Here is a 129,872-nt window from a genome sequence, read left to right as displayed (position 1 = left end):
TGGCATGTCCATTCAGAGCTTGTCTCCTCTTGGTCCATCTAGAAGAAGTTTGGCCATTCTATAGGCAAGAGCCCAGAAAGGAGCATAAACGCTGGGCAAGGTGTTTCTTTTACCAGAGAGAGCATGGCTGCTATGACCTCTTGATATTGTAAGTCAAAGTCATTATTTCTGCTTGAGTTCACTTGTTTCAAATATTAACTTTTAATTACATGCAATGAAGACAACAAACTCAGGGCTTATGGGTTCAAGGACAGACTCAGACTCTAAAGCAACCCTGGGTCAGTGATGACAGTCAGCTGGTCTCTGGAAAAGCAAAGGCTTTTCTGGTGAGGTGGGTAGTATAACCTGTTCGTTCATCTGCTGAAGCTAGTTTCCCAAGTTACCTAGATATCTTACAACAGATGTCACACATCTTATCTTCTCTACTTTCCCAACCCCCCAATACATAACCATTTGAAAAGTCTTCCTGAATATGTTACATCCTTTTGATGGAGGGTCATGCTTCTGTTAACAATCACTGCTCAAGAGCTTATCACTTCCTCTTTACTAGGTGAAATCTGGATTAAGCTCCTTTCTGTCTTCAAAGTAATATCCAACTGACTTTCTCTCATACCTCTTCATTCAAAAACAAAGATTTAGTGAGCAACTATTGTTTGCTAAGCACAGATAAGCTCTGGGGATAAATGACTCAGACAGGGTCCCCTATTTGAAGAGGTCATAATCTCATGGGGGCAAGATGGACACAGAAACCACTAACTATAGTATACAGAAGAATGGTCTATACAGAGTGCTATGGGTCCAGCCATAAATGAATGACTAGACAAACTGGTATATCTATATAATGGAATTCTATTCAGCAACAGAAAGTTGCAAATTACTGATATGTACAAAAACACCAGTGAATCATAGGAAATTATGTTAGGTGAAAGCAGCTAGACACAAAATAGTACACTCGGTATTGTTCTATTTATATGACATTGAAGAACTCACAAATTTAATCTATGATGTTAGAAGTCAGAACCAAGTGTTGCCACTTTTAGGGTGGGGGTGGATTACCTGGAAAGGAGCATGAAGGAATCATTTGGGGGAACGGAAATGTTCTATATCTCGATTGGAGAGGTAATTACACAAGTATGCACATTTGTCAAAACTCATCAATCCATATATTTAAAATCTATGAATTTTATCATATGTAAATTATTCCTTGGATTTTAAAAAGTGCTAAGGGATCATACTAAAAGAAGTCATTCACTTTCTTGAATCTAATCCAAAAGACTTCACAAAGGAAATGACATTTGAGAAGACCCTGAAGGAGGAACAGGATATTTCCTGGTTGAAGCAAAAAGCAACAGAACAAATGTGAAGGTGTGTGAGTCCAGGGTAGAGAAAACTTTACGCATTGTAAATAAGATCACTTCGAGATGTTACTTCAGTTATGGTGTGGTGCAGCTGAATCAGCTTGGGCTTTAATCTGTATTACTGGAGTCCTTTATAGGCAGAATGAAAGTCAGGTGGAAGGAGAAGCCAGAGAGGCCGCTATATATGCATTGCCATGTGACAGAAAAGCCAAGGACCAAAGATTGCTGGCAACTTTGGAAAGAAAGCATTGCTTTGCTGACACCTCAATTTTGAACTTCCAGCCTCAAAACCATGAGCCAATAAATTCCTGTTGTTTAAGCCAATCTCCTGCACAATATTTATTTTAGCACTTGGGAAACTAAAGCAATGGTCCATACCTTGGTTTTGTTTTCTAATATATTCTGGGTGTCCTCACTCTTTTTAATGGCTGTGCAGTATTCTGCTTTTTTATGGCACCTCAATTTCAATCTCCCACGGACAGAAGTTTGTTATAAATTCTTCACTATTACAAGACAACATAGACCTTTAAGCAGTTGAATGTATCTCTATAGAATAAATTACTAGAAAAAGAGCTGTGGTTCAAAAAAAAAAGCACATCTAAAAAATTTATAGAAAGAATGGGACCTGGCCGCATTCAAGATGGCGGAGTTAGAAGCTTCAGGGTTCTGGCCCTCCACAGAAGCTTTGAACATCCAGCAAGACCTGGCAGAAATATATTTCAAGCTCCAAAAATCAGTTAAAAGGACGGCAGGAACAGGGCAAGTAACGAGTGCCAAATCAAGAAAACAGCTATTTAAAAGGGGGAAGGGGATGTGGCTCAAGTGATAAGGCTTCTGCCTACCATATTGGAGGTCTCAGGTTCAATCCCTGGGGACTTCTGGTAAAAAAAGAAGAAGAGAAAGCATGATGGTGAGCCGAGTGCCCACACAATGAGCCGAGTGCCCATGTGAGTGCCTACATGGCAAGTCAAGCACCCATGTGGTGAGCCGAGTGCCCACATGAGTGCCCACATGGTGAGCCAAGTGCCCACATGGTGAGCTGAGTGCTCGTGTGGTGAGCCAAGTGCCTGCGCAAGTGCCCTCATGGCGAGCCAAGTGCCTATGTGGTGAGCTGAGTGCCTGTGCGAGTGCCTGTGCAGTGAGCCAGTGCCTGCACAAGTGAATCACACAGCAAGATGATGATGCAACAAAAAAAGAGAGACAAAGGAGAGAGTCAAGGTGAAGCACAGCAGAGACCAGGAACTGAGGTGGCGCAATTGACAGGGAACTTCTCTCCACATCAGAGGTCCCCAGGTGACTCTTAGAGGAGAAAGATGAGAAGACAAAAATAGAAATAGATACAGAAGATCACACAGCGAATGGACACAGACAGCAAAAACATCAGGGCAGGGGAGGGGGATGGGAGAGGGAGGGGGGAAAATAAATAAATTTTGAAGAAAAAAAAAGGGGGAAGGATCTCATAGTGCCCTGACTGGCTACTTCCCCACCCTTTACCAGCTTGGCATGGAGCTGGCCTTCACTCCCGGTGTGGATCTCTGATCCCAGTTATGGAGGGAGCAAAGCAAACCTTGTGCACATACGGGAAGCACATATATCTTGTGGTGGCCTGAGGGACTCACCATCCCTGAACTTGCCCATTGTGTAGAAGGCAGCTTCTACAGAACAGTGTGCTGTCTGGGGCAGGGATTGCTGGTAGAGGACATAAAGTGCAGTACTTGGGATCTTGACTAAACTGTATCCTAGGGACACAGGTGCATGCCCAAGACAAGTTGTATGTAGAGAAAGGATGAGGCAAGGCTCCTATGCTTTGACCTGGACCTATCTCTTAAACTGAATGCATAGATAAGCCCTGAAATAATACTTCTACAGATTAATCTGCAAAGATTGGGAGAGATGTTTTATCCCCTATCCCCCCCCACCCCCCGTTTTGTTAGCTCTTGGCAATCAAGGAAAGCCCTGTCATAATACTAAATCTGGATACAAGTTTAAGGAACAGACCTCTTCAGAGTCTAAATTCCAGGAAATAACACGTAAAAATATCAAAATGTACAAGTTTCAACAAAAGGTCACAAAACATACAAAGAAACAAGAAGTGATGGTTCAGGCAAAGGAGAAGATTAAAGCATTAGAAATCATCTAGTACCAGATGTGGAACATACTAGACAAAGACCTTTTTCCCCCAATGGTCTTAATTATGCTTAAAGAGCCAAAGGAAAACATGGACAAAGAACTAAAGGAAATCAGGAAAACAAGAGAAGAACACAAAAAGAGTATCAATAGAGATGGAAATTATGAAAAGCTAAAGACCATAGTAACAAGTTAAAAATCCTCTAGAGGGGTTCAACAGCAGAAGGGAGCCGGTAGAAGAAAGAATCAGTGAACGTGAAGATAACTGAAATCGTTTAGTCTGAGGAGCGGAAAGAATAATGAAGAATAAAGAATAAAAAATAAAGAAAAATGAACAGAGCCTAAGAAACCTGTGAGACACCATTAAGCTTTCCTGTATATACATTGTGGGAGTCCCAGAAGAAGAAGTGAGAGAGAAAGGGGCAATGAGAATATCAAAGAAATAATAGCTGAAAACTCCCCAAATCTAAAGAAAGACATGAATACATATACCCAAAACACACAACAAATTCCAAATGGAATAAAGACAGATAGACCCAAACCATGGCATATTATAGTCACACTGTCAAATGCCAAAGACAGAATTCTGAAAGCCACAGGACAAATGCAACATGTCATGTACAAGAGAGCCTCAATAAGATTAAGTGCCGATTTCTCATTAGAAACCACAGAGGCAAGATGGCAGTGGGAATTTAAAGAGTTGAAGACAAAAAATTGTCAATCAAGGCAAAAAAGTCTTTTAAAATATGAGGGAGTAAAAAAGAAGAATGAAGTTGGAGGACTCTCACTTCCTGACTTTAAAGCATATTACTTGGAGTGCTAAAAAAGAATGGAACTGGCATAAAGACAGACAGATTAGCCAATGGAACCAAATCAAGAACTCAGAAATAGACCCTCATATCGGCAGTCAAGTGATTTTTGACAAGGTCATAAGCCTACCCCGCTGGGCCAGAAAGCCTTTTCAACAAATGGTGCTGGGAGAACTGGATACCCATATCCAAAAGAAAGAAAGAGGACCCTATCTCACACCTTATACAAAAATTAACTCAAAATGGATCAATGACCTAAATATGAAAGTTACAAACATAAAACTCCTAGAAGAAAATGTAGGAAAACTTCTTCAAGATCTTGTGGGGGAAGCGGACTTGGCCCAGTAGATGAAAAAGCAAATCAAAACTATAATGAGTGAAGCAGACATGGTTCAACTGACAAAGCATCCATCTACCATATGGAGGGTCCAGGGTTCGATCCCCAGGGCCTCCTGACCCAAGTGGTAAGCTGGCCCACACGCAGTGCTGCCACACATAAGGAGTGCCATGCCATGCAGGTGCCACATGATAATGCAAGTGGTTGCAGAAGAACACACAGCAAATGGACACAGAGAGCAGACAATGGGGGCAAGAGTGGTGATGGGAAGGGGAGAGAAAATAAATCTTTAAAAAAAAACTACAGTGAGATATCATTTGACATCTATTGGACTGGCCACTATTAAAAAGTCAGAACACTTTAAAAGTTGGAGAGAAAGCTTACTCAGTGTTGGTGGGAATGTAGAATGGTACAGCCACTGTGGAGGACTGTTTGGCAGTTCCTAAGGAAGTTGAATATAGATTTGCCACGTGACCTGGGAATACCATTGCTAGGTATATATCCAGAAGAACTGTGAGCATTGACACAAAGACACCTGCACACTCATGTTCATAGTGGTGTTATTCACGATAACCAAAAGTTGGAAACAACCCAGGTGTCCATCAACTGATGAATGGATAAACAAATTGTAGTACATGCACATGATGGACTATCATACAGCAGTATGAAAAAGTCATGAAGCATATGACCTCATGGATGAAGTTGGAGGGAATTATTTTGAGTGAAGCAAGCTAGACATAAAAGGAAAAATACTGTATGATTGCACTATTATGAATTAAGAATATATTATGTAAACTCATGGAATTAGTAATTAGAATATAGGTTACCAGAAAAATAGAATGAGGGTAGAGAATGGAAAGCTGATGGTTAATCTGTGCAGAAGTGATTAAAAGGTCATTTGTAAATCTTTGGAAATGAATGGAAATGGTAAAAGCACATCATGGTGTTTGCTCTAGCAGAGCTATTATATGGGTAAGACAGTGGTTGAAAGGGAAAATCTAAGGACATGAATATTACTAGAAGAAAAGCTTAAAAATGTAACATGGGACTGTGTAGCATAGTGAAACCTCATGTAGAATATGAATATTAGTGATATTGCATAGACAAGACTTTTTCAAAACATAAGTACAAGTAAACTAGAGAGAAGGAAACAGAATAGTAGCTAGGTACAATAGGGGAAGCATAGAAAGATTGAGAGGTGATGAGTGTTGTTGGTTTTTTTATTATTATCATTGCTGGAATAATGAAAATGCTGTAAATATGACTGATGTAATGAATGTACAACTATGTGATTATACTGAATACTGTTGATGATATACTTTGGGAAAAAAAAGGGAAAGAGTAAGACGTTTCCAGACAAACTAAAGTTGAGGGACTTCATCACCACTAGATTGGCCCTACAAGAGATGCTAAAGAAGTTCTGCACTTTGAAAGGAAAGGACAATAAATAATAGATCAAAGCCACATGAAGAAATAAAGAGTTCCAGGGAGGTTAATGACATGGGTATAAATATAAATGCCAGTACTATTGTATTTTTGGTTTGTAACTCCACTTTTTACTTCCTACAGGATCTAGAAGGCAAACACATAAAATGTAATGATAAATCAGTGGTCTTGGACTTACAATGCATAAACATGCAATGTGTGACAACACCTACACAAAGATGAGGGCATGAAGGAGTATAGGAATATAGTTTGTATATGCCATTGAAGTTAAGTTGGTATCAAGGTACACAAGACTGTTAGAGATTTAGGTATATAGATTTAGGATGTTAAATATAAGTCCTTTGGTAACTACAAAGAAAATATCAGAGAATATGCCTGCTCATAGAGATAGAAGTTAGAATACAGGTTGCCAGGGGCAGGGGACAGGGAAATGGGGAGTTAATGCATAATGGGTGTAGGGTTTCTGTTTGGGGAATGAGAATGTTTTAGTAATGGAAGGTCATGAGAGTATTATAAATATTGTAAACGTGATTAATCCCATTGGATGGTATGTTTATGTTGTATATGGGTGTGTGTGTGTATTACCACAATTTTAAAAAAAAGGAAAAGCAATTAAAGAGATAACAACTAAATGCAAAGTGTAATTCATGATCATGGATGGGATCTAGCAAGGGAGGGAGGAGAGAAAATGTTCAAAGGGACATTATTGGGGCATATGAAAAAATTGGAATATAGACTGTTTTATATCAGTGTTAAATTTCTCAAGAAATTTGATAACCACACTTAAGGTGGCTATATAAATGAATATTCTTGTTCTTATGAGTGTACATGGCAGTATTAAGTGTTCAAAGAGCATGATATATGCAACCTACACTCAAGTGTTCAGAAAATGGATTAATAGAGACAGAGAAAGAATGATACAGCAAATTTGGCAAAATGTTAAAATTGGAAGATGAGGGTTTCTGAGGGTGGAAGGGTATGCTGGAGTTCTCTGTATGGGGTTTGTATTATTTCTGAAATTGTCCTGAAAGTTTGATAGTGTTTCAAAATAAAAAGTTTTTAAAGAGAAAAAAATAGATTTTGCTAAATTATCCCCCAAAAGGGTTGTACTAACATGCAGTCCCACAACATGCGTTTTCCACCATATGCTCAACAATCCTTGATATTATCAATCTTTTCATCTTTGACAATTCAATAGTACAAAAATTGTCTGCTTGTTTTGCATTTCTTTTATTAGTAGTCTGTTAGCATTTTGCCTTATTTTTCTGGGCCATTTGAAATTTTTCTGTAAATCATGTTTATATACTTTGATCATTTATTTTACTGCATTTTTTTTTAACTATAGAAGCTTCTTATATATTTTAGGTGATAACCTTTCTTATGTATGTTAGAAATACTTAAAGTATCTTTTGCTGTACAGTTTTAAATTTTAGGTAGCCAAATCTGTCCATTATATTCTTTGTGGTTTGTATCCTCAGTGTAATGCTTTGAAAGACTCTCCATCTTATATTATAAAACTATTCTAAGGTTTTTCTAGTTCTTTGAATCTTAAAGATTCAGTAAGTCTCTAATAGATATAGATTTTGTTTAATAGTGGAAGTGAGCCATGTTAAATAAACCTTGAATTGTTGGGATAAATTGACTTGGTCATGTGTATTATGTTCTTTATATATTGCTGGGGTGAATTTGCTAAAATACTGTTAAGGATTTTGCACCTATGTTCATGATAGGTCGGGTCTGAAGGGTTTATTTTTGTAATGTTTTCATCTGGTTTTATCGAGATAATGCTGGCCTCATTGAATGAATTGGAAAGTACACATTCTATTTTCTGGAATAGTTTGTGTAGAATTAGTAAATTTCTTTTTTTAAATATTTGGTAGAATTGTCCAGTGAAGCATTCTAAGCTTGCCTGGAGTCTTCTTTTTGAAAAGACTTGCAAACTGCCACCCTTAAATCTGGAGAGACAGGCAAATCCAGAGTCACAACCAAGATTTACTAACCTGGGGCATAAGTTGCTGGAGCTATACACTGGTAGGGACACTTAAAGGGTAATTCTGACAAACTCTGGAAGGCTGAGTGTGGACTAGTGTGAGGGCCAAAGTCTCAGGGGGCTCCATATTTTCATGGTTTTTACCTCCAGGAATTCCACCAGATTCTCATGGTGAAGAGCCCCTTGCAGCTCTAGCAGAGGGAAGGGAAAAATATGCCCAGAGCATCCATAACAAAGGCCTACTCTCCAGCCCCCTCTAACCTCCCAGTCTCACCTAAGGGGAGTGAGGAAGCAAAGAAGCTTAACAAATGATAGAGGCCCACTAAAAAATTGAGATTTAATCTCAAGATTATAGGATATGTTCCCTTCCCTACACCTTACCACACAACTCTAGTATAAAAAGTGGATTACAACTTAAGGAGCTGCAAGACACAGCCTCTTCCTGAAGAGGAGAACTTAGGGATACCCAAAGTCAAGATGGGTGTTGGAAAGGACATTAGAGGAAAGTGAAGTCTCTGACCCTGACAGCTATAGCAAACATTAAACTGTCCAACATCTAGCCAGATGAACATAAAATTTCTACACTGAAGGCCTATATACTTCATTCCTATTACCCGATACACAGCGTCCAACTTTCAACAAGCATGCTAAAATGCAAGAAAAAACAGCCTGAAGAGACAGAGGGCTATTTAGATTTTCTATTTCTTTGTGAGTGTTGGTAGTTGTGTGTGTTTTAAAGGAATTTGTCCATTTCATCTAAGTTGTCGAATTTATTGGGATCATAGTTCTTTATTATTCCTTTAGTGATGTAGGTTCTCTAGTGATGTCTCCTCATTCCTCATTTTTACAGTTAATACCTTCATTTTTCTTTCCTTGTCAATCTGACCAGTGATTTATCAATTTTGATTTTCCCAAAGAACCAGGTTTTTGCTTCATTGATTTTCTCCTTTGTTTCTCTACTTCACATTTCTTTCATTTCTGCTCTTCACTGATTCTTCTGCTTACTCCAGGTTTAGTTTGCTCTTCTTTTTCTAGTTTCTTAAGTGAGAGTTTAAGTCACCTTCATACTGATCTAATCTAAATATTTAATGCTAAAATTTTACCTCTTCTTCCTCCTCAGGGAGTTTGCTTCTGCAATTATCCCCTCTCTCCTGCATCATTAGTTTTGCCCTTTCTAATGAATTATTCCCTTTGTCACATAAATATGCCATTATAGTGCCTTTCATAAGGAAAAAATGAAAAACACCCTCCCTTGTCCCCACATCCTCCTCAGCCTACCACCCCATTCCTCTACAATAATATGGCTCCTGGTACTCTATAAAGGGCCTCTACTTCCTTATCACTCATTCTCTGATGTTTGCCTCATCTCTACACTGAAATTGCTTTTATCAAGGTCACAAAGAAGTTCTACTTTGCCATATGTGATAATCAATTCTCAGCCCTTATCTTACTCTTCAGCATTTGACATCCTTTTTCCTTGGCACCTCAGGACACCATGCTCCCTTGGTTTTCTTTCTTTCCTCACGGACTACTCTTTCTCAGCCTCCTTTCTTAATACCTCCTCCCCTTTCCAACCTCTAAATTGGAATGTCCCAGGATGCAATGCTCAGTCTTTTCCTTTTAGCTACACCTACTACCCAGGTGATCTTCATTCACGCCTAAGATTTTAAGCTTCATCTTATGTACTCAAGGTATTCTGTAGTTTCCTAACTTGTAATATATTTATAGTTGCCTTTAAAAATACTTAAGTGTTTCAGTCTGTGCAGTTAGATTACATGCATCCTGAGGACACAGATCCCCACTATTCTTTTCCATCCGTTTTGAGTATCTAAGCACAGTACTCAGGGCATGGTAAGCTCAGAATACTGTAAACCCCATTCTGATTTTTCTCAAGCCCTGAAATATGTATGGTTCTTCTAGTAGGTAGAAGGACCATTTACAGTGATCCACGCTTAAGTGACAAGTGACTACAAATTATTGAATCTTAAAGGCAGAATCTGCTCAGGGCTCATAATCTATTATGGTCACCTTAAATGAGTTACATCCCTAGTCTTTCTTTTGAGAGTAGGACCATAGACCAGCTGAGTAGCTCTTTCTATTCAGTATTTTCAATGAGGTGAAGGTAAAATACATATTTTTCCCCATAGGTTTCTCATGTGTTATAGGACAATCCCTTTATTCCAACTACATACAAATAAGAGCTAAATTAGAACCACAGTTTCAATGTGGAAAGCCCAACAAAATTGTACATGAATCTGGGCTACTGCCTGAGGAGCATGCACCTCTTCCACTGGCTTACAGTGCATGAGCAAAGAGCCCTCCATCTTTGTGGATATTTCATCCGATAATACAATTAATATAAACCTGGAATAGAGTCATTTCAAACCAGAGGAAACAGGCAGGATATGGATTTGAGTTCTAGGTCATAACAATTCCCCAAGTATTTTGCCTGGTGGCAAAGGCTGAACTCAATCCCTCCCCACAGCACCGTCTCCCCACCAAGGAGGAAACTTGAAAGGACTCTCTAGGCTGTCAGGTCACTAGGCAGAAACTAAATCATACTCTCCTCCTCAACGGACTCTCATCTTCAAACACAATTATATGATGTTTCATCAATTCACTACTTCATAACTACTTAGTAGGTTTTTCAAAGTGATCAGGGTCTTTGAAGATTCTCTTCTGCTTAGTTGAAGATGCCTCAAAGAACTTCTCTGCACCAAACTGTCTTCGAACACATATAAATAAAATAGGCCTTATGAATTTTCAGTCAGATATGAAAGGCTTTCTCTTTGAAAGATGTCTCAGAACTGATCAGTCATTACAAAGAAAAGAATGTACAAACAAGTTCTATGAGACAAAAATTGTAGTAACAGATACACTATTTCAAAGAAGAGTATGGGAAACAGTAGTGCCAAACAATGTTTTTATTATTCACTGAAAAATACATGTCTGGAAAGATTCTACGGCATGTATTGAATGCAAGGTCTGATATTGCAAGTATATATGACATAATAGTATAACATATGAAATGTTCCATATTATTCATAGAGATAGTATCCACTTCTAAAATCTAACAGAATGTCGGCACTTTAAAAAATAAATAAAATAAAATCTAATAGAATGAAATGAAGCCTTTTATTAAATGAGAATATAAACAGTGCAATCATTAACAAAATACTCTAAGCAAAGCACTTTAAAATTGTTTTGCTGTGACATCTCCCTTGTCTGCCTGGAGTCAGGAATGTGAGGCCCAGAAAAAAATGTAGCTAACAAAAAGCCAGCACTCTCAAGGAGCTATTCCACGGCACCCTTGCTGGCTGGCCAGCAAGACCTTGGTGGACCTCTCGGGCTCATGCTGGCAGCTGCTAATCCTTGACTTGGGGCTAGGTCAAGGCGAGTGTATTCAAGAGTAGCTTCTGTAACCACTACTTATGCTGCATTAATCTATGGATAAGAAAACCTTGAGAATAAAAATATTCAAGTTGGGAGCAAAAGCCATTTTTTATGCAGTCTGCAGATATCATCACTTATTCCCTTCAACTATGTTTTCATTAAGAAGATCTAAAAGAGATGCTACTTCCAATCAGGAGGCCAGGATAGAGGTAATAAAACTTTTCCAGTTACTCCTACTAATTCTAATGAGTTAAAGATAAATACAGCTTTTATTAGACAGCAACAAAATAAATCTCTATCATTTATAGATATGGCAAAAAAGTCAAGCACTGCAACAATATTCACAATTCCAAGGTCAACTTTAATTATAACCACATTTCTCTCCAAACTGAGAAAATCCTACCTGAAGGAAAGCACCCAAGATCAACACCTCCTCTTCTTCTCTAAACACTGCTATCAGGATTCAGAAAGCTCATTATGGATAATAAATGCAAATAACAACAAACATTATCATTAACAGCAGCAACATGTCAATACATACCAGCAATAGTCTTATACCTCCTTCTGGGCTTCCTTGGCAGAGGCTACTTGAAACAATAGTGCCTGAACTGACTATGGCAATTACTCACATTCTAAGAGAAATTAGCATTACAAAGTTCCTTTATTCATATGTAATCAAGGTTTATCAAATAATTTCCAGAACTAAAACAACAGTCTCGCCATCAAAGAAAATTTTCTTCTTACCTGAGAAGTTTTTATAAATGAGATTTGGCAATATCCTTGCTTCTTAAACTATGAATATAAAAAGGGCAGCTGTGGAGCTCAGTTACATGAATAATACTTAGATTTTCTACACTTTGCAAATCAAATACTTTATTAGACTATCCATTTAAGAGATCTGTAAGTCAACAGCAATAACCAACTATACCTTTTCTTTTTCTATTTATCAAGATCACTACCTTCCATTAAGAATAAATACCACTTCAATGGGTATCTTACGTCCCTTGACTCTGAACAGTAAACTTCACTCTTCAGTCTCCGGGTCCGTGACTATTTAAGGAAAATTTCGCATAAAGCTGGAAAATTACAAACTTCAGCAGACACACTGGCATTAATGCTGAGGTAAACTTTAGAGGAACAACTAAATGTTTATAGGACTTTTCACAACCTTCCTTAGAAGCCCTACTCCTCTTGAATCTCTAGACTGAGATAGTCTAATAATTTAAACATGGAGGAGGAGACAGTTCATTGATAAAGGTCTTTTTCACACGTAAGGTTCTGGTCCCTGGCAAGACATGTGGTCAGCACAAAAACTGGACACATTTCTGTTTTTAAAAATTTTCATAATCTCCCCACCAAAATATTACCAAATTCGTCCACCTGCCATGTCACTTTGGAGCCCTCTCATTGCTGCACCTATTTTGGATGTTCTACTGCACATACAAGATTCACTGATGTATCACTTTAGTGTGTAGGTAGTTTTAATTTCAGACTATCAGCTCCCTGAAAGCCAAACACTGAGAACTACTTCTACTAGCACAGGCACAATTCACTGGCATTTCTTCTTTATAAAGGAGATCAAGAGGGTTGTTTGGAAGCTGAATAAACAATCTGGGGACTCCCATAAAGAGAATGCTGTATGTGCTAACAAGAAAAGTTAAATAGATCTAAAGATTATATGTATTATATAAAACATGTATTAGGAAAGTAAGAAATATTACATTACTACATTTTTGGGGAAAATGCTGTTTAGTATCACAGGAGGAAAAGAAAAGTGCCACAATCAATCTATTGGCTTGTTTTGGGCATGCTTTTTGTTAAACTCTCACCAGCTCCAATGAAACCTGTCCCAGGACACAAGATTCAGCTCCCTGGCACAGCTGCCCAGAGATAAAAGGATGTGCTCTCCTTCCTCTAGGCCCAGTAACTAGCACTCAGGGGTCAAACTCTGTAGCAGATGGCCTACAGCAAAGCCCGTGAAAAACATCTAATGGAGGAAAGACTTCTAGAAGTTGGACAAAAATTCTTGATTTTGTATTAGCTTCCCAGGAAGTCAAGAAGAAATTGTTTTTAAAGAAACTGAATCTATGCTCCAAAACAATGCAATGTCACAAAAGCAATACCAAAATGGGAAAAGCCTCACAAGAGAATAGTTTATTAATCTATATCTTCTTCTGGCTAAATTATCATAGGGAATCAGTGCAATTTATTATCCAGTGCAGATGCTCAGCTGACCACGTTCTCACAAACATGGTGCTAGTGACACACATGAAAAAAGAACACAGAGATGATAGCCCTTTAGTCTTCTGTGACTTCAGAACTTAAAAAGACAAAGGCTAACCATGATTTGACCTAAAGGTAGTTACTTGCTTAGCCTGAGTTAGGAGAGAGCTAAGCATCTGATTCAAATTTATTTATGATGTTCTCAGGAGGTTACCATTCATAGATACCAGTGATTCGCAGCCTGGCTGCATACGGGAATCACTTGGGAAGCTTTTTAAAAATTCAAATGCCCAGACCAATTAAAGCTAGAGCCCAGAAATCAGAACTATCCCAGCCCAGAAATCAGAACTATCTTAACCAGCCCAGAAATCAGAACTATCTCTGCCCATCCCCCCTCCAGGTGATTCTAATGTACAGCCAGGATTGTCCCCCTTCCCCCATTGCCCCAGCTGACTTATGCCTTCGAGTAGCTGTTGCATGAAAGCCACACGAGTGGGACTCATATTTAGATATTTCCACCAGGAAAAGGAATTCTAAGAAAAAGGCACAGTTGTGCTTTCTCTAAAGACACAGGCTGCTGCTTGGGAGGTGCTGATCCCAGAGGTTATCTGGAGCGCTGGTTGAAGAGGAGGAAGTCCTTGTCTTGGCAGAGCAGGCAGAGTTTCAGTCTTCGGCAGGTGCCTCCAGCAACGAAGAATGCCCAGATGCCCATAAGCACCAAGATTACATATGCGGACAACAGACTTATTATATAATAAGGACTTAGGAAGGTCTGCAAAGGAAAAATAAATCAATTTGTGTAATGATAGCAAACGTATTAAAAATGTAGCAAAACATGGTATATTTTTGATAGCTGGGGTCTGTTTCACCAAACATGATGTATGTCATGTGCTGAGGAGCAAGAGGATCCCAAAGGACCCACAGAACTAATGTAGTTAATACACACTGCCCCCTAGGGCCCGTGCTTGGCTGTACTCAAATGGCAACTCTCAAACGTAATAAGAAGCCAGAACCTAAAGGAATACCCAGTAGAGGACACAGGCTCCTTAACCTGGGCCCTGGTTTAAATTCATTTCTGTGCTAATTAAATTGGCTCCTAGAATTTGCAAGAAAGTTACTTTGATAATGGGATATAGGCTTAGTATTCAAGGAGACATGAAGAAATAACATCTCTTTTTCCATCTGCACAGGTGCTGTGATCTCTAAAAGTTTATTCATTAAAAAAAATATTGATGGAATGCCAGCTGTGTACCAGGTACTGGGATGTTGGGAATGCAGTAGTGAAAACCAAAGCTTCTACCCTAATGGAGCATGTGTGTTAATAAGGCAGGCAGCTAATTAACAGGGAAACAAATCAATAATTACAAAATGTGGCAAATGCTAGGATTTCTAGGTAAGTATAAAGTGATCTACTTAGGATGGTTAAGGAAGGTCCTAAGGAAGTAGCATTTAAGCTGACAGAGGAGGAGAAAGATGAACAAAGGCAGTAAAAGAGCTCAGGGTAACTGGCAACCTGGGAAGTCAATATTAGGAGATTCTGAGGGAAGGGGGAGGGAATAATAGGTGGAACATAGGGCATTTTTAGGGTACTGGAACTGAGTGTAAACCATAATGTAAGCTGTAGACCATGGTTAGTAGCAATGCTTCAGTGTTTATTCATCAGTTGTAACAAATATACCACACTAGTGTTAAGTTGTTATTAATAGGGGAAGATGTGGGAGGGGGAGGGGGTATATGGGAATCCCTTATACTTTCGATGTAACTTTTCTGTAATCTAAAACGTCTTTAAAAATAAAGAAAAAAAAAAAGGATGCATTAGTAACAGAGGAAGCAGTAAACGAGGTCAGAAGGGGAGACAGGTGCCAACTAAAAAAATGTGTTGTAGGTCAAGGTAAGGAGTGTAGATTTCATCCTGAGAGCAATGGGGGGTCATAGAAGGGTTTTAGGTAAGGGAGCTAAATGACCTGATTTCAATTTTTAAAATTCTAGAGAATGGATTAAAGGAGGCTATGGTGAAAACAGGGAGTCTAGTTAGATATTGTACTAGATAAGGAGAGTACAAAATGATGACTTGCAAGAATAGTTGGAAATGGAAAGAGTGGAAGATATGAACTGACAGACTTGCTGATGGACTGAATAAGAAGGGAGAAGTCAAGAATGGCTCCCATGTTTCTGACTTCAGGTAAATGGTGGTGCCATTTAATAAACTGAAAAAGACTTCAGGAAGAATAAACTTAAAAGATTTGGGGAAAGACCAATCTTGGAGTGATGGGTAGAAGTAAGTCCAAAGGGAACATGTTAAGAATAATATGGGGAAGCAGACTTGGCCCAGTGGATAGGGCATCCATCTACCACATGGGAGGTCCGCAGTTCAAACCCCGGGCCTCCCTGACCCGTGTGGAGCTGGCCCACGCCCAGTGCTGATGCACACAAGGAGTGCCCTGCCACGCAGGGGTGTCCACCACGGAGGGGAGCCCCACGCGCAAGGAGTGTGCCCCACAAGGAGAGCCACCCAGCGTGAAAGAAAGTGCAGCATGCCCAGGAATGGTGCCGCACACACGGAGAGCTGACACAGCAAGATGATGCAAGAAAGAGAGGCACAGATTCCCATGCCGCTGACAACAACAGAAGCAGACAAAGAACACGCAGCAAATGGACACAGAGAATAGACAACTGGGGGTGGAGGGGAAGGAGAGAAAAATAAATAAAATAAATCTTTTTTAAAAAAAGAAAGAATAATATGGAGAGCAGATATGGCTCAAGCAGTTAAGTGCCTGCCTCCTACATGAGAGATCCCAGGTTCTGTTCCTGGTCCATCCTGAAAAAACAAAAACAAGCACCCCTATGCACCAACTTATAACATTTTGCCATATTTGCCATACCATTCTATCTATCCATCTATTTTCTTTGAGAGTAGGTTCTATATTTTGTGCTCCTTGAACACTTACTACTTTCATAAATAGTACACTCTTAAACAACCGATAGGTCAAAGAAGTAGTCACAAGGTAAATTAAGAAATATCTTGAGGTGAATGAAAACAAAAACACAGCGTACCAAAACTTAAGGGATGCAGTAAAGGCAGTGCTCAGAGGGAAATATATAGCTCTAAATGCTTACATTAAAATAGAAGATTTCAGATCAGTGACTTAACCTCACACCTGGAAAAACTAGAAAAAAGAAGAGCAAACAAAACCAAAGTGAGCCGAAGGAATGAAATAAAGATTAGTGTGGAGAAAAATGAATGAGAAAAAAAAAAAAAAACCCCGATAGAGTGAATCAATGAAACCAAAAGTGTTTTTTTCTGAAAAGCTCAATAAACTGATAAACCTGTAGCTAGACTGACAAAAAGAGAAAGAATGCAAATAACTACAATCAGAAATGATAGGGGGATATTTCTACTGACCCCATAGAAATAAAAAGGATTATTAGAGGATACTATAAATTTTATGCCAACAAATTAGGTAACCTACATGAAATAGACAAATTCCTAGATGCACACACTGTTAGGGACTGGATCATGTCCCACAAAAAAGCACGCTCAGATCCCAACCTCCAGTCCTGTGGGTGTGAACCATGTTTTTAGAGGACCTTTAAAAATGTTAATTGTTAAGAAAGTGCCCAAACTGAAAAAAAGTGGCCCTTAATCCAACAGGGCTCAAGTCCTTCTAAGCAAAGGAAATTGGCAAGGGAAGAGAAGACACAGAGAAGAATCAGAAGCTAGAGGTTAATGGAAGCCAAAAAAGAAAAGAGAAGCCACCGTTATATGCACTGCTCTGTGACAAAAGCCAAGGAACCCCAAAGATTGCTGGGCCAGCCAGAGAAAACCAACCCTGGTAGGAAGCAAGCCTACTAGACTCTGAAATTGAGCCAATAAATTTCTGGTGTTAAACCAACCCATTATATGGTATTTGTTTTAGATGCTACAGCTATTGAATCAGTAATCAAGAACCTCAAAACAAATAAAAGCCCAGAACCAGATGGCTTCACTGGTGAATTTTACCAAACACTCCAAGAAGAATTAACACTAATCCTGCTCAAACACTTCCAAAAATTTGAAGAGGAGTGAATACTTCTAACTCATTCTATGAGACCAGCATCACCTAAAGCCAGATAAAGATATTACCAAAAAAATACAAGAATATTGGCAGAATACAAGACCAATATTCCTTATAAACATAGACACAAAAATCTTCAGCAAACTACTAGCAAACCAACTCCAATAGCACATTAAAGAACTTTACACCATCATCAAGTGGGACTTATCCTAGGAATGGAAGCGTGGTTCAACATAAGAAACTCTATCACTATAATACATCACATTAATAAATCAAAGGAAAAAAACACACACTCATCACAATTATCACAGAAAAGACATTTGACAAAATTCAGCACCCCTTTTTGGTAAAAACTCTCAGAAAAGTAGGAACAGAAAGAAACTTCATCAATATGATAAAGGGCATCTATGAAAAACCCACAGCTAACATTATACTAAATGATGAAAGACTGAAAGCCTTCCTGCTGAGGTCAAGAACAAGACAAGGATGCCCACTCTCACTACTATTATCAGCATTGTCCTGGAAATTCTAGCCAAAGAAATTAGGCAAGAAACAGAAATAAAAGGCATGCAAATTGGGAAAGAAGAATAAAACTTTCCCTATCTGCAGAGGACATGATCCTACAAGAAGAAAATACTAAAAAAGCCACAACAAAGCTACTTGAGCTCAGAAACAAATTCAGCAATGTTGCAGAATACAAGATCAACATGCAAAAATCAGTGGTGTTTCTATATACTACTATGAAAAATCTGAAAAGGAAACCAAGAAAAATATTTGTTAGTAACTAAAAGAATGAAGTATCTAGGAATAAATCTAACAAAGGATGTAAGGGACTTTTACACAGAAAACTACAAGACATTGCTAAAAGAAAAAGACCTGAATAAATAGGAAGACATTCTGTGTCCATGGGTTGGAAGACTAATTGTTAAGATGTCAGCTCTACTCAAAGTAATTTACTGATTCAACACAATCTCAATTAAACTTCCAACAGGCTTATGTGCCGAAATAGAAAAGTTAAGCCAACCTATCAAATTTATATCAAAGGGCAAGGGGCCCCCAAATAGCCAAATCCATCTTGAAAAAGAAGAACAAAGTTGGAGGACTCACACGTCGCAATCTTAAAACTTATTACAAAGCCATGGTAATCAAAATAGCATGGCATTGGCACAAGGACAGATACATAGACCAATGGAATTGAATTGAGAGTTCAGAATACAACCTTCACATTTATGGCCAACTGATCTTTGATATGGGTGCCAAGTCTACTCAGTGGGAAAAGTGAGTCTCTTCAACAAATGGTGTTGGGAAAAATGGATGTCAATGTGCAAAGGAATGAAGGTGGAACCTTATCTCATACCATATACAAAAATCAACTCAAAATGGATCAAAGACCTAAATACAAGAACCAGAACTATAAAACTCCTAGAAGAAAACATAGGGAAGCATCTCTGGACCTTGTGTTAGACAATGCTTTCATAGACTTTATAACAAAGCACAAGCAACAAAATGAATAAATAAGTAAATGGGATCACATCAAAATTTTTTAAAAAACTTTTGTGCATCAAAGGACTGTCAAAAAAATGAAAAGGCAACCTACTTACTAGGAGAAAATATTTGTAAACTACATATCCAATAAGGGTTTAATGTCTAGACTAAAGTAATTCTACAACTTAACAATAAAAAGTACAACTCGATTTAAAAATGGGAGGGAAGTGGACTTGGCCCAATGGATAGGGTGTCTGCCTACCACATGGGAGGTCCGTGGTTCAAACCCCGGGCCTCCTTGACCCGTGTGGAGCTGGTCCATGCACAGTGCTGATGCGCTCAAGGAGTGCCCTGCCACACAGGGGTGTCCCCCGTGTAGGGGAACCCCACGCACAAGGAGTGCACCCCGTAAGGAGAGCCGCCCAGCGTGAAAGAAAGTGCAGCCTGCCCAAGAAAGGCACCGCACACACGGAGAGCTGACAAAACAAGATGACGCAACCAAAAGAAAAACAGATTCCTGGTGCTGCTCAGAAGAACACAGAGAAGAACACACAGCGAATGGACACAGAGAGCAGACAACTGGGGGGAAGGGGAGAGAAATAAATAAATTTTTTCTAAAAATGGGGAAAAAAAACTTGAATAGACATTTCTCCAAAGAAGATATACAAATGGCCAAAAAGCACATGAAAAGATGTTCAACATCACTGTTAGGGAAATGCAAGCAAAAACCAAAATGAGATACCATTTCATACCCACTAGAAGGGCTACTATTTAAAAAAGCAAACCAAAAAAACAAATAAGTGTTGGAAAGGATGAAGAGAAATAGGGGGGAAGCAGATGTGGCTCAAGCGATAAGGCCTCCACTACCACATGGAGGACCCAGGTCCGATCCCTGGGGCCTCTTGGTAAAAAAGAAGAGAAAGTGTGCCTGCAGGCGAGCCAGTGCCTGTGCAAATGAGTCATGCAGCAAGATGACGACCCAAAAAAAGAGAGACGAAGGGGAGAGTCAAGGTGAAGCATAGCAGAGATCAGGAACTGAGATGGGCAATTGACAGGGAATCTCTCTCCTCATCAGAGGTCCCCAGGATCGAATCCCAGTGAATCCTAGAGGAGAAAGACGAGAAGACAAAAAAGAGAAATAGATACAGAAGATCACCCAGCAAATGGACACAGACAGCAAAAACAGCAGGGCTGGGGAGGGGAATAAGTAAATAAATAAATAAAAGGTAACATCTTTAAAAAAAGAGAGAGAGAGAAATAGGAAATCGCTCACTGTTGGTAGGAATTCAAAATTCAAAATGGTGCAGCTGCTGCAGAAAACAGCAGAAAGTTAAGTACAGAATTCCCATATGACCCAACAATCCCACTTCTACCCACAAGAACTAAAAACAGGAACTTGAACAGATATTTGCACTCTGATATTCATAGAGACATTATTCACAATTGCCAAAAGATGGAGGCAACCCAAGCATCCATCAACAGAAGAACGGATAAACAAAATACGGCGTATATATACAATGGAATATTACTCAGCCATAAAAAGAAACAAAGTCCTGAAATATGCAACAATATAAATAAAACTTGAAGACACCATGTTGAGTGAAAGAAGACAGAAAAGGACAAATATTGTGTGCTCTCACTGACTTGAAACAATTAGAATAAGCAAACTCACAGAGCCAAAATCTAGAATATAGGTTACCAGAGGACAGGATAAGGGTAGGGAATGAGGAGTTAATGCTTAAATTAGACAGAATTTCTATTTGGGTTGATCATAAAGTTTCAGTAAAGAGTGGTAATGATGGTAATACAAAATTGTGAACATAATTAACAGCACTGAATTATATTCAATTATATGTGAATGTGGTTAAAAGGGAGACATGTTAGGTTAGATATATGTTACTAGAATAAAAACTTAAAACAACAAACATAGGACCATATGACACAAACTGTGAATCCTATTGTAAACAATGGACTCTAGTTAATAATACAATTATAAAAATGTTCTTTCATGAATTGCAACAAATGCACCACAGTAGTTCAAGGTGTTAATAATAATATGGTATATGGCAAATCTATATTTTATGCATGATTTTTCTGTAAGCCTATAACTTCTCTAATAAAAAAAATCATATGGAAGGGTAAGGAGCCTTGAAGAGCAAAAACCATCTTGAAAAATAAATATGAAGTTGGAGGACTCACACTTGCTTCTTTTAAAACTTACTACAGGGAAGTGGACTTGGCCCAATGGATAGGGCGTCTACCTACCACATGGGAGGTCCGCGGTTCAAACCCCGCGGTTCAAAGCTACAGTAATCAAAATATCATGGTACTAGCACATGGACAGATATATAGACCTATGGAATAGAATTTAGAGTTCAGAAATAAACCGTTAAATCTATAGCCAATAGATTTTTGACAAGGGTACCAAGTCCAGTCAATGGAAAAAGAATAGTCTCTTCAATGGTGCTAGGAAAACTGGATAACCATGTGCAAAATAATGAAATTGGATCCCCACCTTATACCATATACAAAAATTAACTCAAAATATAGTAAAGACCTAAATATAAGAACTAAAACTTCATCTTCAGGATCTTGTATTAGGCATGCTATCTACAGAAAGAGCAACAAAAGAAAAAATTAATAGATAAATTGGACTTCACCAAATTTAAAACTTTGATGCATCCAAGGATGTTATCAAGAAAGCAAAAAGACAACCTACAGAAATGAGAGAAGATATTTGGAAACCACATATCTGATAAGGGTTTAATATCCAGAATATATAAAGAACTTCTACAACTCAACAACTAAAAGACAATTTAAAAAACAGGCAAAGGAATTGAACAGACATTTCTCCAAAGAAGATAAACAAACACATGAAAAGACACTCAACATAATTAACCATCAGGGAAATTTAAATCAAAACAGTAATGAGATACCATTTAACATCCATTAGAATGACTTCTATGTATTTTTTTTTTTAAAGGAAAATAAGTGTTGGAGGGGGTGTAGAGAAATAAGAACCCTTGCACAGTGTTGGTGGGAATGTAGATTGGTGCTACTGTGGAAAACTGTCAGTTCCTCAGAAAGTTACGTATAGAATTATCATATGACCTGGAAATCTCACTTCTAGGTATACACTCAAAATAATTGAAAGCAGGGACTCAAACAGATTATTTTCACACCGATATTCATAGCAACATTATTCACAAATGCCAAAAGGTGGAAACAACCAACCCAAATGTCCATTAACAGATATATGGAGAAACAAAATGTAGTGTAAATATATACACAATGGAATATTACACAGCTCTAAAAAGGAATGGAGATCTGATACACGTTACAACATGGATGAACTTTGAAGACATCACGTTGAGTGAAATAAGACAAATGAAGACAAATAATATCTCACTTATGAAATAATTCAAATATGCAAATTCATAATAAAAAATTATAATACAATTTACCAGGGGTAGGGGTAAGGGTGGGGAATAGGAGGTTATTGCTCATCTGGTACAAAGCTTCTGTTTGGGGTGATGGAAAAGTTTTAGTAATGGATGAAGACTGATGGTGGCACAGCATTGTGGAAGTACTTACCACCACAGAATTGTACACTGTAATGCCTAAAATTATTACTTTTGGGTTGTGAAGATGTAACCAGAATGGAACAATACAATACAAAGAGTGAGCCCTAATGTAAACTATGGATTGAAGTTAATAGCATAATTATAATAATACTGTTTCATCAATTATTAAGAAAAAAAGGTACCACACTAATGCAGTATATTAATAATAGGGAAAACTGCGCATATGTGAAGGCATATGGGAACTCAGGACTTTCTGCAGGATTTTTCTGTAAACCTACAATTTCTCTAAAATAATTTTTTTTTTCTTTTAAACTGTAATATTTCTTGAAATTTCAAAAGAGAGATGTTGAGAAAACAGATATTTGGATCTGGGACTTAGAGGAGAGGCTACAACAGAAAGTGGAATGCAGAAGCACAGCCTAAAGATGGTATCTAGAGCGACAGCCATGAATATGATTCAATAGTGCTTAAAAAATACACCTGGGAAAGTTTTTAAAAATTGGCACTATTATAAAGCCAGTGAGGAGAAAGTGAAACAGGTACTTTCATCATTGGTCAGAATGAGTAACAATAGCACAACCCTGGTGGTGAGTATTTTAGCAATATGTATCAAGACTTTAAAAGTATTCATACCATTTGACTTAATTCCACTCCTTAAAATCTATACAACATGTGGAAAAAGTTTCAAGCACAAAGATCTTCACAATAACATTGTTTATAATAACTGAAAGTAGAAACAGAGGTGATCAACTAATTATCATATAATTTTATAGAATGATATAGAGAGCAATTAAAAATTTATATTTTTAGAAAATAGAGGGTGAGATAGGCAGAGAGATCACTTCTCTCCCAGAAAAAAGTAGCTAGAGGACAGGCAGAGACGGTCTGGAAGGTTGCTCTGGGGCTCAGGCCACCAGGGGAAGGCGATTCACCACCCGGAAAAGAGGGGGTGAAGGAAAGGAATCTCAGCTGGCTGAAAAATTCCGTGAGTAGAGCTGCAAAAGCAGAAGTGCGTGCCATTCAACCAACCTACAGAGCAAATAGTAGTCTGTGGACTGCAGTAGCTGCAGGCTGAGGCGGCTGCAGGGGCCCTCTTCCCCAACAAAGGGGAGAGGCAGGACACAGCCAACAGCAAATTCAGATTTGGGGCAGGGAACTTGGTCTGCTTCATTGGAAAGGTCCCATACTTCAACATCTTCTCTACTGCCCCGGGCTGGTTGCTGAAGAGATTGAGGAGGAAGAGCGGAGAACAGCCTCTAGGAAAGTTTGTGAGGCTTGGCCCGCCCTGGGGACACTGTTTCAGTACCTCCCACCCACCTGGGGAGTTACTCTGAAGGCATTCCCCCCAGCACCTGGGGTCTGAGCTAAGAGGTCTGCAAAAGAGTGCCATCTGCTGGCCAGATCAGAAAAGTGCATGAAAAAGGAAAATAAATGAAAGAGGCAAGCAGGTGCCTTTACTGTCACCCTATCCAAGGCCCTTGAGAACTGGCCTGCACCCTATTACTGAATCCCTAGCCTTGGTTTGAGCAGTTAAAGAGAGGCAATCCTAAACATCGAGACCAAGCTGAACCAAGAGTCAAAGAACAATGGTAACACACATCTACTTAATAGTAAATCCCTAGACAAGAGAGAGAAAATGAACATCAGAGTAAAGTCAGCATCAGAATCAGCATCAGACATCAGGAAAAAATTACAAGCCTTACAAAGAAAAAGGAAGCTATGGTTCAGGTAAAGGAACAAATCAAAGCTCCAGATAAGACACAGGATTTGAAACAACTAATCAATGATGTTCATATAAATCTCCTAAATCAAATAATGGAGTTAAAGGACAAAATGACTAAAGTAATAAAAGACATTAAAAAGAAACTGGGGAACCAGAAAGATAGCAGCAGAGTAAGGAGCTCCTAGAGTCTGCTCCTACTAATGGGCAGTTAATAAACACCCAGAGCTCTGTGGAGCTAGCTGAAGCACCTGTATGGGTGCTCCAGGAGACCAGAAGTGCATCCTGCCATATTCTTGAAGGAATGGAAGGAGAAGACTACCCATCTGCAGAGAAGATTCTTAAATAGAGCACTCCATGCGACGGAGGTCACTGCCCATCCTCCACTGGAGGCACATGCCACCCCAGGAGCTGTTATGTGGTTGGAATTGAAAGATCCACTTCCCAAAAATGGGGGAGAAAGAGATGGTTCAGCACCAACTTCAGCTACTGACGAGTAAATTCAGCGGGCTAAAGTATAATCCTGAGAAGAGCTAAAGTTTGAGCCTGTCCAAGTCTGAAAGAGGCTGGGAGCCACCATCTTAACTGCATCTGGCACAAGGGGAAGTGAGGTGGACTTAAAATGACAGTGCTGGTAGGGACTGGTTTCTTTCCATTCAGATCAGATTGCAGATCTATCCTAAGCCCCAGACCCACCTCTGGGAAGGAGGAAGCTGGGGGAACCTGCGCCAGACTCTCCAGAAATTACCAGCCAAGCTGTGGAGGCCAGTGATTGTCCTACTTTGCTAGTGCAAGCTGCCCCAGGAGCTATTCTGTCACTGGAATTGGAAGCTCCATTTCCCAAATACAGGGGAGGAGGAGACAGCTAGCCACTGATTTTGGCTACTGATTAGTAGACTCGGGTGGCTAAGATACAACCCTAGGAATAGCTAGAGTGTGAATCTGCCAAGTCCGAAAGAGGCTGGTAGCCACCGTTTTGACTTCACCCCCAGCCTGAGGAAAAGCCAGAACCAAAAATCACGGTAACAGTAGTAATCGATTTCCTTCACCCAGATCGGCCTGCAGCCCCTGCACCTGCCTATCCAGGTAACTGCAGGTACCTTTGGCTGGCACAGAATGAATAATTGGAAGTCTACCAGGGCCAACTGTGGTCATCTTAGACTCGCACTGCATAGATTGCTACCCATCCCTGCCCCAGGCAGGGGAGAAAGGGGTATGAAGCCTCATCAGTCTCTCTGGGCAACTACACTCTAGGCCTGCATGACTTGGATTATTCCACACAGCTGTGAATCTGTCCTACCCCTGGCAAAGGAAAAAGTTGGGAGAAGCTTTCTCAGTCCCTGGGGCAATGAGGGCAGCTTGAGCCGCCAGAGCTTATAGCACCAACTACATCCTTGGCTCCTACTGCACAACCAGCAAGGGAGAAAGGGCAAGAAGCCCTAAACTAAAGAGAAAAAACTGCACCCAGAATAAATACTCTAGTAAGCCAGATGCCAAGACATCAACAAAAAATTACAATCCACACCAAGAAACAGGAAAGTATGGCCCAGTTAAGGGAACAAGGTAAGCCTCCAGATGACATGAAGGAGTTAAGACAACTAATCATAGATGTTTAAACAAATTTCCTTAATAAATTCAATGAGAAGGCGAAAGAGATTACGTATATTAAGAAGACACTGGGTGGCAAAAAGAAGAATGTGAATGCATATATAGAAAAATAGATCTTATGGGAATAAAAGGCACAAAATGAAACTAAAAAAACATTGAAATCATATAATAGCACATTTGAGGAGGCAGAAGAAAGGATTGGTGAGCTTGAAGAATTGGCCTCTGAAAGTGAACATACAAAAGAACAGATGATGAAAAGAATAGAAAAAATTGAACAAGGGAACTTAAAGACAACAAAAGACATGTAAACATACATGTCAAGGGTGTCCCAGAAGGAGAAGAGGAGGGAAAAGGGGCAGAAGGAATATTTGAAGAAATAATGGTAGAAAATTTCCCAACCCTATCAAAGGACATAGATATCCATGTACAAGAAGCACGATGTGCACCTATCTAAAAATATCCAAATAGACCAACTCTGAGACACATAGTCATCAGAACGTCAAATGCCAAAGACAAAGAGAATTCTGAGAACAGCAGGAGAAAAGCAATGCATAACATGTACAGGATACCCAATAAGTTTAAGTGCTGATTTCTCACCAGAAACCACGAAAGCAAGAAGACAGTGGTATAATATATTTAAGATACTACAAGAGAAAAACTTCTAGCCAAGAACCTTATATCTGGCAAGACTGTCTTTCAAAAATGAGGGCAAGATTAGAATATTCACAGGTAAACAGAAACAGAGAATTTCTAACCGAGACCAGATTTTCAGGAAACGCTAAAGCGTGTGCTAGAGCCTGAAAAGAAAAGACAGGAGAGAAAGGCCTGGAAGAGAATCTAGAAATGAAGATTTTATCAATAAAAGTAACCAAAAGTGTCAAGAGTGGTGAAAATAAAATATGACAGGTAAAACTCAAATAGGAATAAACTTAACCATGATGTAAAGCACTTGTATTCAGAAAACTGCAATTCAATGTTAAAAGAAATTTTAAAAGGCCTAAATAACTGGAAGAATATTCCATGCTCATGGATTGGAAGACTAAATATCATAAAGATGTCAATTGTACTCAAATTGATACAGATTCAATGCAATCCCAATAAAAATTCCACCAACATTTTTTTTTTTAACTGAAAACACATTATCAAATTTATTTGAAAGGGTAAGGGGTCCTGAATAGCCAGAAACATCTTAAAAAGGAAAAGTGAACTCTCATCTCCAGACTTTAAATTATATTACCTAGCTATAGTGGTAAAAATAGCACGGAAATGGCATACAGACAGACACAGAGACAGAGACCAATGGAACCAAATTTATGGTTCAGAAACAGACCCTCACATGTATGGTTGAGTTTTGACTAGCCTGTCAAACACACACAGCTCGGGAAGAAGTCCGTTCAATAAATGGTGCTGAAAGAACTGAATATCCATAACCAAAAGAAAGAGGACCCCTATCTAACACCTTATCCAAAAATTAACTCAAAATGGATCAAAAACCTAAACATAAAAACAAGAACCATAAAGCTTCTAGAAGAAATTGTAAGAAAATATCTTCAAGACCTGGTGGTAGGTGGTGGATTCTTAAAGGAGATAAGAGGAGGACTGAGATGCACTGATGTTTAATGCATGTAGAAGTTTTAATTAGCTTTAATGTAAAAGTGTGGAAATGTATAGATTGGATGGTAATAAATAGTGAGTAACAGCTAGTTTATAAATGGGGATGTGGTGGAAAATGGTAGCCTAGGGACATAAATGCCAACTGACACAATGCTAGACAATAATCTAGGAACTAAATAGCACAGTAAATCAAGAGGTTATGAGAATTGTGGTTGATGGTACAGATGCAAGAGTGTCCTTTGTGAGCTAGAGCAAATGTACATCACTACTGCAGGGTGGTGGGAATGTAGAGAAGCATGGGAAAAATACAACTGAAGTGACCTATGGACTGTGGTTAGCAGTAATAATGTAATATTCTTGCATCTATGCCAAAGATGTACTGCATTGATAATGGGGCAGTATGGAGAATGTGTGCCAAATGTACACTATGGACATGATAGCAATCAGATGATATTATTTTATCTGTAACAAATGTTCCACCACAGTATGGTATGTTGATAGAGGGATGTTGTTTGGGAATTCTGCCTATGTGCATGATTGTTTTATAAGTTTACAACTTCTGTCATGAAAAAATATATTTAAAAAATAATACTAGGGTGGGTTCGGGGAAAAATGTAAGATAAGGACTATAAAGATTTTGACAATATTCTTTCATAATCTGTAACAAATATCTCATGACAATGCAAGGTGTTGGTGGAGGGTTGATGTATGGGACCCCTGTATAATGTTATGCATGTTTGCTTCATAAGTCCACAACTTTTACAATACACTTATTATGAATGTTCATATATAAATGATATAAATACTAATAATAGGGTGGGTTGGGGGAAAATACTTTGGTTGGTAGTAATATTTTGACAACATTCTTCAATCATTAGTTGAAAATGTTAACAACAATGCAAGGTATTGGTGGTAGGGTGAGTTATGAAAGTCCTGTATGATGCTATGTATGTTTGTTTTTTAAGTTCACAACTATTATGACACACTTATTATTTATGTATGTTTACGTGTGACTGATAGACTTCAATAAATTTTATTTTAATGAAAAAAAAAATAATGGGGGAAAACGGATGTGGCTCAACCAACTGGGCTCCAGTCTACCATACAGGAGATCCAGGGTTCAATGCCCAGGGCCTCCTGCTGAGGGCAAGCTGGCCCATGCAGCAAGCTGCCTCACGTGGAGTGCTGGCCCACACTGGAATGCTGCCCCACACAGGAGTGTCCCCCTGCATGGGAATGCCGCTCAGGATGGAAAAAAGCCACCCCACACACGTGCCAGCCAAAACTGAGAGCTGGCACAGCAAGATGACGCAACAAGAGACACAGAGGAGAGAAAATAAGAAGACGTAGCAGAACAAGGAGTTGAGGTGGCGCAAGAGAATAATCGCCTCTCTCCCACTCTAGAAGGTCCCAGGATCAGTTCCCAGAGCTGCCTAATGAGAAGACAAGCAGACACAGAAGACATAGCGAATGGACACAGAGAGCAGACAATGGAGGGAAGAGGGGGGATGGGGGGGTAAATAAACCTTAAAAATAGGGTGGGTTGGGTGAAAATTACACCAAATGTAAGATATGGACTATAGTTAGTAGTAATACTTTGACCATGCTCTTTCATAATTTGTTACGAATGTTTCACAACAATGTAAGGTATTTGTGGTAGGGTGATGTATGGGAGCCCTGTATTATGTTATGCATGTTTGCTTTTCATTAATAAGTTCACAACTTTTACTATAAACATATTGTTTATGTATATTCATATATGAATGATATACTTCAATAAATTGTTTTTTAAAATGAATTAAAAATTATATTTTTAAAAGAAATATCTTAAGAGGTATTAAAGAACATAAGCATAAGGTAAGTCTGTTTTATTAAAAGGAAAACACATAGAAAAAAAATCTTTAATAAGATGCACACGAAAAAATAAGTGGTTGCTTTTCAGTGGTAAGACTTAGATGACTGACTGATTTTTTAAAACTACTTTGAATTTTCAAATTTTCCCATGAGCTTATTAGAGTGGAACCTACCATTTTAGATAGATGGACTTGAGTTCCAAGAAATGACTTTCAACATGGTGACAATACTCACCAGGGCTGACACTAGCAGATGGGCCAAGAGAACAAAAAAAAGGGTGCACCACTGTTTCTTCTCACAGCCATCAAAAAATATAATACCCCAGAAGACGTGCAGCAAAATGATAACCAGAGTCATGAACGCTGAAAGACAATCAAGATTTAGTGCCAGTCATATCTGCTCCAGACAACAAAGCCCACTGTCCCCGTCTCACTAGCGCTAGGCTCTTAGGGAGCACCTTACTACCCAAGGGTTTAAATGTCATCTCATACAAAGAGGACCTTGGCCCACCTTTGCTCTAATGGTAACCTGGAAAGCAACATTTCCAAAGGACAGGTCAACTCTGCAGTAGCTTCTTGTCTAGAATGGCAAACTATTAAACAGAAAGGCAACTTGGAGCTGGCTTTGGAGCAGTTTCCCTGAGGAATGCAATAAAACTATTTTGATATCTAATCCATTTTCCTCCCAGATTAGGTTTCCACACTAATTAAGAGACTTCTTTATCGAAAGGAATATCTTCAGTTTAAAACAAGTCTCCTGGCTAAAGTGGAATTCTCCTTGGATTTTTTTTAAAAGACCAATTGAAGAATAAAATCAGATGATATTTAAAATTACAATAATTACCTAAGATTCTCCTTAAGCAATCTGATCGACTTTATCCTTACTGTAATGATAAATACAATGGTTTTTCTGTGGAATACTGCCTGTGTGTGTGTATGTCTCCTGTGTCCTGACATTCTTTATTTAAAATGGGCAAGTCCCACATATTCTATAAGTTTTAACATGCAGGGGAAAAAAAGGTGTACAGATATCTCTTTTTGGCCCCATAAGATACCACTACACTCACCAGTCTGGCAAATATTTAAGTCTGACAATTCTCTTTCACACTGCTGGTAGGAAAACAATCTAGCATTACCTAGTAAAGTTGAAATTTTATTTTCTCTTTCATTCTAGCAACTCCACTTCTAGATTTATACTCTGATGCTGCTCTCAAATCAACAGAATATCCTCTTCTGGGAACTTGCTAGAAATGCAAATTCTTCAGACCCATCACAGACCTCCAGAATCAGAATCAATGGGGGTTGGGGCGCAGCAAATCTGGGTTTAAAACAAGCCCTCCAGGTGATTTTGATGCATGCTTAAGCTTGAGAAGCCCTGCTCTAAAGAATCTCTTATACCTGTGCACAAGGAGCTCCATATATCAGCATTGTTTGGAAGAAAAAACTGGAAACAACCCAAATGTCCATCATCACCAGAATGGATAAATAAATTGTGGTGTATTCATTCAATGGAATATTATATGATCTATAATATAAATGACTTCAAGAACATAATATTGAATGGGGGGAAAACATGTGCTGAGAAAGTGCATGCCATTTCATTTATACAAAGCCCAAACGATGCAAAACATTATTATTTGAGGAAACAACTGTAAATGGAAAATTTTCCAAGAAAATCAGGGGAATAGTTATTTACTAGTACAAAGTCTAGTACATTCTTGCCTCCCTCCTGGCAATAGCTTCCCCTCAGTTACTTCTTGGGGGAGGGAAGAGGACAGGCTGGGCGAGGAACACAGGGCTCTAAAGGTAATGTTCTTTAGCAACAGACAGCTGGTTACACAGATGTCTGCTGTAGCATCCTTCTTTTTATCTTACCTGTTATTTTAGAGGTATTATTTTGTTTTTACTCTATAGTTTATAAAAACTATTTTTTTAAAAAGACATAACTGTTACAGAGAAGGGAAAGCACACCCTTATATCTCGCAACAGCCAGCACCATCATTTCAGTAAATGATGGGAAATACTTTAAAGTAGAAGAGGAATATCATTGTAAACTTTGGGGCTAAGGCAGATGAAATAAAATGATGTATTTTAATCCCAGGGATGATCCTAGGAAGGGAAGTTCCCCTGTAGATAGATGCCTGCTGAAGGGTGGAGCTGAGACCACTGCCGAAGATGCTACGGTAGTTGGGTGCTCTCTGTCAAAAGGGATCAAGCAGAGACTGACATCTACACAGGCATAAGTACACTCGCTGGTTATTTTACTTTTTCAATCATAAATTGTTTACACGCTAAGGTTTGTATAAAAACAAGAGTCAATCATATGTCAAGAGAAAGCAAGGACACCTGTAAAGTCAGTTTATATTTGCCCTTATCTCTCTGCATGACCATGAATTTTGAGACTGGCCAATAGCTCCTAGGTCAAGTCCTGGAGTTTAGTCTGCCATCCTAGCTTGGCTCAAGACATTAAAATATTTCATTTTCTTTGGCTTTCTCCTTTAGTTTAAAGAAAATAAAAATACAACCCTCAAACTGCTAGCATATTTTTCTTGCACTTTCTTCCAAAAGTATTTTTGAAGTTATGAAACAGACGTTCTCACTAGGGGAATTAGCACCACCTAGTGATAGGAGCTGAAAAAATACCATTTGGAGAATGCTATTTGAGGACCAAAAGGAAACTGCTTATGTAGTGGTGTAACTGAGGGATTTAAGAAAATATAGAAAACTCTGACAGTCATACCCACTCAAGATTATGTTTTATTATGTTGGACTCTAAAAGACTATTTGGGTTTTTTTGGTGTTTAAACAAATCAATTTTTCTGATACATATTAGTAAAGCATATAATTACATTTGTTTTTAAGACTTAACACTTCAAGTTATAAAAAAGTGCCAAAATATTCTAATTAGGGAATATTTAAAAGGAAGATAAATTGCGCTGTTGGAGGCACTACTAATTAAGTATGACCCAAATACACACTTTTCCACTCTCTTAGTTGTAGCGAGATAATAGAGGGGCCTTGGCATAGACCTTGGAAGGCTGCTAACTACTTTTTAACAGGGAAGATTAGCATGGTGGCTGTATACAGGATGGATTCATGTGTGAAGAGTGTGGAGGAAAGACAACTAAGCAGGTGGGCTCCAGACAGGAGATGACAAGGCCTAAACTGAAATGGAAATAAAGGGTCTACTGAGAATGGCAAACAGGTGTCCATCAGGTTTGGGGCCACCATGTGCAGGATACCTCTAAACTACTGAAGCAATTACTATCTACAGAATTTATTTAAGAATTGGTCATATTTCTTTATGCTTTTCCTATTATTATCTAAATCTGTTAATTAAATGCTTACTTTATTTTTCTATACATTTGTCTTATTCTATTTCACCTACTAGTAGGTAAGTTCCTTGAGAACAGGAATTACTTAAGCATAAATGTTAAATAATTTAATTAAAATAATGTGTGCATGGGGTCAATTATTTCAGTGATATAACTATTGCAAAAATAACAAATACAATGAATTTTTTTCTATTTATTAAGACTATTGTAGAATTGAGGATAAATCTTACATTAATTATATACATTACCAACTCTCAAATTTGTGATCATTTTATTCTGACCAGTTTTTAGCTGGTGGATGAAAAGGCTGTTTGAATTAAGTTCATCCTTTTATACTGTGTTTTTGGATAAAAAGATCAACTCATCTATTACCAGTTTTTTCCTTGTTCTCAATTTCAAGATTAAATAATGCTACCTATCCTAAAAAGGAGCCAAGGTGACTAATTAATTAAAGAATAGGGATTATAGTAAAGATAAATAGAATAATGAAAACCAAAAAGGATCTAGCCTATAAAAATTCACTTCTAATATTTCAACTACTCAGCAACAGGGCTAACACGGTAAAAAAAAAAAATTATGCAAGCTAAATTCCACTCTAAAATTCTAAAGTACTTTAATAAAAATTTTATTTCCTAGGTCTTTCATTTTGTAGTGACTAACAGTATTTTGCCTTTAGAAAACAGACCATAAATTTCTAGCCGCTTGAATTCCTAAGCCAGTGAACACCAATAAGAATGGCCTTCGTCCTGGCTCCAGCCTGACTCACTGCACTGCTGTGGGGAAGTCACCACCTTCACTGCATTTTTAAATGAAATGAGAATGAACTCTGACCTGCCTGAAAGAAAAGATGGGCAGATTAAATAGCTAAAACTCATAAAATGCTGTAAAGACAGACAGAAAACCCAACATTCCCAGCTACTCAGCACATACCCGCATTCAGGAAAAACTGGGGAGAATCTCCATGAATGCCCACCGTGCCTGGCCCTAAGGAGTCGGACAGGGTGTTCACAAAGGAAAATACTCCACTCATGATTCCAAAGCCCAAGCCAGAAACTAAAAGAGAAAGAAAAGCACTGTTAAACCCTTTCATGTTATGATTTCTGTTCCAATCAGATTTCCAAGGACTAGAGAATACCATTTTATTAAAGGGGAAAGGATATCCATGTTGTTGGAGAAGCTGTGGAAAGTTGGCTTCAAAAGAAGGGGGAAAAGGAAAGGAGATGCATATGGAATATAGCAGAGAAACAGAAAAGGAGAGAAAAAGATCTAGGAGGGCACAGAACAGGTGAGAGAAAGGAGAATACAATGACAAAACTCTGATTTTAGTTTATGATAAGTCTGTAGAGTTAAGCTGATGGCATAAAAGAACTGAACTTAAGGTATGACTGTGTATTTTAAGGAGTGCTCTCTGGGCCAAACTGGGCTGACTCAATTTAGGGACCTAGATCCGATCTTGAAACATAATTCTGAAGGAAAAATAAGCAGAGGTATTAACTACATTAATATTAATAGTCCTCCCACTACAGCTAAAGTCATGGTAAACATCCAGAGTAGTCAAGAGATACATCACTGAGAAACTATTCACTAACTAGAGTGTATATATATTAAAAATCTAATTTTCAAACCTGGTTCATAGTCAATGGACATAACAGATAAGGGTTCACCTGCAATCATTTTCCTTTAAATAAGAGCCCTGGAAAGTTTGAAAAATAAACAAATAATGCGCTCTAATAGGCCAAGGCAGCAATAAAATGCTATCTGAAATCGATAAAGACACAAAAGATAAAAATGGCTTCTATGCCAGGCCTGATTTTTTAATAACACCTTCCAGTTCTAACTTACCATAGGCCAGCAATCGCATAGACGGTGCTGACTCCAATGGGCTTATAGCCTTCAAACCCTCATTTGCGAGTCTAAAATAAAATCACACGTGTAATTTAAAAACAAAACATTATGTTAACTATATAAAGTCAAAAGTTGAATAAACCTCCGTATTCTATGTCTTAAGTTTGTGGGAAGAAAGTTCTATGACATTAACACATCTCAATGTTAACATTATGAAGTGAAAAACATACAAAATGTGATCATGTTCCATGTTCCTGATGACTAGAACACACCAGATGATGTAAGAGCAGTGTTTTCAGTCTGACCATTTTGCTGAAATGGAAAAATCTTTGCTTACACTTATTACTGTGTTTCCAAAATCAACAACAAAAAAATTCCAACTTTAAAAAAAATATAAACTATGAAAAACTACTGTCTTTATTTGTTCTGATTCTTTTTTGCATGCATTTGTAAGAAATGGAGAGCACCAAGGAATATGCATGTAAATTAAATACACTATTTTAGAAATTTCTAAAAATAGGCATGCCGTTTAGGAAATAGTAGCATGTTTACCTTAATAGTTTTTTTATAAATGGGAAATTTTTGAAAAACCTTAATGTCTGTTTCAGATCATGTACAGGAACATAACTTGGATATTTAAAAAATTATTAACATCAAAAGGACTACCACTTATGGCCACATGCCAAATTCTCACTGCAGAATTCTCCTCCAAGCTGAAAGTTATAATTCACTCATTCATTCAAGATGAAGTGTTTCCAAGGCCTGACCCTTAAAATAAATTTATAATAGACTGCAATGATAAAGATTTTTATTCAGTTCCATATATGTATAAAAACTGATGCAAACTTCCCACATTTTAATCTTGGCACCAAATTCAGGTAGTAAAAATTTGAGATATTCCTTTAAACTTTAAAGTTCAAAACATAATTCGGCACTGAAGATAGTTAAAATATTGATTAAATCCAAGTCGATATGTTTGAATGTAGTATAGGCAAGAGTGCAATTTAAATGGATCTTTATAAATGCTAGTCAATGAATGAAGTATTATAATAATTATCAAACTTATTTGAACCTATAACTACATATCTAAAATTTGCTAGGAAAATTCTGTACAGTATCTGAAAGGCTTTTTTAAAGATGCATTTTGCAGAAGCAAACAAAGGCACCTGTTAATACAAGTTTGTCTTACCATCTGTTGGCAAATTTCCAAAGGTCCTTTCTGAGGAGCAAACATGAGAAGGCCAAAGAGGCTTTTCTGAACTTCTTGGCACAAGAGCCTTAGACTGACATCCGTAATTTCTTCTTCATGCAACCCTACCCCTTCACTGTCCTCGTTACCACCCAGGGAGTGGGTATAGCTCAATGGTTGAGCATCCGCCTCCCATGTACAAGGTCCCAGGTTCAATTCCCAGGGTCTTCTTAAAAAAAAAAAAAAGGTAACCTATGTTCAGTCCCTTTGGAACTATGGCAAGCAGTAATTGTGAAGAAACCAGTGTGAAGAACAGCAGATGCCCACTCAGGCACTCCGGGGAAGTCAAGTTTTAGAATACAAAAGTCCCAAGGGCTTACTAGCCCCATGTCTTAAACTGTAAAGTTCTGTATTAGAAATTAGGTAGGGAAGTGGACTTGGCCCAGTGGTGAGGGCGTCCGTCTACCACATGGGAGGTCTGCGATTCAAACCCTGGGCCTCCTTGACCCATGTGGAGCTGGCTCATGCGCAGTGCTGATGTGCAAGGAGTGCCGTGCCACACGGAGGTGTCCCCAATGTAGGGGAGCCCCACGCGCAAGGAGTGTGCCCCGTAAGGAGAGCCGCCCAGTGTGAAAGAAGGTGCAGCCTGCCCAGGAATGACGCCGCACACACGGAGAGCTGACACAGCAAGATGATGCAACAAAAAGAAACACAGATTCCCAGTGCCGCTGATAAGTATAGAAGTGGTCACAGAAGAACACACAGTGAATGAACACAGAGAGCAGACAACGGGGGCTGGGGGTGGGGGGGAGGGAAGAGAAAAAAAAATCTTAAAAAAAAAAAAGAAATTAGGTGTTTTTCAAAATTAGCATCATTATATGTGAAAATGCAAGACCAACATGAGCCAGTGCTGTAGCCAATAGGAAAACCCAATGCAATCTGAACTACTAAGAGTCCAGTGCCCAGGGGGCTGGGAGGACTGCTCTCCATGAGTTAGACCACGCTGCAGATTACTGTGCTGTGCCCTGACAGAAAGGGCATGCTCTGGGCCAACAGAGACTGTGAAAGGTGTGGAAGCCACATCTATGTCTTCTGGGTTCTGGGTGAATGAGGGGTGTTTAGCCTTAAAAGGGACATAATAACAATAACATGGCAGAGATTTCACTTACTGTGGCAGCTCATCACGGTGAGAGAAGTTAGAAAGAAGCAGATTTTGATCACCTTTATAACGTTCTACAGTTAAAATTAAAATTGTAAAATGGTACTGCTGAGTACCAATAACATTCAACCAGAGCTGGATGTCCACCTGTTAGGGATGTCTGTATTCCTATAAAATTGAAATTTTATCTTTGATATTTGTTTGCTGCTTTTTATTATTTCTTGGGATTAATGATAATTTCATTTTTAAACCTTTTCTAAGATACAACTTTTGTTCCTAAGCAATGCGTCCTCATATTCAATATGAAATTTAAATTGCTTTGTTATTAAAAAGGAATCCAATACCTGTCAGTAAAAGCAAAAAGTAAAAAAATACAAAAGGCCTAGCATATTGCCAAGAACAAATTCTCATAGCTGCTGTTGAGATTGGATGAAATTTATGGAGCACCTTAATTACCTCATTAGCAGAAAAGAAAAAGGATGGCACATTATAACCACTCTACTAAGTCTTATGACATAATCAAAGCCAACTTCAAGGCTGCCTGAGAGAAAACAACAGTTCCAAGTTCTAGCTGTGTTTCAAATCAGTGGTTTCATGTGAGGTCCTCATGTGTATAACAGATGACCTATTTTCTGGCCCAGAAAGGAAACTTATATCCAAAGTTGTTTTGTTTTTTGTTTTTTTCTCCTTTTATAGGTTTGAAACAACATGAACTATCACAATATGAATCCTTGTTTTCCTCTAATGCAGTGAAAATAATGGTAGGCATAATCTCCATAAGAGTTTTTGTCTTAGGTGGTAGCAAAGAGAAACAGATACAAATTCTAAGTATCTTGAGTGCTGGAACTCTTTTTGTTGTTGCTGTTAATTAATGGCTATTTCCCTAGCTGAGCTGATATTTCTCCTTGATATCTTACCACCTGCTAACATACTGTCTTTTTCTTGTTCATTCATTTGTCCACTTCCCACTACAGCTCCATGAGGGCAGGAATATCTTTTAATCCCTGATGTATCCTCAATGACTAGGACAGTGTGTGGCATGGAGCAAGCACTCGAGAAATATTTTTTGAATGAATGAAGGAAGCAAAATATCCACAGGTTAAAAAAAGAATACTCAATATTTTCATGCTGGAAATGCACCACTCCCTTGGCTTAGAACTATGTAGAAAGGCACAGGCCCTCCTAATTCAAAGTTACCTGGGGAAAAAAGGCAAAGCAAACTTTTAACTTACTTTAAAAGGTGATAATATGCAAACCGGAAGGTTTCTTGAATAAAGACTGAGACCAGCACTCCAAAGATCAGCAGGTATTTCTGTAATGGTTCATCTTTGTTGCCAGTAACGGTTCCTACCATGAACCAAACAAGGGAGGAAAGCAGTAGAGACACCAACCAGAAGAAAGCTCTGATAAGTTAGGAGGGAAAAAGTTAAAAGGAAACATAAGTATAGCAATAGCAATGATTTTTAAAGGGAAAAAACCCTGCTTGAGGAAGTTACAGATTTCCTGACTCTCAAACAGTGGTGGTGATGGTGTGGGGGGCAGGAGGTAGAAACAAATCCTTATAAAATGATGCTCTGGATCAGTGGGTCTCAATCAGTGATTCTTTCTCCCTGGTAAGCAAACATGTGGTCCAAGAGAATGAGATTTTCATGACAATAACTTCTTCAGCAACCATGCAATTTGCAAGTACATCTGCAGATCCTATCTATCTGCCAAGGACTGTCCAGCTGGAAACTTGGTTATCTGCTACTTTTCCTAACCAATGTTCTGCTCATTGATGTGCCAAAACAATAAAATATACAACCAGCAACCAATGCAATTTTTAGACCTCAAAGCCTATCAGAACTTATTTAGTCGTCAGATATCTGCAAATATAGTAGTGTCTTTTCCAGAAAAATGTCTATATCTCTATTAATGGAATGCTTGGTATAAAATCCAAGGCTGATGTACATCAGTTTTCCAGGTCTAGTTTTTATAACGTCCTGTGTTGATTCTAATGATTACAACCTTTACAAACCTTTAGCCCAAATCTCTATTGTTTTATAAAATGATACATGCGATGCAGCACTTTCAGTACATCTAAGGGAAGTGGTGGGAATGACTGGCCTAGCCTGGTTGTTTCTCCTGGTGCCAAGGAAGACCCAAGGTGGGAGTGGGATGGGGGTAGGGTTTGTGTCTCAGCAGGAGCTACCAGCCAGGTGAAAACTGGGATTATGCCCACATTCGCCACCAGAGTTCCGTATTTACTAAACTCCCGGCAAGAGATGCAGATCAGGTGCTTCCCTTAGGCTTCGCCCCTGAGGCCCTGGAAAGCTTAAAAATAACAAGAGTAATAATAATAAACGAATCGTACTCCCTAGACACTCTGATTCAGCTGATGACCTAAGGTGGGAGTCGGGCCTCCGTGTGCTTTAAAGCACCCGGACCTCAGGTGATTCAAATGGGCAAAGGCTGCGAACCACCGCTGTGGACTCAAGCGGCTCTCAACTCTTCGAGAATCTGAGAGAAATTAGGGACTCCCTCTCCAGAAAAATGAAAAATATATACATGAACTTATTCACATTTTTCCATACAATTTCAAGAGCTCCATGACCAACCAAAGCCCACCCATGGATCTGGGCAAAAAGACCCGCACCACGAGCTCCTGCCCCAGTGCTCGGCCGCTGGCGTCGCGGGCTCTTGCTCTTTCCCACCGCCCCTCCCGGGAAGGCGAGCACCCGCCGGCGAGCAGGGCCTCACTCGCCCCCTCTCAACCCCTCTCCCCTCCGACGCCCAGCAAGGTCGAGCCGTTTGGTGGGGGCGCCGGGAGCCCTCGGCGGGTGGAGCGGAGCCCCGGCGTCCGGGTTTCCCCGCGCAACCGCCTCTCACCCGGCGATGAGGAATATGATGCGCAGCGAGTGGGGGGCAACGGTGAAGATGTAGAGGGCGAGCGCAGGCCCGAAGGCTATGAAGGCGCAGCCGAAGAACACAGCCGCCGTCATGGCGACCGCCGAAACCAGCCCGGGAACGGGCGGAGACGCCAGGGGCGCGCGGCGGAGCAGAACCCCGCGCGGGGCGAGGGGCGGGGCGAGGGCGGGGTAAGGGGCGGGGCGGGGCGGGGCGCGCGGGCGGGGCGGGGCCCTCCGTCAGACCTGGTTTCTGCCGCTGCTTAAGGACGCGCCCCATCTTCCTAACTGGGCCACCCACTTGTTGGCAATTTTGGGATGCGAGCCGTAACCTCCGTACGCTGACCGTGACTCCGCATCACATTGCCTTTCCTCTCTCTGCTTCCGTCGTCACAAATCTTTCTTTTTACTCTGACTCCTGTGTCCCTCTCATAAGCACCCTTTGGATTATATTGGGTCCACTAGGACAATCCAGGATAATCTCCCATTTCAAGATCCTTAACTTGATCACAAGTACCAAGTCCCTTTTGCCATATACGGAAACATTCACAGGTAACAGGGATTAGCATGTGGACATCTTTGGGGGGAGATATTTTTCAGCCTATCACAGAAGTTATAAGCATTTAAAGAGCCAAACCAAAGGATGAAATTATTCTGGGAAAGTGAGAGATCAGGAGAATAATGTCACAGAAAAAGGGAACGAGAATATTTATGAGAAGGAGAGACATATTGGTCAAATGCTGCCAAGAGGCCAACCAAAATTGTCTACTGCTTTAGCAACTAGGCTTTTGTAAACACAATGTTGGTGAAGTAGGAGTAGATTAAGGAATAAATGAAAAACGAGAAAGAAAAGACTACAGGACACTCTTGGAGAAACTTAGCTATAGCAGGAAGAGGAGGAAAAAGCAGGTGAGAGAGGGACGTAAGGCAAAAAGGATGGGGTTAAGAATGCTTAGCTACTGAAGGGAAAGGGATAAGAGAGGGCAGTTTAAAGGTGTAAGAGAAAGCTGTGAATACCCTGAGATACAGGATAGGGGTGGAGGGAAGAATCCAGGGGAGAGACAGAGAGAAGAGCCCAGAATAGGAGGGATGACTCTGCTACCAAGAGGAAGGATGTGGGCATGAGGGTATATGTAGAGCAGCAGGCACATGACGGGCTGAAGTTGGGGAGGGAGACTAGCATGGTTTTAAACTAATGTTTTTCTTTAGGAGGAGGTGAAAGATGTGTGTAACAAGAATGGGAGGAAGAAGGCAGGAAGCCTGAGAAGAACCGTGAAGGTTTGAAATGGCTGTGGGTTTGAACGGGAAAGGCTGCAAATGGGAACCTGAACAGGCACAGTGGCACAACGCCACAGGGCTGGTGCAGTTAAATTATGTTATTTAGAAGTGAAAACAAAACAACAGAAACTGAACTTGTAAGGACTAAGAAGGAAGAGATGATTAATTTAAGACTACATGTTTTACAGTAGATAACCACAATGTATTCTAAATTAAGTTTGAGCTGGGGATCTATTTGGTCACTCTTCTAAGTCTTTAAACAACTTTGGATCAGATATAAAGTTTGCTAAAATATCTGGTATACTATGGTTAGAGTCACATATCCAGCAAATGTGAAGTAAAGTTTTTGAAATGTGGAATCCATTCTAGAGAGTCATGAGTATTTTCATTATGTAGTCTTTATTTTAGACGAACATTATTGTAAAAAAAAGTTCACCTGGAATAAAATCCATTGTTATTTAAAAAACACAGCATCGGAATCAGTACACAGTTAATGAATTGGCCTAAACAAGTGTAACTACATGACAGTTCCACTTTATCTGCAGGAGCTTTTTACAATAAGCCATTGAGCAAAAAAAAAATATGCTTAAACACACACAGTAAGATAATTCAATGAAAAAACTAAATATTTTTCCTTAGGGGCATGATTTTACTCATGGTATTTTGCATTTAAGGAACTGTAGTTTCAGCTGCAAACAAAATAAAACCCAACTGTAAAAGGTCACAGGAATGAACTACAATAATTAAATTCACTTTAAAAACAAAAAGGTAAGACAGGAAATATAATAAAATCAGTTCTTGGCAATAAGAAATGCGATGTGGCACACGCATTTCAAGAAATGAAGTAATATCTGAAAATATCTCTAAAATAATTACTAATTTTCATTTCTGTACATTTCAGTCAATTTTTTTCAGTGAACATGACACCCAATGATTTTATTAGTCTAAAAAAAAGACTGCTTCTACTGCAAAACTGTGCTAGAATTTAAAATATTATTAGCCTATCCTGTCCATCTATGTCCCTCTAGATCAAAGGATTTCATTTTTAGACACTTTTTTTTTCTTCTTTGGATATAACAAGAAGGAAAAAGAAATGTCCTTTCTGTTAAAAAAATTTCTAAAAAAACTTGTTTACAGAATTGAGTGCTTAAAATCTAAGATAAGAAAACCAACATAATGAAATGCACTTTAAAATTTTTAAGCTTAGAAGCTCATCTTTAAAGATTAAGAACTAAATTTATAAAGGAATCTAAATCATGAACTAGGAAAAAATGTCTGCTTAAATGTATCACTTGCTGATCACAGGAAAAATTTTATAAGCCTTAATACAGATTCTCAGCATTCAGAACCTGTAAAATGGAGTTATAATCTCCTACTTTAAAACTTCTGCAAAATTTTATCTATATTGCACAGCTAAATTTATTAATAGAGACAGGGAAAGAATATTTTTTCCACTATTGGATATGACATGTATATTCTATTCTAAACTAAAATACCTCCTATCTTTCCCAATGATGACTTTAGTTCAAAACAAAACATATATAGATTTTGCAGGATGCTTAAAGTTTGGCTCACTGTTTCTCTACCAGATATTAGAATACTAGTTAGCTAAATGAGGTATAATTAAAAAATAGTCCTTCAAAGTAAAGAGTATAGTCTTCTGAAAATTTACAACAAAGACTGCACAAAATGTTTATGTAAATAGTAAGAAACCCTGCAGCACCTACTAACTGATACGCAGGTTAGATTACTTTTATCATAATCTGTCTGAAGTAAAATATAGCTAAAATAAGTTCCCAGTGAAACATTTTACAGTCAACTGATTTACATACTACTTAGTTACAGCACATTTTCATTGAATGATAACTCTCAGACTCTATTTGAGAAGGTCTAGTCCAATCATTGTCAAAAATTAGCACACTAATAATAAAGTGCAGCCACTGAACCACTAATACTGCTGCAAAAATCTTCATGTACCTTATCCATAAGACCACAAAAATGTTCACATAAAACTAGAATTCTTCAGTTTCAGCAGGGAACAGACAATTATCTGTCACTAAATTCATCTACAAATAGAAAAAATAATGTACTATATGTACATTATTAAGCAAAGTGGAATATTTATTGGGTCATTTTACCATGCAGAAAGTGAATTTCCTATGGTCTTAGCTCAAATTATATACAATTTAGCAAAGCTAAATGTAAGAAAATAGCAATGACATTTTATTTCTATATAACAGAGCATTTACCCCTAATCTGCTGCTACTTCAAAGAGCACTATTAGACTCATTTAACTTTTACAGGCTCTTTCAAAGGGAAGTTCATGGAGACTAGTTATTAACCTATCTCACACAAAAGAAGAGAGAAGAAATGTAACAAAAGCAAAGAATTTTGTTTTAAAAAAAAAAAAGCTAACCACAGGATATGTCAGTTTTGGTTTGCAAACAACCCCTGAGATATAAACCAAGTATTAAGACACCAAAAAGTCAGAGGTAAATTACTAAGAGAATTACATTCATACATGGTGTCATAACACTTGCCTTTTAGAAAGTACCTTGTTACCATCCAGAAAGCTGAACTGCTTGGATCTTTTTCATAAAATTAGTGAATACAGGATGTTTCTAACAAATCATTTTTTATTCTTCAAAAATGTATCTAATTCGAAATGGTAGACTTACGATCAACTTTCAATCAGGGAATTATCAATTATATTGGGACAGCAACAGGTGCCTTTAAGACAACAAGCAACTACAAAAAAAAAATCAGGAAGCTGAAATTTATCAACAGTAAATTTAGTGCATTCATCAAAAATAGCTCTGGTACACTTGTTGCCACTAAATTGTTCATAAATTTTCAAAGTAAGAAAGTTTGGTCAAAGCATTCTACAACATATCTTAATTTGAAGCAGAATTTTCTATGGTAACAAGTAATCCATTCCTCCATTTCCTATTCTTAATTATCAGGCATGATGGTAATCTTGTAAAGCAAAATAGGCATACTAGGAAAAATAATTATTATCAGAATCACTTCTCTATCACCTCTTTCTTATTCCCTTCCTTATTATGATGCTGAAGGCTTGTATAACAGCAATGACATAATGATATGAATTTGGCACATAAATTAGCACTAAATACCTTTTATTTTCTTCTGTGATGGTTTCAACTACTATAAAAGGTATACTAGTACCAGTGTTCAATGAGAAAGGCAGATAAACTTTTGGTTGGCTTTGGCCCAAATGACTGGACCAAGTTCTCTTACAACAAACCTGAACAAATGGAACTGTTTCACATATTCAACAACAATGGCTTTAAAAACTGAAACCTTGCTAAAATTTTTCTCTAGTTTAAAGGCAAGAGTTTTCCAAGAGGCTACACTAGGTTTAATTATTCTTATAAAATAACCCCACCCCAATAAAAACAGAACCAAAAATTGTTTACACCATAACCAAGAGCTATCTCTATTAAATCTATTTCAACAAGTTAAACTCTCTCCCTCTAGGTAAACTTTCTGCAAACTAAAATCTAACTCTAACTCTTGTTAACCGTTACAAATAGGAATTATGTTAAGAATTGAGTCTTACAACCAAACCAACAGGCTTAGGGGTGAACCTAAGGAAAAAAAAGATTAAGTATCCTGATGTGACAAAACTACAATAAGATGCTGAAATAAAATCCAAATGGTACATCTCTCTGCTTATATAAAATTCTAGCTCAAGAAAAATCACAATTTAGAAATAGAGAAAAATTAGAAATGTCCGAATATGTTATGTTTTAGATAACTGAATAATTACAATAGGTTTCAGATGGGAAATCACAGTAAATATAAACCCCAGGAAAAGTGAGATTAAGGTGCTTTCCAAATGCAGTTTCTATAGATTAGGCAAAGGTAAGCAATTTAACAAGTGATTCTTTGAGCTACCCAGACACTCTGTGGCAAAAGAAGTAGGAAATGAAGCAAAGCTCTAAGCAATCAGAAGAAATAGGGAATTGTGGCCTCTGATTAACAGATGAGCATTTTTATGAATTTTAAAAACAAATTTTATCAGAATTTTAATGATTCTTATTTATGAAAATCACAGATCAGAGAGAGCCCTTAAATACATGCTACCAATGCAATAACATTTGGCCATGATTACCAGACCAAATGTCCTTTAATTTCAGTATATCAACTTCTGCTCTAAAGGTTCTACTCTTATTTAAACATCCTCAAATGTTTAAATCTAGTCTTTCATAAGACAAAAACTATGCAAATACAAGTCTAAGATTGTGTTGAAACATGAAATACAAAAATTGATGTGCAAAGTGAAAAGAAAGATAGCAGCTTCTGCAACAGATAGTAAAACAAAGAAAAAACAAGTTAAGTCCGGTATGTGTCTCCACTTCATTGCTTCCATGTTTGAAAAAAGGAGCCTGTTATTTTGCTAGGCTGAGAGACAGGAATCCACTTGGTATTTTGTGTCTAGAGGTCTAGGTTCAGCAGTGCTCTCAGCAGCAGCTGGGTGGTATGATTCTGAGGCTGGGTGACCTGTGCTTTCAGAGAAGCAGGAAAGGGTCCTCGCAGTGTGCTGTAGTCTCTTAGAAAGAGTTCATCAGAGTAGTGAACAACGGAAGAAACTGGTCTTCTTTGATCGATTTTCTGTTATTTTCACTGGTCCACCTGCTCCTGATGAATTGCTGTCATTCTAAAAGATAGAGGCTAAAGTTACCAAGGAAATAAAAGTTTCATGGTTTAACTCCAATTGCCTATAAAATAAAAATATCAAAACATACTATTATATAAATTTGTGTTCACTAGTCTTTTATTTGAAAGGAAACTAATAAACTCCAGTGTTGTATCTTTTTCTTTGGAAATGATGGATTAAAGAGAAAAATGTTCTTAGGCTAGCATATTTTATATTAATAATATATTACATAGGCAGCTCCCATTTCCAGTCCAAAGAAATTTTAGCCAAAGGAGTGTAGAGTTTCAAGGTTAATGATAGAAACAATGTTATGATACTGATATAAACAATCCTGTTGTTAGAGGTAGGAAGAATTGGTAACATGAGGTATATAATTATATTCAGGACTCAGGGTTGCCCTAATGGTTCATCAGTGAGATATTCTCAAATTTAAGAACAAATTAGTAATTTCAAGATCATAATTATTATAAATATAAATGCCTACCATATTTAAACTGAACTAGGTAATTTTACGGCAAAAATTTAATTTGTGCCATTACTAATTTTAATTATTCTGATCAAAATTCAATTAAAGACACTTAAAGAACCAGATGAAAGAAATGAAACAGCTGCCAGAAAAAAAGAATCAGAGTTCAAACATGTGAATATATAGGTCAGGGAAAAAATGAGTTTAATGTGAATATGCTATAATCAAGCCTAGTCTTTTTATCAAATGCCAAATTTAAAAAATCATAATGAAAATAAAAATTATAAGTGATACAGACCATTTTTCGGTTGAGTTTTGTCATTATATCTCGTGCAAGTGTAAAAAATGCCTAAAAGTTAAAAAAAAGTTTTTCATTATTATAGTTATATTTTAAAATAGGAATACAGATTTTTTCCATGATTTCACTATAAAATATATTACTTTAAAATTTTTAATTGAGAAAAGAACAAAATTGTAATAATATTATGTACATGAATGTTGTATCCTATTTTTCAATTATATTAAATATTTTCTAATATTATCAAACTATCATTTATTTGTTCATCAATTATTTTCTCCATTTGACACCTGGTACAAGTTCCTAATATGATACTTGTTGAGTTATGAGTAGCTCTTCAATGGACCAAGAGCACCTGGAAGGGGCAGGGGGTGGGGCAGGGGGTCACAGTGGCAGAGGCTCTGTCTAAGCTTTCTCTGTATGCCCAGGGCAGGACAGAGTACCTGGTTTAGAGATGAAGAATATCTGTTTGAGTGAATAAATGATTATGTATTACTTTATAGCTCTAAAATCTATCTTCACAAAAATCTACCTTTTATTCTTGACCTCCTTTCTCTTTCAAGGTGCTTTCACTCTTATACTTGATCCCCGTTATTATGTTTCAAATTTTCATGTTTTAACCCTGCAAAATCCCAACAGTTCCTGGAGCTCAGCTAAATTCCTCACCATGGAAATCAGTGCAAATGGAAGCAGGGCTAATCTGATTAATCTCAGTGATACTTTATACATAGTATCTCTTGACCCAAACTAAACTTCAAAACCTATCATCACTCTATTTCTATAAAGTTTCTTAGGTTGTCTCCATGCTAACCCACTGTTATGTCAGACTCTTCACTCCCAACCACAGCTGCTGCCCAAATAAAATGTTCAGGCAAAGGATTATTTCCTAATCAAATAAATTAGAAACAATACAATTACTGTTATTACTTGCTATCAGTGGTTCAGTGTCACAATGGTCACCTGTGAATCTAAGTTTCTAAACAAGCTTCATGCCAGTTTTTATGAGGCTAGCCACACTAATTTAAAGCTCTGGGAAACCACTAACTTCTATAGACTACCTGGCTAGAATAAGCAGCTCAGGCAACTCCCAGCTTTATACTTCCAAAACTCAGTGCTCTCTCAAAGCCTCCCCTGGGAATATGGCGCAGATATTAACAGAGACTTAAGCCTGCTCCATTAAGCCAGGGTACAGAGTCCATTCTGTAGAAGCAAGTCTTTGAGGGCCAATTCAGTGACTGAGCTTTTCTCCTGCTCCCTCAGTTAATGTTGGCTTAAAGGGCCCCCCTCCCCCCTTTGATGGAGGGAAATCCGTTTGTGGCAACTAGAAGGAAGCATTTTTCTTCTTATCTATGCATGTGAAAATAAATCAGTAGAGGCTTCCTGTTTCCTAACACCCATTAGCCAACCTGGGGGAAAAAAAAAGAATGTTGCCATTTAAAACAAAAAGTTGTGATCAGTGTCTACTGGTCAATAGTCTCTAAAGTCCTGATATCTAGCCAAGATGTTATGATGAATAGTGAATGGCCTAAAAAATTAAATATTTCTGAAACTATCATTATTAAGTGAATTATGTATTACCACATTTTAAAAATGTATTTTTATGATCATTTAAAAAGTGTTTTTAAGAAAGAAAATGTTATCAACAATTCTGTCCTTGGTGAAGAAAATGTATTCTTAGAAGACTTTAGATGATTTAATTTTCCTTAACAGCCAATTTACTGAAAAATTTTTAAAGCTGCTCTCTGATAAACACATTTTCTTATTTCTGTTAAATGCCATTATGTTATGAAGTATCAGGCTTAATCTACTCCATATGTATACATTAAGGGAATCTGTTCAATAAGCTTAACGGTTTAATCCTCTCTTGAGACAGTATAAACATGAAAGTAATTAAGATTCTTGTGCTTCACCCTACTATAGGATGATATGAACAATGATAAATAAGCAGAGGAGACTGTGCTTGGTCTGCTAGTCCAGGATTTCCAGCTTTCCAAACAAAGAGCAAACCTGAACTTAAACTGAACTTCCATCTTTTGTTTAGTGAATCTTAACTGAGTAGTCAAATATAACTCATGAGAAGGCTGGGTGCTAGAAATTCAACAATAAAAGTCAGAACCACAAAAATTCACACAATAGAGGCAGCATTCAGGCATTCAGATGATCAGAAATTAACAAGGTTTTATGAGAGTTGTTCAAACACAGGTATCTTAGCACTAGCACCACTATGTAACAAGTCACCAAACATTTACTTTCTTACCTCTTCTACATTTGTACTGGATTTTGCACTTGTCTCCAAGAATTTAATCCCGTAGTCAATTGCTAACTGAAAAACAAAACAGAAACATTTAAATTGACTGAAAGTTGCTTGAAAATACAAAGCATTTTTATTTTTTAGGTGTTTCAAAGGTGGGATATCTATTTTGGAACTTCTCTGGTTCTCAAGTTTCTCTGTTGTGTTTGAATTTAATAATTTAACTTAAGTAAAATTTAACTTAAGTAAAATAAAAGTAAAACAAGGCTCAACTTTCATTTAGAACACAATTTAAGTACTTTTTTTTTTCTGTTGTACCTCTAGTTCTCTAATATATTTAAAAGATAAACCATGAGACAGATACCCACCTCCACCATTAACATGGGATTCATTGGCCCTCTTTATCTGCTCCTAAAGTACAAGTCTCCATCAGTTACTATACTGATTTTTAATTATTTTTTAACAAATGGGTATATATTAGTAGTACATGATTAGAATACTGAAATATTCATTGCAATGATTGAGAAAACTGTGATGACATCCATGCTTTCATTTACTCTCAAAGAGTTCCAGTTCATTTACAACATTTAGTGCATGTTTTTAGGGGGAAAAAGTTCACAGCAGATTGACAAATAAAATGCCTTTTGCATGTATCACTGAACAAAGCCTAAAGCAAAATTCCAAAACTTTAAAAGTGAGCAATATGAAACCTCAAGGTCAATTTAGGAAATGTCATGGGAGTTAATATGTACATTAAATTATCGTTTGCTTTACAGGACACAAAATAGAGAAACACCAATAAATGAAATAAATGACCTCCACAGCTTGATAAATTATGGGGAATTAATCCATAATGACCATAACTAATGTATAGTAAAAAAAATTTTAGAAGAAACAATGAGGGAAACGGACTTTGGCCCAGTGGTTAGGGCATCCGTCTACCATATGGGAGGTCCGCGGTTCAAACCCCGGGCCTCCTTGACCCGTGTGGAGCTGGCCCATGTGCAGTGCTGATGCGCGCAAGGAGTGCCGTGCCACGCAAGGGTGTCCCCCACGTGAGGGAGCCCCACGCGCAAGGAGTGCACCCGTGAGGAGAGCCGCCCAGCGTGAAAAGAAAGAGCAGCCTGCCGAGGAATGGCGCCGCCCACACTTCCCGTGCCGCTGACGACAACAGAAGCGGACAAAGAAACAAGACGCAGCAAATAGACACCAAGAACAGACAACCAGGGGAGGGGGGGGAAATTAAATAAATAAATAAATCTTTAAAAAAAAAAAAAAACCAATGAATTGGAAAATGTTTACTGTTGAAACTTCACCTATACTATTAATATTACTTTTTTCCAAAGAGAATGAATTACTTCAATGTCAAAACTGGCCAACTTCACACAGATATAGAAAAAAGAGCCTGAACTCAAGGCTGCATGAATCCTAAAAAGACCAACTTCTATCTCCTAAAAAACATTAGCAAATTCTTTAGGAATGAGTCATGAGCACATAGAATATGGAGTTGGATCTTGAATACTAATTCATACCATTCATTTAAGGATATTTCTCTTTGCTGTTGGTATCCAATTTGAAAGGATTAAAATATAAATATTTTAAAAATTAAAATCATTAACAACAACAACAAAAAGTTCCAACAGGGAAGAAGACTTGGTCCAGTGGTTAGGGCGTCTGTCTACCACATGGGAGGTCCGCAGTTCAAACCCTGGGCCTCCTTGACCCGTGTGGAGCTGGCTCATGCGCAGTACTGATGTGTGCAAGGAGTGTCCCCGCGCAGGGGAGCCCCACACGCAAGGAGTGCGCCTTGTAAGGAGAGCCGCCCAGAGCAAAAGAAAGTTCAGCCTGCCCAGGAATGGCGCCGCACACACGGAGAGCTGACGCAGCAAGATGACGCAACAAAAAGGAACACAGATTCCCATGCCGCTGACAACAACAGAAGCGGACAAAGAAGAACATACAGCAAAAAATGGACACAGAGAACAGACAACTGGGGGGGAAGGGAGAAAGGGAGAGGAATAAATAAAAATCAATCTTTAAAAAATAAAAAAAAAGTTCCAACATGTCTTCATTCGATTCAAATTTACCTTCTCCCCTCTTTCTTTTGATACTTGTCTTTTGTCATTCATATCACATTTGTTACCCAGGATCATTCTTTCAACATCTGAAGAGGCATGCTGGAGAGAAGAAAATAGCATGTAATAAAAACAGCCTGAGAAAAATCAGTTATCCAAAAGACAAATCCTAACCTGTCAAAAATACATTCATACATTTAATAATAGAACAAATATCTTGCACTCAACACCAGGCCTGATTCTGAGAAGAGTTTAAAGAAGGAGAAGCTACAGCATAAGAACTTTTACAGAGCCTGAGCAAACTTTTTTCCCAAAGGCTTATGGAACTTTGTTCTCATGAGTTTTTGTTTGTTTTGTTTTGTTTTTTTCTCTTCACATGAACAAATAAAACTCATGGTTATCCAACCATTTTGTTAAGGTCAAAAACGCCTCTAGGGATACAGACAGACAAGCACCCATTAGGTCTTTTTCCTTTATCATCATTCACTTAGGTACATACCTCTTCAATGTTTCTTATCCAATTTTTAATATTGTCAAAGGATTTTTCATTTGTGATGTCATAGACCAGCATAATTCCCTATAAGAGAAAAAGACCTTTATTTAGTACTTTATATATTTAAAGTTGTGGAATATTAATGTCAATGTATTCCTTCCTTCCAGAAACCTATTAGTTCATCCTTTTTATCTCTTTATAAAAGTACTTTATAAAAATTTGAAAAATACAGAGAATAAATTAATTTTCATTACCTCACCATATAAATAAATAAAAACTCCGTTAACATTTTTACTGTAAACCTTTAATGAATTAGTGATTATAAGAAAGGTGATACACCCTTTTTACCTGGCCTCTCATAATAAGAATTGGCACCAACTGACTTGAAAGTTTTTAAGTTAAAACAGATAACATTGAGAGTTAAGAGGTAATTCCAAGTAGAAATTGACTTACTTCTTAATTCTCTAGTAAGAGTGAAAAAATATATATATTTTAATATGGGCCAATCAAAATTCACTATTTAGAGGCCTGCCCACTCAAGATGACAAAGTAAGATACTTCAGGCTCTCTCCCCCAACAGAAGCTTTGAACAACCAGCAAAAGCTAGCAGAAACATCTTTTCTTAAGTCCTAGGAAATAGTTAAAGGATTACAATAACTGAAAGAGTACCAAATCAGGTTATTTAAAAGTGGTAGTATCTCATGGTATCCTGGCTGGACCCTTCCCCACCCCTAGCAGCTCAGCGTGGAGATGTGCAGATCCCTGAGCCCACTTCCGATGGGAGCAGAATAACCTTTGTGCATATACTGGGAGCATATACATTTGGCCCAACCTGTCTGGTGGTGGCCTGAGGGACTTGCTGTCTCAGAACTTGCTCTGCTTGTAGAAGGCTGCCTGAAGAGCTCTCCTACAGAATGCTTTCAGAGAGCAGTCAAGTGGCTGCCTGGGGCAAGTGACTGCTGGCTGTAGGACACAGTGTGGAATACAGGGCAGTGCCAGGACCATGAGGAAACGTTCCTAGGGAAGAGGGGCCATTCAGAACCCTAGACCAGTAATTCTTAGGGCCAAACACACATGCCCAAGATCAGACACATGTGCAGAAAAGATCAAGGAAGTCCCTATGCTTTGGCCTGGAGCTATTCTCCAAAGTCACTGTGCAGATAAGTCCTGTCTGTAAAGACTAGAAAAGGTGTTTCTTTTTTGCCTTTATTTTTTATTTATTTATTTTATTTCTGTTAGCTCCTTGCAACCAAGAAAAGCTCCAGTCATAATACTAGCTGGATAGAAGCTTAAGAAACAGAGTCTAAATTCCAGCCTTAACACATTAAAACATCAAAATGTACCAGTTTCAGCAAAAGGTCACAAAACATACAAAGAAACAGGAAGTAATGGTTCAGACAAAGGAGAAGATGAAAACATTAGACACCATCAATGAGGAAGACCAGACCTGGGACATACTAAAAATAAATACTTTTTTAAAAATGGTCTTCAATATGCTCAAAGAACTAAAGGAAAACATGGATAAAGAACTGAAGGAAATCAGGAAAACAGGAGATGAACACAAAGAGAATAACAATAGAGAGATGGAAATTATGAAAAGGGAGCAAACAGAGCTAAAGACCATAGTAACAGAAATTAGAAATTCCCTAGAGGAGTCCAACAGCAGGTTAGAGCTGGCAGAAGAAAGTAACAGTGAACTTGAAGATAAGACAATTGAAATCATTCTGTCTGAAGAGCTGAAAGAAGGAAGAATAAGAAAAGTGAACAGAGCCTGAGGAACCTGGGGGATACCATTAAGCATAACAATATACATACTGTCAGAGTCTCAGAAAGAGAAGACAGAAAGGGGCAGTAAGAATATTCGAAGAAATAATGGCTAAAAACATCCCAAATTTAATGAAATATATGAATATACACATCCAAGATGCTAAATGAACTTCCAAACAAGACAAACCCAGATAGACCTATGCCACAGCTTATTACAATAAAACATTTGCCAAATATCAAAGATAAAGAGAGAATTAAGACATTTCCAGATAAACAAAAGCTGACAGAGTTCATCACCACCAGACTGACTCTAGAAGAGATGCTAAAAAGCATTCTGCAAGTTGAAAGGAAAGCTCAATAGACAACAGATTGAAGCTTTATGGAGAAATAAAGATTTTTGGCTAAATATAAATGCTAGTACTACTTTATTTTGGATTTGTAACACGACCTTTTACTTCCTCCAGGATCAAAAAGCAAATATACAAAATGTAATGATAAATCAGGAAACTTCCAGAAGCAGAGGACTCATTTCTCCCCAGGAAAAATGGAGGACAGGCAGATATTCACTGAAAAATTGTTCTAGGGCTTGGGACACCAGGAGATGACTGGACACCACCCAGAGGAGAGAGGGCCAAAGGAAAGGAGTCTCAGCTGACTAGAAATATCTCCCAAGTAAAGCTGCAGCAGCAGCTGCTGGCACCCATCCCCACATCCTTAGAGCAAACAGCACTTGGTCCTGTGGTCCCTGGCTGGTGGCTATGGACTAAGGGGGCTGCAGGAGTCTTTTATCCCAAGAAAGAGGAGAGGAAGGGATACAGCCTATGGCAAATTCAGATTTTGGCTAGTGAACTTGGTCTGCTGAGATCTAAGGGTCACGCATACTTTCAGGTTGGGTAGGATTATGATATTGTTTGCCTGGAGAGCCTGCAGGGAGCTAAAGATAATTTGCCTTCTCTAACACCCTGCCCTGGACAGGTTACTGACTAAGCAGAGGGAGAGAGAGTTCTGCCAGCCAAGGGAGGACAGCAGCTTCTGAGAACATTTGTTTGTTACACTTGGCCTACCCTGAGGGACACTTGGGTGGGTAGTACAGAAGCATGAACTCAGAGGTCTGCCAAAGAATGCCATCTTCTGGCAGACCAGGAACGTGCATGAAAAGGGAAAAATAATAATAAATAAATAAAAGAGGCAATCTGGCACCTTTATAGACCCCTATCCAAGGCCCTTGAAAACTGGCCTGTACCCCATTACTGGATACATACCCCTGGCTTGTGAGGTTAAACAAGAATGATCCTAAAGATCTAGAACAAGTTGAACCAAGAATCAAAGAACAGTGGTAGCACACAACAACTTAATAGTAAATCTCTAGGCAAGAGATGGAAATTGAATAGCAGAGCAAACTAAGCATCAGAATCAGCAAAAAATTACAAGCCATACAAAGAAAAAGGAAGATATGGATCAGGCAAAGGAACAAATCAAAGCTCCAGATCAAATCAAAGAATTTGAAACTACTAATCAATGATCATACGAATCTCCTAAATCAAATCATGGAGTTGAAAGCCAACATGGCTGAAGAAATAAGAGACATTAAAAAGAAACTAGGAAGGCGGTGGACTTGGCCCAGTGGTTAGGGCATCTATCTACCACATGGGAGGTCCGTGGTTCAAACCCCGAGCCTCCTTGACCCGTGTGGAGCTGGCCCATGTGCAATGCTGATGTGCGCAAGGAGTGCCATGCCATGCAGGGGTGTCCCCCGCATAGGGGAGCCCTACGCACAAGGAGTGCGCCCTGTAAGGAGAGCCGCCCAGCGCGAAAGAAAGTGCAGCCTGCCCAGGAATGGTGCCGCACACATGGAGAGCTGACACAACAAGATGACGCAACTAAAAGAAACACAGATTCCCGTACCGCTGACATCAACAGAAGCAGACAAAGAAGACACAGCAAATAGACACAGAAAACAGACAACCAGGATGGGGGGAAAGGGGAGAGAAATAAATAAATAAATGAATCTTAAAAATATATATATATATATAAAAGGAACTGAGTGAGCACAAAAGAAAAATTTGAAATCTTGGACAGAAGAATAACAGAGTTTATGGGAATGAAAGACACAGTAAGTGAGATTAAAATACAATAGAGGGAAACGGACTTTGGCCCAGTGGTCAGGGCGTCCGTCTACCACATGGGAGGTCCGCGGTTCAAACCCCGGGCCTCCTTGACCCGTGTGGAGCTGGCCCATGCGCAGTGCTGATGTGCGCAAGGAGTGCCGTGCCACACAGGGGTGTCCCCCGCGTAGGGGAGCCCCACGCGCAAGGAGTGCACCCGTAAGGAGAGCCGCCCAGCGCGAAGGAAAGTGCAGCCTGCCCAGGAATGGCGCCGCCCACACTTCCCATGCCGCTGACGACAACAGAAGCAGACAAAGAAACAAGACGCAGCAAAAAGACACAGAAAACAGACAACCGGGAGAGGGGAGGGGAATTAAATTAAAAAAAAAAATACAATAGAGACACACAACAGCATATCTGAAATCACAGAAGAAAAAATTAGCAATGTAGAGGACAGAACGGCTGAAATTGAAAAAAAAGAGAAGAACAAAGAGAGGAAAGAATGGAAAAAAATGAGCAGGGGCTCAGGGAGTTGAATGATAGCATGAAGTATACCAACATATGTGCTATGGGAGTTCCAGAAGGAGAAGAGAAGGGAAAAGGGACAGAAAGATTATTTGAGGAAATTAAGGGCTGAAAATTTCCAAACTCTCAGGAAAGAGATGTAGACTTTTGTCTAGAAGCACTGTGTACTCCAAACAGAATAAATCCAAATAGACCTACTGCAAGACACATATAATAGTCAGACCTCCAAATGCCAATGATAAAGAGAAGATTCTGAAAGCAGCAAGGAAGAAACAAAACATCACACACAAGGCACACCCAGTAAACCTTAGTGTGGATTTATCCTCAGAAACCATGGAGGCAAGAAGGCAGAGGTATGATATAATTAAGGTAATGAAAGAGAAAAACTACCAGCCAATAATTCTTTATAATGGTAAAACTGTCCCTCAAAAGGGATGGTAAGTTTAAAATATTCACAAATAAATAGAAACTAAGAGAGTTCATAAACAAGAATCTGGCACTGCAGGAAACACTAAAAGGGGTTCTTCAGCCAGGAAAGAAAAGACAGGAGAAAGAGGCTTGGAGGAGTGTGGAGAAGTGAAGACTATCAAAAAGGGTAACCAGGGAAGTGGACGTAGCTCAACTGATAGAGCATCCACCTACCACATGGGAGGGTCTAGGGTTCGATACCCAGGGCGTCTTGACCTGTGTGGTGAGGTGGCCTACGTGCAGAGCTGTCACATGCAAGGAGGGCCGTGCCACGCAGGGGCAACCCAACGTGGGGGTGCACCACGCACAAGGAGTGTGCCCTGCAAGGAGAGCTGCCCGTGTGAAAAAAGCGCAGCCTGCCCAGGAATGGCGCTACACACATGGAGAGCTGACGCAGCAAGATGACACAACAAAAGAGAGACACAGTTTCCTGGTGCTGCTGAGAGTGCACGTGGACACAGAAGAACATACAGCGAGTGGACAGAGAGAGCAGACAACTGGGAAGGGGGGAAGGGGAGAGAAATAAATCTTTAAAAAAAAAAAAGGTGGTAACCAAAAGGGTAAAAAGACAGACAAAAATAAGATAGACATGAGAAAGTCAAAGGATAAAATGGTTTAAGTAATGCCTTTACAGTAATATCATTGAATGTCAGTGGATTAAACTTCCCAATCAAAAGACATAGGCTGAGAGAATAAATTTAAAAACCATGAGACATCCATATGCTGTATGCACGAGATAAACCTTAGATCCAAGGATGGAAAAAGACTGAAAATGAAAGGTTGGAAAAAGAAAATTCACACACACCATCCATATGCTGCCTACAAGAGTCTCACCATAGACCCAGGCATACAAACCGGCTGAAAGTGAAAGGTTGGAAAAAGATAATCCATGAAAACAGTAACCAAAAAAGAGCAGGGTAGCTATACTAATATTGGACAAAACAGACTCTGGCAAAACTGAAAGGAGAAATAGACATCTCTACAATAAAAATTGGAGACCTCAACATACCACTTACATCCATAGATAAAACAATTAGAAAAAAGATTAACAAGGAAACAGAGAACTTGTACAATTTGATAAACATGCTGGTCTTGACAGACATATACAGAACTCTGCATCCCAAATTAGCAAGTTATACATTCTTAAGTGCTCTTAGATCTTTCTCCAGGTTAGACCATAGGTTGGATCGTGAAACAGTTCTCAATAAAATTTAAAAATTGAAATTATACAAAGCACCTTCACTGATGAAAATGAAATGAAGATGGAGGGAAGCAGATGTGGCTCAGACAACTGAGCTCCCACCTACCATACAGGAGGTCTGTGGTTTGGTTCCCAGTGCCTCCCAAAGAGAACAGTAAGCTGGCGTGACAGGCAGGCACTGCAAGCTGACACAACAAGATGATGCAACAAGAGACACAAGAAGAAAAACATAATGAGAGACACAAACAAAGCAGGGAACAAAGGTGGCTCAAGCAATTAGGTGCCTCCCTTCTACATTGGATGTCCCGGGTTTGGTTCCCCGTGCCTCCTAAAGTCACAGGACACAGCAAGTGCAAACAACAAGGGGGTGAGGAGAAATAAAAAAGAAAAATAAAAATCTTAAAATCAATAATAGGAGGGAAAGGGAAAAATCTGCAAATATATGGAGGCTAAACAAATCACTCCTGAACAATCAGTGGGTCAAAGAAGAAATTGCAAGAGAAATTAGTGGTTATCTTGAGAAGAATGTAAATAAGAACACAACTTATTACAACTTATGGGGGGGAAGCAGATGTGGCTCAAGCAATTGGGCTCCCATGTACCATATGGGAGGCCCTGGGTTCGATTCCCAGGGCCTCCTGGTGAAAGCAAGCTGGCCTGCACTGTGGAGAGCTGGCCTGCGGCACAAGCTGATGCAATAAGATGACATAACAACAAAAAAAGAAGGACAGAGGAAAGACATGAGAGACACAACAAACCAGGGAGCTTAGGTGGCTCAAGCAACTGAATGCCTCTCTTCCCACACTGTAGGTTCCGAGATCAGTTCCTGATGTCTCCTAAGGAAAAGATGAGAAGAGAAGACAAGGAGACACAGAAGAACATGCAACAAAATTTGGACACAAAGAGCAGACGGTGAGTACAAGTGGTGGTAGTGGGGAATAAATAAAATAAATCTTCAAGAAAAATTTTTATGGGATACAGAAAGGTAGTGCTGAAAGGGAAATTTATAGTCCTAATGCCTATATTTAAAAAAGAAGAGCTAATATCAAAGACCTAATCTTCACACCTGGAGGAACTAGAAAAAGAGCAATCAACCAATCCCAAGGCAAACAGAAAGAAAGAAAGTGCAAAGATTAGAGCAGGGGAGCAGATATGGTTCAAGCAGTTCAGTGCCCACCTCCCACATGGGAGGTCCCAGGTTCAGTAGTGGACGTGGCTCAAGCAGTTGAGTGCCTGCCTCCCACGAGAGGTCCTGGTTCAGTTCCCACTGCCTCCTAAAGGAAAAAAAGATTAGAACAGGAGGGGGGGGAGGGAGGAATAAATAAAATTCCTAATAAATAAAATTAGGAATGAAAGGGGGGACATTGTCCCTGACCCCACAGAAATAAAAAAAATCATAAGAGGATATTATGAGAAACTGCATGCCAACAAATTAGACAACTGAGATGAAATGGACAAATTCTTAGAAATGCACGAACAACTGACATTGACTCTAAAAGAAATACAGGAACTCAAAAAACCAATCACAAGTAAAGAGATTGAATCAGTCATTGAAACTCTTCTAACAAAGAAAGTCCAGGACCAGATGGCTTCACAGGTAAATAAATACCACCAAACATTTTGAGAAGAAATAATACCAATCCTGTTAAACTCCTCCAAAAAATTTAAGAGGGAAAATTACCCAACACATTTTATGAAGCCAACATCACCCTAATACCAAAGCCAGATAAATACACCAGAAGAAAGGATTACAAACCAATCTCTCTGATGAACACAGATGCAAAACTTCTCAAGAAAATACCTGTAAATCAAATCCAAAAACATATTAAAAGAATTGTAGAGGGCAGGGCATGCAGGGGCGCACACGTGCACAGGCGAAGGGCAGAGGGACCAGGCAGTACTGCGGGGCTGCCGCCAGGTCCACTGTTGCTCCACGCCACCCGCCTAGTGACCGCTGTGCCATGGGAGTGCAGGTGGACACCACCTCCCCGGAGACGGGCGCACCCTCCCAAAGTGCGGCCAGACCTGCGTGGTGCACTACACAGGGATGCTTGAGATGGAAAGAAATCTGACTCCTCTCGGGACAGAAACAAGCCCTTTAAGTTTAAGCTAGCAGGTGGTGATCCGAGGCTGGGAAGAAGGCGTTGCCCAAATAAGTGTGGATCAGAGAGCCAAACAGACTATCTCCCCAGACTTCGCGTACAGTGCCACTGGGCACCCAAGCCTCACTCCACCAAACGCCACTCTCGTCTTTGATGTAGAGCTTCTAAAATTGGAATGACAGGAATGGCCTCCTTCCTCCATTCCCTGTACTTGGATATGCCATGGAGGGACCTGGCGCCTCCAGACACAAGCATGTGAACCCATATAGAGTTTTTCCTGATGTCCCACTATACTTTTTGTATAAACATCTGCCCAGACTGAATGTGTTCTGTCACTCAGCTTTGCTTCCAACATCTCCCATTTCCTCTTCCCCTTTCTCCTGGTATATGTTGACTTTAAAGATATGCCGTAAACCTCAAATTACTTTTTTTGTTTTGGTTTTGGGGTGGAAATTCAGTTTCAGTCTTCTGGATCTCAGTTTCTAGTTAAGTGTATGTTCAGGTATTAACAGTACGAGGAATGGGTTAACTTTAGAATAGGAACTGGTGCTGGGGGCAGGGGGTGCAAGAACATTTATTTTTTGGGGTTGTGAAATTTTTATATATTATATATTAAACATTCTTGTTGCTGTGCTGCAAAGCCATAGCAGATTTGAGATCCTGTTGAGGGCTGAATCCCCAAGTTGAGAGATGCCCTGGGGTTGCATTAAAAGCCCTACCCAAAACTGAAGTAGGAAAGGGGAGAGCCTCGGCCTCCACCAGTCCCACCCTATCCTCCCCTCAAACCCTCTGCCTTTTGAAAGCAAATAGTTTCCACTGCGGCGTTGGACACTACAGGGATCTGTCCCCAGGCCAGCAGGGACCTCTGAAGCCTTTTCCATGGCCTGGCTTTTTTTTTCCATACTGTAGTTTTTCTAATGGATTTTCAGGACTTTTGTACTCTTCTCATAGCTGTCAAAACTCCACCACTTCCTAAATTTTAAGAACTTTAATGGAAAGTTTCAATTGAAGATGCTGTTTGTAGACAGTTAACTACCCAATGAAACCCCAGCTGTGTGACAAATCCTTGACTGTTCTCTTAAGAAAATGAGGCTGGTCATCACAGCTTCAGCATCTCCTGTTTTTTGATGCTCAGCCCCTGCTGCTGATCTCAAAGTTTCCTGGCTTTTCCTTCCCCCTCTCACCCCTTTGCTGACCTGTGTAGTGATTTGGTGAGAGAAACTGTTGCTGCCCCACCCTCCCATTTCCTGCATCACATACAAGTTTTGAGTTATTGCAATAAAAATGCTTCGTGCTGGCTTTTCTCAAAAAAAAAAAAAAAAAAAGAATTATACACCACATTCAAGTGGGTTTTATTCCTGATATGCAAGGGTGGTTCAGCACAAGAAAATAAATTAACATAGAATACCACATTAACAAATTGAAGGAAAAAATGCATATGATCATCTCGATTGATGCAGAAAAGACATTTGACCTAAACAAATGGAAGGACATTCCGTGTTCATGGATTCGAAGGCTAAACATCATGAAGATGTCAATTCTACCCAGACTGGTTTACAGATTCAATGCAATACTAATCAAAATTCCAACAGCCTACTTTATAGAGATAGAAAAGTCAATCATCAAATTTATTTGGAAGGGAAAGGGGTCTCAAATAGCCTAAAACATCCTCAAAAGGAAGAGTAAAGTCAGAGTATTCATGTTTCCTGACCTTGAAGTGTATAGTAAACCTTTAGTGATCAAAACAGCATGGCACTGGCATAGACAGAAACACTGTTCAATGGAATTGAGAGTTCAGAAATAGTCCCTAACCTCTAAGGCCAACTTGGCCTACCAAGTTCACTTTATTGGGACAGAACAGTCTCTTCAACAAATGGTATTGAGAGAACTGGAAATCCATAACCAAAAGAATGAAAGAGTACCCCTAACTCAAACTATAAATAAGAATCAACTAAAAATTGATCCAAGAACTAAACATAAAATCCAGGAACATAAAACTCCTAGTGTGGAAAGCAGATGTGGCTCAAGTGATAGAGCTTCTGTCTACCACATGGGAGGACCTGGGTTCGATCCCTGGGGCCTCCTGGTAAAAAAGAAGAAGAGAAAGTGTGCCTGCACAGCGATCCAGTGCCCAAGCAAGTGCCTGTGTGGTGAGCTGGTGCCCATGTGAGTGCCTGCGTGGTGAGCCAATGCCCGTGCAAGTGAGTCACGCAGCAAGATGATGATGCATCAAAAAGAGAGACAAGGGGAGAGTCAAGGTGAAGCGCAGCAGACACCAGGAGTTGAGGTGGCACAATTGACAGGGAACCTCTCTCCACATCAGGGGTCTCCAGGATTGAATCCCGGTGAATCCTAGATGAGAGAAAACGAGAAGAGAAGACAACACAGACAGCAAAAACAGCAGGGAGGGAGGAGGGGAAAGAGGAAAAATAGATAAATAAATAAATCTTTTAAAAAAAAAACAAAACAACACAAAGCTCCTAGTGAGATGATAATATAGGGAAACATCTTCAAGATCTTGTAGTAAGTCAAGGTCTCTTTAAATCTCACACCCAAAGGATGAGCAATGAAAAAAAAACAGATGAATGGCGGAGTGGCTGTAACTTAGTGGTTGAGTGCCTGCTTTCCACGTACGAGGTCACAGGTTCCATCCCCAGTGTCTCAAAAAAAAAAAGATAAATGTGACCTCCTCATAAATACTTCCGCACCTCAAAGGACTTTGTGAAAAGGGTAAAAAAGCAGCCCACTCAATGGGAGAAAATATTTGGAAATTACACATCTGACAAGGATCAAATATCCATAATATATAAAGAGATCCTACAACTCAACAATAAAAAGACAAATGACCAGATTGAAAAATGAGCAAAAGACCTGAATAGACATTTTTCTATAGAAGAAATACAAATAGCGAAAAACACATGAAAAAATGTTCAATATCACTGCTATTAGGGAAATGCAAATTAAAGCTACAATGAGATATCATTTTGCATCTAGTATAATGGCAACTATTTTAAAAAAACAGAAAACTTCAAGTGTTGGAGAAGATGTGGAGAGAATTATGATAGAATGGTACAGCCACTGTGGAATTCTGTTTGGCGGTTCCTAAGGACATTAGACATAGATCTGCCATGTGACCTAGCAATACCTCTACTACATATATACCCAAAAGATCTGAAAGCAGGTACATGAACAGACATCTGCACGCTGACGTTCATAGTGGCATTATTCACGACTGCCGAAAGATTGGAAACAACCCAGGTAGGTGTCCATCAACTGGTGACTAGATACACATGTGACGGAGTATTATTCAGCTGTAAGGAGAAATGAAGTTGTAAAGCATATGACAACGTGGATGAACCTGGAGGACATTATGTTGAATGAAGCAAGCCAGACACAAAAGGACAAATACTGTATGATTCTGCTATTATAAACTAAATATAACGAGCAAATGCATGGAGTTAACAGTTAGAATGTAAGTCACCAGAGAACTGAATGTGGTTAGAGAATGGAAAGCTGGGGTTTAATATGTGCAGAACTAGTAAAATGTTTGTTTCCAAATGTTTGGAAATGAATAGGAATGGTGAAAGTACATCATAGGGTTTGTAATTAGTGGCACTGGGTATGATTGTGATGGAAAGGGAAAGTGTAAGGATATGTATATCACTAGAAGGAAAGCTAAAAAATGAAACAAGGGACTGTATACCATTGTGAACCTACATGTGAAAAATGAATATGGTTAATGGTGCATATTTAAGAATGTTTTTCTTTGAAACAGAACAAATGTAATGTTACAAGAGGTTAATACCAGAGTGATATCTGGGCAAAAATACAACCAAAACAAACTATGAACAGTAGTGTATAGTAATATTTGAATAATCTTCCAACAGTGGTTTAAAAAAAAAAAAGGAAGCATTCTAACTGAAATAAGCTAGGCAAAAAGTACTACATATTGTTTAACCCATCTATGCAAAATATAAACACAAATACACTGCAGAGACAGACAGAAATTAGCAGTTATGTATGGCAGGGGAAGAACAGAGAGATTGAAAGGTGACTACTAAGAGGTAGGGTTTTTTTGTGCTCATTTGTTGGTTTGTGTGTTGTTTTTTTTCTTTTCTTTTTTGGAATAATGAAAATGCTCTGCTATTGATTGGAGTGAGGAGTGCATTTGTGATTGTGCCAGATGCCACTGATTGTGCACTTTGGATAAACTGTATGGTTTACAAATATGTTTCAAAAACTTGATTTTTAAGAGTGTAATGGTAAATCAGTGGTTTTGGACTCAAGGTACAAACGTAATTTGTGACAAGGGCTACATAAAGGTAGGAGGTGGGGGATATAGGAACATAGTTTGTGCATATCACTGAAGTTAATTTGGTATCAACATAAAAGAGATTGTTTTAGATTTAGGATGTGAAATTTAAGCCCCGTGGTAACTACAAAGAAAATACTGGAGAATATGCAATCCCATAAAGACAGAAATTATAGTACAGGTTGCCAGGAGCGGGGGAAGGTATCAGGAGGAATGCATAATGGGTATAGGGTTCCTGTTTGGGGAGATGGGAATATTTTAGTAATGGAAGGTACAGGGTAGTACAATATTGTTAATGTGATTAATCTCATTGAATAGTATGCTTGCGAGTGGTTGAGATGGGAAAGTTTATTTTGTATATATGTCCCCACAATTAACAACAAAAAATAAAGAGACAATAAAAATGAAAATGTAATACATGATCCTGGATGGGATCTAGAAAGGGAGGAAAAAAGACTCAAAGGGACGTTATTGGGACATATGAAAAAATTGAAATATATATTGTAAGCTTTATGTCAATATTAAATTTCTGGAACTTGATAAATGCACATCCAGCAGTTACATAAATGAATATCCTTTTCTTAGGAAATATACATGGCAGTATTACAGTGTTCAAAGAGCATGATATAACACACTATGACAAGATGAGCACTCACACACTCCCTAGAAGCCTGCCCCATGTGCACCCTGTGCCAGATGCCCCCCATCAAACACTCGTAGGCATACAACCCACACGCAAGTTTTCAGAAAATGGACTGATAGACAGATAATATATAGATGGACCGATAGAAAAATAAAGCAAATGTGGCAAAATGTTAAAATTGGTGGATCTGGGTATCTGGGTTATGTTGGAATTCTCTATGTGGGGTTTGTACTATTTTTGCAAATGTAACTGGAAAATACTTCAAAATAAAAAGTTCTTAAAAAGTCACTGTTTATCTAAGATACTTAAAATATAATGCATTTGTTAAGTAGGTTTAATGAAAAGCATTGTCTTATTTTTAAAGATCCTATGTCTGGTATTTATAAAAGGTTCACTTTTCAATTGCTTCAATTAAAATCTGTATTCTATTCCAAAATCTGTATCCCCAGACCACACATCCATAATAAATGCCACATCCACATAACTGTCCACCCATTCAACAAATATTTAATGAGCACCTACTATGTGCCAGATACTATGCTGGATGTTATCACCAGTGAGCAAGAGAGACAAGGTCCCTTCCTGTCATGGATGGCTAGCAAAAGTGAACAGGCAATGAACACATAATTATAAAATTAATTAAAATTTTGACAATTATTATGAAAAAGCACAGGGTGTTCTGAGCATATATACTAGGAACATAACCTAATCTGGGATGAAAGTTGAGGGACTGTGATGGTCAGAAATTAACATTAAAGCCAAACCTGAGGACTAAATAGACTTGAACTGGGAAAAAGGGTTAGGGGTAAGTGAACAGGGGAAGCCCACAGTGCCTAGTACACAGTAGAAGTGTTATAGATATTTTGTAGATTATGAGCACACCAGATTGAGTAAAAGAATGTCAACTTAGTAGAAGTGCACATATCCAATGGGAGAAAAGGGTATAAATTGAGGCCAAAAGTTAGGTAGGGATCCTAGATGTACCCCGAAACCACTACAAACTCAACTAAGTTAAAAAATTAAAAAATAATTTTTAAAAACTTTGAGGCATTCTCCTCCCCACCAAATCTTCTATTCCTCTTTCTATTCTCATCATCTTAGTAAAGGACAACACAAGTAGACAGCTAACAGTTACCTTTCCCTTAGAGTCAGTCAACTAAGTACTGTAGTACTAAATGTCTCAATATTTCCAGAATCTGATCTCCACCTGCACACACACATACATACACATAGCCTTACTGATTTTCATCAATTAGCTTAACTTAAATTACTTAACCTGGATTACTGGCTCCCTGCTTTCATCTTTAACCTCCTCTAACGTACTCTCTCAAGGGCACCAGAGTAAATGCTTAATCACTTAAAATATTCAGTACCTCTCCTCTACACTCATAATTAAATAAAAATTCCTTAGCATGGTAGACAAGGTCCTTTGAGATCTGGTTTCCAACTTTGTAAATAAATATAACTACAAACATAAATACATATAAAGTATATAAATTATACATACATAAACAAAAGACAATATAGTAAAACATGAATAGAAGCTCTCTCTCAGTAGGATTTTCAATGATTTTTGTCTTCATAATTCTAGAGACTATCAAAGTTTTCAATACTACATGAATCCTTTTTACAATGAAAAAAAATATATTACTGTTTAAATGACAGTATACTTCACTATCCTCCCTTCCTTGTCTCAATGTAAATAATTTTATTTTTTAAAAATCAAAGTAGAATATTAATCATTCCTGATTTAAAGAAGATTATTCTGTCTAGCTATCTACAATATTAAAATTAAACAAATAACTGCCATAGCTTTATTATCCTTTGGACTATATGGACAATTCAACCAGTTACATGTCTTATTGTCTATGTCATGAAGCTGCACTTTCCTTAGTTAGCACAAAAAGTGTGAGCATAGTGTGGTGGTTAGGAGTGCAGGCTGTGGAGTCAGAGATTCAAACTCAGGCTCTACCATGTATTGGAGACATTAGTTCCTCTCTCTCAGTCTCCATTTCCTCATTTATAAAATGAGGGCAATACTATTTTTCACACTGGATTGCTGTGAGAATTTACTGGTATTTTAGTTAAGTACTTAACCTAGAATCCAGTACATAACTTGGACTCAGTAAAGGGTAGCTATTATTAATTTAAACTTTTTGATCCCAATAGTGGAAACCATCCAACTATCTCCTATTTTTGTAAATTAAATGATTATATGAATCACTTGGAAATATACATTCAAGTGTATCAGATAAAACATTATATATCTTATATATGCCCACAATTAGAGTTTGCAAGATTGTATTGGTCTATGAGAAATTTTGAGAATGTACTTGTCTATGATATGATCTGTTTATTCCTAAAAGTCCCACTGTCCATCTGGATTCACTGCTATGCCTGCAAATAGTGCTGAAGAGTACGAAAGAGACCAAAGAATTCTGCAATGGTGGCAGATCCAAGTTCAGCGATTATCAGCACACCTGATTCCTGAACCAACCAAAGCAAACCTGCCATAACTACCACTGTTGAAAATGATGCACATCAATGAGAACTTGATGGACTCACATTCCACAGGAACAGCTGACCTGAGAGATCTGAAAGACTCTAGCAGAGCAGGATTTCCTGAAGATTTATTTAAGAATTTTCTAGGACTGAAATTTTCCACTCTTTCAGCAAGTATTTATTGAGCACCTACTATCTATGCATCAGGCACTATTGTGGGCACTGGTATTAAAGCAGAACAAAAGAGACAAAGCCCTGCCTTCAAAATGGAAAAGACAATACTACCGAGAATAGCAACAATTTCTAATTATTTGAAGTACTTTGAGGAATGACTAGGCAGTAGATAAATGAAAAAGACAGATAATCCCCACATCTAAATTAAATAACATATTTCAATGACCTCTTTCATCATAACACGAATTTAGAGCTAGACAAACAAGTAAAACATCTGCTACCACATTCTAAGAATTCCTGCCCACTCTAGTGAAAACAAGCACTCAAATGATGTCAATGCATCACTCCCAGAAAATAAAAACCTGGTCAACAGAAAGGCTTGTGTGTATAAGAAGCCTCTAACCAGAATTACCTGTAAACTATTCCAAATCATACCTGCTAAGATGTTCTTATTTATCTCTAAAATCCTTCAGGGGAAACAAACAAACAAACCTCTTCCTGCCACAAAAAATTGATTCCAATCTAATCAAAACAGAGAGCAGCTGACAACTCTCTTTCTTAAAATTACCCTTCACAGCCTTATTATTAAGGTTGGGTGTGGAGAACACACATATATAAAGTGCTTAGGGGTGGTTAGAGCAAAGGTGACACAGCTTAAAAAAGGAATCTCCAATCCTTTTGTGGAGATGAGTTACTGATGCTTAGATAATTGAGAGTAATAGGCAGTGGGGAAGGAAGAGAGGGCAGCACAATAATGAAGGGATCTGTGGATTCAGATCACATCTTCCTGGAGGCAAAGGCACGGCCATCACCCCCTTCAGTTCCGTCACCCTTGGCACCATTCCCAGAAGCATAACAGTCTTTTAAATAAGGAGCTGGGTATGGTGGCAGCTGGTACCCCACAATCTACTAGCTTGGGCTTTATGATGTCAACTGCTCAATCTTCAAAGAATCTCTGAGCATACTGGATTTCATCACAGTTCAAGCTTAGGCCTAAAAGACAGAGATAAAGCCCTGGTCTAGCCTGACATTTTCTAGACCTGTCTGGCCTAGAAAAGACATTCAGTTCTAAGCTGTCTTATTCATCATTGTACTCCCAACACCACAAAGCACCTGCCCAGAGCCAAGCAATATAAATGGGTTGCACAGATTAAGCATTTTAGAATGGAAAGTCATCAAGTGATAAAGTTATGGTAACAAAAATAAGGCCAGGATGTAGCAAAGAAAGACTTGGTAAGATACACCAGATTCTAAGCCTCAAAGAGTCATAAATCACTCATCGACTTCCTTGCCAGCTGGCAGAATGCTGGTCAAGGAGACTTCACAGAGATTACCTAGAAGCAGTGGATGCTATGGAGGTGGTAAGAGTTAAGGAATGATCGTGCCAGGGCTGAATGACAAGAGGGTGCAAGAAATTGGCTTGTGGCTGAGTAATATTTGGCATAAAGTGTTAATAAGAGGAGAAATTTTTAAAAAATATACAATCACCTCTGAATGTACAGAGGAGTTCTAGAACATCTACAATCTAATTATTATCAAGATCAATGGCAAAATACAGTCCTTAAACACAAAACATAACAAAAATCCTTTTATCAAGAAATCTATTTTTCCCTATTGTACTAGATTCCAGCTTGTATCCTATAATCTTGATAAATGAAGATTCATGTTTTACTTTCACCGGAAGAATTACAAAATCCTAAAACACACTCACCATGGCTCCTCTATAGTATGCTGTTGTAATTGTTCGGAATCTTTCCTGACCCGCGGTGTCCCTAAAATTTGAAACAAAGGAAAAAGTGGTTTTAATAGTCATCACCATCATCAGTGAGGAGATATTATAAGCTGTAGGGGAGATAATTCTGGTCAGCTCAGTAGTGATTTCACGGGAAAAGGGAATGGGACACAAACGGAGCTTATTGTGCCTCTGTAATCTGGAGGTGGAAGAAGACACAGAGAAGCCAGTTGGGAGTTAACAATGACCTGTGAAAAACTTGTACTCTGATAATAAAAGAAGTAACAGGAAAATGTATGGGCTCTGCTAAGAAGTGGCATATAATTTTAGTCAAATACATGTGTGTGTGGGGGGGGATAGAGAATAGTTCTAAAATCTTGGACTCTTTTCAGAGGTGGTTATAATCACTTTTATGAGAGCTTAATGATTAAGACATTTTGCTCTCTTCCTCTCTTGACTGATTTCTGCACAAAGCAATAGAATTGAACTTATGGCAGTAATTCTGCTCAGCAGAGCACACTAAAATGGATCTCCTTAAGAACTTTTTCAGCTACGGAACCCATGGCAATATTTCCAGAGACTTAAACATAAACACCACCTCAAAAGTGCATAAGCTTTCATATGTTCTTGCATTTTAGCTGACGGCATGCCATCAAAATACATTCTGAAAAATGCAAAGGTTCCTAATCATATTTATAGAGGCAATCCCATTAAAGGAAGTCAAATTTCCTCAATATGTGGGAAAATTAATATTTCCAAATTTGCCACTAACATCCAGGACTAATTCACTACCTATGCAACTAAGACAAACTAAAGTGTATAATTTCAGAGGTTCTGAGGAGAGGGAAAGGGCAAAATAGGTGTAATATGGTAGAATTTTCAGGACATTGGAAATGTCCTGAATGATGTTGCAATTGCAGATACAGGCCATTATATATCTTGTCATAACTTACGAAAGTGTGCAGGACAGAGCGTAAGCTATAATGTAAACTATAATCCCCATTTAGTGGCAATGCTCCAATATGTGTTCGTCAATAGTGTACCACACTAATGAAGGATGTTGTTAATGTAGGAAAGTGTAGCATATGGGAATCCCCTACATTTTTAATGTAACATTTATGTAATCTAAGCATCTTTTTAAAAAATTTTAAAAGTATATTAAACAAAAAAAAAATTATAAGTGTATAATTTAATTGCATCAGAGGAAGAGGCATTTGTGGAAACATACTAGAAACTTAATGAATGCCAAACCCAAACAGAGAAAGACCAAAGGGAAATAAAATAAATTAACAGCATTAATAAATACCTTAACATTTATATTCACTTTACAGAATACTTTCACACTGCATCCACATGATGCCCACCATAGCCCAATGTGGTGGGTATTGCCATCATCCTCATTCTACATTAGAGGAAATTAGCTCAGGAGGGCTGTCACCCCTGCTCTGCCACTAAACAGCTTAACCCCCCTGAATGTGACTCAAGCATCCTAGGTCTCAGCTGTTCAGTGTAGAGCTAATAGTCACACCAAAGTCATCTTATCCTCACCAATCAGGGTTAAATACATGGACACTTGTTTAGACACAGAAAACAAATCGTGGGGAAAACAGGGTCAAATTGAGCAGACTAACCATATTTTCTTAATTCTAACACATTACTGACTTAGAGCCAGCTTTGTCATGAGGATGGAGAAAAATCCCTACCACACTAAATGGAGGTTATGAGGACTGAATGGAGATGATTTTGCTGGTGAGGTATGACAGTTTGAAGTTCTGTGGATCCCAGAAAAAATCATGTTCTTTGAACTCATCCATCCCAGTGGGTGTGGGGCCCTTTGCCTGCATTAGATTCAGTTAAGGGATCTTGATTAAATCACTTTTGATGAGATTGTTTTAGGGCCTTTAGACCTATAGACTACCCAGGTTGTTTCTGCCCTTTTGTTGGAGTCTTAAATAAACTGAGTACTGGAAGCAGAAACACACAGAGAAAGCTGCATTTTTACCCTGCCATGTGAGAAAGGACTCCAGGATTATCTACGGCTGCAGAAAGACCAAGAAGCCCCAAGGGGCTGAGAGAGAGGCTGAGAGATAGACTGAGAGAAATCCAGAGAAGCTGAGAGTGAGGTTGGAGGCTGGAGGCTGAAATCAGTGGAGCACAGAGGCCCCTGAGAGGCTAGACCCATGGAGCAGCCTCAAAGGTGAAGAGATGAGCCCTCCTGTATGCCTAATTGCCCACAGCTAAAAAAAGTTCAGGGAGAAAGGAGCCTGGAGGAAAAGTAGACCCAGATGGAGAACAGCCATTTTGCCTCACCATGTGACAGAAGTTCAGGATCCAGCAGCAGACCTTTGGTGAGAAAGTATCTCTGATGATGCCTTGATTTGGACATTTTCCCAGTTTCAGAACTGTAAACATTTACCCTAATAAATTTCCCATTATAAAAGCCAACCCATTTCTGGTATTTTGCATCAGCAGCCTTAGCAAACTAAAATATGATGATAATCATGAATAGGCAGTGCCATGATGTTTTGCCCATTCTATCTTAAGTTCTAATTAGCTGGTCACCCACAGGCTCCTAGAAACTCTCAGAACTCCCTGTTCTATATTGCTATGATCAGGACTATGTAACACAGAATCAGAAATTCTCTTTCCTTTCCTCTTAAAATATATTTTTATATCTTTAAAATATCTGACTTCTTATTAATTATCAATAGATGGGGAAGCAGACTTGGCCCAGTGGTTAGGGCGTCCGTCTACCACATGGGAGGTCCGCAGTTCAAACCCCGGGCCTCCTTGACCCGTGTGAAGCTGGCCCATGCACAGTGCTGATGCGCACAAGGAGTGCCGTGCCACGCAGGGGTGTCCCCTGCATAGGGGAGCCCCACGCGCAAGGAGTGCGCCCCGTAAGGAGAGCCGCCCAGCACAAAAGAAAGTGCAGCCTGCCCAGGAATGGCGCCGCACACACGGAGAGCTGACACAACAAGATGACACAACAAAAAGAAACACAGATTCCCGTGCCGCTGACAACAACAGAAGTGGACGAAAAGAAGACACAGCAAATAGACACAGAGAACAGACAACCGGGGCGGGGGAAGGGGAGAGAAATAAATAAATAAATAAATCTTTAAAAATATATATATATATATATCAATGGATGAAAAAGGCAGTGTGTGGTAATCTTCACCATGTTTTCTGATGAAATTTACAGGGAACCACTACACAAAGCTTAAATATGAAGTTGATGCTGTGTTCCAGGAGGGGCTAGTGGATTTCAAGACAATGTTCCAGTTCTAACCTGGTTCTGAGATTCAAGGAAGAAAAAGAGCCTAAGGAAAAAAGCTGATGTATATTATTTTACTATTTATCCTGCCTTCTTAGTCCACTGCCCTCCATTTCTAAGTTTTGTTATTGCTGTCATCAACACGCAGTAGATGAGCAAACATCACCAAAAACATTCCTTGAGGCACTGAATCCAAATGGCCTGCTGCTGTACGGCACTGTACCAAAAGAAATTAAACCAGCTTCAGTTTTCCCTTTTAGGAGTTTTTAAAAAAATCTAAGAGCTTCTGAGTTCAAGACAGAAACATTCTATCTGAAATCTGGAAGAACCATATTTATTAAGAGGAGTTTGACAAATTTTTCGGGAATTTACCAGCCAGAGGTAGGTTATGCTATCTGTGCCTTACATGCAGCAACATGAGAAATGGAAGATGTGATTTTTTTTTTCTCCTTTATTTCCCAGTCCAATGGGCTTCCTCTTTTTTCTTTTAATTAACAAAAAGAAATATGCAAAAAATTTATAAAATAACAGAGCTGGAAGAGAACTCAAATGTCATCAATCCAACCAATCAACTTACAAATGAGGAAAAGTAGGTCCAGAGAAGGGAAGCAAATGGCCCAAAGTCACCTCAATTTAGGAGCATCATGGCTAACATCTAAGTCTGCACTCTCTGTTGACCACTTTGCTTTATTTGATTTCACAACTGCAACAACTATAATGAAGTAATTTATACTCCTTAGAATTTAGTTTCTTCACATATAAAATTACTTTTAGATGAATGAGCTCTCAGATCTCTTCAGCTCCAAGATCTGGTGATGCCATTCCTCACTATCCCACTCTTTGTGGAGATACCGTTGAAGGATGTGCAATACTCACTCATTTTCCCTTGGTTCAGATAAAGAAAAGACACTTTGGCTATCGCAGAATGCCTCTAAGTTCTCACAATTCACATTTCTATTTCTACTTCAAATTCCCAATTAAGGTAGAAACTCTGTACATACATATACATATTTTTTGACTTACCATATCTGAAGCTTAATTTTCTTTCCATCTAATTCTATCGTTCTGATTTTAAAATCAATTCCTGCCAAAAAAACAAAGAAAGATATGTTAAGTTTCTTCAACTATAATCCAAGTCCTATTGGGAAAAGGACAAAGATTCCTATTGAAAAAAAGCTCTCCAACGCACTGGAAAATGTGAACACAGAGAGGGTGTGAATGGTATGTTTCCTCTGAATACAGGCTGAAGAAAGGAATGCTAATTACTCTGCAAAGAATTCCCACACATGTTAAATGCAACGTATTATATGCCTCATTATTTTGAACACAAACGGATCACATCCCCTACAGTTACATAATTTGGATAGACTGAGAACACGACATTTTCTACTTCCTGAAATACATCTAAACAATGCTTCCCACCCCACCCCACCCGCCATACTTCCCTAAAGAAGTCTGTGGGACCTCTTTAAAATGTCTTTCTCCTTCTCTTTGCACTAGATTTTTTGGAATCTGCAACTGGCTAGGGAAAAAAATGTCATCTATTTGAGCCCAGGGGAGGGAAATCCTGCTTATTTATTTTATAGAGCTAGCAAGTATTTTATGTATGTTTAAATAAATGTTCCCCCACAACTTACTGGTTAGAGCTGAAGTAGCTTTGAGTGATTTTTAGCCTTGGCTGTGCCTTAGAATTGCCTGGGGAACTTAATACTGATGACTAAGACGGCCCCCTCCCCAAAATGCATATATTCTGATTTAATTGTTCAAGGGTACGGCCTGGAAACTAGTAATTTTTAAAGCTCCCCCCGTGATGCTAACCTGCAGCCAGAGTTGACTCAATAGACTTCATCAGGAATCTGACAGGTAGCATATGAAAGTCATTTGGGACTCTGACACTTCAAAGGTTCAGCCCCTCCCTCATCTATTTCCTCCCAGCATGGTAATTCAAACTTTATTCAGCAGTTCTCAACTACAAAGAACCAAAATGTCCTTTACAAATATCAGCACATTACTCTTCAGAAATAAGCTTTTATTCTTTCTGTGGGGACTAGTCAGTGAATACAACTTGGTTGCTTTGTATAGCTATTTTTATCTTTTGCATTCTATACAGAACCTCTTAGAGTGGTTTCCAAGACATTTCAAGAAAACATATAAATTACATATCCTCTAAATTGACTTAAAGATTAACTGCAGTTTTGTTTTGGGGGGGGAGAAGCCTTCAACAACTATGTTGCTGCAATATTTATATAAACATATATAAACTTCAAGAGCACCTGAAAAAGGCTGTTTCCTGCCCAGCTTTATACAATGCATAGGCATAAACGATCGGATTTTCTGCTACTTCTTGCTATGGTACTTACTTCCACGCCAACCCCCCCCCCCACCCAAAGGATACTTTTCATGTACTCTTCTGCATCTTGAAATAAACAACAATCACACCCAAGCTAATTTGCAAAAAGTTTCTCGATCATTCTTTCTCCTCACCAATAACCAACTACATATTGTTAACAAATACAATCTAATATCCAGTATTCCTAAATCATCTGGCTCACATTTCCCCCGTTAAGGTGCCTCAGCATTTCTGGGGCTTAGGTGGCAGAAGTACAATTTAGTAATACACCATGAATATTATTGTTAGCATCACACCCTCCCACAATGAGAATTTACCATTGTCATCACTCATTAAAGACTTAATGCACAATGATTTTTAGAAGGTAAAAATCATACATAAAATGCAGGGTTTCCACAAACCATCCTATTATTATTATTATTTTTTAAAGATTTATTTTTTATTTATTTCTCTCCCCTTTCCCCTCTACCCCCCTCCCCCCCTCCCCCCCAGATGTCTGCTCTCTGTGTCCATTCACTGTGTGTTCTTCTGTGGCCACTTCTATCCTTATCAGCGGCAGCAGGAATCTGTGATTGTTTTTGTTGTGTCATCTTGTGTCAGCTCTCCATGTGTGCAGTGTCATTCCTGAGCAGGCTGCACTTCCTTTCGTTCTGGGCAGCTCTCCTTACGGGGTGCACTCTTTGCGCATAGGGCTCCCCTATGCAGGGGACACCCCTATGCGGAGGATACCCCTACGCGGGGGACACCCCTGCATGGCACGGCACTCCTTGTGTGCATAAGCACTGCACATGGGCCAGCTCCACACGGATCAAGGAGGCCTGGGGTTTGAACTGCGGACCTCCCATGTGGTAGGCAGACGCCCTATCCATTGGGCCAAGTCCGCTTCCCCCATCCTATTATTAACACCTTGCATTAGTGTGGTCATTTGTTACAACTGATGAAAGAACATTTTTTATAAATGTCCTATTAACTACTTACATTAAGGTTCACTGTTTGTATGTACAGTCTTATGGTGGTTGATTCTTTTTTATTCTAGGAACATATATACAACCTAAAATTTCCCCCATTCACCACATTCAGATACGTAGTTCAGTGCTGTTAATTACATTCACAAGATTTGTGCTACCATCACCACCATCCACTATCAAAATATTTCCATCACTGCAAATAGAAACTCTGTACAATTTAAGCATCAATTCCCCACTCCCTAACTCCACCCTGGTCCCTAGTAACCAATATTCTAATTTCTGACTCTATGAGTTTGCTTATTCTGATTATTTCATATTATTGCAATCATATATTTGTCCTTTGGTATCTGGCTTCTTTCAATATGATGTCTTCAAGGTTCATCCACGTTGCTACATGTATCAAGACTTCATTCCAGGGAAGCAGACTTGGTCCAGTGGTTAGGGTGTCCGTCTACCACATGGGAGGTCCCTGGTTCAAACCCCGGGCCTCCTTGACCTGTGTGGAGCTGGCCCACGCGCAGTGCTGATGCGCGCAAGGAGTGCCGTGCCACGCAGGGGTGTTCCCCGCGTGGGGGAGCCCCACACGCAAGGAGTGTGCCCCATAAGGAGAGCCACCCAGCAAGAAAGAAAGTGCAGCCAGTCCAGGAAAGGCGCCGCACACACGGAGAGCTGATGCAGCAAGATGACACAACAAAAAGAGACACATATTCCCTTGCCGCTGACAACAACAGAAGCAGACAAAGAAGAACACGCAGCAAAATGGACACAGAGAACAGACAACTGGGGGGGGGGGGAAGGGGAGAGAAATTAAAAAAAAAAAAAGAAGTCCAAAAATAAAATATTAAAAAAAAAAGACTTCATTCCTTTTTACGGCTGAATAATATTCTATTGTTTGTATATACCATTTTTTGTTTATCCTTTCATCGGTTAAAGGACACCTGGGTTGCGTCTATCTTTTAGCAATTGTGAATGCTGCTGCTAAGAACACCAGTGTGCAAATATCTGAGTCCCTATTTTCAATTCCTTTGGTATACATACACCAATTTTTATTGTGCAAAAAAGACCCTTTAGGGATTCCTCCTCTATCCTATATCTCTTTATGGATCCAACATCAAGAAAATGCCCAACACTTGGCAGAAACTCAAAAATGTTTATTGATATTGTTTTTTTAAACTGATGGGATTTTCAAAATGTCTACTCTATACCTGAAGAATAACTTAATGAAAAGGTAAATGTCCAACTTTTCATCATTTAATAATTCATTTGCATTTTAAATGAAAGAGAATGCATATAAAAATGCCTGTTCAAATTAATACTTTCCTTATTGTGGCTTATTAAGATTGTAACTCCCGTTCTTTCAAGGTTGGTTTTGCCTGTAGTTAAGAGTCACGGGCAACTTTACCTCCTACATTCAACAAGGTCATTTTGAGGGTCCTTTAAAGTCTCACTTACGCTCCACTAATTTAAAACATTTAGGAAACTTTCTACTGACCTAGCCTTTTGATTTTCTTAGAAGTATAGCCTTTCTGTTATTTTTGGACTTTGGTATTTAATTTCGATTTACGCTGCTTTCAGGAGCTATCTGATAGACAAAACGGAGCACAGTCAAATTAGCACAATTTGAAAAATGTAAGCTGGAACTTAATATAGTTAACATTTTAAGAAACTTAGGATTTCACTAAAGATAGAAAATCTATCTATCTATTATTATTGAAAAGCACTGGACCAGGGGATCAAGAGATCTAGATTCTAGATTGGGTTCTGTCATGAACAACTTTTGGACAAGTTTGCACCTCCACATTCCCATCTACAAAAAAAGTTTGTTGTGAGTATCTAATTAGAAAAATTAGATAATATGTGTGAATATATTTTGAGGACTCTGAAATTTCATAGAAATGTAAGCGATTGCACATTCAGATTCTATTATCCTACTGCCCTTGTCACTTCATGCAAGGATTATGGTAATAGCTTTTCAAGACGCTGCGCCAACATCACTCCCTGGTCTAATTCTCCTACATGCCACAGCTGGAATAATTTTCCACAATCCCCTGTGGTAATGTCAATGGACTAATTAAGAAGCTGTGGATATAACTTCTTCAGCCTGGCATACAAACCTTTCCAACCTTCTCCTCCTCCAGTTTCGCAATTTCAAATTCTCCCCAAAGCGCCTCTCTCAAATTAGGCCTTTTATTTTTCTCCATGGGTCATGCATTTCTTCTCAAATCAAATGCATGGCACCCCACTCAACATTCTTATGTGAGGGTACCACCCCACCCTTGCAGTTCTTTCCCTTTTTCCCTCCTCTGCCCTCCAATTAACCATATCCAGCACTACCTCAAGATCTGGCTTTTACATGGTCATTTAATCCTATGTTATTGGGTACTGCTAACATATTGCTCTGTAATTGCTCTCAAATCAAGCAAGGGCCCCAGTCCCTCTTTGCCAGCTAGAAGGTGCACAGAACTAAATTAAAGGTTAAATGCTCTTAAGCATTTAAGCAAAAGTAAAATATGTAAGTGCTCAGGAAGGCTAAGGAAGACTCAGAAATTCAAAGTTTTCTTAATATGCAACGATAACAACAGTATGGATTCTGAAGAAACATTATTGCAATTTAAGAAAATGGAGATCCTTACATTAAAATAGTTTGACAATATCAGTAGAAATACATAGTGGATTAACTTTAAGATTTAAAGAAAAGATAATTTCCTGAGGCTATTCCAGGGATTAAAAGAATAATCAGTTATAAGAAGACAATATAATGATATCATTTAGGATGCTTTGGGCTGCAAATAACCCCAATTCATACAAGCTTAAATATTAAATAAGTTTACTGAGTCATGTAACAAAGTCCAGTGCTAAAGAAGGGTTCACGGTTGGCTCAATCCAGCAGATTGAGCATACTTCTCTGTACCTTCTTTGGCTTTGTCCTCCTGGCAACATCAATTTCATCCTTGATAGTCCCTGATCACAAAAGCAATGTCCAGAACAAAAGAGATCATCTTTTCCTGTAGCTCTCTTTTAAAAGTGAGGAAATGTTTCCCTAAAGTTTCCTGCAACTTTTCAGTTCTGTCTCATTGGTCTAAATTGGTTCCCAAGGCAATTTCTGAATTTATAATCACAGGAATGTCATGTTCTGGTGGGCAAAGGCTGAACCAATTGCTGGCATGGGATGTTACCAAGATTGGATTAACCTAAACCCATCCTTAAATTTAGATTAATCCAGGCCCATCCTTAGAGCTAAGTCATTCCCCACAAGGCTGCTAAACAATGAGGGAAAGTGGAAAGGCTGCTGGAATCAATCATAACATCCTACAATAATACTCAAATGGATCTAATAAACATTTATAGTCACAGATATATGAAATGGACAAATCATAACAGCTGTCACTCCTACCCTGTCATAAATGTTATTAAATTCAGTGATAAACAGCAGTATTTCTCTGAAGTTCATTTCATCTAGTGTTCAGCCAAGAACCAAAAAAGAAGAGAGGACAATGAGCAAACCACTTAGTTGCTATAACATCTCTGCACTGAACTGTGACTTTCTCTGACTAGGGCATTCCCAAGGCCACAATTAAAAAGAAATACCTGGGTTATTCCCTGACCCCAGAATATTAGAGACTGAAAGGCTAAGGGAGCTGTCATGTTGACAGCAGCAAGAATCATAGCTCATCCTGATGGTAAGGTAGAAACTTTTTTTTTTTTAAAGGTCTACACAATCTCAAAAACCAGCTTTTAAAGGTCATAAATTTAGGGTCAAAGGGCTTTCATATTTCAATATCCTTTTAGAGGACATCATTTTTGGCAGCACATAATATAATAATTTCAAAATGTTAACCCTGAGTCATCCTGACTCATGAGCAATCCATGGCCCACATCACAAGACTGTAAGCAACCTGAACCTATCTTGGTAATTTAGCCCAAAATCTAATTTCAAGAGACAAGATTCAAAAGTTGCTTCCATATTGCTCAAATATGCCCCAACATTAATTATTTGATAGCTTTAAAGCAGTGCCAATTTTCTCATTAGTGTTTATCTAGTCAATAAACAGGAAATCTAAGATGTAAGAAAACATTCATTCCCATAGAAATCAATAAAATAATTTCATTCTTAATTTAAATACATACACATACATTTGTATACTAATAGATTTTATTTTTTTTAATGGTTACTCATGCTGAAAGGTTGCTCAGAACTCATACATATTACACACTAGAAGGAGGCAGGGAAGCAAGTGTGAAAGGGAATCACAGAATTCTAGAACTGGAAAGAACCTTAGAGATTATTTACTCCAGTCTTCCCTTTGTTGCTAGAAAAACTGAGACCCAGAGAGATGTAGCAACTGATTCAAATTCACAGAGATCAATACAAAAAGTAGTTAAAATAAAAATTTGGCATTTAAAGATCAGGACTTCCTAAGGAAACATGTACAAGAATGTCCTGTCTCCCCAGAGAAACCTGCTCATAGCAAAATTCAGGCAACAACTGAAATGTCCACCAACAGCACAATATTTTGGAGTACAACTGAACATTCCAGAGCAGTGAATTAGAACCACATGCATCAACATGGATGAATCTTAAAAACATAATTTTAATTTAAAAGAGCAAGTTACAGAAATAACACAGTCAAACCAGTGATGTAAAATTTCAAAAAAAAAATCTAAAACAATAGTATAATTTTATATACATGTGTGAGGTATAAAAACATCCATGAGAATGATTTTCAACAAATTCTTCATTTATCTATGAAGAGAAATGGAGGTGAGGATGAGGAAAGGGTTCAGAAGCAATCTTAGAGTTTATAATTTCTAAAACTGTGGTGATGGGAGAAAATATTTGGAAACTATATATCTGATAAATGTTTAATATCCAGAATATATAAAGAAATCCTTCAACTTAGCAAAAAGAAAAACAACCCAATTTAAAAATAGGCAAAAGACTTAGATATATACATGGCCAAAAAGCACATGAAAAGATGCTCAACATCATTAGCTATCAGGGAAATACAAATCAAAACCAATGAGATAGGGAAGCAGATGTGGCTCAAGTGGTTGGGTGCCTGCCTATCACATGGGAAGTCCTGGATTTGGTTCCCAGTGCCTGCCAAAGAAGACAAGCAAGACAGTGAGCAGACGTGACAGGCTGGCATGGTGAGCTGAGGCAACAAGATGATGCAACAAGATGACATAATGAGGAGACACAACAAAAAAACACAATTAGAGACACAACAAGCAGGAAGCAGAGGTGGCTTGAGTGATTGTGCCTCCTTCCCACTAGGGAGGTTCCAGGCTCAGTTCTCCATGCATCCTAAAAAAAAAAAAGATGCACAGACAGAGCACACAACGAACAGACACAATGAGCAGGCAGTGAGTACAAACAACAAGGGCAGAGGAAATAAATAAATAATATATATAAACCAGTGATATACCATTTCACTCCCATTGGAATGGCTGCTATTAAAAAAAAAAAAGGAAAATAAGTGTTGAAGAGGATGAAGAGAAACAGGAACCCTCATTCACTGCTGGTGGAAATATAAAATGGCGCAGCCACTGGAAGACAGTTTCGTGGTTTCTCAGAAAGTTAAGTATAGAATTACCATATAAACCGGCAATCCCAATACTAGGTATATACCACAAAGAACTGAAAGTAGGGTCTCAAACAGATATTTGCACACCAATGTTCACAGTGGCATTATTCACAATTGCCAAAAGTTGGAAGCAACCTACGTGTCCATCAACTGATGAATGGAAAAACAAAATGTGGTATATACACACAATGGAATGTTATTTGGCGAGGAAAAGGAATGAAGTCCTGATACATGTAACAACATGGATGAAACATGAAGATATCAGGTTGAGTGAAAGAAGCCAGACACCAAAGGACAAATAATGTGTATGATCTCACTGATATGAAATAATTAGAATAAGCAAAGGCATAGAGAATCGAGAATATAAATTACCAGGTGACGGGATGGGAATGGGAAGTTAAGATTTAAAATGTACAGGATTCCTATTTGGAACAATGGAAATGTTTTGGTAATGGATAGTGGCAATGGTAGCACAACATTGTGAACTTAAGTAACAGCACTGAAATACGTATCTGAATGTGACTAAAAGGGAAAATGCTAGGTATATCTGGTGTAGTGGTTTAATATGGTTATGAATCCCAAGGATAGATATTGGATTGTGTTTGTAATCTGGTCTATTACTGGGCATGATTGAACTATGATAAGGGATTTGATTGGGCCACATCATTAGGGCAACAAGTCTCCACCCCTTGGTGGGTGGGGACTCACGGATAAAAGGCATGGCAAAGGATAAAGTTGGAGTTTTTGATGCAAGGGTTTTTGATGTTGGAGTTTGATGCTGAAGCCTTAAGCTGGAGCCCCAGGAAGTAAGCCCACAGGGAAAAGAGAAGCAAACTCCAGGAAGGGAGGAACCCAGGAAGCCTGAGCCGCATGACGTTGGCAGCCATCTTGCTCCAACATGTGAAAATAGACTTTGGTGAGGGAAGTAACTTATGCTTTATGGCCTTGTATCTGTACGCTCCTACCCCAAATAAATACCCTTTATAAAAACAAACCAATTTCTGGTATTTTGCATCAGTACCCCTTTGGCTGACTAATACATCTGGTAACAATAATTTTTTAAAAATTCATGTAACTATACTATACAAATAGAGAACCCTAAGTTAAACCATGAATGTAACCACAACTTCTCTAATAAAGGAAAATATATATTTAACTGTGTAGTAGGCATACAGGCATGGAGTTTTTATATTAGCTATTAAAATATTTGGTGTGTGTGAAAATTTTTACAATTTTTAAAAGCAAATATTAGTTATGGGGAAAAATTATATATGGAGGCATTCATTCATTAAGGATAGTAGAAAAATCAAACTAAATATTAGATATGGAAGGTACCCTAGAAAATTCAGTTGGGGGAAAAGCAGGCACCACCACCCTTGTTCAATACAGAGGGTTTGTAAGCCCATATTGCCAGATACAGGTGACAACAAGATGGAACCAAGTTCAGAAAGGGAGGGGTAGATCAGGAGACTGGGGTAGTTAGAGGCACTGGCCTCTCTGACTTCAAGCAGGGGATTCTGGGACATTTCCTTTTCCATCTCAAGGAAAAAGAGCTTCGATTTAGGCCAAGGACCCATGTCAAACAAACATTTGGGTCAGTGTGTGGAGGGTGACACTTTGGCAAGAAGAGCAAAGTGGTTTTGATTTTCCATTCCAATGGGAGAAGGAAAAGAACAACCACAGTGGAAGCAGGAGGAGGAGGAGGAGGGTGGTTGAAGAGCAAGGCAGAAGGGGCGGGGCTTAGGCTGTCTGCCCTGTACCTCTGAGTAGAAAGTCAAGTGGACCTTGAGGCCTCAGCATTGTTAAGGGCAACCACAGGGCACAAGAGCTGGTAGAGACCTGGGGAACGAGGCTCTAGTTAGAAATATGGAGCGAGCACTTGCCCAGAGCACTACTTAACAGTTATTTCTCAGAAACCAAGTGATATAGTTGGAGTCAATTGGAAGAAAGGGCTTGGCCAGTAGAACACAGAGAAGGAAATTTTGAACTTGGCCCAAGCCCACAGTTAACGGTATTGGGCTACTTTTCATTCCACAAATTAAATACAATTTAACATGGAAAGAGAAAAGAACTTTTACACTAAAGCCGAATCAGTCAGGTAACAGATTAATAACATAACCTTTTCTGTTTTAAGAGAATAGGGAGGTTGACCCTGTGACTCTGGGTTTGTGAATGCGTGAAAGGATACCACTGCTGAGTGTGGGAAAGAGTACAGAAGAGGGACTTTTCATTGCCTTCAGAACTCCCTCTCTAGGGCCAGCCAGTTTTCCTGACCTTCGGGGTAAGCCATGACTTAATGCATTTTGCCCCGCGGATGCTGCCACTTAGCACTCATACAGAGTTCTCTTTTCTAAATTCCAATCTTGGGTTACTTCAGGAAGTATGCTGCCCAAATGAGGCAAATCAGAGGTGGAGAAACAGCAGGGCCCTTCAACTGAAGGTTTCTATTGAGATTTTCTAATTTGACTGCAGTAAAGGAGCCATGAAAAAAATACATTCAAACTTCTGGGTCATTCAGCCTCTCAATGAATAACAGCAACGTAAGATTTCAATGCTGGGTTCATTCACAATGCTGCACGTAAAGGAGACAAAAACACGGATTATCTATCCCTTTGACCCACTTCAAGAAGCAGAAGTTTAACACTGCTTTTACAATTAAAAAGAAAAAGTGTACTTTGCTTCAAAAGTACATTTGGAAACAACATCTGTGATCCCAGGATATCTGAATAAGGGTTATGTGGTCTATTTACATTTCAGAAATCTTCCAGAAATAGAAAAACAAGTTTCCCAAATATTGAAATCCAGTTTAAGAAATGCTACATTTGCTTCCTTGCTCAAGATTTTTATTAGCAAGGATGAAGTTTAATAAGATGGATCCTGCCAGTTTTTTTGAAACCTTCTTTGATAAACACACTTAGTTTATGCTTTTTTTTAAGCATAGAAATTAATGAAATTTTAGAATAGCTGACTTTAGCTGAAATATCTAATTGGAAAAATGGATTTCTGAAATAGAAAAAATAAGAGTCATAGACTGAAGTTTTAAAATATTTTTCCAGAATAAAGGATTTAGAGAAAATGTGTAAAAGTGGAAATACAATGAGAATGCTACTTATATTAAAAGAACAAGGCATTGTTCTTTTGTAAATACATTCTGCAAGTTCATAAAAGCCTATTTTCACCAAGCAATTAATTTTGCTATTTATATTTAGAATGCATTAATTTTTGTTTCTTTATGTTAAAACTTTTTTTTATTAGAAAGTCTAAAGTTTAAGAAGAGAAGACAACAAACATAAGTTTAGAAGACATTTTTAACAACAGTTTGAAATGATCACAGGTAGTTGAATGTGTTTTGTTAGTTTTGTTAAATCCGACAGAAAGAAATGGAGTGTGTGAGTGTGTATGTGTGTGTGTGTGTGCATTTATTTTTCACCATGGACTAACAAGAGGTCTGTAAATAAAACTTGCCCTTAAAGAGAACACCTGATATTCCAAAAAGAAGATGAACTAGAAGTTTTCAGATTTCTTTGATTCTTCTCTTCTGTGAATAGAAAGCACTAAATTAAACCCCATTTATGGTATAAATCAACAGTGACACTCATTACCACTTCCTGCTGAAAAACCTGCACATATTGACACCATTCTAGAGTTTTCTAGTTGCTACTAAAGTAATTCAATTCTTGACATTCTTCATAAGACATTATATCCATTAAATCTAATCTTGTCAACAAAAGACAAGAAACTCATAAACTGATTCCAGAAATTAGGATTCCCTAATTTTTCTTTGAGTCATAAACACATGCATGATAAATATACAAATACTAAAGGTAAGAATACTTTTAAGTAATGGCTATTTTTGAGAAGTTCAAAGGGCTTTATAGATTAACCTAAAATAACCTAGTTAGTACTCAAAACATCTTTGAGAAATAAAACGACAAGATAACAAATTATGACATACCAAAGGATATATACTAAAATATAGCCATATATTATAATCACAAATAAAAGGTTTCTAATGCTAGAACCACCAAAATGTCAAGAGAAAAATGAAATAGCAGCTAAAGTGTAATAATAGTAGAGCAACAACAACTCAGATAAGTGCACAGATATACCTATAAAGGATTATGAATTTTAAATCTGATTAAGGAGCCAGTAGAGAATATGCAGCATTAGCTCACCGTTTGAGAACAGCTGAGCAAATGCATGACAAGCCTCTTTTGCAAATCTTACACTTTCAAAAGGAAATGCTGTTTTTTTAATTTAAAAAGGAAATGCATTTTAAGTGTTACATAATTTGGAAGTAGTAATGCACTTGAAGATGTTGAAATGTGAATTTTAGAGGTTCTCAATGAACACGTTTTACCTTCAATAAAATATCACTTTTCAAAAAGTCTAATTTGTGATCTAAAATTTATTTTGAGGAATAAAAGCTAAAACACCTTTAAGATTTCCATTCTTATCCTGAGACCATCTGAAGACCCAAACTGCTCCAAAAAGAAACCAGCTGCATCTCCTCTGCTCCTTTCACTGGTTCTGAAAAAGTGTACCTTAGTTAACAGGAAAACTCCTGCAGTATGAATCACTACTTCTTTCCTAAACCTGGAATTTCCTCATTTTCACTTTGACAGCTTAGGGTCAGGTCTCAGTTTCATTTAAGGGGGAAGGGAACACTGTGGTCATTCAAAACATGAAGAAAAAAACATAATTCCTGATTTTATGCACTATTGCTATCAGAAAACCATACTGCCAAATCACTGGAATTACCACTGGAAAAAATTACAACATTCCAATGATGTTACAGCAAAAATGCTACGAAACTGAACCTTTGGAGCTTCTCAAATATTGACCATGTATCATATTTTCCGTTCATTTAGAGATAAGTGGAAGCTAAGAAGAAGAAAAAATTATAAAGTAAGTAGAATTAAATAGCACCACTACATGTTGCAACTAAATAAAAACAAATATCTTTTTCCCAGTTAGAATGAGTTCTTAAAAGAGGAAAAATTTAAAAGGTGGCTAGATAGCAACTAGGACTGAAATAAACTTTACAATTTCATTATTTTCCAAGGAAATTCCCAAATCATTTACTTAGAAAGATTTCAGCTTAGATTTGTTCAAAATGTAAAATACAGTAAGTTCCTTCAGCCAGTTAAAACTAATCAACAATATTTGTGGGTGTGGGGTAGGTGGCTGGAACCTGTACCAAATTAATATACACAAGAGAACACTCTAGAGTCATACTCTTTCTCTCCTACCTACCTACTTCCCCTTCCCACCTTCCTCTCCTACCAGCTTTCCTCTGGATAAAAGGAAAGTGATCAGAGATTATATAATAAGCATAACTGCAACTCATAGTGTTCTGAATCCAGCTAGCAAGAGCCTTTTCTTGATCAAAACGAATGTCAATGTCATAAAAGCATAGTAAAATTAAGAAGGATCTCCAGCTCAGTGTAGTCAGCAAGACAGATGGATAATTATAATAAGCTATTGCTAATGACTAGGGTTAAAACAAACAGATGGAGTATCTGCAAATAAAAGGATGAGACAAAAGGCAACAAAACAATATAATTTTTTCCAATCAAAAGTGAAAAACTTCTACCAATGATATTTTCATTCTGATTTGTAAACAAAATCCTATGACACAGGGAAGTGGATGTGGCTCAAGAGATAGGGCCTCTGTCTACCATATGAGAGGACCCGGGTTTTGATCCCTGGAGCTTCCAGGTGAAAAAGAAGAGAAAGCACGCCTGCATAGCAAGCCAGTGCCTGTGTAGCGAGTCAAGTGCCTGCATGGTGAAAAAGAAGAGAAAGCACGCCTGCATAGCGAGCCAGTGCCTGTGTAGCGAGTCAAGTGTCTGCATGGTGAGCCAGTGCCCACTTGGCAAACCAGTGCCCACGTGACGAACCGAGTATCTGCACAGCAAGCTGAGTGCCTACGTGGTGAGCCAGTGCCCATGCAAGTGAGTTATGCAGCAAGATAATGGTGCAACAAAAGAGAGACAAAGAGGAGAGTCAAGGCAAAGTGCAGCAGAGACCAGGAACTGAGATGGCGCAATTGACAGGGAACCTCTCTCCACATGAGAGGTCCTCAGTATTGAATCCCGGTGAATCCTAGAGGAGAAAGACGAGAAGAGAAGACAAAAATAGAAATAGATACAGAAGATCACACAGTGAATGGACACAGCAAAAACAGCAGGGTGGGAGAGGGGAGGGGAGGGGAAGTAGAAAAAAAATCCTATGACACAAAAGTTCAAGGTTGACAGCACTCTACAGTCTTCATGCATAAACACTTCCACAAGCCAATAATACATATCTACACGTGTAGCCATTCACCCCAGAATAATTGAAAAACATTTTCCTAACTTTATAGGGTGATAAAGAATTCTGTTGCCTACTACTTCCTTGGCTTGGCTTTTAAAACAGAATACAATGTTAAAACTGTGTTGGTAAATCCAAGATCTCTAACCTATGTTTCAGACCTATGGATTAAGCATGAACCCATGAAGGAGCTAGAACACATCATATTTTCTTTTGTCTCCCTTGTCCCCCTGCTAATTGCCACTTTAAACTTTGAATACACACAAGATGAGTAATAATTATATTCAAAAGCATAACATGAGTGGGTTGTCAAAATATGCTACAGAGGATTTTACATTCAGTCATTATTTTTCCTACTTCCAGAACCCATTGTTCAGGAAGGGGGAGAGGAGAAGAAAGGGAAAAGAAAACCTAAATGACATTCACAAGAGACTGTTTTTAAAAGCCATCCTGATAGTAATGGCAATCATCCAGTACCAAATACAATAAATTTTTATAAAATAGACAAAAGAATTATTTCAAATTGTATTTTATCACAAGTTATTTTATAAAATTAAATTCAAAGTGTAATGTCCCATCCAAGCCCCCCTCTCCCTGTAACTAAGGAAGAAGTCTCAGATATTAGAAGAAACTGTGCCATCTCCACCAACTCTCCTTCAATCTTGAGTAGAAGAATTATCCACCTTATGTTTCCCTTTACTCACTTCTTTCAAAATGGATAATTATTTCCAAATCCTGGAGAAGCTTGTAAAGGATCAGCAAATGTCTCTAAGCACATGTCTTCCTCACGGAGTTTTATTTTTTTAAGTGACAAATACAAAGTAACCTCTTAAACAGGTCAAAATCAGGCAGTTGCTCCAACTGATAGGCATGTAAGATACAAAAGATTTGAATGGACTGGGGAAGAGTGTAAACTACAATGTAAACTATAATCCATGCAGTGTAGCAGTGCTCCAAAATGTATTCCTCAAATGCAATGAATGTGCCACACTGATGAAAGAGGTTGTTAATGTGGGAGGAGTGGGGAGTGGAGGTGGGGAGTAAGGTATATGGGAACCTCTTTTATTTTTTAATGTAACATTTTATGTGATCTATGTATCTTTAAAAAAAAAAAAAGCAATAAAATTTTTCATTAAAAAAAGATACAAAAGATTCATTTGCAAGTATCTAGCCTGATCTTGGGCCCTGGAAGGCAATGGCCCTTAGTTCCCCAAAAGAGTGAATGACCAAGAGCTACGTCTTCGCTCAGGAGGTGCAGACATACTTCCTTGAAGACAGATTTCCCACATGTCTCCATTTCTACTTCTCAATACCAAATAGCCTGGACAAATTTGTTTCTCTCCCTGATTCATACAAATTCACTTTATTTACTGTCACCTACAAGATAATATGTGGGAAACAAAGGGATTTTAAAAATGTAATCTTGCTTTCTGCATCTGCAGAAACACACCCAGGAGGAAAGGAATCATTTACAGATTTCATTTTTCCACATTATCCTGTCCCTAATTAACATGGATAATTCTGAGTTTGCCATACCATAATTTATTAATCATATTCAATTAATCTAATCAGCTATAAAACAGGAGAGGGCAACAGTGCATGCTTTAATAAAATGAGCTTATTGGATTTTAGAAGCTGTTCAACTGAAAAGATCATGATGAATTCCCACACAAAGGGCAAAAGTGGCCTGGTGGATCATTTGTATATTTTTAACTCATGATTCTAAATGTAAGGCCCCATATTACAATGGGTAAAAAATAAAAATAGAATCAGCAGGTGTACACATTTTTTTTCAGGAGGTACCAAAGATTGAACCCAGGACCTCACACATGGGAACATGGGAAGCAGGCTCTCAACCACTGAGCTACATCCACTCTCCAGTGAAAGCTGTTTTTTTCATTTGTTGTTTGTTTTGTTTTTAGGAGGTACCAAGGATCAAACCCAGGACTTCGTACATGGGAAAAGCAGGCGCTCAACCACTTGAGCTATATCCACCTCCCCACATACTATTTTAAAAGTAAATTCAGGGGTACAGAAGGAGGAGAATTCTAGGCTCTTAGGTGTGTAGGGAATGGATGGAGCCAGAGTATTGCCATATGTAAACAACTGAGAAAAAGTAAAACTAAATGAAACAAACTTGAACATCAAGTTGAAAAATTTACCTCTGCTGTGGAAAAGTTGGTGCTTTACCATATTAAATTCATCTATCCAGTTTTTGACCAATCAAAGGTATTTTGGCAGCACCCTAACTGTAACCCTAAGTTACTAATATGAAAAACAAAAGCAGAACCACCCATTCACATGATCATTTTACAGAGACACTGCAATTTCAAGTATGTCTTCAGCAAGACTGGGGCAGAATTTCCAAATCTGGTGGTCACAATTTAGTTCTCCCAGTTTGGACAGTGTAGTCATTAGGTCAGGAAATGAATATAACAGTGATGCAAAAATGTTAAGAAACATGATACACAATGACTGTGTATTTTTAACCCCAAATAATGCATCAGCACAATGAGGCATGTGAAGGAAAATATCACTGGCCATTTCGGGAATAGAAGAGATTACACCATTGGGCTGCAATATTTTGAATTAATTTCTAAGAGTGACAAAGGAAAGCAGAAAAAAATTGTACATTTAGAAAAACTGATATTTAGTCTACTTCTGATAACCAATAACACCTTTGCAGGCCTCAAGGCTGAAGTCCATGTTTGACCCTGTAATCAAACATGGGTTTCTATGTGACACTGTGACACTGAAGTCAAGAAGTGGCAGACTTGGCTTCTCAGACTTTGCAACCAATTCCCCTGGCTACATGTGAGCATAACCCGTTTTTTAAAAATTGATGACAAGGGAAACGGACTTTGGCCCAGTGGTTAGGGCGTCCGTCTACCACATGGGAGGTCCGCGGTTCAAGCCCCGGACCTCCTTGACCCGTGTGGAGCTGGCCCATGCGCAGTGCTGATGCGCGCAAGGAGTGCCGTGCCACGCAAGGGTGTCCCCCGCGTGGGGGAGCCCCACGCGCAAGGAGTGCGCCCGTGAGGAAAAGCCGCCCAGCGTGAAAAGAAAGAGCAGCCTGCCCAGGAATGGCGCCGGCCACACTTCCCGTGCCACTGACGACAACAGAAGCGGACAAAGAAACAAGACGCAGCAAATAGACACCAAGAACAGACAACCAGGGGAGGGGGGGGGATTAAATAAATAAATAAATAAATCTTTAAAAAAAAAAAAATTGATGACAGAAAACTGAGGCAGCTTCATTTCAGGTACATAAAAGATACGGCTAAAGAGTGCTCAACCAAATATGAAAGAGATGACAAGGTCTAACTTAGTCAAATGTAAGTCACATTTCATGAAATTCACGTTGCAAACAGAAGGGCAAATTTTAATACTCAATTCGACATACAATCTTTGGGCACCTACCATGAATCTGGCACTATGCTAGGCATGAAGGAATTAAAAAAAAATGAAAAGTTATGGGTTTCAAGGAGCTCCTGAGTCACTAAAATTTCATAATGTGAAAATCCCACACCATACCTGTGTCTTTTGTTAAAGATAATATACTAAAGTTTGCTCTTCAGGAGCAGGGACTAACAAACAGAAAACATGATTTCCTAAGATAGGAAATGACCTGCTTTAATTCTGTCATTTCCACAAGCAAGCATATAACTATCTCCCCAAAGACTGAGAATAAACAAGTGACATCTGTCTATTAAAAATGGCAAATATGGCAAACAGCAATTTTGTACTATTATTTAGAAACAAATTTTGCCTAAGATTTAAGATAGAAAAACAAATTTTAAAAAGTATTCACTTTACTATCACCTATACATTCCCTACTAGCACTCTAGTAAATAAATTATCTTGGTCAAGTTTGAAATTCTCTATGAATTTTAAGGGCTTTGATGACTAGCTGAAAATCAAAATTATCAAACATCATATTTAAAAAGATGTCTACCTACTATGTTTCAGGTATAACCATTAGAAATAGCCATCATTATCCCCCACTATATCAATAAAGAACATGAGACTCAAAGAGGGTAAGTAATTTGCTCAAGAAGACAAGCTAATAAGTGGCAGAGCCAGTATTTTAAACAAGGTCTGTCTAGCTCCAATACCCTAGCTCCCTTTATTGGGCTACGTACGTACTATGTTAAAGATGATATTCTGTGAATTAAGTGGCACTAACAAGAGAATCACCTTTCCAAGGTGAGGGTACTAGCTCAGATTACAAAGATTTGGGAGGAACCAGTTTCCAACAGAGTCCTGAAAGTAGAACCAAGCTCCAGGTCATCATCTCTCCATCACAAAAGGAGAATGGACCCTCTCTAAGTGGACCTGAATATCAGGTATTACTAGGACTCTGGACCTTTAAATATGCTTAGTATAGTCGTTCTACAAAGAACTGTTGTTTCTACATTAGTCTGAAATAGATCTGGTCATCCTGGCACCTTGCAAACTGGAAAAGTTTCGAACCCATGTAAGTCTGTTTTGAATCTGAGTGGATCTCTCCCCCAGGCTAAGGCCCAAAATAAGGATGCTGAGTAGGAGGGGCAAAAGGCAATTGTCAGTTCACATATTAGCCTGTGTGACAGGGAGTATAGTATTTATGCTGCTCCAGGAAACATGCTCTTGGTTCTAATGGAAAGCTAGAAAGAACAAAAAAGTTTGGGGGTAGAGTACTTGGTCAGTGGTCATTTGGAAGATACTTTTTAAATGCACATAAATTTCCTCCAACATGAGATTAATTTTATGTAACTTTCACCTATCTAATTGTAATTGCATGCTCCAATTCTGGTTATTTAATGAAAAAGAAACTGTGCTGGAAATACCTACAAATGCCCATAAAAATTAAAATATAACCAGCTAGTAGACTATTCTGTGATATTACTGAGGCTCCCTTGCACTTGAATAAAGTCTGATAGTTTATAAAGCATTTTCTTGTTTTGATCATCACAGACAACTCTGACGATGTAAGCAGGGCAGGAATTATAAGTACTTCCACTCAAAGAAAACAAGCGACTTACCTAAGACCACAGTGCCAGAAGTGAGAGGGCTGGGATCTTGACCTAGGTCTGAGTGACTCCAAATACAATTCTCTTTCCACTACATCACACTGCTTCATTAGGAGGCATTTTATGGGATAATAAAATGGGCTGTTTTTCTACCTATTTATAAGGCTATACCACAGAAAAGACAACCTCAAAGAAAAAAATCCCTTTTGGAATAATGTATCAGTCAGAGTCTAATCAGGAAAAAGAAACCACTTCAAGTATTTATAACAGAAGAAATTTAATACAGGGAATTGGTTATATAAGCCATGAAACTGCTGAGCCAAACACGTGATGGTTTGAGATTTAGCAACAGCAGAAAGCCAAGCTTAAACCAGAGAGACAAAAGGAAGATAATGGTGTTACTGGAGCTGAGGGCCATCAGTCACCTGACCAAGAGGGTGGAACCATGGTGGGCCTGTCCAGTGGAAGCTGGAAACAAAGAGAAACAGTCTCTGCTGGAGAATCACCTAACGTTCCCTTTCTCTTCTCCTCCAATCTCCTGACACTGTGACACTGTCTCTGACTAAAACCAATCTGAAGCCAGCTGACCCAGGAGCTGGGCAGGGGAACAGGAAAGAATGGATCTGAGGGAAAAGTGACCAAGGACTTCAGCTAATCCTCAACTGTAAGAATTAAATGTGTGTTACTATTGTAAACTGCTGAGATTTGGGGTTGTATAATTTAATAAAGGTTGAGTGATACATACCTGCACAAATATCAAGTAGGTAAGTAAATAAGAAGAGAGAACAGTGAAATGAAAGGAGAATCAAATAAATGGAGAATGGTGAAATTTATTTTCAAGAGTTGCTTTGGGGAAAACATTTCTACCATTAATTTTTGATCCTGGGGTGTGAGCAAGTACATGTACAGACCCCCAAACAGGCCTGGTTTTGAAGGAGAAGTATATTAAGGAATCTTTCTAGGAATGCAGCAGAATTCCCAGCTAGGGGTGGATAAAGTAGCCCCAGCGATTACTCACTTGCCACTTGCATATTCAATTGAGTGGATCAGAACAGGATGACCTGGTGAACTGGGAGTGTCATATGCTGGCAAGTCAGGCCTTCCAAAAAGGAAGTTTGTCACTGAGTCAGCAATGTTGCCAAGCCCAAAAGAGCAGTACCAATATAGCTCAAAGGTAGCCACTGACTTGGTAACTCTAAGCTTTTGCTTATAATACTTCCACCAGAATAATCACAGTACAGCCTCATCAGTTACTCACAAGGCCCTCCTTTCTCCCAAAGTGGCCTCCTGCAAGCACAGCAGCACGTGGGGTGCCTTCTATGCCAATGTAATTCTACAGTTACCCACCTTAAACTACATGGCCCACCTCCTCTGTCTTCAGCTACCCTAACCAACTCTGCTTACTCCCTACCTTAAATTCTTTTGGAATATAGAATAAACGCCAAAAAATTCAACATTTAATTACTTTTGTTGTTTCTTACAAAACAAGTTTTGCCTTCCCAGTTGTACCTGAGTGTAGAACAGTAGGACATACCTAGAACAGTATGTAGTTGATTGAGTAGTTGCTCAACATTTAGAGGAACAAATGAGAGAGAAGTCCTTTTAAAAGCAGGAGCCAGATCTTTTACTTAGAGCACAAAGTATATCACAGGCATTCAATGAATACTTTTTGACACTGATTAATTACTTCTGAATACAATTTGGTTCTCACATCTCCAAATTTACCCTATTGCATCTTAATGACTAGCAAATTAAATTACATATTTGGATAACTTTAAGTGAAAATTCAAAAAAAAATTAAACAAAAAATAACACTAAACCATTTAAATTACTAAGAAAAGTCCAAATCACAAAACAGCAGCACAAAGGACAAAGTAGATGTTTTTTTCATTTTGGGATGGAGAAAAGACAACAATTCAGTCTCTGCTAGAGAAATAGAATTGAATTAAAGATCCTGCTACCACTGCCTCAGCTCTAATCCTTAAAATCATGTTAGTTTAGAGAGGCTTAAGAATCAAATGATAAGAAAGAAAGGTCCACATGCAGTGAGATAAATATCAATTCTGCAATTAAATTAAGACGACTATTATCATCAGTGCTATCACCAGGGGAAAGAAAAATAATTGGATATTTCATGTTGTTTAGAAAGTTTTATTTTCTTGAGAAACCATAATTTTCTTAAACTTTGGGCAACAATCACAAAATCATATATTGCAGATGTCCCTGTGGCTGTGCAGGAACTACTGCCAAGCTCCAACAATTATAACGGTTTCCAGGGGCCATATAGAGAGAATAGAAAGCAGGAAACTAAAAAAGGAAAGAGACAATAGGTCATTACCCAAGAGATTCTAACAAAAACAGAGCCAGCCAAGCCAGCAGCCGGAAGTCTTCCATCAATAAAGACTGTCCATTAAAGGGCCCGGTTTTCTTTCATGGAAAAAGGGGGATTTGTCCAATCAAACACAGCCTTGATAGAATTGCTATTTTTAAAAATGAGATATTCTTCAGTGGAAAACCTAGCCTAGTACAGTGGCTTTCAAGTATTTTTTTGACCCAGTTAAGAAATTCATTTTATATTACAACAATGTACACACATAATACATACTTATATAAACGAAACAAAAGTTTCATAAACTAGCAGTTGAGACTCATCTATTACAACAGAATGTGCAATGTGCTTGGTACTTTATTTTCTATTCTATTGTGTTCCAGTCTAGTCTCTCTCCCTTTAAAAAAAAAAAAGTTGGGTCTAGACCCAGTAAACTTATTCATGACCAAATAATGGGTTACAACACACATTTGAAAAGTGTAAGCCTACAGACCATTCTAGAAGTTGGCCAAAGGTCACGTGCTTTTTCTTTCTTTATTGAAACCACTGCTAGTAAGGAAAGGCTACTCTAGCTTAGCTCTATTTTTTAATGAGAGAAAACAAATACTGACACTTCATCTTTATTAGCATGGTACCTTCCATGTAGTGGGCAATGAAATATTTGTTAAACTTTAGAGGCCATTAAAAATTTGTTGTTTTTTCCTATCCTGTGGGTAAAGTAACACAGAGGGAAGGGGGGCTAACACTTAACAGGGAAAAAAAGGAGAATTCCAATAATGGAAATATTTTCCAGGCAACATGCCAAATTTTTCTAGCATGATTTTGCCAGGGGTTTCTCCATCACCTGAGATGCTTTGATCCTCTGCAAAAGAGAGAAGGGCCCATCACAAAAGGACAGATGACCAGAATTTGGTAACAGACCTTATTCAAAATGAATGCCATAGGATCAAAATCTGCAAAACCAAGGACTTCATGCCAATCACTGCAGAATAGCTAGAGCACAAACTGTGCCAAAGAACAAAATGAAGCCAAACAAAATGAGTACCAGATTAGATAATCCTGTAGAAAGGAATCAAATAATCTCCCCCAAAATACTCTCCTGAGACCCCTGCTCAACAGATAATGGCATTGCCAGCTATAAAGGGATGGGCTATCATTAATAAAAGCTATCGCTTCTCAAGAGTTCACTTAGTGCCAGGCACTGAGCTAGGTACTTAATATATCTTATCACTATTCTCTTAACAAACCTATGTGGAGACTATTATCCCCATTTTACACAAGAGGAAACTGAGGTCCAGATAAATTAAGTAACTGCTTATGATCATACACCTAGAGAATGAAGGGTTGGGATAATGAATTCAACTGATATTTTAAACTCCCATTTCCCAATGGCACATTGCTAGCCTAAGAGGTAAGAGAATAAGTGTAAAGTACAGATAACCAAATACACAACACACATGAAGTATTAGAAGGAACAAAAGAAGAAAGGGACAGAGGTTAGGAGAGGAGGCAATTGGTCCTTTTAAATAAAAAATAAATTCTTTCAGAAAACAGTAGCTGGTACCTAAGTTTTAGCTCTGCAGTCCTTTTTTTTTTTTTTTTTAAGATTTATTTCTTTATTTATTTCTCTCCCCTTCCCCCCCACCCTGGTTGTCTGTTCTCTGTGTCTATACGCTGTATCTTCTATGTCCGCTTCTGTTGTCAGCGGCACAGGAATCTGTTTCTTTTTGTTGCGTCATCTTGTGTGACTCTGTGTGTGCAGCACCATTCCTGGGCAGGCGGCACTTTGTTTTTGCGCTGGGTGGCTCTCCTTACGGCGCGCACTCCTTGCGCGTGGGGCTCCCCTACGCAGGTACACCCCCGCGTGGCAGGACACTCCTTGCGCACATCAGCACTGCACATGGGCCAGCTCCACACGAGTCAAGGAGGCCCAGGGTTTGAATCGTGGATCTCCCACATGGTAGACGGACGCCCTAACCACTGGGCCAATTCCGCCACCGCTCTGCAGTCCTAAATATCTATTTCAACAGCAATTATTACCAAGTAAGCTCTGTGTTGTCAATCTAGGGAAAATCATTTTGCCACTTGAAAGAATTTCAAAGTGAGAGTTGTTTTTGATACAGATATTAAGTTGCACAAATATAGCAATCTATGCCTCCCTCCCCTGAAAAGCTGTCTTTATCAGATTTTGTGTAGATTTTAAAATTTTCCTCAAATTAGGAAGAAAAACAAGTTAAATTAAAGGGAATCAAGTATTACTAAAGGCAATGCTTTAATTATACTTTAGGAAGCCAATGATTTGCATGCTGCACCTCTTTCCATCCCTGATTAAAACCCTTCTCAAACTTTGGGGAGTCATTCACAACTATTCAAAATCATTAGTCCTCTCTGATCTTTCGTTTGGTTTCAAATGGCCATAAACATCTCTCCAAATCTGGTCAAGGACCTAGACTTATTATACATGGGCCCACTAAGCAAAAGTCTTGGTTAAGGCAATCTCAACCCCAAAACATAGCACATAGTGAAATAAAAGTTTTTCTAAAGTGCCTAAATTACTACTGGAATTTTCTAAGCTTGGGAAAGCTTAGAAAATTCCAATGGAAAAGCCCCATGTCTATTCAATTTTTTTCAATGTAAAGGACCTTTATTTTTCACAAGAAAATAATCATATGGTACAGGCCCATCCCCATGACAACAACCTAGTCCTCAAAACAAGTCTTCATATGTACCAACCCCAACCCTTCATCAGTATCTGCAAAGTACAAACAACAGTTTTCCTGCTACCTGACTGAGTATATGAGTTTTCTGATGACAGGCTTCTAAGGATGGAAAATTGAGCTCTTTCTAAAATGAATTACTAAGAGCTCAGATAATACAATGAAGTAAAGAAAACCAGATATACTTGAATTAAGAGAAACAGACGTAATCAACCCATGTGCAGCTGGTCAGAACACAACTTCTCCCAGGGAAAAATCCTAAATTGCGATAGGCAGTGCAGCTCACCTGTACTGATGCTATCTTAAAAGTAAAAAAGGAGAAATAATTTATAAATTAAAATTTTTTTACATCAGTGGGACTAAAAACTTAAAATGGACTGACACATTTATATAGACATTAAAAGAGGAGAGAAGTCAGAACAGATAATAAATAAGAAAAATTATAGTGAAGAGGAACATCCTATGGACCTACGTAAGAAGCTGATTTTCATATGGACTCAGCATTCATTTCTAAGGTTAAATATGATACGGTTCCTCTTTTCTTACCCCAAGTCTTCTGCCTGCTTTGCCAATTCCCATTTACAACTTTCAGCAAAAAGGAAGACTGTGAAATAAGATTAAATTGACAATTCTGAAACTGGCTCAAGCTACTGAAAATTAAAGTATGAGGACCTAGGAAATTTTTCAAAGTAGACCAGAAAGTAAGTTGCCCTTCAATACTCCATTTTACAACTAGTAAAGTGGATCACAGAGGTACTTCTAACTTCTTAGAAGACTACAAAGAAATATAATATGACAAAGGTACAGCATTAGATTAAATTTTTATATAAGCATAAAAACTCCAATTTCCACTCAACAAACTTGTTTGAGCAGAAGGCAGTTTTTCACTTAAGATATTTAAAAACCAAGCAACTAAGTGAAAAATCCAAGACAGCTTTGTAACACTTTAATCAACAGAATAGACGTATAGAAATAAATTTTAAAATAAAATCAATGCATCAGTGAGTGAGATCTAACACAAAATGATCCACAACCCACAATGAGAATGCAATCAGATGGAGAAAAGGGCAAAAGTCTAAGTCAGAGAGTGGAAGAGGAATGGGTATGAGGGAGGATAGCTCCGTGACTGAATTATGAAGACATGTTCAGCTGATGTCTTCAATTTCTAGATCTACCTTAAGACAGTGGTTTGGGAGAAACATAGCATTTGGTCACAAACAGCAATTGTAGGTATGTGCTATGTCTGGGATGGGGAAGGAATTCAGAATCTTGTGAGACTGTAAACTCCTGACCCAGTGTTAAGAAGGTGGAGGATATGAAGGCACAAGAGCTCTAGATACTCTATTCAATTTCAAAGCCTTAATAAATAAGAAGAATAAATATAAATAACTATGTGTGTTCCATAGAAAATATTTCTCACTTCTTTGGAGGTCAAAACCACCACCATATGCAGTTTTTAAGCCTGGGGGAAAAATAAGAAATCATGCCCTCAAAAGCAGAAACGCATATCTCAAAAGTTGTATAAAAAGGAGAAATGAACCCGCTGCTGAGACTGGAGGCAGGAGACCCAGCCCTAGGTCACATCTGTAGTTAGATGCAAAAACTCTGTAAAGTACTATAGACAGGGCACACCCATTTCCAGGGAATTCAACACCTCTGCTGAGTTTATTTTCAAACTGAAATTAAGTTCCTGAATAGTTCCTACACTGGTATATCTTGAAAGAAATGGCCAGTTTGAATTTTAAACACTGGAAATGTCTACATTTTTCAAAGCTGGTAGAGAAAGGAAGGTATACCAGAAAGCTATTTTTGTTTTGTTCTTGAGAATAGAAATGAGAGATATGGAAAATGTAGAAAGTTATCTAAAAGGCAGAATTAAGTCTATTTAAGTTTCAAAACTCATTAAACTAAAGGCAGCTGGAAGGAACTGATAAAAGAATTCTCCATAACAAGGAAAAAAAATTTTTTTTCAGGGGGTGGGGGTGTCCATACTACAACTTGAATTTACAACTTGAACTTCTGTAATTTAAAAAAAATGCAAGTTGTGCCATCTATAGTTATAAATGCACAGCCTATTGAATTTAAATGAGGTGTATGTTCCAGTTTCAGATATAAGTAGAGCAACTAAATAGACTTAAGAAATTCTTTATACAGGACAGTGGTTTTTCTGGGCATTCAGGCTTTATGTGGGGATCCAGGATTTAGAGAAGCAGCAATCCACTGACCTCTGCCTCCCACCCACATCCCACCTTCCATACATATCAACCTGCATTGCTAGTAAAAGAGTGCCTAGAAGACATTTACCCTTCTAGAATTTTACTTGAAGGAAGAAGTCAAAACACAATTATCCACTATAACATAGTTACAACTTCAAGTACCAGGTAGGAAGCAGAAAAATGAAAATTTGTGTGCAGGGTGAAAATGCCCCTAGTTTTAAAATGAGAATAGTCAGAGCTTAGAGAGTCCCCTTTTGATTCCAAAGTGGATGGAGAAAACAAAGAAAGAGAGAGGGAGAGAGAAGTACAAAGGAAAGAAAAGACGAAAGGAGGGAGGAAGGACTTAGACACTAAAACATGTTTTAGGTTTCTGCCAAGGTCTTATAAAAACGTAACACGAACCTCATAGTTGACTACCGATAGTGGCATGTGCTTTTAATTATATTCTGAAAATGTGCAAGCAAACAAGGCAAAATTATATCGTGGTTCTCATTTACATTTATCATTCTCTCATCATGGGAATATAAAATCACATACAGACATCTGTGGATGATTATATACGAAGAAGGGCGTTTCAAGATGAAGTTTAATAGTTCTAATGTCTTTCTTTTCATACACCAAATACCGGGCAATCACTAGAGCTGTTTTGGTGACTAGGGAAACATTTGGGGAACTCCAGAGATTATCTGCCCACCATGCATGAAAATTTTACAATAATTTCCTTAAGCTCCTTCTGCCCTCTTTCCATAGTAAAGCTCAGGTGTCCTTTCCTTTCCCCTTTCACAAGTTATAAGAATCACTTGGTACTTTACAACACTTTTCCTGTAAGGATTCTGCATTTTTACCTCAAAAGTGATGACAAATTATCACTACTCTATCTCGACTGCTGATGCGCAATCAGAATTTCCCCCTCCTCTAGATGAAAGTGACGTTTTCTAGAACAAAAAATTTCCAAGCAAAATGGGGTGAGACTAGAATAAATATGAGTCACAGCTGAACATGAACTGAAACAGAAAACATGCCGCTGAAATCCCTAACAACCTGGATAAAGTTTTCATTGTTGTTGTTTGTTTTTTTGCCGTTTTTTAGTCCAGCATGCTCTGCTTGTTATGCACCAAGGAAGTTTCTACACCAACTCAGAAGGAAGGACCACAACGCGTTGTACTAAAAAGACAGGGCTTTAAATGATGTTGAACAATCAACTAGGGGCATTTTATCTTCAGGTATTATATAGACGAAATGTACTATTCATTCAACATGGTTAACAATACTAAGGAAAATGTAGTGCTGGTCAAGAAACCCACCAAAACCATTAACTGGATTTAATCTGAGGTTAATTTTTAATTGTCACACTTGCTTTTACTTTTAACAAGGTCCATTCAAAGGAAGTACTGTATTTGCTAAATACATTACCAAGAAGCTTTATAAAGAAAATTTCAACTAAGGCTCTCTCTAAAATCTTGCTTAAACATTCTTTTTTCCTATTCAAGTGGCCAAAGTTAAAGATACAATAGAGTTAAATAAGCCTGGTGATGGGAAATATGGTGAGTGTATACAGACTGGGGTGGAACACACTAATCCCATTAAGTGAGACAATCTCCCAGTCTCCCAACGCATAAAAGGGCAAGAATTCACTCAATTTGGCTGTAGTTTCAGGAACCGAACATCTGTGAAACATTTCCCTCTAATCGCAATAATTTCTATATCTCTGATCTACAAAGGATATTCTATTATTTGCTCCCATGTCAAAAAAAAAAAAGTTAGGCCATAGAAGCCAAAAAGAGATTTTAATGCAAAACAAGCTAACCAAACCAGTTGATCTGTCACTTTTATTTGGGTTTCTGCAAATAAAGACATATATCTTAAACAAATCATAGAATCCTCCCCCAAATTCTTTTCCTGCTTTTTATCTTTTGATAATGCAAGGGCTGCAATAGTCCAATGTCTAGGGGTATCTTTCAGCATAAGAGCTTTCCGTGGGCTGAATTAAGGCCTGGTTCTTCAAAGCTAATTGGATTCACACCATACAGTATTATTAATACAATGCAAAAAAATGCCTGTGGTGTGATAATTAAGCCTCCATTCTCTTCAAGAGACAATTTCATCTTTTGTTTATATACCATAACACAAACCAGCCTACAGCCAGAGAAAGGAGGCTGAGAGCTGGCCAAATGGTCACTGCCCACAGCTGCAAATACCACCACTGAAATCCCCTCCCCTGCCCTTTCCTCTTTCCAAGTAGAAAAGGCAAGATCTAAATCTCACTTTTCCTACTCCTTTCAGGGTCTTCTGTGTCAGAAACCCTGCCATCTTCCTGAAGTTCAAAATGATCTCAGTGCCTCGGGCAAAAAATTGAAAAATGACACTACAAAAGGCCAGGAATCTGGAGGTAAAAGGTACTTTGACATCACAGAATCACAGAAGGTTGCCTCCGGCATACACAGGAAGGCCAGTTGTGTATCTCCCAACTAGGTTTGCTTTTACACAATCAAACTCAGTACCAAAAGATTTTTAGAGGATAGGGATAGAAAAAGCAGGAAGAAAACCTGAATTCATTAGAAAATAACTATGAAGGAAGAATGAAAGTGACAGGCCTGTAAATAGTATAAAGACGGCTTTCTGTTAGGCACTGACAGAGAAAACCTCATAATCTAGATCAGGCCAGTGTTTCCTAGGTGCTGACAGCTCCAGAAAAGGCCAGAGGTAAAGAAATTGTAGCCTGTGACGTGGGAGAAAGATTTTCCCGGCCTCTGCGGTCAAAATGAAATAAAAATCAACTTTTCAACAAACGTTTCACAGGAAAGTGTCAAATCATACATGTAATTTCTCAACTTCACCACAACCACAGCAGAGCTGAATCCAATTCTTAGATGTCTAGAGTAAAAATCTAAGATTATTTTATCTTTAAAAGATAAATGGGCAATCATTCCTAACATGTTTTTTTAAGCAGCTGAATTCTAATTTCAGAATCATCAGGGGAAAAATATCTAAGCTTACACTTCTAAAGGTCACCTTCCCCAAAAGATGAAAGTTTTAATTAATCAAAACATTTCATTTGTATCCTCCTGAAATTTCAGTTCAATGGTAAAATTTTTTGAGCACCAAATATGTGCCAAGTACAAAGTCTGGTATTGCAAGGAATAAGCTTCTGTCCTAAAGGAATTTATCTTGGGAGTGGGGAGTCAGGGAACTGGAAAAGGAGGACATTTCTACTTACAACACAGGAAAAGTACAGTTAGTGCCATGCAAAAGTCCAAAGTACTACAGGGTACAAAGTACCCCTACAAGGGGAGTGGGTGTAGCTCAGTGGTTTAAGCACCTGCTTCCCATGTACGAGGTCCCAGTTTTAATCTCTGGTACCTCATAAAAAAATAAAATTAAATAAAAAATAAAAATTAAATTAAAATAATGAAATAATAAAATAAAATAAATAAATAAAAACAAAGTACCCCTAAAGAGAAAGCATCTTGACAGGGGTGGGGGGCAGCAGATGGAGGGTTCTGATATGGCACCATGAAGAAAGTAGCAGCTGAGGAGTACCAGGAAGGAAAGACAAGGCAGGAAAGAAGTATGTACATGGAACCATTCTAGGTACAGTAGTGATTCCTAGACTTTTTAATATTGTGAGACAGTAAAATTTGTGAAAATTTAAAAAAATAAATAAGGCTGAGGGTGAAAGGGAGAACGGGAAAAGTTTGAAAGACAGAAATACTAAGCTAAGAACTACGTATTCAATAAAATTTGCTTGGGGAGAAATCAAGCTGCAAATAGTGCTTTCTCTGTTCGAGAAATAAAATAGTAAGAATTATATTGCATTTTTAAAAATAATTTTGCAAATGATACTGAGATATTGACCTTCTATTATCACCGTCATTTCATAAATAAAGCACTTTAATTCCAAAAATGTAGGAAGCACATCATCTCAGAAACTTAAAAATGGCATTTCTTCCCATGAAAGGACAGCTAGCATCCTTACTGTAGTCTGTTTAGGTATTTAGGAATCCTGGGTTAGAGAATAAGACTCCTATAAGAAACAGAAGAAGGTACAGCTGGAAGAGTGGGCTGAAGCCATTCTGTATATCCCAAGATGATATATTAGGCATAAGAATTGGGGAGAGGAAGGGAGTCAGTAAGGGATTAATATGATAACAAGAACAAATGCTTAAAAGACTAATTTGGTTGAAGTGTATAGTATGGAACGGGAGGGGACTGCAAGGGAAAGACTGGAAGTGGTAAGGCAACTCTGAAGGATATTGCAGGGAAGCAGATGTGGCTCAAGCAGTTGGGTACCTGCCTATCATATGGGAGGTCCCAGGTTCGGTTCCTGGTGCCTCCTAAAAAAGATGAGCAAGACAGCGAGCTGACAAGACAGGCTGGCACAGTGAGGTGATGCGACAACATGATACAATGAGATGGTACAATGAGGAAACACAATGAGAGACACAACAAGCAGGGAGCAGATGTGCTCAAGGGATTGGGTGCCTCCCTCCCACATGGGAGGTCCCGGGTTCAGATGCCAGTGCCTCCAGACAAGCAGACACAGAGAACAACCAATCAGCACAAAAAACAAGGGGGCGGGGGCAGAAATAAATATTTTTTAAAAAAGAATACTGCGGGGAGTGCATGTGGCACAAGTGGTTGAGTGCCTGCTTCCCACATGGGAAGTCCTGGGTTTGGGTTCAGTCCTCAATTCCTCCTAAAAATAAACAAAACAACGAACAAAACAAATGGAAAAACCAACTCAGAGGAGCTGATGAGGCTCAGTGTTGACTGCCAGCTTCCCACATACAAAGTCAGAAGTTCAATCCCTGGCCCCGGAACCTTAAAAAAAAAAAAAAAAAAAGATACTGCCAAGTCCAGGTAAGAGGTGTTGGGGGTCTAAATTAGGATGTTATCAAAAAGAATGGAAAGGACTCGGCAATAAATCATATATGGGGATTAAGGAAAGGGAAAGAGTTATAGAGGACTTTCAAATATTAAGCCTAGATAACTGAAAAAAAAGTGGTAGTGTTAACAGAAATATTCAAACTCATGAACGGGTGCTACATAAGAGGAGAAAGGGAATTTATTTTGGGGAGGGGCATGCAGGGCAGGAATTTGGGAGAAGGTGGAGATATAATGAGAAAGTTGGAGAGCCATAGGCAAAAGGCATAGGAAGGCAAGCTTATCTCCTTCATCATACAGGGATTTCTAAAAACTTAGTATGTGCCAGACACTGTACTAGGTTCTAGAGATACAATGGAGAGCAATAACAGATCTGGTACCCACACTCATAGAGATTATAATCTGGCAGGAGAGATAGATATTAATACAATAATCACACAGATAGGTGTGATTATCAACTGTATTAAAGTGTCTTAATTTCCAAAAGAGAAAAAGGAAAGACTAGAGAAAAGACACTTAGAAAAGTTTCTAAAAGATGAAAATGAGACTACCAATGGAAACAGCAGGAACGAATGGTTAGAAAGGCAGAAAATAAACTGGAATAGATCAGAGGAATGAGTTTCAAAGAGCCAAATGCTGCTTAGAGGTTGAGGAGGACAAGTTCTGAGAAAAAGTCATCAGACTGTTCAATTAGGAGCACATGATATCCTGAGTATAGTCTTAGAAGAATGTGGAGGATTCCAAGGGAATTATGAGTGACAAGATTTCTCTTTCAAGAAATAAACCATGGGGGATAGGGTATATGGGAACCTCTTATATTTTTTAATGTAACATTTTATGTGATCTATGTATCTTTAAAAAAAAAAGATTAAAAAAACTGAATAGGGGAGCAATGTAACTCAAAAAAAAAAGGAAACCAATAAAGGAAAGGAGATGAGATGTTTGACTTGAAGTAGTGAACTTAAGGGATCTCTTTAACAGAATGGGGACAATTTCAATAGCAGGCAGAAAGGGTCAGGAGAGAAAGAAAAAGAGAAGACAGGGCAGTTGAGCACCTGCTTCCCACATGGGAGGCCCCAGGGTCAGTTCCTGGTGTCTCCTAAAAACAAACAAAAAAACAACAAGCAAACAAACAAAGGAATCAACTCAGGGGAGCCTATGTGGCTCAGTGGTTGAGTGCCAGCTTCCCATATACAAGGTCCTGGGTTCAATCTCTGGCACCCATACCTAAAAAAAAAAAAAAAAGAGAGAGAGAGAGAGAAGATTTAGGAGAGGGGAATGATTGCCAGAGCCCAGACCCCAGGAAAGCAGGAAGGTTTTAGATCAAGAGCCAACCAACGGGGGAAGCGGATTTGGCCCAACAGATGGGGCGTCCTCCTACCACATGGGAGGTCCAAGGTTCAAACCCAAGGCCTCCTGATCAGTATGATGAGCTGGCCCACGCACAGTGCTGATGCACGCAAGGGATACTGTGCCACGCAGCGGTGTCCCCCGCGTAGGGGAGCCCCATGCGCAAGAAGTGTGCCCCGTAAGGAGAGCCACCCAGCACGAAAAAAGTGCCGCCTGCCCAGGAATGGTGCTGCACACAGGGAGAGCTGATGCAGCAAGATGACGCAACAAAATGAGACACAGATTCCGGGTGCCACTGACAAGAATACAAGTAGACACAGAAGAACACACAGCGAATGGACACAGAAAGCAGACAGCTGGGGGCAGGGGGAGCAAAGAAGGGGAAATAAATAAATAATAAGTCTGAAAAAAAAAAAAGAACACCAAAGAGCAGGTTAGTACTGGCTTCTGGAAGAGAAGGTGAAGGAAACAAGGGAAAATGAAAATACTCAGAAATTAGAGATGATAAGAAAGTATGTTGAGGAAGCTCTTGTTGTGGTATAGGGGTGGAGGTCTTTTCAGGAAAATGGAGGAGGGAGGAGACTCTTGGCTGTGATTTGCATGAGACAAGAAAAGCTACTGGCTCCTGAGGAGACTGCCATCAGATGTCACCATGCAGTCACTCAACAAAATTCACTGAGGGTCTTCCATGCCCCAGGAACAGCATTTATACATGGGTATAAATGAAGTTAGCGGGCAATTGTTACTACAGATAAATGCCCTGAGTAAAAGAGAAATAGGTTTATTTTATGACCCGCATATCTAGAAAAAAATATAAGCAGGAACAGGTGAAAATTACACATCCTTTGAAGCTTATGTATGTGCTAATGGATGAAATATCACTACTGAAGAAGCCCAAGATCTATTTGTCAGAAGGAAATATTGTGTATTACTTCATTTATTCCACAAATATATACTGTGTGCCTAAGCATCAAAATGAACTATGAAGGGGCAAATCAGGATTTCTGTCCTTGTCCTTGAAGGGGTTACAACCAGGTATGATGTGTCCTGAAAGCTTCTGCTCTTTCCAGCATTTTGGCACAATTCATTGCTCAGTACTGAGCATTAACTGACCCTGCCATGGCATATCTTTATGCTCACTATGAAGTAAGACTCTCACCATATGAACATTTTTACCAAGATTCTTTCCTGGATGCAACATAATTTTAAGGAATGGACTGGATCAAAGAGTTCCATGGCATGGTTTTTCAGTGCCATTAAAGCCCAAATGAACCATTTCAGCTTTTAAAATTGTAAATCAAATGTCTCATTTCCCTGTACATAATCCTTTCAACAATACTCAGAATAAAATCCATCCTCCAAACACTGGCCCTCCAGGTCCTTCAGGACCTGGATCCTGCCACCTCTTTGTTTTCTTCCCATCCTCATCCTATTTTTTTTTAATGTTTAAAATATTTTAAGCTAGTTGAAAAGCATCTGCCCTTACCTTCCTGGTCCACAGCAAGTACTATACAAAATTAAACTCAATTTGGCTTTTATGCCTACTTTATACATGTCATCATTCATTATGTACTAAATATTAGAAGGAGAGAAAGTGTTAAAAGGGAAAAAAAAATCATGCTCTATGCGAATACTGACACATACATTTTCTTAATTCTCTTGATGAGACAGTCTAATGATTTAAAAGAAATTAATAGTATGTATTGCTATTGTAAAAATTTGATTAATGACTTTTTGAAATAAAAGAATCATCTAAATTATTAGGTAAAGAAAATCCTATTAACTAACTTTCAAATTGGGTAATTTACTCCATTAAAATCAGCTAGGGTGTTTCAAGATTTAATGTATTGTTCAAATTCATGTATGCAAACAAACTCATTAAAATTCAGGAGGCTCCACTCCCAAACTCACTGCACTTAAAATTCATGGCCCCAGCAGAGGACATTGAGCAGGACTAGACAGGCATTCTTTACTGTTTTGAGTTTTTTTTCGTTTTTGTTTTTGTTTTCTCCCTAAGCAGGAATTCAAGATATCCTGAGAGTTTGCAACAGTTGGAAGGCTGCGAAGAACTTGCTCCTTACATTACATTGACATGCTGTACCCGAGCTCAAGCCTGCTTTCAGATGTCTCTGGCCCCAGAGATGATAACCTTCATTCTGGAAATGAATTTAAAGACAAATATTTCTAATCTAGCTTTGTAAATGTATATGGTCCTAATTTTTCTTAAGAATTAATTTTCTAGAAGACCAAAGTATATCCCATTAAGTGATCAAAATGTTCCCATTTATATTTTTTACGGAACTCTTTCTAACAGGTACTTCTTAAGTTAACAAAACTAGGAGGGAAAAAAAACTCTCAGCACTTACTGAACCTAACTGCACGCTATGTCCTGTGCTAACTACTTTACTACCTAACTTCATTAAATTACCTCACAACAATCCTCTGCAGAGAAGGGGGAACTGAGTGAGACCATGGAAGTAAAAAAACTTGGTGAACTCACCCAGATCACCCTGTATCACACTGCCTCCCTAAAGATAACATTATTATTATTATTTTTTTTTTTAATATTTCAGAGTCACTATTGGGGCAGAGAAGCATTAGTGGTTAAAAACATAGATTCTGGAACCAGACTGCCTATATTCAAATCTGGGTTAATTCCACCACTTACTTACTAGCTATATGATCTTGAGAAGTTATTTTATCATTTGGTGCCTTAATTACATCATTTGGAAAATAGAAATAATAACAGAATGCACTTTAGAGGTTGTTGTGAATAATATATGGGCCAATCCATATAAAATGTTAATCCACATAAAATGTCTAGAACAGTGACTGTGATGTATGCAGTAAACACTCAATAAATGTTAACTAATCATTAAAAGTAAGTGCAATACGGTAAGTGGCTATGGCTCAAGCAATGAGCTTCAGTTTACAATGGAGGACATGGTTCGATCCCCAGAACCTCCTGATATAAAAAGAAAAGAGAGGGAAGCGGACTTGGCCCAGTGGTTAGGGCGTCCGTCTACCACATGGGAGGTCCACAGTTCAAACCCTGGGCCTCCTTGATCCGTGTGCAGCTGGCCCATGCGCAGTGCTGATGTGCGCAAGGAGTGCCCTGCCACGCAGGTGTGTCCCCGCGTAGGGGAGCCCCACGCACAAGGAGTGCGCCCCATAAGGAGAGCTGCCCGGCGCGAAAGAAGGTGCAGCCTGCCCAGAAATGGCACCGCACACACGGAGAGCTGACACAAGATGACGCGGCAAGGAGAGATACAGATTCCCATGCCGCTGACAACAGAAGCGGACGAAGAAGAAGGCGCGGCAAATGGACACAGAGAGCGGCCAACCAGGGTGGGGGGGAAGGGGAGAGAAATAAATAAATAAATCTTAAAAGGAAAAAAAAAAGAGAGAGACAGATTTAAAAAAAAAAAAAAGAAAGAAAAGAGAAAAAAGGTGTCCTAGACCTGCGTGGGCGTGGAAAGGCACAGGCCCAGAGCAGCGAAGCAATGCACCAAAAAGACGATGACACAACCAGATAGAAGAGAAAAAAAGGTAAGTGCAATAATAATGAAGCCCCCAGGGATTAATGTAGTTTTTACAGCTGTCTGGACCTTCCTTGATTGGGGGGACTGGTTTTACACATATATATATTCACACACACTGTTTTTCTGTTTTTTTAGTGTCCCCTGTGTGCCAAAGATATTATATATGGAATAATGCATTTAAGCCTCAAAACAAAACAAAAACCCTTCAAGGAATTATTGCCCTCTTATTGATTTAAAAATGGTTAAATAATTTGCCCAAGGTTTTCAAGTAGGAAGTAGTGGACCTAGGATTCGAATTTGGGAGTTTTTATCTAATAAGCTCAAGTTCTTTTATCTACACAACACTATTCTGAGTTCTCCTATCTACTTTTTCCATTTTGTTAGTAAGCCCATTGATTATCAGTTAGGATTAGAGTTTTAGACGGGCCTTTCAAGTGTATCTAGCATATTTCCTTTTTACAAATGAAGAAATGGAAGCCCATTTCTTTCCAAAAGTTATATATAATGAATGTCATTTCCAGGCTACCACATTGTCAATCTTTCCTCTCAGATGTTGGTGACCTGCCCTGAGGAGGTCCTCAGCCCAGTTTCTAAATGTTTAGGGACTTAGAAAAACCACTGTATAAATCATGAATGCAAAGGCTAAAAAAAAATGCAAATGCTAAGTGAGGGCCCAGAGTTCCCCTGTGATGCAAGTTCATGAGTTTTAACACACAGACTTTATGTCAAGTTTAGCTACTTGGACCTTGCTGCTTTCTGGATCATGGCTGCATTCTGGAAACTGAGGGTTAACAAACAAATCAAGTGTTAGTCTAGTCTGTAATGCCACTGTGACTCTGAGGAAAACTTTGTCAAACAGGATTTTACAAACAAAAACCAGGTAGATAAAATTCATCTTCAAAAGAAGGAAAAGAGGGAAGCGGATGTGGCTCAGGTGACTGGGCTCCCACCTACCACACGGGAGGTTGCTGGTTCAGATCCTGGTGTCTCCTAAAGAAGACAGCGAGCTGGTGTGACAGGCAGGTGTGGCAAGCTGACACAAGAGACATAAGAAGAAAAGAACATATTGGGGCAGCGGACTTGGCCCAGTGGTTAGGGCGTCCGTCTACCACATGGGAGGTCCGCGGTTCAAACCCCGGGCCTCCTTGACCCGTGTGGAGCTGGCCCATGTGTAGTGCTGATGCGCACAAGGAGTGCCCTGCCACGCAGGGGTGTCCCCCGCGTAGGGGAGCCCCACGCGCAAGGACAGCACCCCATAAGGAGAGCCGCCCAGCGCGAAAGAAAGTGCAGCCTGCCCAGGAATGGCGCCGCACACACGGAGAGCTGACACAACAAGATGACGCAACCAAAAGAAACACAGATTCCCTGCCACTGACAACAACAGAAGCGGACAAAGAAGACGCAGCAAATAGACACAGAGAACAGCCACCCGGGGTGGGGGGTGGGAGGGGAGAGAAATAAATAAATAAATAAATCTTAAAAAAAAAAAAAGAACATATTGGGAGACACAACAAAGCAGGGAGCCTCCTAAAGAAGATAGTGAGCCAACACGATGGCAGGCTTGGTGAGCTGCCGCAGCAAGAGATGTGGGGAGGAAAAACAGAATGAGAGATACAAAGCAGGGAGTGGAGGTGACTCAAGCGATTAGACATCTCCCTCCCACATCAGGGTCCCGGGTTTGGCTCCCAGTGCCTCCTAAAGAAACAAAGAAGGCAAACAGAATCACCAAGTAAAAAATAACAAGGGGATGGGAAGAAATAAATAAAATAAATCTTAAAAAAAAAAAAAGGAAAAGACAGGCTAACATGAAATTTAAACTTAGTCAAAGGAAGGAAACTCCCAATTAGGGTAGTTTAAGGAACAGAACATTAGTCTATCTAAGCCATACAAGCACAACAAACAATGGCCCCAGGTGAAAAGCAATGCTGAAATTCCTGATATAGTTTCCTTTTCACAAAGGAGTCAGATTCATAATTAAATTCTTGCCTCCACCCTGTTGTGTGCATATTTGCTTCCTAAAGAGAATACCAAACCAAACTGAGTTAGGGGCTAGGAGGGAACCCTAAACCACAAGTCCACTGTCCTACCCATCCCAAAAGGCAACAGGATGCACAGGCAACGGAGCTTGTCCAGGGAGGAGTTGATTTCATCTCCTCACTCAACACCATTCTCAAGGGTTTGTGGTCAGTTTACACAGTTCTTACACACCAGTGAAACTGACCTCTCCTACTGGCTATGTGCCCAAAGCACAAAAAACTCCAGGACCCATTTTGAGAGGGGCAGGTTGTCATACAGCATGGTCCAAACCTGGAAGTGCTAAACTCAAGTCTTGGTTCCTTTACTTACTTAATTGATCAAATCAACTATGCTCTTAGAATAGGAGTAGCCTTGTCTAGAGGATGGCGATAATAATCTCTTTTCATTTTATGCTTATTGAGAAGTTTAAATAAAGTCAGTTGAGTCAAAATACTTTGTAAACAGTGAAGGTCCACATGAAAGTAAGGAACAACTGAGATGTCTTCTGGCCTCCTAATTGATCTTCCTGAGTAACATCCTTCAGTGGTTCCATTATTCTCAGAATAAAGGCCAGACTCTTGAACAAGGTTTAAAAATCCTTCACAATCCGCCCTCTATCTACCCTTCAACTTCACACCTTGTCACAAGCTCCACTTTACTCCAGGCTTCAGCCAAATAGGATGTCTTCAAGTCCCTCCAGAGGACTGCACTGAGCTGAGAAAAGACTTTGACTGGCAATCCCACTCCCCTGGTTCACTCCCATGCTTCCCAACTAACTCCTCCTTTCAGTTCAGATTTTATCTTAGATATCATTATTTTCTTAGAAGCTTTCTCCAGCCTCTCCTCTGCCCTTTCAAAACATCTTATATTTAACCCTTTGGAGTTCTTATTGCAGTGTTATATTTGCCTGGATATGCAGTAATTTTCCCCTTTCAAAATGCTGTAGACTAGGAAATGGATGTGGTTCAACCAGTTGGGCACCTGTCTACCACAAAGGAGGTCCCTGGTGTGGGTTCAGTGGCTCCTAAAAGATGAGCAGGCACTGCCTCCCACCACAAGGAGCTAGACACTGCCTCCTGCCACAATGATCCAGACAATGTCTCCCGCTACAAGGAACAGATGCCACAAGCCAGCAGATGCCACAGCCTGCAGGAAGCAGATATGGCTCAGGCCACTGGGCACTTGCCTCTCATGTGGGAGGTCCTGGGTTCAGTTCCTCCTGAAGAAGGCGCACAATTAGTAGACAGAAGAGAGAACCATCTGGGGGTGAGGGAAGGGGGGGAAAATAAAGTAGATAAATAAATCTTTTAAAAAATATGTTGTGGACCAAAACAATATTGTTGACTGAATAAGTGAATTTAGTAAAAATGATAATGGCTTAGTTTTCTGATAGTATTAGCTGAGTAACAAATCACTTCAGTTTTTCCCTGGGGAACTTCGTAAACAGTGAGTTAAAGGGGTCTTTAGAGTTGCCTTTTTTCACCCCAACCCTAGCCACTCCTTTTAACTGATAGGAAAAACAAAAACTAAGAAAAGCTAAAAAATAGACCCCAAATCAAATGGTTAATTAGTGGCAGAGATGTACCCAAATCCTCCATCTCCTGGTTCTCAATCTCCATCCTTTCTCTCACAAAATAGTGACTATGTTAAGATTGTATGCTAACCTTAAAATCAGAAAACCAATCATCAGGTCCAGACTCCGTGTGACCTTGGTCAATCACAGTGCCTCTGGACCTCAGGCTTCTCATCTGCCAAATGGAAACAGCAAACGGCTTCCTATTATTTCAGATTATTTTTTACTTACCTCACCAAGATTTATGTGAAAAAAATGAGAATCTTTGAAAATGCTTTATAAATCTTTTTTTAAAATTTTCAAGTAGCTATTTTTCTGAGGATATTTTACTTTATTTGTTCAAGCTAAGGGATTTTTAAGGGTAGGATTCAAAATCATTAAGCAATCTCTTCAGTACTACAAATATGTTAATTGATTGACAAGATCAACACAGGCTTGGCCTCAATTAATTAGTGCTACTACTACTTCAAACTCACAATCATTAATCAAAGAACGAAAGGGACAAACCCCTTTGGGACACCTCTTGATTTCACAGACACAGAATGCTGCAGCCAGAAGACACTCTGAAGACCAGTGAAACCTGCGCTTGCCTCTCCTGACAGAAAACAGGCCTCGTTTAATTTCTCTGGGAGAGGCTTGTGCCATGACTGGCTGGAAACATGCACTGATTTTTTATCAAAGTACTATAAACTTTATCTTGAAATAATTGAAAAATGATTTGAACAAAAAATAAATCATATAATGAACTTACAACATAAATTTAAAATGTAATGGCATTTTTCAAAGTTGAAGGTTGAAGAGCCCAGATAGACACAACTGTAATGATACATACACACACATTTTTCATACTTTTATAAGATTAGAAATTTTCAGAACAATGGTAGGTAAACAAAATAGGAAATGGACTCACTTAAATTATTCTGTTTGTGAACAATACCTTATTGGCTATGATTGAGTCATGCACCAATATTTTCTCATCTATTTCTAAACAATCTAAGAAAGGAATAGCACTCATAGGTGGCTATTAATTCTCAAAGTATTTAAGGCAGAAGTTTCTAATGCCTTACCAAATAGTATACTCTAACCAGTAACAAGTAACAAAAGAGACTGAAAAAGTAGCAAAAGAAACTGTTGGGAAGAGGAGATAGAACGTTGTTTTCATTCTACTCCTCTTCCAATCAATCCACTCTCCCCCAAATCCTGGTATGGGTGAGGTGCTCATGGGCAGGGAAATAAGAAAGTGGTCTGGGAAGCGGACTTGGCCCAGTGGTTAGGGCGTACATCTACCACATGGGAAGACTGAGGTTCAAACCCCGGGCCTCCTTGACCCGTGTGGAGCTGGCCCATGCGCAGTGCTGATGCGCAAGGAGTGCCCTGCTATGCAGGGGTGTCCCCTGCGTAGAGGATCCCCACGCGCAAGGAGTGCGCCTGTAAGGAGAGCCGCCCAGCGCGAAAGAAAGTGCAGCCTGCCCAGGAATGGCGCCGCACACACTGAGAGCTGACACAACAAGATGATGCAACAAAAAGAGACACAGATTCCCGTGCCACTGACAACAACAGAAGTGGACGAAAAAGAAGATGCAGCAAAGAGACACAGACAACAGACAACCGGGGCGGTGGGGAAGGGGAGAGAAATAAATAAAATAAAACTTAAAAAAAAAAAAAAAAGTGGTCTGAGTCATTTCCAAAATGGCACAGTTAATTCCCAATGAAGAATTGTTTTTCATGCTTTCTCTAGATTTTATTCAGAGATCTTTAGAAGAGAAAAAATAAAAAATGTATTGTTGAAAACCATAAACATTATTCACATCCAAATTCATAAATAATAAACAAATCACAGTAAAGTTAGTCACTGACATCTCACAATACAATTTTTTTCTAATGTATTAGAGTATTTTTAGGGTATTTCAGATAAGTAAATGTTGCATAGGGCCATAAGAAATGAACTCTTACAATTAAACCTTTTAAATAGATCATCCTATATTTCATGTTAAACTTGATCATTCAGGGAGCGGATGTGGCTCAAGCTGTTGAGTGCCTGCTTCCCACATGGGAAGTCCCAGGTTTGGTTTCTGGTGGCTCCAAAAATAAAAAAAAAAAAAAACAACAAGCAAACAAATGAAAAAACCAATTCAGGGAAGCTGATGTGGCTCAGTGGTTGAACACCAGCCTCCCACATACAAGGTCCTGGGTTCAATTCCCAGCCCGAGTATCTAGGAAAAAAAAACCACTTGCTCATACATTTTCAGAGATTTTCCCACCACTTTATGAATCAGGAAAATATCTATGAGTTATTAAAATAATCACTGCCAAGTTCTTTGCCAAAATATACAAAATTATAATGTGCTGTGGAGAACCCACACCAGTTCCAGCTCTGCCAGCAGAATATACTACACATTGCGTAACTGCTCTGTGGTTGGTTTTTCATCATGATGACGTGGGATTCTAAACTTAATCTAGCTTTTGCAAAGTGCTTCGAAATCCTGCAATGCTGTCACCAACTCCAAGTAGCACTGTCATCCACTATATATTTGTAATAGCAAGCCTAAAACTGATGAACATGCTGACATTCAGAGCATTTAGTATTTTCTCTAGGGAAGCAAGAAATAAAATTCTGGGTTGCTGAAGATGAAATCTGTCTGGAAAGGTCCATATTTACCTGTTCAACAACAGGTAAATATCAAAGCTCATAATTAAACTGATGCCAAATGCTATAGGTAGAAAGGAAAATAACAATACTGTTTCTAAACAGTTTCTACCACTTTATGTGCTTTCCAAAGAAGTTCTGAGTAATTAAGTTAACTTCTAAAAATCAGACTTACTTCTTCCTTTAAAGAAAATCAGTTACCTACTTCCTTTAAGGTTCTTATCAGTTCAATTCAAAATAGAAAAATCCAAAAACACAAAACTGCACACATTTAAGGACATATTTTCAGACATAATGTAATTATTTGCTGAGGATTTTTTTAATACTGAAATTAAGCCATATTATGTTAGACAGCAAAAAACTACCTTAACTTTAGAAAACATATGGCAAATGTATAAGATGGTGCTACCCTCTCCAGACTTGGGTTCAGACTAAACCCCAGAACTTGACAAAACATAGCATTCCAGGGGGGCCACCAGCAGTCAGTTTTGGCATTCATGTTGAAGTCTATTCACCCTGGCTTTGAGTGTTCTTCAGCATAGCTATGGCAAAATATTGAACTGAATCACCTTGCGATAGTTTCAAGACTAAAGTAAAACCTTTATTTAAATCATAAAATGGTTATTTTCCCCCTCTAATAAGGGCAGAAAACATCGCTGCAAACCTCAGTTTTATTCTAAACACTGTTGTTCCAATGAGCTAAGCGGTTCTATATTATAAATGTTTATATACATCTTTTTAAATAGGATTTAGCTATATTCAACCCAAACACTCAGCACAGCTAAAATCCACTCACTCCCCTGTCACTCAAATGAGTGCTGGGCAGAACACAGACACAAACAGTGCTCCATCTGCTAATTAAAACTGGGCATGAAACTGTTAATAGGCATCTGTTGCATTGTTTCAAGCTAATGGGCAGAGACAAAGCTGAAATGGTTCTTCTAACGCAAACCCAGTGATTTCACTCATTTTCTCTTTGGTAGTTATGTTAGTGGGGGTTGGAAGCAGGGTGTTAAACAACTTATTATGGAGACTAAAAGACAAGTGCACTACCTTTCATATTCTAAAGCATCCTTTTAAAAACAGATTATACAAGGATATACAGCATTTGGTACCAGAAGAAATACCATCCTTGTGTTAAGAATTCAAATATAACGCCTTTAATCTTAACTCAGACATCGTGGAATCAAATCTATAATAGTATAAAGGATAGTAACAATAACTGAAATTCATCCAATGCTTGTTTATATACTACTTTCACAAGTCATCCATCCAGCTGATTTGTCATTTAACACAAGCCTGGGAGATTTAAAAGGTGAAGGAGACTTGATTCCTGCACTAGGGAACCCACAGCAACCCTGAAAGGTAGGTACAGTATTATCACTCTGTTACAAATGAAGGAACCAAGCCCGAGAAGGACAATGACTCACCAAGGACCAGAAAGCTGGTTAACAACAACAGATACTGACCGGGACATGAACCCAGATCTGACTCCAGATCCACTCCTCTTCCTAAGTTGCCATGCTTCCTCCCTAACACCAAACATGAACCAGTCCATTTCATCTGTCTAGAAAAATGAAAATATTTTAGGGCTTTTTCACACAAACACCAGAATTCTAATCAGCTCCAATAAAGGATCCATTTTAAAGTACTGTAACCACCATACAATCTCAAGCATTGGAACCAGTTTGCAAGCTGGAGGCTCACACTTCATCAAGCCTACAGACATGACTGTTGGATCCTTATACTGTCCTGGTCCTCAAACTGTTTGCTTGCCTGTTTTATTAACTGTGAACTCTTTTCTATTTTTATGAGAAATTTTCAGCATGTCTGGAAACATGAGAAAATTTTCAAGCATGGCAATGGCAAAGCTACAGCAGAAAAGCAGCTGCTCCCTTGGGGAATACACTATCCAGTTTGCCAGGGCCCATACTGCTCCCTAATACCTCCCATTCTGAGGCTATTCCCCTTGTTTTCTGTTCCTGCCTGACCCCTTCGTGTTGCAAACCCTGACCTACACGGAATAGTCTATAATCTTACTCTGAATTTCCCTTTTATCTTTCCATGGCTGCCTACATTTGAAGTGCCACAATATTACATGCCATCTAAAATCTACTTCTCTATCTCCACGCCAACCCTCTTCTCACTCTGCTATGAAACTCCTTCCTGCAAAATACTGCCCAGTAGCAATTCTAACATACATAAGAAAGTTGGTTCCCAGGACAGCGCTATCTTCAGGCAATAGACCCAGGCTACAGACCATGCCAGCAGCTCTTCAGTCTTCCACTTCTGGTTCCATGGTTCTTTTCAGGTTCGGTTACTGGATTCAATAAAAAATCAACTCCTTTTTTCCCCCTGTATTCAAAGACTAAACTATGTCCCTTTAAAACAATATCAAAACCTATTTTCCTCCAGCCTTTCTCCATGGATCCAAACAATCTTGCTGCTATTGCCAAGAGAACCTCCTCCCTGAGTTCCTGCTCTGCAGAACAGCTAGTGGAACTCTCTATTAAAATATACATAAGAAATTCTTAAGACATACCCATGTCTATATTTAAGACTCAGTTTCCCCATGCCCTTTCTTACATTTCTAAATGGGTTTTTTCATACATTAGATCTCTAAATTTAGGTCATGAATTTAACCCTTTGTCATCAAGTATTAAATTCTGCTTTTTCTTAGTGTTATTAAAGCTGTCATATGAATTTGAAGGGAAGTGTTTCTACTGACAGCTTTGAAAGAACGCAATGACATTCAAATAAGGCATTATGTACAAAATGTTCAATTTGTAGTTTCTTGTTCCTTGCAAATTTTTGTTTGAGAAATTGAAACCAAGAGAAACAACTGTGAAAATTAAAGTCAACTTGCTCTACATATCTGGATTATACCCAGCCAAATGTTGATACTATCTGAGATAAAAATGTAAATATAACAAAGTTTATTTTTCAGTCAATAAGTCTAGATAAAAGCTTTGAATTGCTACCAACCAAACACAGTTTTTAAGTTTAAGCAGGGGTCAAATCATTTTCTGTAAAGGGCCAATTAGTAAATATTTTAGATTTTGCAGGCTACATATGGTCTCTGTCACATGTTCATCTTTGTTTTTTTTGTTTGTTTGTTTTAAACAACTTTTTAAAAGTGTAAAATCCATCCTTAGCTCTTCAATTTTACAAAAACAGGGCTGCAGGCCAGACGTGGTAGTGTAGCGACCCCTGATTTTAAGGAATGTAAACCTAAAAAAACATGCAGTGTTACAGAATAAAATGTCTAAAAGTGCTCTGATGAGACTAGGCCACTACTATTACCATATGCCGCTGTTAGTATTGTTTCATTAGTTATTTTGCATATGGAAGGAATTTTAATGACAAGATGCATTTTAAGCTCCTAACATGAAACTAAAGACACAGAAAGAAAAGCAAAGGAGAGCTATGTGCTGAGTTCTCCCAGCAAAAACTCCCAGAAGAATTCGAGTCACTGTATTAGCATCTACTATTTCCCTAAACAAACTTGGCTAATCAAATTGGGAATGTCTTAATTTTCCTCACAAAAGGACATATGTATAAAATCTAATTACTCACTGGAAAAGGAGGTGACTTGAATTTATGGAGATGATCATACTGATTAGAAATAGCAGAGACTCTGTATTGTGGAAAATGACATAGACTTGGATTTGGGCTTTCACTAGAGGCTCTGTTACAACCAGGCGTGTGATTTTGCTATATCCAGCTGTGTGATTTTGAGGGCAGCAACTTAACTCTACTTTTCTCATTTATAAAAATTGGAGCAGGGGCATAAAATAGACAATTTTTAAAAGCTTTTCTGCTGTCAAACTAATGACTATAATAAATAATGAAACCACTCAGGAAGTACCCTAACAGGAAGAAGGGGGCAGGGCAGGGGACAGACAGCAGAGGGAAGAAGTTTAGAGTGCCCTGCTAGACAAGACAGGGCTGGGTTTTCTCCTTTTGTTCTAACAGCACTTTGTTTAGTACTAGGCCAATCCAAGGCATTGTACCCCTTCACGTCAATCATAAAATTCACCCACACCCCAGAGGAAATATAATATATAATATATAACCTGTTACCACTCTTTCATCATTATCTTAATTGTACATTCTACAGACATTTAATTAAACATTAATTATTAGTCTGTAAGTTGTTTTGGTTTTTTTTAACCAATCAAAAAACTTTTTCCATCCTCCAACATTTGAACTGAAAGACTCACTGGTCCTAGACAGTAGGCCTAGAGTTTCAAATGGATAAAACTGCCCTACTCCATAATTATAAATATTATCTGACTGATGGACTAGAAGATTCCTAATAAGTCAGATGAGAGAGATGCTCTCCCAAGAGCAGAAAGTAAGGGGGAGTGGGTGTAGCTCAGTGGTTGAGCACCTACTTCCCATTTAAAAGGTCCCAGTTCAATCCCTACTACTTCCTTAAAAAAAAAAAAGGTAAGGAACTGAGACTAGAATATCAGAGAAGAAAGCAAGACATTAGAAAAGTGAGTAGAAAGTATCTGTGAGACAAATCTATCTGGAATCAAAATGACTAATTGTTTCCTTCCTTTAGTGATGGCAGAACCCCTATCAAAACAGTATCTAAAGATGTCTTTTTTATAAAGTACTTAAATTTTAACAAAGCAAAATTAAGACTTAAAATATATCTTCATGGAAAGAAACAGATACACATACATATCTACCAAAACATACACACACACAAACCCGAGGTGTTAAGAAATGGATCTTTCCTGTGACATAAGCCTTATCAAACTTTGTCAGCAAGGCTGTGGCAGACCTTGTCAGAACCCAGTCAGAAAGCCCAGGAGATTACATACCCTGGTACTTCAAGTAATAATTTTGACTCAGGGGGAGGTGGACCACCAACTCTCACCACCACTTCAGATCACTTGGGGATGGGAACCGGAGACTTGGAGGGTAGATACTGCTGCTGGAAATGTTAGCACTCCAAGCCTATTTTGTGGTCAGGAAGAGTATGTAGCACTTTTCACTAGAATGGTGTTAATATTCACCTTATTTTTCCTGCTTAACTTCCACTGCAAAACATTAGGTTTCATGTATATAAAGTCTTCTGCTGTTTTAAGACTGCATTCTACCATTTCCTATCAAGAGTTCTGGGCTAAATAAGAGGCATGGGATTTCCCCTCCTCCATGTCAACTGAAGACACAGCTCACAGCATCTCCTTACCACATCCACCCCACAGAAATGTAAAGACCAAGATCTTACAAGAGAGTCGCCCCATTTAATATTCATCTCTTGTTTTAAAGAATTTCAAGACACTGTTTTTCATGCCTTAATAGTTGCAACCCTTCACAGAACTTGCATTTCATTTTTAAAAATCCACCCAATAAAGACTGCAATCCTTCAAAATGAAAAGTAATTTTTAAAAGCTGCTATTTTAAAAGAAAGTAGACACCCTTATACAGGAAATTTGGGACAAAATTAGGGCAAAAAAGATAAACTAATAGAAGCAAAAGTCATCCAAGTACCATAAAGATTCACTCACTTTCAAGGCAGGAGGGTGACACAAAGAATGGACAAAAGGCCACCCACCCAACTGGTTAGAAATTGTCCTATAAGACCATCTGTACTACAGTATGCTTTCAACAATGAAAAAGGATTATTTGGGGTTTTGAAACTATGACCAGCGTCAAAAATTAACGCCCTTTAGTTCCTGTAGCAGCTCCCACCAACCTCTTAAGACTATACTTGAGAGATGACATTTAAAATCTGCTTCCTCAGAAAAGAAAAAGTCCCACTCAAGACTGACTGCCAAGAACTTGCAACTCAAACTTCCCTTAGCACAAATCGCCTATGAGTTTTCCGACTGCCCAATCTACATGAAAGTTAAGAAGCCAAAACAGACAAAATAACCATACCCTTTTCTAACATCTGAAGAGAACTCTATACCTAAATTCCTCTTCTTTAAAAAAAAAAAAAAAGATAAATTATCCTTAGAACACACACTTATTACCAAAATGCTAGTCCCCCTTAATATTTCCCAACCCAAAAATTCAAGGTGAAAATATGCTATAACCACCATGTGAAAGATGTCTGAACGAGCTACTTTTAGAGGCCACAAACATCACCCAGACAACCAAAAGCTAAGATTCTTAAGGCGCTTAACTGACTGCAGCTATTTTAGAGAAATCGATAAGGTCACTTCCATAGGCAGCTTAAAACCTAATTTGATTAGCTTTTCAGTTTATGGTGTTAGCAATCTTGCTACCGAAACTCAATCATTTCCAGCATGAAAATAGGAAGAAAAGCTCGCAGTCAAGATCAGAAAAAATTCAGAGTCAGTTGGAAGTTTTGAGGGTGTGTACTGCATATTGTGATTCATTATCAAGTAGTAATTAGAACAAAAGCAAAATATATATGGAGGCAGGGAGAATGTAAGATCAATACCTTGGCTGAGAAGTTATAAAACATGCAAGACCAAGAATTAATTGAGAAATGTTGCTTCTCAGGAGAAGGTAGTAAAGGAATGAACCATATTTTCCTGACCACACCATTCCCCAATATCATCAATTCCCTTACCACCCTTTAACATTCATGGAACAATGTAATGCTCCACAGACATTATTCCATCTTCAGTCAATTTTTGCTCTTTCTCCTGCACTTGCTCCAAAGGAAGTAAAGAGAGAGAAAACGGGAACAAGTGTTCTCAGTTACCAAGGAAAGTCCTGAATCCCACTGCTTTCCATTTCCTCTCCCCTCTCCATCTTCTCTGTCTTTTCTACTCAACCTCTCTTTACCACGTATCCTGTTTCCCTTTTTCCTTTCTATTTCACACCAGCTCTCCTTTACTTTCTCCACCAAGTATCCTCATTCCTTCCTCTCGTCCCTGTACCCTTCTCCCTGCAATTTTCTTTGCCTCTTCTTATGACATCTCTGCCCAGACTCCTTGTGGCCAGTATCCCTTCATCCCTCACCTCTTGATCACTCATCCCCGTCAATTCCCTTCTGTCTCGCCTCTCTAGTCCTTCTGTCCTCAGTCCTTTCACTTCACTCCCTCCCATTTCCCCAACCCTTCATTTCCCCCTTTACATTTCCTTCCTCTTTCCTGTCTTCTAATCCATTTTCACACTCTCTCCCCATCTCTCTCCCCACGAGATTTCCTGTGTTCCCCCACGTTGTCCTTCCAGGACCCATTCCTGTCAGCTCCAACCCTCTCATTTCCCCAATACCCCTAGTCCTTGTTCCTCTGGTTCCCCTTCCCCTTCTTTGGCCCCCAAGTCCCCCCTCTCCACCAGCCCGACGACCCCACCTGCCTCTCTCCCTCACGCCTTCGCCCTCTCCCAATGCCCCCGTCTCCTGCAGCCCCCGGGATCCCGCCTCGGGGGCTCCCCAGGCCCCCCGCCCGCTTTCCGGCCCCCTCGCTCCCACCTCCCATTTCTCTCTCACACACCCCCCGGCCCGGGCCGTGGCCCCTCCCTCACCGATGGTGGAGATGAAGGTGGTGTTGAAGGCGTCCTCGGAGAAGCGGAAGAGGAGGCAAGTCTTGCCCACCCCCGAGTCGCCGATCAGCAGCAGCTTGAACAGATAATCGTACGTCTTCGCCATCTTCTCGCTCCGGCCCTCTGACCGGAGACCGAGAGAAGCTTGCCGAGTGCGGCAGGGAGGGGGCCGCGGGCGAGGGGGCGTGCCCGCCGAGCCACCGCTCGCCCCGCCCCGCGCCCCGCCCCGCGCCTCGAGAAAGGCCTGCGCGCCCCGCCCCGCGCGGCCAATCCACTCGCGCTTCGTCATCAGCGCCCGCACCGCAGGGCTTCATGGGACATGCAGTTCTGTCGGAGAGTTTCGGGCGTGCCGGGCGCGGGCTATCTGGGCGGCCTCCGCGGGTAATGGGAGATACGCTCTCAGCGGCGTGACCGCGTGGACTAGGTGTTTCCACCCCAGCTGAGAGGGGAAACCCCGATTCAATCTCTGCACGTCGCGCTACCGGAACTTAACTTCGGCCTTTCTTTGTGTGCGGGGGCCTTTCAAATCCAGGATCTAGGAATATAGAATCCCATACTACACTCATCTCTTCGGCTTGGACGCGAAGCCGAGATGCTTTCTTTCCTTTGCGCTGTAGTGGCGCAGCCTGTGGGTCATCCGTAGGGTGCATTATCCTGATCTTCTAATTCCTGCCCAGCCGCACGTCTAAGCCCCCTCCCACAGTGCCGGGGTTAGGAAGGAATGATATCCACGCTGACTTGAACCTCACCTGCGCCACTTTCTTTAAATCACACACTCCAAGTCAAATAATATCATGAGTATTTTGAAGGATTGGCTACGCAAAACAACCACCAAACGAACGGATAAAGCCTGGGAAGTGACGTTAAGGTTTGTGCTACAGGTCTGTCCTTTGAAAGTGGAAACATAGTGTGAGGCGGAAACTGACGGGGTGATTTAGAGAGTAAGATTTGGATTTTGTCTAGGCTTGCTCACTTAATCGCTATGACAAGTCACACAGTCTCTTCGACTCGATTTTCTCATCTGTAAAATGGGAGTAAAACAAGCTACCTCATAGGGTGGCAGCAAAAATTAAAATTCTGAATGTGAAAACACTGAAATCTGTAAGGCACTTATAGGATGTTAGTGGTAAAGGTTACCTTCTTAGGATTAATGAAAAGGGAGAAACAGCATTCTTTTATACTCAGTACTCTATTATTTACTGTCTTGGGCTAACTCTTGAATTGTTTTGTGGATATACTGTTAGGCCCTTTTTCATTCGCTTCTGGCAGAAATAAAGCCGGATCAGCTGTTTTGAAAGGGGAGTTGACTTAACTCAGTAATGTGGAAGGGCTGGTGAGTAGCTGAGAAGGTCTGGGATGGCCACTACCATCTTGTCAGGGCTTTTTGTCATCTGTGCTTCTCCCTTCTCAATTTTAATTTCTAATACTACAGATATCGACAGATAGAACTCACATAAACAAAGCACTTTGGAGTAGTCCTCAATAATTTTTAAGATGCTAAAGGATTCCTGAAACCAAAAAGGTTGAGAACTGCTGGCCTAGACATTTACCTTAGACGCAAGGAAACACCTTCTGGAAGGTTAGAGGAGGTTATTTAAGGAACCAGTGGATTCATCCATTAGTGAAATAAAAACTTGGACAGAAAGCTGAATAAGACAACAGGCTTTTCTAAAACACATTTTGAATGTCTTGTGATTCCATATACAATGCTGGTGGTACTCTGTTCTTAGTCCTGTTGTGGAAGAAGACTCAGTTGACCCTAGAGTCGACCTTTGCCTTGTATATGGATAGAATGTGAAGTGCATCATCAACATTTACTGATCAGATAGTACCCAGAGAGTGGCTGCTGATAACCTAATGTCTAATTCCTAAAGTCCACTTGATGGGAACAAAGCTCTAATGAAGTCAAAGTCAAGTTTGACTAATGAGGCAGGATTCTGCCCTCTGTTACAGGCTGAGCCACTTTGTTCCAGCCAGTCCTTGGGCATATCTGTGAACCTGTTCTCAGCCAGAGTCTGAACACATGTGGACAACTTAGTTGTATACCTTCTTCCTCATTCTTGAAAAAGGAGAAAAAAATCTTCAAAGATGAGTGGAATCTCCTTTCTCTTTTAAAATATGTGTACTACTTATTAAAATAACTTTCAGTCCCGCCATTTGCACACAACTATTGGCATTCTCTTTCAGTATGAAAGAAATGTGGTAAAGAACTCAAGTTCAGAAGAGAAGCTAGAGTTAGGAATTTTAAAGTCCCTAAATTTCCTTAGGGGAATTTTGTTAATTAGTGGGAAATCTTTAAAAAATAATTCTGTCTTATTTTCACTTCCCTGTTTGTTCTCTAGCACGCTACCAAGTATATGTAATATTGAGACTTTCTAGCTTGTTGGTTTGTGTACCACTATTGGGCCATTTCAAGCATTTTGGTATATTAACACTGCTTCAAGTAGGATCATATTTTTTTCCTTTGGTGTATTATTGATTTTCATACTTTGTTCAACAATATTTTATTTAGAGATCAGATTCTGGTGGTAGTAACAGAATACTGTGGCATAACAGAGTACTCAAAGGACTGGACAAAAAGTGTACTTGTAGAGCTGAGAGTGACAGGTTGTCATTGTCCCTTCTTTCTCCAAGTGGCAACAGAGAACTCCTTTCTAAAAATCTATGATTATATTCTAAGGAAACTACATCAGTACTTTTTGCCAATTGTCCCACCCCAGCCAGAAGTGCTACAGTCACTGCAGACCTCTAAGCAGCTTGCACATTCAATTTGATTTAGTAAATATGTATTAAAGACTTCTATAGGGTTACTATTGTACATGACAGCATGTTTACAGAAATCTAGAGGTCCAAGAAGTTTACCCTCTGTGGTTTTTGTCAGGCCATCACTCTTTCCTCCTTTTTTTGAGGTTGGCTTCCTCCCTAATGGCTGTGAATCATGCTACTTCAATCCTACAGGGTACAGAGGTGGGCATGTGACACAGGCTGGGTCAGTTTGAGTTCTTTGTGAAGTTTCTGAGGAGGTAGGGACATGATGCTCAAAGGAGATGGTCTGTGTGAGCTTCAGGCTGGGTTTGAGCAGAGCCTTAGTTCGTTTTACTGTATTGTCTTGTTCTTGCCTTCCTCTATATATTTACTTTGTCCTCAGGCTGGCTTTTCTCACGGTAGCAAGCAGGACAGGCATGCTGCACAATTCCAAGGCATTATTCACTTCCCACAGCATATCTTCATCCTGGGTCAAAGACTCTGAAAATCTACTAACATTTTCTTGAGAGTCTTTGTGTTCTCTGTGCAAAATGTCCAATTAATATAAGCATTTTAAACTGGTTTAACTTGCTCCATAACACTTGAGTGCAAGGAATGTCGCCTTTTGTAATTTCTCAGATTAAATTTGGTCAAGACCCCCTACCTGTCAAGGGCTGGCAAGGCAGTATCAGTCATATCTGGGATTTTGTAAGAAATTCAGGAGCTTATATAGTCCTGAAAAATTAGGGGCAAAGCAGCCTTTGTTCATCATTCTGTACTCATCACTGTGGATGCTTCTCCCCAACCCTTCTTGGGTTCTAGTCCCCTGTTAGCTGTTGAACACAACTGTCATGGGGCGACAAAGCTGTCCTTCTCAGTGGTTATCTTGACTGATGAAGGCTCAGCTTTCAAATAAATTCTCTCACAATTACATAAGAGTTTGTGTACTTTGTCTTCTCCCTTAAAATTTGAACTCTTTGAGAAAAGGGATATTGCCAGTTTCCTACTCCAGACCAGCATGATGCCTTACATATAGTAGGCACTCAATTGTTGAATGAGTGATCGAACGTCTAATATTCATGCCAGCATTCTAGCTATTTAAATAACATCTGAGACATCTTTACTTTACTGTTTGCTATAAGACCTAGATATTTTTGGCCTTACACATTGTATTTAGATGTTGTGCATTCTGCAAGTACTCTATTCATTGTTGTGCTTAAGAAATCAGTGTGATTATATATTATTTCTCTACTTTGTCAAGATGACATTGAATGATAAGCCCTCAAAACTACCAGTTTCTCTTGTCACCTCTGTGTCCTCCCAAAACATGCCATTTATTTAGTGATGTTCCAGTGGGATAATTCTGTAATTATCTTCATCAGAAAGGGACAAACTGTACTTTTCCACCCACTGATATTTCCTGACCAATTACTGGGTGAATAAATTCCACTCAAACAGTCGTTAAGACTCACTCTATGGAAACTAGCTTAGCAAGGCCCCCTGGAAGATACAGACATCTGTTTTGTGGTCCCTGTCCTCAGTTTGCTTCCCAGCTATTGAGGCAAGAGCCCACAAGTGAGAAGTTCATCAGTAAATGCAAGGCAGATATTTGACTAGTACAGATAGCATTTATTCTGATAGGTCAGATGTCCATTCTGATTGGCAAGGTATCCATTCTAATTAGGCATCCTTTCTGATTGGTAGTGTATCCATTTTGATTGTTTGGACATACATTCTGATTGGCCAGATCTCCCATCTGATTGGTCAAATTCTTATGCCATGCTGGTTGTTAAATATTTTGTATATACCACTGGAAGCAAAAGTTAAATGAAAATTAAATGATAATGCAAAAAAAAAAAAAGTGCTGCATAAAAGTACAGTAACAAATCTCTACAAACCAAGCTGCTTACAGCAAGATCAGCCTGGTATAGAAAGGATGGGAGGAAATTCTGCATCCCTCAGCCCTGGGTCAGTGAACATGAATGGTGACTGTCTTTGGCACAGGCCCCTAAAATATGAGCAGGATCCAGGGACAGTTCCCATATAAAAGGGAAACTCTTCTTGGTAGTAGGATCAGCTGGCTTAAGCACCTAGAATAGAGAAGAAGCCACCCCAGTTGCAATTTTTCTGGGTGACATTTCTGGATAGGGTTCAGCCCACAAAAAGGGGAGATGCAGCTTTCCTTTACCTGGGGAGTAGGATTCAATATTCTACTTTACTTTAGTAAAGGAGGAATCCACTCTAAAACTCTTGGATTATACTTTCTCTGGTAATAAAGTTTCTGACAATAAAATATGTTACTAAAATTCATTCCTTTTATTAACCTAGGCATTGCTATGTAGGATTTTGTGTCAATAAATACTATGTGTTTTGGGTTTCTTAGTAGGAGTAAGCTTGAGTGATTAAAGAAAGCCTTTTGCAACCAACTTTAAAATAGACTCTGGTCCAATGGCAAAATCAAGATGTGCTGAAACGCACAATCTTTTGGAAACAAACAATAGAACACTCAACTCACTCAACTCGACCTGGCTTAAATTATAAAGATATTTATTTAATCACATCAGATATATGTCTAGCAACAGGTGAGGCTTAATCCAGCAGTTCAAAAAACAAGTCTAGGACTAGGTTCCTCTCTCAGTTTCTTAGCGCTGCTTCCTCAATTAGCGCTTTTTGCAACAGGCCCATCCCATGTGGTTGCAAAATTTCTTCTTGAAACTCCTGAAACAAGTTGTTCCCAGATTCAAACAGCAGAATGTAGAGAATCCCCAGAGCTCAAATGAACTGAGTTCTACGGGCTCTGACTTCCCTTCTCTGAACCAGTCACTAGGGCCAACTGGCTTAGGTCATTGGAGCTGGATATGGAGTCAGTCTCACCCTAAACCAGAGGGTTCTTTTAGAAATGGTGAGGATAGGAAGAAGTGCTAGGGAAAAAACAAATGAATGCTAACACCTGTGTTTAAGTGTTAAATGTATATTGATATTTGCATTGAGTATTGCAGAGTGGTTTGTTATGTTGGAATTTCTGGATAAGTCATGAAGTTGAATCTAGGACAATTCAGACTTGCCATTCTCTTGATCAGATGAATTGATTTGGAAATGGGAAGAAAGGGCAAGATGGGAGGGAATGTGGGTAGTACAAAGTCAGAATTAACACATCACCCGAGCACTTGAGCACAGGTCCCTTTTCTACCCTACTTCAGTAACCAGTTAAGGCTAAAGGGCCTATGAAAACGATGACAGGCTCAAACTTTCTGATTTCCTTAACAGGCTCTGACAAATATCTCCTAGAACTTTTTGTTGTGGTGGTGGTTGTTTTTTTTTGTTTTTGTTTTTGTCCTAAGACTTTTTAATGGAAAGAGAATTGAAATTTAGGAATTTCAGTTGCTAAATTGACCTCTGTTCCCAGTTCTGCCACTGACTAGTTGTGTGACCTTAAACAAGCACAACTTCTCTCTGCCTCAGTATCCTCATCTATAAAACAAGGAGGGGGCAGGGCTGGGTTCAATAATCCTTTTCCACCTGTAAAGTCCTTTGGTTTTGAAAACAGGCTCTCATACTTAGATGACCTAAGATCTGCCTGGGAGGCTCTGGTCTTTTAGACATTGGATCTCCCCAACACCTTTGTGAATCAAAGGAATTATATCAGCAGACTCAAAGGCCATGTAGGGTGTGGGGCTGGAAAAGGAACCCAAGATACCAAATTCCTTCTAAATCACTTTAACTTCACCCTTATGACTCAGTCATTGCTACTTCTCTCTTTTCTCCAAGGGAGAAAT

At 39.0% G+C, this 129,872-nt stretch overlaps 2 protein-coding genes across 3 annotated transcripts; both read right to left on the bottom strand.

The window, feature by feature from the left end:
* Nucleotides 1–10,976: 10,976 nt before the first annotated feature.
* On the bottom strand, nt 10,977–40,245 carry APH1B (aph-1 homolog B, gamma-secretase subunit). Its single transcript, XM_004469623.3, has 6 exons — nt 39,999–40,245; nt 38,363–38,533; nt 34,780–34,850; nt 33,868–33,990; nt 29,838–29,965; nt 10,977–14,455 (listed from the first exon to the last, which is right to left on the bottom strand). Exons 1-6 carry the CDS (start codon nt 40,109–40,111, stop codon nt 14,288–14,290), a joined length of 774 nt encoding a protein of 257 aa, XP_004469680.1. The 5' UTR covers nt 40,112–40,245; the 3' UTR covers nt 10,977–14,287.
* Nucleotides 40,246–41,673: 1,428 nt separating this feature from the next.
* Nucleotides 41,674–123,580, bottom strand: RAB8B (RAB8B, member RAS oncogene family). 2 transcript variants are annotated; one of them, XM_071214236.1, is made up of 9 exons: nt 123,334–123,547; nt 117,342–117,439; nt 73,389–73,449; nt 69,068–69,128; nt 51,564–51,641; nt 51,077–51,166; nt 48,996–49,061; nt 46,739–46,789; nt 41,674–45,974 (listed from the first exon to the last, which is right to left on the bottom strand). In XM_071214236.1, exons 2-9 carry the CDS (start codon nt 117,433–117,435, stop codon nt 45,882–45,884), a joined length of 594 nt encoding a protein of 197 aa, XP_071070337.1. In that variant the 5' UTR covers nt 117,436–117,439; nt 123,334–123,547; the 3' UTR covers nt 41,674–45,881. The 2 variants fall into 2 exon arrangements, with proteins under 2 accessions (XP_071070337.1, XP_004469681.1); XM_004469624.4 differs by lacking the exon at nt 117,342–117,439 and having other exon boundaries at nt 123,334–123,580.
* Nucleotides 123,581–129,872: the final 6,292 nt, after the last annotated feature.

Source organism: Dasypus novemcinctus, chromosome 3, assembly GCF_030445035.2.
Source record: "Dasypus novemcinctus isolate mDasNov1 chromosome 3, mDasNov1.1.hap2, whole genome shotgun sequence".
NCBI lineage: Eukaryota > Metazoa > Chordata > Mammalia > Cingulata > Dasypodidae > Dasypus > Dasypus novemcinctus.
This window is presented reverse-complemented; position numbering and strand designations above follow the sequence as displayed.

Bases quoted from the DNA above. Each gene is read 5' to 3' on its own strand.
- APH1B (XM_004469623.3), bottom strand. From the start codon at position 40,111: ATGACGGCGGCTGTGTTCTTCGGCTGCGCCTTCATAGCCTTCGGGCCT. The intron at 33,991-34,779 runs GTAAGTTAGAAC...TTTCTCTTTTAG, and splicing joins TATGCGATTGCTGGCCTATG to TTTCTGGCTTGGGCTTTGGA. The intron at 14,456-29,837 runs GTGAGTATTGTC...TTTCCTTTGCAG, and splicing joins ATCTGCTAGTGTCAGCCCTG to ACCTTCCTAAGTCCTTATTA.
- RAB8B (XM_004469624.4), bottom strand. From the start codon at position 123,457: ATGGCGAAGACGTACGATTATCTGTTCAAGCTGCTGCTGATCGGCGAC. The intron at 51,167-51,563 runs GTATGTACCTAA...TCTTCTCTCCAG, and splicing joins GGATAAGAAACATTGAAGAG to CATGCCTCTTCAGATGTTGA. The intron at 45,975-46,738 runs GTCTGTATCACT...TCTATCTTTTAG, and splicing joins CAAAACTCAACCGAAAAATG to AATGACAGCAATTCATCAGG.